We start from the raw sequence: 144,179 nt of genomic DNA on the forward strand, positions 1-144,179 counted from the left end.
CGGGCCAATTTGCTTGGCCATCTGGAGTAGATCGACAACTACGCCTAAGGAGGACAATGGCGACAAAAAGGACACAACGGAGGATAAAACCCTCGGGAAAAAGCCAAAACGACGGCGCAGACGCCCCTCTAAGTCCAGCCATAGTAAAAATAGCGATCATAGCACTAGAAAAGTCGACACCCCAGTCAACTCCAAAGGTAACGACGACCATATGGACCCAGCGATGGAGCAGGATGAGCCAGGTCACACCGAACACAGCCCGGAACAGACGCCCAATCACAGCGATCCTGAGGGTTGAGCTCATCAACCTGCCTCCGGAGAAGAGTACAGTCCGGACGACGATGCATTCATCATCCCGGAAAAACATTTGGAACGAGATAACCTCCACAGAAGGCTTATGGCCACTGCGAGAAGCCTAAAGAAGCAGAAGCAAAGGCTTCAGGCCGCGCAGGAAATGCTCAACCGCAGATGGAATAAAGTGCTAGACACTGAAGAAAAATACGGCGACGATCGCCACACAAAGAGCTACCCAAAGTGCAAGTTGCTCCTAGAATTCGATGATGAGGCCATTCTGCCGAAGAACAATATGGCCAATAGGCCAGACCAACCACTTCATGACCGCGATAGAGCAGCTACTAACGCCGCACACGATTTACGTGAGCTCCTGGACAAAAAGGCCGACGTGACCAGGTCCATCTATGGATCTAGAGGAAATGCTCCGGCGAAGGACTACGGTCACCAAAACGATCAGACTGATCGAATACCAGTTTGGAATCAACACCGGACACAACAACAGTCGACAACATGCCACAACATGTTCAGATACAGAGGGGCTGTGCACCCTCTATGCTTCACCGAAGAGGTACTGGATCACGAATTTCCATAGGGATTCAAACCCGTGAACATAGAGGCACATGACGGAATGACAGACCCTGGGGTCTGGATTGAGGATTTTATCCTTCATATCCACATGGCTCGTGGGGACGACCTCCACGCCATCAAATACCTTCCCCTCAAGTTGAAGGGCCCAGCTCGGCACTGGTTGAAAAGCCTTCCCGAAAATTTAATCGGAAGCTGGGAGGAACTTGAGGACGCTTTCAGGGCAAATTTTCAAGGGACCTATGTCCGACCTCCGGACGCTGACGATTTAAGTCACATAATACAATGATCCCACAAGTATAGGGGATCACAACAGCTTTCGAGGTTAGAGTATTCAACCCAAATTTATTGATTCGACACAAGGGGAGCCAAAGAATATTCTTGAGTATTAGCAGTTGAGTTGTCAATTCAACCACACCTGGATAACTTAGTATCCGCAGCAAAGTGTTTAGTAGCAAAAGTGGTATGATAATAAAGGTAACAGTAGCAAAAGTAAATATAAATGTTTTTGGGCTTTTGTAGTAGTTGTAACAGTAGCAACGGAAAAGTAAATAAGCGAAGAACAATATATGAAAAGCTCGTAGGCAATGGATCAGTGATGGATAATTATGCCGGATGCGATTCCTCATGCAATAGTTATAACATAGGCTGATATAGAACTAGCTCCAATTCATCAATGTAATGTAGGCATGTATTCCGTAAATAGTCATACGTGCTTATGGAAAAGAACTTGCATGACGTCTTTTGTCCTACCCTCCCGTTGAAGCGGGGTCCTAGCGGAAACTAAGGGATACTAAGGCCTCCTTTTAATAGAGAACCGGACCAAAGCATTAACACATAGTGAATGCATGAACTCCTCAAACTACGGTCATCACCGAGAAGTATCCTGATTATTGTCACTTCGGGGTTGTCGGATCATAACACATAATAGGTTCAGATCAAGAACACACATATATTCATGAAAACATAATAGGTTCAGATCTGAAATCATGGCACTCGGGCCCTAGTGACAAGCATTAAGCATAGCAAAGTCGTAGCAACATTAATCTCAGAACATAGTGGATACAAGGGATCAAACCCTAAGAAAACTAACTTGATTACATGGTAAATCTCATCCAACCCATCACCGTCCAGCAAGCCTACGATGGAATTACTCACGCACGGCGGTGAGCGTCATAAAATTGGTGATGGAGGATGGTTGATGATGACGACGGCGACGAATCCCCCTCTTCGGAGCCCCGAACGGACTCTAGATCAGCCCTCCCGAGAGAGATTAGGGCTTGGCGGCGGCTCCGTGTCGTGAAAGGCGATGAAACTTTCTCTCTGATTTTTTTCTCCCCGAGACAGAATATATGGAGTTGGATTTGAGGTCGGAGGAGGTCCAGGGGGCCCACGAGATAGGGGGCCGCGCCCTGGGGGGGCGCCCCCCTGTCTCGTGGACATACCGTGGGCCCCCTGGCATTAATTCTTTCGCCAAAAATTCTTATTAAATCCAAAAAGTGCCTCCGTGGATTTCCATGACATTCCGAGAACTTTTCTTTTCTACACATAAAACAACATCAAGGCAGTTCTGCTGAAAACAGCGTTAGTCCGGTTTAGTTTCATTCAAATCATGCAAGTTAGAGTCCAAAACAAGGGCAAAAGTGTTCGGAAAAGTAGATACGTTGGAGACGTATCAACTCCCCCAAGCTTAAACCTTTGCTTGTCCTCAAGCAATTCAGTTGATAAACTGAAAGTGATAAAGAAAAACTTTTACAAACTCTGTTTGCTCTTGTTGTTGTAACATGAAAAGGCATCATTCAAGTTTCAGCAAATATTATGAACTAACCATACTCACAATAACACATAGGTCTCACAATTACTCATATCAATAGCATAATCAGCTAGCGAGCCATAATAATAAAACTCGGATGACAACACTTTCTCAAAATAATCATAACATGATATAACAAAATAGTATCTCGCTAGCCCTTTCTGAGACCGCAAAACATAAATGCAGAGCAACTTTAAAGATCAAGGACTGACTAAACATTGTAATTCATGGTAAAAGAGATCCAGTCAAGTCATACCCAATATAAACCAATAATAATGAATGCAAATGACAGTGTGCTCTCCAGCGGGTGCTTTTAATAAGAAGGGATGATGACTCAACATCAAAGTAAATAGATAGGCCCTTCACAGAGGGAAGCAGGGACTTGTAGAGGTGCCAGAGCTCGATTTTAAAATAGAGATTGAATAACATTTTGAGTGGCATACTTTCGCTGTCAACACAACAACTATGAGATGGTTGTATCTTCCATACTACATGCATTATAGGCAGTTCCCAAACAGAATAGTAAAGGTTTATACTCCCCCAACCACCAACAAGCATCAATCCATGGCTTGCTCAAAACAACGAGTCCCTCCAACATACAACAGCCCTGGGACTGTGCATCCCGGTTACCGGCCCTTTCTCGTGAATGAGGAGCGGAGTCCACTCCTTGTGAGAATAAACCACCTAGCATGGAAGATATAGGCAGCCCTAGTTGAAACATGAGTTGCTCGAGCATACAAAACAGAATTTCATTTGAAGGTTTGGAGTTTGGCACATACAAATTTACTTGGAACGGCGGGTAAATACCGCATATAGGTAGGTATAGTGGACTCATGTGGAACAACTTTGGGGTTTAAGGAGTTTGGATGCACAAGCAGTATTCCCGCTTAGTACAAGTGAAGGCTAGCAAAAGACTGGGAAGCGACCAACTAAGAGAGCGACAACAGTCGTAAACATGCATTAAAATTAATTCACACCGAGTACAAGCATGAGTAGGATATAATCCACCATGAACATAAATATCGTGAAGGCTATGTTGATTTGATTCAACTACATGCGTGAACATGTGCCAAGTCGAGTCACTCAATTCATTCAAAGGAGGATACCATCCCATCATATCACATCATAATCATTCTAATAGCATGTTGGCACGCAAGGTAAACCATTATAACTCATAGCTAATCAAGCATGGCATAAGCAACTATAATCTCTAAATGTCATTCCAAATATGTTTACTTCATAATAGCTGACTCAGGAACGATGAACTCATCATATTTACAAAAACAAGAGAGGTCGAGTTCATACCAGCTTTTCTCATCCCAATAAGTCCATCATATATCGTCATTATTGCCTTTCACTTGCACGACGAACGATGTGTATAATAATAAGAGTGTACGTGCATTGGACTAAGCTGGAATCTGCAAGCATTCAACTCAAGAGAGAAGACAAGTAATATGGGCTCTAAGTTAAATAAACAATCATGCATATAAGAGCCACTAAGCATTTTCAATATGATCTTCTCGACCCCCAAAAGAAAGAAAAGAAAATAAAACTATTTACACGGGAAAGCTCCCAACAAGTAAAAGAAGAACGAGAAATCTTTTTGGGTTTTCATTTTAATTTCTACTACAGGCAAGGAAATTAAACTAACTAATTTTTTTGGTTTTTCTTAAAGTTTATCGAACACACAAGAAGAAAACTAGAAAAAGAAATTTAAACTAGCATGGATAATACAATGAAAGAGTATGAGCACCGGCGACTAGTGTGTGAACATGAATGTAAAGTCGGTGAGAAATACATACTCCCCCAAGCTTAGGCTTTTGGCATAAGTTGGTCTAATACCAATGACCGCCTGACTGATATCCATAACAGTAACTGGGGTACTGAGATGCAGAGGCGACCGCCTCTTGAGCAGCAGCGTGTTGGTGAGGTGCCTCCATTCCTCTCTCATATTCAGTTGCTTCTTCCCTAGTGACAACATATATTCCTTTTGCCAGATAATCAAAAAGGTAGGGAGCAGGAAGAGTAACAGGGACAACGTTGTGTCTGTCATAGATTAGTCGATAATGGAGGAATTGTTCATTCCTCTCAAGAAAATGATGATCAAACATAGCTTCTTTATCCAAATAAACAGGAGGTACAATCATATCCCCCTCTCGTGGAGCTATATTAAGAAAATTAGCCACACGGGTTGCATAAATTCCTCCAAAGAAATCTCCCCTTCTATTATTATTCTGCAACCTACGTGCAACTATTGACCCCAAGTTATAACCTTTATAACCTGACATAGCACTCTTGAGGACACTAAGATCAGGGGCACACATGTGAAATACCTCGTCCTTGCCGTTAATGCGTCTACCAATAAAGAGAGCAAAGTAATGTATAGCAGGAAAGTGAATGCTCCCTATGGTAGCTTGTGCTACGTCCCTTGATTCTCCCACAGTAATACTAGCAAGAAAATCTCTAAATTCAGATTTGGGGGGATCATTAATATTACCCCACTACGGGAGTTTGCAAGCAGTTGTGAAATCCTCTAAATCCATGGTATAAGATGTATCATAAATATCAAACATGAAACTAGGAGAATTACACGCAGAAATATATTCGAACCTCCGCACAAAGGAATCAGTCAACTGATAATATTGGGGACAATTATCTTGTAAGAAGTCCTCCAGCTCGGCATTACGCACATACGCGTCAAATTCCTCCTTGAAGCCTGCTTCGACCATAAAATCATCGGATGGCCACTCACAAGCCCGTACATTTGTGACCGTTGGCAAATTAACATCTTGTTCACGTATAGAAATCCTTGGCCCTTTCTTTGCCGAGGAACCACCTTGGTACATCCTTCTAAGCATATTTCTTTTTCTGAAAATTTCTGAAATTTTAGTAACTTCAAAATAAAAGTGAATAAAACTAAACATGATTGATAGCAACTACTCCTACAAGTGCATAGAGCCTATATCATGCATTTGAATTGCTTGGGACCTCAAAAATTTAACATGCAAGCTCAAGAACATGGTCACCTCTGCAACCAAAATGTGCAATGAATAAAGCACTAGAACAAAAACTAATTGGACCAATGGAGGAGTCACATACCAAGCAACAATCTCCCAAAGTAGTTTTGCGAATGGAGCTTTGAGCTAAGAGATCGAAAATCGCAGCAAAACGAGCCAGAACTTGTGTTTGAGCTGGATGGGGATTTTTTTGGGTAGAAGATGAAGTGTGTGGGTGCTGGCATAAGTGGAGGGGAGCCACATGGGGCCCACGAGACAGGGGGCGCGCCATACAGGGGGGGGCGCACCCTCCTTTCTCGTGGCCTGGTGCTTGCCCCTCCTGCAGTGTTTTCAGTGCCTAAAATCCTCAAATATTCCAGAAAAAAACATACTAAATTTGCAGGGCATTTGGAGCACTTTTATTTTCGGACTATTTTTTAATGCATTGATAATTCAGAAAACAGATGGATAATACTATTTTTGCTTTATTTATTCTAAATAACAGAAAGTAAAAAGAGGGTACAGAGGGTTGTGCCTTCTAGTTTCACCCAACTCGTGATCATCAAAATGAATCCACTAACAAGGTTGATCAAGTCTTGTTAACAAACTCATTACGAATAACACGGAACCGGAGAAATTTCGAATAACACTAAGTTAACTCAACGGGGATATGAAAATCCCCAACAATAAGAATATCATACTTTTCCTTGACAGTAGGGAGAGGAAATTCAAAAGCTCCAAAAATGATAGTTGGAACTTTTTCAATTGAATTGATGCTATGAACTTGAGATTGTTTCCTCGGAAAGTGTACAGTATGCTCATTACCATTAACATGAAAAGTGACATTGCCTTTGTTACAATCAATAACAGCCCCTGCAGTATTAAGAAAAGGTCTACCAAGGATAATAGACATACTATCGTCCTCGGGAATATCAAGAATAACAAAGTCCATTAAGATAGTGACATTTGCAACCACAACAGGCACATCCTCACAAATACCGACAGGTATAGCACTTGATTTATCAGCCATTTGCAAAGATATTTCAGTAGGTGTCAACTTATTTAATTCAAGTCTATGATATAAAGAGAGAGGCATAACACTAACACCAGCTCCAAGATCACATAAAGCAGTTCTGACATAATTTCTTTTAATAGAGCATGGTATAGTTGGTACACCCGGATCTCCAAGTTTCTTTGGTATTCCACCCCTAAAAGTGTAATTAGCAAGCATGGTGGAAATTTCAGCTTTCGGTATCTTTCTTTTATTTGTGATGATATCCTTCATATACTTAGCATAAGGATTTATTTTAAGCATATCAGTTAAGCGCATACGTAAGAAAATAGGTCTAATCATTTTAGCAATGCGCTCAAAATCCTCATCATCCTTTGACTTGGATAGTTTAGGAGGAAAGGGCATAGGTTTCTAAACCCATGGTTCTCTTTCTTTACAGTGCTTCCTAGCAACAAAATCTCTCTTATCATAACGTTGATTCTTTGATTGTGGGTTATCAAGATCAACAGCAGGTTCAATTTCTACATCATTGTCTTTGCTAGGTTGAGCATGAACATGAACATTATCATTAACATTATCACTGGGTTCATGTTCATCACCTGATTGTGTTTCAGCATCAGAGATAGAAATATCATTAGGATTCTCAAGTGTGTCTACAGTAGGTTCACTAGAAGCATGCAAAGTTCTATTGTTTTTCCTCTTCTTCTTTTTAGAAGAACTAGGTGCCTCTAAATTATTTCTCTGAGAATCTTGCTCGATTCTCTTAGGGTGGCCTTCAGGATACAAAGGTTCCTGAGTCATTCTACCAGTTCTAGTAGCCACTCTAACAGCAAAGTCATTTTTATTATTTAATTCATCAAACAAATCATTTTGAGCTTTGAGTACTTGCTCAGCTTGAGTACCAACCATAGAAGCATATTTGCTAACGCAGTGAAGTTCATCTTTAACTCTAGCCAGATTATCACCTACGCGTCCTATCTCGAAAGCATTATTCTTTAACTCTCTACCAGCATAAACATTGAAACTTTCTTGTCTAGCCATAAAGTCATCAAATTCATCTAAGCATGGGCTATGAAATTTAGTAGAGGGAACTTCAACTTTGTCATATCTATAGAGAGAATTTACCTTTACTACCTGTGTCGAGTTATCAAAACAATGTGGTTCTTCAACAGGCGGTATATTAGGACCATGTATTTCTTCAATAGGAGGTAAATTCTTAACATCTTCAGCTTTAATACCTTTTTCTTTCATTGATTTCTTTGCCTCTTGCATATCTTCAGGACTGAGAAATAAAACACCTCTCTTCTTCGGAGTGGGTTTAGGAATAGGCTTAGGAGTTGGCTCAATTGGTTCAGGAATTACTTCAGGAACTGGCTTAGGAAGAGTCCAATTATTTTCATTGGTCAACATATTATTCAATAGTATTTCAGCTTCGTCGACTGTTCTTTCCCTGAAAACATAACCAGCACAACTATCCAAGTAGTCCTTGGAAGCATCGGTTAGTCCATTATAAAAGATATCAACTATTTCATTTTTCTTAAGAGGATGATCAGGCAAAGCATTAAGTAACCGAAGAAGCCTCCCCCAAGCTTGTGGGAGACTCTCTTATTTGATCTGCACAAAATTATACATTTCCCGCAAGGCAGCTTGTTTCTTATGAGCAGGGAAATATTTAGCAGAGAAGTAATAAATCATATCCTGGGGACTACGCACACAACCAGGAGCAAGAGAATTATACCAAGTCTTAGCATCACCCTTTAATGAGAACGGAAATATCTTAAGGGTGTATAAATAGCGAGACTTCTCATCATTAGTAAACAGGGTGGCTATATCATTCAACTTGGTAAGATGTGCCACAACAGTTCCAGATTCAAGGCCATAAAAAGGATCAGATTCAACTAAAGTAACAATATCAGGATCAACAGAGAATTTATAATCCTTATCAGTAACACAGATAGGTGAAGTAGCAAAAGCAGGACCGGGTTTCATTCTAGCATTAAGAGACTGCTGCTTCCATTTAGCTAATAACTTCTTAAGATCATTTCTATCATTGCAAGCAAGAATTTCCATAGCAGTTTTTTCATTCATAACATAATCCTTAGGAACAACAGGTAATACATAATCATTGGGGGAACCTTCATCATCACTATCATCAATAATAGGTTCTTCAATATTTTCATTCCCCCTAACTCTAGCAAGTTGTTCATCTAGGAATCCACCTAATGGCATAGTAGTATCAAGGACAGAAGTAGTTTCATCATGCCTAGCAGAAGTGGCACCATCAATAACAATGCGACATATCAGAATTCATAGCAGTAGCAGGTCTAGGTGTAGCAAGCCTACTGATAACAGAAGGAGAATCTAGTGCAAGGCTAGATGGCAGTTCCTTACCTCCCCTCGTAGTTGAGGGAAAAATAGTAGTTCGATCATCTTTCAAGTTCTTCATAGTGATCAACAGATATAAATCCCAAGTGACTCAGAGAATAGAGTTATGCTCCCCGGCAACGGCGCCAAAAATTAGTCTTGATAACCCACAAGTATAGGGGATCGCAACAGCTTTTGAGGGTAGAGTATTTAACCCAAATTTATTGATTCGACACAAGGGGAGCCAAAGAATATTCTTGACTATTAGCAGTTGAGTTGTAAATTCAACCACACCTGGATAACTTAGTATCTGCAGCAAAGTGTTTAGTAGCAAAAGTGGTATGATAATAAAGGTAACGGTAGCAAAAGTAAATATAAATGTTTTTGGGTTTTTGTAGTAGTTGTAACAGTAGCAACAGAAAAGTAAATAAGCGAAGAACAATATATGAAAAGCTCGTAGGCAATGGATCAGTGATGGATAATTATGCCGGATGCGATTCCTCATGCAATAGTTATAACATAGGGTGATATAGAACGAGCTCCAATTCATCAATATAATGTAGGCATGTATTCCGTAAATAGTCATACGTGCTTATGGAAAAGAACTTGCATGACGTCTTTTGTCCTACCCTCCCATTGAAGCGGGGTCCTAGCGGAAACTAAGGGATATTAAGCCCTCCTTTTAATAGAGAACCGGACCAAAGCATTAACACATAGTGAATACATGAACTCCTCAAACTACGGTCATCACCGAGAAGTATCCCGATTATTGTCACTTCGAGGTTGTCGGATCATAACACATAATAGGTGACTATAGACTTGCAAGATAGGATAAAAAACACACATATATTCATGAAAACATAATAGGTTCAGATCTGAAATCATGGCACTCGGGCCCTAGTGACAAGCAGTAAGCATAGCAAAGTCATAGCGACATCAATCTCAGAACATAGTGGATACTAGGGATCAAACCCTAACAAAACTAACTTGATTACATGGTAAATCTCATCCAACCCATCACCGTCCAGCAAGCCTACGATTGAATTACTCATGCACAGCAGTGAGCATCATGAAATTGGTGATGGAGGATGGTTGATGATGACGACGGCGACGAATCCCCCTCCCCAGAGCCCCGAACGGACTCCAGATCAGCCCTCCCGAGAGAGATTAGGGCTTGGCGGTAGCTCCGTGTCGTGAAACGCGATGAAACTTTCTCTCTGATTTTTTTCTCCCCGAGACGGAATATATGGAGTTGGAGTTGAGGTCGGAGGAGGTCTAGGGGGGCCCACGAGATAGGGGGCCGCGCCCTAGGGGGGCGCCCCCTGTCTCGTGGACAGGCCGTGGGCCCCCTGGCATTAATTCTTTCGCCAAAAATTCTTATTAAATCCAAAAAGTGCCTCCGTGGATTTCCAGGACATTCCGAGAACTTTTCTTTTCTACACATAAAACAACATCATGGCAGTTCTGCTGAAAATAGCGTCAGTCCGGGTTAGTTTCATTCAAATCATGCAAGTTAGAGTCCAAAACAAGGGCAAAATTGTTTGGAAAAGTAGATACGTTGGAGACGTATCATACAACAGCCCGGAGAGTCCGCCTGTAAGCTTTGGAACAGATTTCTCGCTAAGAAGAATCAAATTGTTGATTGTCCGGATGCCGAAGCCCTTGCGGCCTTCAAGCACAGCATCCGAGACGAGTGGCTCGCCAGAGACCTCGGCCAGGAAAAGCCAAGGACAATGGCAGCCTTAACAAGCCTTATGATCCGCTTCTGCGCGTGTGAAGACAGCTGGTTGGCCCGTAGAGGCACCAGCGACCCGGGCACATCGAAATTAGGGATGGCAACGGGAAGCCACGGCGCAATAAAAACAAGCATCAAAACAAGGAAGAAAGTCCCGACAACACGACGGTCAACGCCGGATTCAGGGGCTCTCGACCCGGTCAACAAAAGAAGCCATTTAAAGGCAGCAAAGAGGGACCGTCCGGCCTGAACAAAGTCCTGGATAGATTGTGTCAAATTCATGGCACCCACGAAAAACCTGCGAACCACACTCACAGAGAATGCTGTGTCTTTAAGCAGGCCGGCAAGTTAAATGCCGAACACAAGGGAAGGGAAACACCAAGAGAAGACGAGGATGAGCCTCGCCAGCCGAACACTGGGGGGCAAAAACAGTAAACATGATCTACGCGACTCATATACCAAAGAGAAGGCGCAAGCGCGCGCTCAGAGACGTATACGCTGTAGAGCCCGTTGCCCCCAAACTCAACCCCCGGTCGGCCTGCCCGATCACCTTTGATCACAGGGACCACCCAATTAGTATCCGACATGGAGGATCGACTGCCTTAGTGATCGACCCAATAATTGATGGATACCATCTCACTCGTGTCATTGACGGTGGCGGTAGTCTCAATCTAATATATCAGGACACTATCCGCAACATGGGGATAGACCCATCCAGAATCAGCCAAAGTAACACCACCTTTAAAGGAGTGATACCAGGCGTTGAGGCTTGCTACAGGGGCTCCCTCATATTAGAGGTGACATTCGGTTCTCCCGGCAACTTCAGAAGCGAAGATTTACTCTTCGACATCGCTCCCTTCTGAAGCAGTTATCATGCATTGCTCGGAAGAACGGCCTTTGCTCGCTTCAACGCAGTGCCACACTACGCCTACCTTAAACTCAAGATGCCCGATACACATGGCGTCATCACAGTTAGCGGAAACACAGAGCGTTCCTTACGTGCGAAAGAGTATGCGGCGGCTATAGCAGTAGGACACTAAGCGGCCTCTCCTATCAGAACGCATGATCGGTCGTTAAGACCACGGACATGGTTAGACGAGTCCGGCGCACCATTGTCGGTAACAGCCCAGATAAACCTGAGCTGGGTGCTATACACGTAATCCCATAGAGGGCATCAGGGGCTGCAAACATGCAATAAAGCCCACCTTTTGGCATGAACTTATTAACAGGCAAATGTCTTACACTTCTACTATCCATTGATAATAACCAACTCTTCGCACGCTTACGCTATACTCTTTTACATGAGTTTTCCTTTTTACAGACACCATTCATGTGACACCCTAAAAGGACACGGCACAACGGAGACAAAGACGCAGACGTGCAGCAGGGCCCCGCTCAAAGGTTTCTCTTTAGATTAAGCCCCTGTATAAACCTTCTTTATTGTCTCTTGTTGCTTGACATCCCATGGGCACTCAATAGCCCACAGGGGATACTGGCGTTATTGGCATTTCGCCACGACAGACTAACGCACGTACCTGGAAATACAGGGTTCACAATCAAGGGCGCTACTCAACCCAGTATATGTTATAAAGTCCGAATACCTTCGGGAGTGTTCGGGGTCGCGAGTTTGGCCTTATATGCATCAGCTCCAAATCATGTCTTTAGTCAAATGTTGGGTTTGCCCGGCTCCTGGGTTTGCTGCCTTACGTTCCGCTTCTATCGGCTGAGGCGGCCAAAGGAGAACTACTGCGATTGTGCCCTGGTTATTCTGGATGAGCACCTCAGCAGAGAAAGCCAAAAACTAACTGTCTTGATATAGCGAGAGACTAGTCAACCACTCGAGGACTCATCGGAATCTTTAGGATTCCTCCGCATTAACGAAGGTCCGTTTCCCGGTCATGTACACACGCACCTGTATCCGGATGCACGTGAAGGTACCAGGGGCTACATAGTAGCCCTACCGTCAAAATCCTATGGCTAAGTGAAAGTGTTAAAGCTATATAGTCCGGTTGCCTAGTTTGACGTGCAATCACCTCCTTAATGGACCAAGACGTTGGATCAAGTGTGATTACGCACATTTTTGCGAACACCCCCGCATTGTATGCGTGGGGGCTGAAGCCAACGACTTTTAACTTTCAGGTTATATATACATCAAACGGCCGCACAGGAGGCACAATAACACTTTCGAGCGAAAGTATAAACATAGCCTCTATAATTAAAATACAATTGTTTTACAACGGAACGATTTATCACTCGAACATGACACTCTTCGAGCACTGAGCCTCTATTAAATGAGCACCTTCTGTTACCTGCTCGAAATAGTGCTTGGCTGGATCCTGGCCTCCCGCCGGATTCTGGGTTGCAATGATGGTGGCCTCGATATCTGCCCAATATGTTTTAACATGGGCAAGAGCCATCCGTGCACCCTCTACGCACGCCGAACTCTTCATGGCGTCGATTCGTGATACGACGCCAAGGAATTGTTGCACTAAACCAAAATAACTGTCCGGCTTCGGTCCCTTCGGCCATAGATGGACTATTACACACCTCATTGCAAGACCGGACAACCTATGGAGCTCGTCCACAGCGGCCATCCTTTCACTCAATGGAAACGGGCGTGTTGGAGCACAGAATTGCGACCAAAACAGCCTTTCTACTCTATCTTTTTTATCATCGAAAAACTTGGTTGCATCAGCCGTACTTTTTGCCAGATCCGCATACGCGTCTGCAGCGCTCCAGAGCCGATCCAGAGGAGCGTACTTTGGATCTAAGAACTTCATCCGCAACAAGTAGGGGTTTCCAGCCGCAATTTCTCCAGCTTGTCGAAGCTCCTCCCGCGCATACCTAATTTTGGAACGCGTCTCCTTGGCTGCATCAAGGGCCTTCTTTAGGTCAGCCGACTTTGCTTGATTCTCCTTTTCAAGGAGCTCATACCGGCCGGCGGCGTCTCTCAGCTCCATAGCCATCTCGGCTGTTTTATCTTTGCTTCGGCGATGAGCAGCCTGTTCGGCTCTCAAATCTTCGGCCGCATTTAGGGCAGTCGCATTGCTAGCCCAGGCTTGTTCCTTGGCTAGGGCAAGTTCCGCCCTCAGGGCCTCCATGGCAGCAGCTCGGCCGACAGCCAAAGCATATCACATTAATATTATGCTCCTCTTAATATTTCCTATAACGAATGAGGAAAATAGAGCACATACTCTATGACTCGTCAAGCCGCTCGTTCACAAGCGTTATGTCGGCATCCACAACTTCAATCTATCACTTCAGTTCGGCGAATTCAGCGGTCTGGTCTATCGCCGGACCCTTAGCCACCTGCGCAAGAATGCAGTGCAATCATTACTTGAGAGTGTGATCCTCCTTTTTTCGCCCAAGGCTGGCAACCAGATTCTCAGGGGCTACTATCTATACGGAGCACACCTAGCGCGTGTGGTACAGCCAAAAATTATGTATGTACCTCAAAGCCTTTGAGCAGGCTCGTAAAAGCTTCATTCAACCCGCTTGTGGTGGATGAAATTTTCTCAAGCACCGTGCCCATTAACGCACGATGATCCTCTGAGAGAGTAGCTTGCTCCAGAAGGCCCGTCAGCTTGTCCGACCGGCCGCTGGACTATACCGGACCCTCCTTATTGCCCCTCGTGGGAGCCGAACGCTCCAGGATCAGGGCGGCCGAAGTGTTAGCTTCTGGCCTCGACGAATCTGGACTCCTCCGTGATGACACCTCGGGGTCGCCCGTCCCATGGGGCGGAGAGGTAGGTGGGGTTTCACTCTCCATCATCTCCGGAAGAAGATCCCCCGAAGACGAACTCTGTCGAGAAGAGCTACTGGCCAGACTGCAAAGGATGGATCCTGGTTATTGTTCTCGGAGGAAGAAGCAGTAGCGTTGTACTTACGATTAACTTATAGCTCGGTGGAGGGCTGGCCCATTTGTGGGTGTGGCGCGGTGAGGATGCCCTCCAGGACAGGGGCCCCTGGTGAAGTTTTCTTCCCTTGTCTAGGCACCTCCGTTTCAAAGTTCTCGGAGGCGGCCCTCTTCTTCCCGCGGGGGGGGGGGGGACCTTAGATTCCCCTCCTCGACTATCCTCCTTCGTGGAGACAGTAATTCCCCTAGTTTGGATGTGCAATGTGTGAAGCTCGGCTTCTCCATTCTTCCCTTCGTCTTTCCCCGAGGGCACTTGACTTACCACACGTCTAAGCATCCTGGCTATTGCAGGACTAGGCGAGCCTTCGGGAAGTGGTGCCGGACACCTGATTCTCTCCGCCTTGCTGAGCCAATCCTGGCGACGGACGGTTTTTAGAATAATGTTGTGATAAATATAAATGAAGTGTTTGGTTTCAGGGTTACTTACTGGGGTATCTGGGCGGTTGCAGCTCAGATCCGCATCCTTGGTGGTGTCCGGATACTTTACTTGTGGTCCGAAGAATAACCTATACATCCCTTCGAGCGTCGGGCCGAAGAAGTGTTGAATAGTTCACGGACCTTCTGGGTTGAACTCCCACATCTGGAGGGGCCGACGTTTGCACGGCAAGATCCGTCGGACTAGCATTACCTGAATTACACTGACAAGACTGATGTCCCTCTCAAGAAGCTCCCAAATGTGGCTTCGAAATGTCGGTACGTCATTAGTAGGCCCACAATCCAGTCCCATGTTGGCCCACGACGCAAGTTGAGGCGGGGGGGCCGAGCGGAAGTCGGGGGCAGCCACCCACTTTGTGCCTCTGGGAGCCGTGACATAGAACCATCTCTGCTGCCATAGATCGGACACCTCCGGGAAGAAGCCCTCTGGCCATGGGGCATCGGCGTTTCTGCTTATTGCAGCGCCTCCGCACTCCACGTGTCGCCCCTCGATCGCCTTCGGCTTTACATTAAAGGTCTTGAGCCATAAGCCGAAGTGCGGGGTGATGTGGAGGAAGGCTTCGCACACGACGATAAATGACGAGATGTGAAGGATGGAGTCCGGAGCTAGATCATGAAAATCTAGCCCGTAATAGAACAAGAGCCCTCTCACGAAGGGATCGAGGGTGAAGCCTAAGCCACGGAGGAAGTGAGAAACAAATACAACGCTCTCGTTGGGCTCGGGAGTAGGGATGACCTGCCCTGGAGCGGGAAGCCTGTGCTTGATGTCGGCGGTCAGATATCTGACCTCCCTAAGCTTTGCAATGTCCTCCTCTATGACAGAGGAGGCCATCCACTGGCCTTGAAGGTTAGATCTGGACATGATTGAAGATTCGAAGTGCCTAAGCTTGAGCTTCGGGTGTTGGTACTCGAGATACAGAAAGGCGCAAGTGTGGTAAGAGAGAGGGATAGGCCTCGGCCCCTCTATAAAGGGGGTGAATATCGAGCATCCCCAGCGTAATCACTTGGGACTTGCCTAAAAACACGGAGTTATACCAACAGGCATAGTGGGGTTGCCCGCACCCGTATTGATGGGAATCCCACAATAAGGGGACACGATCTCTGCTTCGACGAGGCGTGCCAATAAAACTACCTTGTAGTGCGTGTCGTGGCAGGCCGAGAAAAACCGGTTCGTATCGAACCAGGCCGCAGCGTAAGGGCACACTGTGAAAAATTGTCAGCAGATTAGATTTGTAAAGTGTTATGCTCTCTACAGTGGTGTGTGGAAATTATCTTGTAGAGCCAGACACGGTTTAAGTGTTCGAGACTTACTTTGGAGTATTCAAAGATGGAACCCGCCTTGCAATGCCGAAGACAATCTGCGTGCCGGACTCATCGTCATTGAAGCCTGGTTCAGGGACTACTGAGGGAGTCCTAGATTAGGGGGTATCCGGACAGCCGAACTATATACTTTGGCCGAACTGTTGCACTATGAACTAGAGACTATATACAAGACTCAAGACTTCGTCCTGTGTCCGGATGGGACTCTCCTTTGCGTGGAAGACAAGCTTCACGATTCGGATGTTACATGTTCTTCTTTGTAACCGACTCTGTGTAATCCTAGCCTCCTCCGGTGTCTATATAAACTAGAGGGTTTAGTCCGTAGGACGACAACAATCATAATCATAGGCTAGCTTCTAGGGTTTAGCCTCTACGATCTCGTGGTAGATCAACTCTTGTAATATTCATATCATCAAGATCAATCAAGCAGGAAGTAGGGTATTACCTCCATCGAGAGGGCCTGAACCTGGGTAAAACATCGTGTCCCCTGCCTCATGTTACCATTAGCCTTAGACGCACAGTTCGGGACCCCCTACCGGAGATCTGCCGGTTTTTGACACCGACACCCGTCATCCCAATATCTATCTTAGGGGTGTGGCTCCGGGGTTGCGTGGTTGGGGTTGGAAATAGAATAGCCAAACTGCGCCTGTTAACCAAGTGCACTACATGCATTAGCGTGAGGCCGAGCAGGGGGGAAGGGATCGTGACTGATAACCTACAAGTATAGGGGATCGCAACAGTTTTCGAGGGTAAAGTATTCAACCCAAATTTATAGATTCGACACAAGGGAAGCCAAAGAGTATTTGCAAGTATTAGTAGCTGAGTTGTCAATTCAACCACACCTGGAGATTAATTATCTGCAGAAATATAATTAGTAGCACAGTAGTATTATAATTTCGATGGTAGTAGCAATAGTAGTAGTAACGGTACCAGTGATAGCAATGGTTTTGTAGCAAGTCAAATAGTAGCAATAGCAATAGTAACTTAGCAAGAACAATATGTGAAAAACTCGTAGGCATTTGATCGGTGAATTCGTTGGATGATATTCATCATATAACAGTCATAACCTAGGGTGATACGGCACTAGCTCCAGTTCATATATATAATGTAGGCATGTATTTTGTAAATAGTCATACTTGCTCGACATCTTTTGTCCTACCCTCCCGTGGCAGTAGGGTCCATAAGGAAACTAAGGGATATTAAGGCCTCCTTTGAATAGAGAACCGGAACAAAGCATTGGCACACAGTGAATACATTAACTCCTCAAATTACGGTCATCACCGGAAAGTATCTCGACTATTGTCACTCCGGGGTTTGCGGATCATAACATGTAATAGGTGACTATAACTTGCAAGATCGGTTATAGAACATAGATATAATGGTGATAATATAAACATTTTAGATCTGAAATCATGGCACCCGGGCCCAAAGTGACAAGCGTTAAGCATGACAAAGTCATAACAACATCAATCTCAGAACATAATGGATACTAGGGATCAGGCCCTAACAAAACTAACTCGATTACATATGAATCTCATCCAACTCCCTCACCGACCAGCAAGCCTACGAAGGAATTACTCACTCCCGGTGGGGAGCATCATGGAATTGGCGATGGAGAAGGGTTGGTGATGATGAAGATCGAAGATTCCCATCTTCGGAGCCCCAAACGGACTCCAGATCTGGCCTCCCGATGAAGAACAGGAGGCGGCGGCGTCTCCATCTCGTAAAACGCAATAATTCTTTCTTCCTGATTTTTTCTCCAAAAATAGGATTTTATAGTGTCGGAGATAGGGTCAGCGGGGCCACAGTTTGGCACAACTCACCTGGGCGCGCCAGGAGGGGGCGCGCCCTGGTGGGTTGTGCTCACCCGCCCCCCCCCCCTCCGTTGGTTCTTCGCTCCAGTATTTTTCTTTTATTCCATAAATAATCTCCAAAAAGTTTCATTCCATTCTGAGAACTTTTATATCTGCACACAAAGACAACACCATGGTAGTTATGCTGAAAACATCGTCAGTCCGGGTTAGTTTCATTCAAATCAAGTAAATTAGAGTCCAAAACAAGAGTATAAGCGTTAGGAAAAGTATATACCACGGAGACGTATCAACTCCCCCAACTTTAATCATTTGCTTATCCTCAAGCAATTTAGTTGATAAACTGAAAGTGAAAAAGAAAAAGTTTTACGAACTATCTTGCTCTTGTTTACATAACTAAGCTTAGGTAGCACCCAGGTTTTTAGCAAGTGATGTAGGGTGGAAACCCTAGGGCCAACCTTTCATGATTGGAGCAGATCCTAATAAGAACATGAGGGAAAACACGAGAGGAAACACGAGAGAAAACACTCAAACCAACAAGATTCGATTACACATGTGCTAGATCCTCAGAACACGAAGAGATACGCGATCCACGATCAACAAAGGATGATACAAGTAGAAAGTTCTTCTCCGTGAGGAGGTCTCAAAGGTCCTCCCATGAAGGTTCTTGAATCCAAGATGAATCTTCTCCGTAGAGGCCGCGGTCTCTCTCGGTGGAGTAGATCCAGATGGATGAGCAAATCTCTATCTCTCAAATGAGCTAAACCAATGCTAACCCTAAAATGGAGGAGGTGGAGGAGTATATATAGTCTAGGGCCACGAAGGGGTAAGTGAGGGGAGAAATAGATACATGGGCCTCGGGCTCGATCTCTGTGCCCAGAGAATTACCGGATGTCCGGTGGGTAACGATCGTCCGGTGGCTCGCGGGTGTCCGGACGTCCGGAAGTCTTCGGACTTCCGATGTTTGTTCTCTGGACATGTGGCATCGGCTATCCGGACATTGTCGGTCGTTCGATGGCCGATGGATGTCGGACGTCCGGCCTTGGTCGGTCGTCCGGTCGCTGTAGACTTGGCCTTTGGCTGTAGTTGACCTGGCCGGCTGAACCTCCAGTCGTCGGACGTCCGGTATGGACCGATGGTCCGGAGGCTATGACTTTCTGTCAGCCCTTTCTCTTGCTCCTCACGCTTGGTGTCCTCGCCGTCTTGTCCAATGCTCCTAGTTCTTCCATGGTCTTCCTCTTGGTTCTTGATCATGCATGTCACATATGTTTGAGGTAGTAGCCACGTCTCACATGTCAAAAGTGATGGTTCGGAGAGGAGCGAGTTCACCTTGTGTCCGATGGCGTATAGTCGAGGTCTCATTGTATGTCCTCTTGGTGCTTGGGGAGTAGTCGTAGTGTACATGAGGATGATCGTAGGATGCTCCGCATCATCTCCCCCCCTTGGGAAAGATCAGACCTCGGATCATGATCCTCATCACCATGGAAACGGTTATCGTGGACGAACTTGTAGTTGGATGAAGTTGAAGACATGGCGCCATCCAAGTACTCCAAGGTGTCTCCGGAGTGGTATTCATGCAAAAAGAGCAAAGACAAGCGACACTCAGAAATACAATGGTTAGCACACCCAAGGCGTCCATCAAGTAAGTATGAGTCCGTTTCGGCAAGATTGTTCATGACAAAGCGCATGAAGCTTATCGAGATGATATAGAATGATATGCAAAGCATTCATGGGAGCAAAAGCATTTGTAGTACGCACAAAGGTGTTGCGAATGTGATTAATTTCACCATCGTGCAAAATGATGTCATAATGGGACGATGTATCAAAATCATGAACATGGTAATTTGTGCTCAGTGTGATTATGTGATCATGCAATTAAAAAATTTGCTAAGGAGGTGCATAAGCTCATATATCATGGATGACATAGAAATACAAGATGCAACACGACAATCAAAATGTGAGTCAATCCCTGCATAAGATGCAAAGTTGTTATGGGTGGTGTTGTACCATGGCTCAGTGTCGTGATAGAAGTGGTGGTCCGGTGGTGCTTCCAAAGTAGGTGCATCCACTAAGTTCGAGCACTCCTCAACTTGAAGGTCCATAGGGTCCATCCCAATGTCAGTGCTCCATCCAATAGATGTATCATGTAGACAAGAACAAGGAGACAACAATGAAAGTATGGCCCATCTGATATGCATAATTGAAGATAGCTCAAAGGGAAAGAGTTCACCTTTAGTAGTTTCTCAAAAATGTTCATGTCGCACATCGTGTACGCCTTCACATAACTAATGTGTCTCTTGATGGTACCGCCTTGTGAATCCTTCAAAACTAAAAGAACATGACGAACACTCGGAAAAACAAATGAGGTTAGTGCAAATGCAACACCTATCATTCGAGCGGTGAGATACCCAACAAGTGTTTTCATCATTCTTATCATTAGAAGGTACACGGGAAGGTGGCATGGCATGGAAGCATATGATGCGAGTACAACCAAAGACAATAAGCTCAATCAAACAAAGCATCACAAGTAATATGTCCAAGTCTCCAAGATCAATAAGCATAGCATGGGTGCGCTCACTACAATGGCATATGAGAGGAGCAACTAATGGATACAAGAGACAATGATCAAGACAAATCAAGTGAGAGGCATGAACATATATTCTATCAACCCAATGAAACGAGCAAGAATGGATCATGGGTGATGCAACATAGCAAGAAACCCTAGTAAATAAGTCAGGCTCCTACAGACGGCAAAGGCAGGATAACAAACGACAAAGATTTTCCGTCGGTCCATGACGGCAAACCATGTCGGGAAAGGGGGATTTTGCCGTCACCATTTTATCGGCTAGACGTCAAAGAATTTGCTGTCATTCAACCGATTTTGTTGTCATTAAAAATTGCCAGATGGCAAAAAAAGCGTTTAACAGAACGACCCGACCGACGGACGGCGTCAGTGCCTTTGCCGTCAGCCAGAATCCATCTTTGTCGTCAACCTCAAATATCATAGACGGCAAAGATTTTTTATATAAAATATATCTAATCTGTCCAGAGGGGAACAAACTAACGAAGAACACCACAATATCCATACAAACTGTTGTTCCAAGAATCGACGGCGCAGGAAATAATTTCACTATACATAACTATTCATCATCACTAGCTAATCCAGAAAACTTCTGCGTTTAACAAGATGACCAAATTACACACGAACGGATTACACTCTAGTGTACATAGTTTGATTCGGAGTACACCGACGCACCACCGACGCCTGAGGAGCTCAAGCCGTCCGCCGACGCGCCGGAGCTCGCCAACCACATCTAGGCATTGGATCCATTGGACCCCGCCAACTCCATCAATGCCAAGCCCCGCCGTTGACAGGGGAGAATAGAGGAGGTGGAATCCTACGGCACGGGAAGGTGGCGGCGCATGAGAGCAACGGAGGCGGAGGCGGGTGCCTGCTGGTGGTCGATAGCGAGAGGCGCGTCGAATCCGGTATCATGCTGCGGACGCCGGCGTCTTCTCGGGTCGACAGGGGCTAGAGTGAAGAGGGGGAAGGGGTCAGGGTCGGTGGTGCTGGGGAGTAGGGCCAGCCAAGTGCGGTGGCTCAAGGCAACGGGGGAGCGCTGGCTATGCCCTGGCTGCCCGCGTGCAGCTGCTCGGGGCGGTGGGGGAGGGCCCAGGCCAGCGGCGCCATGGGGGCAGGGACACGGGAGGCCGCCGGAGGCTTGCAGGGATGCTGGTGCATAGGGGCGGGACTGCCGACATTGCGGGTGGGGCCACCAGCGCAGGGGGTGAAGTGAGACGAGGCAGAGAGAGGGAGACGCTGGGGGCGCTGGATGCGTTCGAGAGAGAGAGGGAGCTCGCACGGGGAGATAAGGAGAGAGGAGACGGGGTGGGTGGGGGCAGCCAGGCTTGTTCGGTCATGGGTGGGGCGTGTGGAGTCCTGGGGGCGTGCGTCTGATAGCTTGAGTGGGTGAGATGTGCGTCTAGGATCCTGGCACGTCATCAATCCGAGAGATCGATCCGCGAGGTGTGTTTCTTGTTTTGCCGTGTGTGGTTTTTATTTACAAACGGCAAAATATCTTTGCCATCATCAGTTTCTTTTACAGACGGCAAAATATCTTTGTCGTCATCAGTTTTTTTAACAGACGGCAAAATATGTCTTTGTCGTCATCAGTTTTTTTACAGACGGCAAAATATGTATTTGTCGTTAGTCATTCTTTGTTGTCAGTCAATCCTAATCTTTGTCGTTAGTCATCATTTGTCGTCAGGTTCATGACGGCGAAATAATCTTCGCCGTCTACCCCAACGATTAGCTGACGACAAAGAGGCTTCATGTTGGTGAAATAGTTGATTCCTGTAGTGAGAAAGCTAGTAGCACAAAGATGCAACATACTAGCGGTAATCATGGTAATCATTTCATGTGTGCTAATAGTGGGCATACATAATGCACATGACATAGCATAAGCATGAAAGCAAGATATGAGGAAAGTACCATCATTGTATTGGCAAGAAGTCCTATGTAAATAGCAATTGAACATCATGAGTCTCCCAACGCAAGGACCAAAAATAGAATGGAGCATTTATAGAACATGGCAATAGCAACTAGTATCACCACCAAGCATGCTGATACACATAGGAGTAGCATAATGGTGAAACATGGGTAAATGCAAGCAAGGGTCACAATTGCATGGCAAAATCATGTCAAGAGGCATAACATGCAAATTGAACACGATAGGATGGGCATAAGGTGACAAGTGGTAAATAGTCCATAGCCGTGTGAGAATGAAGCAAAAGAGATGCGCGCAGTCGTCGCGCGAAGAGAACGGTGGTAAGGACAATTCACATGATCCCAAATCGTCGTTGCTCTCAAGAGCTTGTTTCGTCAACTCTTGGGATTGAGAGGTTGATGAGTATATGTGAGTACCTACACAAAACAAAGTCAAAAGGAAAATTGTGTGTGTGTGGTATATGTACACATCATCCATCATGATTGCACATGTATGTGTTGGTTAGCACTAAATATCCAATTCTTAAATAAATGAGATGCGTGATATAGAAACATGTCATCCATCATGATAGGTTTGTTTTTATGTATAGCATAATGGAGACTCAAATTGTGTAATGCATCACGAGAAATATGTAGAACAGTCTAATTCATGGAATGCATATGGTGCAAGCAATTATGGCAAGCATGCAAAGGATGGGATGTATCAAAATCTCCTAATATGTATGAGGAAACTATGGGGGTCTCCTCATGAGCATTAGCGGAAACATCACATGGAGAATATTGACAACATCGAAAGCAAAGCATATTCGAAACAATGTGATCATGGCATAGTAGATGAATTGCACAAATCATGTAAAGGAAGCATGGAAATATCATCGCATGAAAAACAAAATCCAATGACCATCATCTTGTCAACTATGCCATAAGTGCAAATGGGATTTATTTTAATGGGCCATGCATAGTTACTATGTTGAGATTGTAATGATGCAATATGGGAGACCTCACTCATAAAATATAACAAGTTCAATGGATTGTCAAACATGACGTGACCAATAGAATTTTCACAAGATATCATATGGAGCATAGCATCACAACTAGGCAATTCAACATTCTCATCGCCATATTCACCATAAATGGGTGGCATATCGAAACAAGACATGGTATGTGATGAATCCATATGATGATCAACATCATGCAAGCAATCATTTACAAGATAGTCCACTAGTGGGATAAGTGAGGTACCATCATCTATGTTACCTTTGGAGCTCCGCTCTTGTGTTGTAGGTGAGGTTGGAACTTGATGGTACCATGTGGGGGTGCATCTTCTTCCACCATGCCCATCGGTTTTCCCATTGGAGGTGTGGACTCATCCAGGATTGGTGTTTCGTCTTATTGGAGATCTAACACCAAAAAGGAAAACACACTCGGAGTAGAGGGTAAGTCATTAGAAATCATAGTGGCCTCACATGCCCTCTCAACTACCTCACTCACTCCTGGTAAGATGCTCTCTCTCATATGATTGGTGGAGTCACTCAAATGGCTCTCAACCTCACATAGGATGTGTGGCATGCTGTCATGTGTGGGGCTAGTGGTGGTCACGCTCATCCTCTCATAGGAAATACACTCAATGTCACATGTGGTGGAGTCACTCATGTCACTCATGTGGTGGTGGCTCTCCTCACATGGCAATTGGGGCATCTCGTCATATGTGGGTGTCGAATAGGTGTAGGTGCAAATGTCTTCATGCTCAACTCCTATCACCGCCATGGTTGAAGGGATAGTCCCATGCTCAACCTCCTCACTACTAGGAAAAGGCATGCTAGTGGCGCACCAGTTTTACCTACTAATGGCGCACTACTGGTGCGCCACTAGCACCACGCCATTAGAATTAAATACTGTGCGCCATTAGTATATGGTGTACTAATGGCGCACCACATAGTGCGCCATTAGTATAGCCCACAATGCGCCATTAGTATGCCTCCCAGGGAGCCATATGTATGTACCCATGTGCTTTGGCATACTAATGGCGCACCAGTGGGTGATGCGCCATTAGTGTGATTATCACAGTGCGCCATTAGTGTCTTGAGTGGTGCGCCACTAGTATGAATATTAGGGATTTTTTTTCTTTTCTGATATTTTCACAGGTTACAAAATATATTATTGGACAGAATTTAGACAACACCACACAGCAACAGCGGATTCATCGGATACAATAGAAGATTAGCATCTGAATACAATTCATCATATTAGTCTCCGAATTCAAAAGACTGAACAAAGATTGAACATTACCAGTCCCGAGACCGCGAGTAGCGAGTTTTTCTTCACATTACAAGTTGATATCGATCATCTAAACTACCATCACATAGAAGAGAGCTGCGGTCATCACGATGAGCATCATCGCGATGAAACTGGTCTTCATCCGGTTCCTCCAACGCTCCCTCCTCTCTCCTGCTAGATAGCGGGCGTATCTAGATTCCGCCTCCGCCCTAGTGGTGTACCCTTTGTAACTGTTACCGCTAAAACGGTGAACCTGTCTCCGACACTCCTCCCAGTCGTCGTAGACTCCGGGAACCTTACCCTTGTACACGACATACGACGGCATCTCTATGCACAAGCCAAACAACAGACAATACATAAGCAATATATAAGTATGCAACAAAAGGATCGGAAGAGAAAAGCAAGACATTAATAGCATGATTCATGGTCCTACTAATAAATAGCATCGATTACATCTAAGTTGAACGACTGTCCAAACCAAAGAGACATACGAGTTCATTAAAGTTTAATTAAACATGAGCCAATCAATGTTTCAGAACTACACATAGCATCACTACTTTCGACTCGACTCATGGGACCGGAGCGTGGATGAAGCCGCCATCTGTCGTGATGGTCATGAAATCACGGGCGTTGTCAGCCTGCGTTTGTAGCGTTGTGTCTATCTCACTGTTGGATGGTTGATATCTGAGGTAGAACTGCCCCGAGGTATGAAGGACATCTTGATGGATAATTTCCGCAAACTCTGACTGGATGCGAAAGAATTCTTGTCTGATGTCCGCGTCCTGGATTGCCGACAAGCTCATGGCCCAATCTTTGAGATTATCTGGTAGCAGAAGGTGATGATGGTCCCGTATGATCGCCCGCATGTGATGAAGGGCGTAGTAGGCATCCTTCTGACCGCCAGGCGGCTGCTTGACGTAGGAGAACTTTGTATTGTGGGCGAACACGTGCCTGCCGTACCTACGAACTGGCTTGGTGAAGGTGCCTCCAGATTTCGCGTAGCCAGGGAGAACATCATCAAGAACTTTCTTGATATTTGTGTAGTCTATCTTGGAGTCACGGTCCGGGTCGAAATACGTGGCCATGGAATATTTCGGGCTTAAGAGGATGAGTGTGCAATGTGTGTCACTGCACAGAACACGGAATGTTAGAAAAAAAAGAACGATCGAAAATTTAAGAAATCATATGTTACGGGGTGGTTAGGCGGATGACTTACTCGGGAAAGTAAGGCACGAGGAAGTTATCCTTATCTGGGTTTGCCAGAATGACACCTTCGAGGTAAGAACTCGCGACATGCCGGTCCCCAGCGCTGCCCAAGATCTTGGCACGCATGTAGAAGGGGTCGACTATCATGATGTCCAGGGTCTTGTCTCTAATGATCCGCATCTCCATACTCAGCAAAAACAGCCGAACGAAGGTGTAGTGCAGCAGATGAACGTTAAACATAGCAAAGATGTCATCAAACCGCAGGACGATCGTACCCCCGATGGCGCCATCCACAAAGCCCTTGCCCTCTGGCACCTTGGCCACGAAAACCGGGTATGCCACATCATTCTCTCTGAGATGCTGCTTATCCAAAGAAAGAACACTGTCATGCAGACTCCGCATAGCACCGGTTGCAGCATTGAGTATATTTGTCGGTAGCATCGCCCTACCCGCCACATGCACCCTCCTCGAGATATCCTTAGGTGAAGGTGGCCCGTCCTGAGCATGGATTGTAGTCGGTGCCGGCTGGCTCGCACCCTTGTTACACTTTCTTTTCCGTCCCTTCTTCTTCTGTTACAATGGGACCGAGTTCTGCTCACAGACCGCCTTCTTGAGTGTGTTGGGGCTTATAATATTTGGCACCTCGGCTATCTAAGGCTCGGTGAAGTCGGCAGCTGGAGGCGTCTCCTGAGAACTAAACGCCAGACGACGCCTGTTGCAATTCGGTTTCTCCGCGGTACCAGCTAGATCGCGATCGTCTTTTGTAGGGTTGGGTTCTTGAGAAGGAGGCCCCAAGAATTCTTCATCGTACCCATGTTCAGCAAAGTACTTATCGATGTTGCTAAATGTATAGCCGTCGTCGTTGTCGTCGTCGTCCAGATCCTGCGCCATATGCATGTTCGGATCCTGTGCCATAGGGATGTCCGGCATGTCCGGTAGCGTTGCGGCGGTCTTTCCATGGCTTGGCACCGACACGACTAGTGGTGTTGTCTTTGGGGTGGTGTCCCCCGCCCCCAAACGAATCTGGCTCTTCAGCCAAAGCAAGGGCCAGCTTAGGCAGGCACTGAGGGTCATCAGATCATCTTCGTCGGCCCCGGCGGGTCGAATTGGAGGTAACAACTCGTCGCAGCCTGGCAGCACCCGAACCGGTTAAACCCTATACACGGTGGGTGGCATCGGTTTACCGTGGAACACGGGGTTTCCTGGTTGAATGATTTTGCCCTTGGCGACATCGACCAACTCATCGTTCACGAAGTGCAGGAGAGTGCACGAAACATCGGCGGCGCCCTGCGAAAACATGTACGGCGTCAGGGATGCCCAGACAAAGGCAAGAAGATGAAGTCCTCAGCCGAGAGGCTTAATTAGTTACCGTGATGATGGCGTCGAGCTCGGCTAATGTCGAGGCACCGCCAACAGCGGGCGTGCAACTGACGGAGGGGCCACTTGCTGCCGAAGTGCCGGCCGGCGTACACCCGGGTGCATTAAGCTCCAATGCCTGTGCCAGCGTCGGAGACACCAATACCGCCGCCGCCGGAGACACCAATGGCGCCGCCTGCGCATTGTGCGAGTTGCTGGCCGTGAAGCTGGGAATCGGGGGCGGCCCCTGTTGGCCACCCGCAATCCACGTCGTCAGCCCATGAATCAAGGTAGGCATAATGCCGGTGAGCGTCGATCCCAGTTGTTGTTGCACTTGCTCTTGGACAATCTCTGGAATCCGCGCCACTTGTGCCTTGAGTTGTTGAACCTCACGCGACTGGCTTTCCGAGCTGGTCTTTTTCTCCTTTCACCCACCAGCGGTATAGTATGACGACCATTTTGTGGACAAGCCTTTGTCGGCCACACGACCAGCTGACGACGGCTTACTGAGCTTATCCTTGTTTTTCATTACGTTCAACACCCTATTTAGAGTGTTGTCCCAAGCAGGGGTGCTCTGAGACGACCCCGCGCTACTGCTTTCAGTCTCCTTTGCCAGAACAAGCTCAAGCGCCCTAGTCTTTGGATCCGTGGTAAGCTCCTTTGTTATCGGGTCCTCCTTGTACCAGGCCCTGACATAGTTCCTGGTCTGCTTGTCACTGTATTTCTCAAAGCGGGGCGGTAGGCCTTGCTCGGCACGCTCCACGTTCTCCTTGTCCCATATAGGCTTCGCCACTCTGTAACCGCTGGGACCGAGTTTGTGTTCCCCTAAGTTCAACTCCCGCATTTCTTTCCCCCACTGACTTGATTCGGAGGTTGCGCTGCTCTCGAACTTGATCTTTAAATCCTTGTAGTCATCTTCGCTGATCGAACGATTTTTCGCCTTGATCTTCTCATAACTATCACCTTTCTCAATCATTCTCTTCACCGCGCTTCTCTAAGTAGACAGGGTCGTGCTCATCCTCGTGAGGGTGGCACTGTTCACTTTATTCCCTGAGAGGCGTGTGTTTTCAAATTCAGCAGGGAACTTGTATCGTTCATGCAGCTTCGTGAAGAGGAGGTTGCGCAAATTCCCTCGGTCCTTATGCCTAAGGTTCTCAGTGTTGATCGAGACGGTGGTTCGGAGAATGCACCCGAGCTGAACCGAGTACCCCTTGACTATATGTTTGGGCTCCGTTGGATGGCCGTCGGAGTCCACTTGAGTAAATTCCTCCTTGATGGTGCGGAGCGCGTTCGGGCGTCGGTCCTTCCGTTGCCTCTTCAGTTGGCGCCATCTGTGCGTGCGCCGCCATCATCAGTGGTGCCATCCTCGGCGGCACCATCAGTGGTGGCATCCTCGGCAGCACCATCAGTGGTGTCATCCCTGACGCCACTAGGGGTTGTGTAGTCAGGATCGGTGTCTTCTGCGGCGTCCTCATAGCGGTGAGGTTCTTCCTCCAACTCCTGGGACAGCTCCCAAAATTGCTTGCCGCCCGAACCGCCGGCCTCATCGTTGTGGGCCATGTTTCGCTCTAAATAGGAAAAAAGTTTGGTCAAAAAGTTGGCTATTGTCAAGGAACAAGATCATGGTCTCATCATTAGGGTTTGTCGACACCGAGGCATCCTAAAAGCTAAGCTTTTATCATTTAGGGTTTGTTGACGCCGAGGCACCCTAAAAGCCTAAGCATACATCATTTAGGTTCTCATCGACACCGAGGCACCCTATAGAAGCCAAGGTTTCATCATTTAGGGTTTGTCGACGCCGAGGCACCCTAAATGCTAAGTTAAGTTTTCATCATTAAGGGTTTATAGATGCCGAGGCACCCTAGGTTGGGCCTAATCACTTGGCACTAATCACTTGGCTCTATTGCCACCTATGTTGGGTTTATCATCTAGGGTTTATCGATGCTAAGGAGAATTCTAAGTTGGGCCTAATCACTTGGCTCTATTGCCACCTATGGTTTAATGCAGCAAGAATAAAGGGGCAGTTGATCCTACTTAACTAAGTACTAAGATACCCCGGCCCATGCATTAGTCGCAAGTACCCCATATGTCCTATTTTTAGCAAAGTCATGCTAAATTTCACGGAAAATTTCAGCATAACCTTTGCTGAAAATAGGACATATGGAGTACCCGAATTTGCCGAAACGGAAGTTAATCGATATTCCAGCAAACTCAAGGGCCTCTCGGGGTACCTGCAAAATCATTATCCCCGCGTAATGAAGTCACCAATGGGTCATTTTAGAAGATCACAAGTAGCATCATCACAAGTACAACATCATCACAAGTACAGCATCAACAGCAGTGAATACAGGCATAACAGCAGCAAAACTGACTTGTTGTTAATGAACAGTGGCTAAAGATATATAAAACTCCATGCAAATGTGCCATGTCAATAAAACAACTCATGGAAGTAAACTACTAGCAGGCTCAAAAGTCAAGTAAACTGAAGATTATGACAGCTTGCAAACACAGGACCATGTCATTATCATGGCAGTCCACTATATATTTTTATGACAAAATACATCATTATCAGGGCACATTATGGTCATTTTCTTACATGATGCTAACTGTACCTAACTAAATTTTTTGATAGTAGCTCAAGTTTTTTACAGTAGCTCCTCACTGTCTGTCGCCTGCAACACTTTTTATGCTAGCAGCTCAAGTTTGTGCCATTGGAGCAAATAAGCAGGAACCAACATATGTAAGGTTTCAACAAGACTCATCATCAGTATATATAAGCAGGATCTTTGTAAACAAACAAACACTAAGAGCAGAATGTTCTTGCAACAAACATTATTGTGTGACATCGAAAGGCATCACTCTGCTTAAAGGGAAGGATGACTTAAGTGGCCAGATGTATATGATTGCACCACTTGATCTGCACTTCTCTATATTATATGATGTACTGAAGAACTTGAGCAAAAAAAGATAAATAGGAACATATTTCTCACCTTGGAGGTGTTGCTGATGCTGCAGTGTCTGAAGTTCACTTCCTTTACCTCCTCGGAAACCTGAAATATGCAGATGTTAGAAAGGTTCTAATTTGTATATGATGATTCTAAGAAAAGGGAAAAGGAGTATCAAGAACAGATTCACATGTCTGGCTGTTAGCCATTACAAACTGAAATTTATCTATTTCTGTATCTCACAAACTATCATAAATGAATAATAGTATTATAGTTCAGCTATTCCATGGAATAATGGGCTTAAGATTAATGAACCAACAGATGCCCTAATGGAAGTAATAACAACATGACAACAAACAACCAACAAACATTATGGGCTTAAGATTAATGAACCAACATCGACAAACCAGATGGACAGAGATGTAGTGAGAGGAAAATTCTTTTCTGAATTTTTTATTTGTCTTTGAGTCTGTTCCCAAAGTCAGCCAGAACAAACACAACATTATTATATATGATGCGCTTGCTCCTTGATGCCTTGTACACTTAGGAGCTCACTGAAAAGCAATGACATATTCATGATCTAGTTTAGCAGCAGGTTGCAATATTCCCCCTAATTGCAAGATGCATCATTTCTAATTAATTAGGAGAACCTACCTAGCGACTCTCTGATTCGTTTATACCGTTAATAAAAAAATTCTACAAGAAAAAAAAGGCAGGCCAAATACTCATGTCACTTCCATTAGGGCATCATCTTCCTACAACTACTCATCTTCAGCAGCACATGATACTGCTACTGTATCTAATACAACAACATGACACTTGTTACTGTATCTAATGTTCCTACAACTACTATATCTACAACAGTAGCACATGATACTACTACTGTATCTACAACTACAACTACTACAACAACATAAAACTACTATGCATCATCTTCCTACTATACTTGCTACTCATCTTCAGAACCAAACAGCAGCAAAAACAGAACCAAACTACTATCCATCCATCTAGCAAGCAACTAGCACAACTCATCCATCCATCCATCAAGCATCATATACCTAACTAACATCAACATACATACATCTACCTAACATCCATTGATCCGTGTAACTAGCAGCATGAACAAGAGAGGAACAGGGAACAGTGACATGGACAAGAAGCATAGAGTCAAGGAAGAGAGGCTCACCCCAGGCCGCGGTCGAAGGAGAGCAGTTGTTGGCCATGCACAGGAAGAGACGGCGGGAGGTGGCAGCGAGGGTCACGGCACCGTCCTTGGCTCGCCAGCTGCTGCGGAGGTGACCGGTGGCGGAGGACGGCAGGGGCAGGCGGGGTGGGCGCATCGGGGCCGCGCTCACCGGCTGCTGCAGGGGCCGGAGGAGGCCCTCGCTCGTCGGAGGGAGGAGGAGAGGAGAGGAGCGGGCGGCAGGGTGAGGAACCCTAGCGCGCACTCGGCCGATCCCGTTCAAGGGGCACGGGGGCAGCGGGGGTCAGGGCGGTGGCGTTGGGGCAGTGCAAGACCACAGCCAGGAGAGGCGGGAGCATCGCCGACGGCGTGCAGGGGCGGCGGACGGAGGGGGCGGAGCAAGGCGGGGCGGCGGCGTACTGTTGGGGTCGAGTGGGGGATCTGGCAAGGGAGGGAGGGAGGCCAGAGGGGAATAGGTGGAGCGGGGGAGGGTTAGCAATGGCACACCTCCCCTAGTGCGCCATAAGTACGACGACAGCGATGGCGCACCTCCCCCTGGTGCGCCATTAGTAAAAAAATATTACAGTTCGAGCACTCAGGTTATATTCCACCTAACCGTATCTCCATCATAAAACACATACTAGCTCGACTGGTCAGCACGCATCACACACACTAGGAGGTCCTGGGTTCGATTCCCAGGCTCCCCAATTTTTGTTTTTATGCATTTTTTCTTTGCACATATCTTTTTATCCATGCATCCAAATATAACATATCACATATGCTAGATGCTCAGAATTTCATGTAGAAAAATAATATGCAGTTTGTTGCCATGTTAACAACATTTAAAATGTTTTTTGATATTTATTTGTGTTTAAATATGTTCAAACTTGTTTAAATCATAACTAAATATCCATAGCTCCAAATTTGACAAACTTTATATGCTTTTGGGAGTAACATATAACCAAGAACAACTAGTCTTTTTTTGGATTTTTAGTTGCATTCATTTGTGAATTAGTAAAACATTTATGAATATGAAAAAATATCATCAAATTTGAAAAAAATATTCATGAATTCAAAAAGTGCCCATGAAAAAACATTTATGAATATGTCAAAATACAATCGAGAAATGAAGGTATCGATCTTAGCTAGCTATCTGTTCACAATCTTCTTGCCCTTCTTTTTCGCAAATGGAGTTCCTCTATGGAACGGACGTCCTTTAGGTAGGGTGGTCCTGCTTCTTCTTGTGGTGTATGCTGCTACTTCATCGTCGTCGTCATGTTCAATCTTCAGGTCACCGTACTTGTCGAAGTCTTGCTCATTGGCTACTCCATCCATTCTGATGATCTTCCTTTTGCCTCTCCTCACGACAACATGACTGGGCTTTGACAGGTCGGTAATGAAGAAGCATTGGTCCACTTGGGAAGCCAGTACCCATGGCTCATTTTTCGCGGTGACGTTTGCGCCCACGGTCTTGGATTTGGCTTCGGGTATAACCATGGTGGTGAAATACCGGTCTTATTTTAGGACGCTCTTGGCCCATCTGACACGGAACATCGGGACCTTCTCTCCAGCGTAGCTCAGCTCCCAGATCTCCTTGATCCTTCCGTAGTATTTGTCCTTGTCGTTACCGATGTAGGATTCCATCGTTACCTCGGAGTTCTGATAACCATCGCTCTTCACGTCCTTTCCCTCGGTGTAGAATGTGTAGCCGTTGATACGTACGCCTCATACATCATCAGGTTGTGCTCGGTGCCCTGTGACAAGGCGAGTATGAGTTGTTATTCCACGGAAGAATCCTCATGTAAAGGGTACGACAGAAGCTTCTGCTTGAACCAACGCGTGAAACATGAGTTGTGCTCTTTGATTATATCTCCGTCCGTTCTCTGTTGGTCTCGGTCATTGTACGTATTCTCAATAAAGGTTTTGTGCTCTACCACCCAAGGATCGACCACGTCTATGTGTTGTAGCGCGACTAGGTTTGCTCTTTCAAAGTCGGCGAGTCGACCCTCGAAGTCGACATGCATTTCGCGGCGACCCTCATGGTGACCCCATCCAGCGAGCCTGCCGAGGTGCCTGTTGACGGGCAGACCAACGGGGTTCTCGATGCCTAGATAATTCGTGCAGTAGGAGATGCACTCTTCGGTCAGAAAGCCCCTGGCTATGCTTCCCTCTGGGTGTGACATGTTTCGAACGTATCCTTTGATGACACCATTCATCCTTTCGAACGGCATCATGTTGTGCAGGAACGTCGGCCCGAGTTGGATGATATCCTCCACGATATGGACCAGCAGATGCACCATAATGTCGAATAATGCGGGCGGGAAGTACATCTCAAGCTCGCATAGTATCACCATGATATCTTCCTGTAGCCTTCTGAGTTGCCTCACGCCAACCGACTTCCGAGAGATGACGTCGAAAAAGTTGCATAGGCCAAATAGCATTTCACGGACGTGCGCGTCCATGATGCCACGGATTGCAACTGGAAGTATCTGCGTCATCAGCACGTGACAGTCGTGAGACTTCATCCCGCTGAACTTCTGCTTCGTTGGGTCTAGGTATCTGCTTATCTACCCCGCGTAACCGTAAGGAAGTTTTACTCCTACGAGGCAGGTGAAAAACTGCTCGATCTCCTCCTGACTTAGTGTGAAGCACGCGGGAGGGTAGTCATTTCCGGTCTTCTTGGCCTTTTTGCCTTTGCGACGACTTTCCGTGTCCTGCTTCGCCTCATCGTCATCATCATTAGCGTGAAGCTCCTCCCTATGCCCATTGATTTCAAGTCTGCCCTTGCTTTCGGCCCATCTTTGGTCCTCTCTGGCAGGTTGAGCAGGGTACCAAGCAGACTCTCGCACACGTTCTTCGTGATATGCATGACATCAAGGCTGTGAGGCACACGGTGGATCTTCCAGTACGGCAAGTCCCAGAAAATATACCTCGTTTTCCATACCTTCAGCAGCGGCTCTGGCGCCTTTCGCTTCTTTCCCGGCTCTGGCGCCTTTTGCTTCTTTCCCGGCAGTGGGCAATATTTCCAATTTTTCAACAGCTGGTCTTCGGGGTTTGGTTTCACCATCGAACAGATTCTTGCATTTCCTCCACGGGTCATCATCGCGAAGCCACCTTCGATGTCCCATGAACACGGTTTTTGAAGACCCGGGATCTCTATCTAGCTGGCGATACATTGTGTCATCCATGCACCTGACGCATCCAAAAAATCTGTGGACCACCTGCCTCGCGAGATATCTGTAACCGAGATAGTCGTGCATCATCGTGAGCAGTGTGGATCTCATAGGGAAATATTCTTTCTCTGTGGCGTCCCACGTATTGGCTGGCATTTTCCAAAGCGTGTCTAGCTCCTCTTTCAGTAGCCCCAGATATAGATTGATGTCGTTCCCTGGTTATTTCGGCCCTTCAATTAGCATACTCATGAGAATGTACTTCCTCTTCATGCACAACCAGGGGGGAAGGTTGTACATCCACACAAACATAGGCCAGGTGCTATGTGTGCTTCTCTGGCTGCCAAACGGATTGACTCCATCGGTGCTCGCGCCCAGCACGATGTTCCTTGGATCCTTCCCAAATTCTGGGTGTTCGAAGTTCAACGCTTGCCACTGGCTCCCATCCTTAGGGTGACTCAGCATCTTGTCTTTTTTATTTATCTCCGGATCATTTGCGTCATCTTCTCGCTTCTTCTCCTCCCTATCCGTGTGCCAGCGCAGGAGCTTTGCTACCTTAGGGTCCACAAAATACCGCTGCAGACGAGGAGTGATCAAAAAGTACCACACCACTTTTCGAGGAGCTTTCTTCCTCTTCTTGTATCGAGTGACGCCGCCCACCGGACATATGGTAGACTCCGCGTGCTCGTCCCGATAAATGATGCAATTGTTCATGCACACATGGTATTTCACATGCGGTAAATCCAGAGGACACACGATTTTCTTCGCCTCCTCGAAACTGGTCGGGCACTTGTTCCCCTTGGGTAGACGTTCGTGCCAGAATGACATGTTCTCGTCGAAGCATGCGTCGGTCATTTTGTGTTTTACCTTCATCTCCAGAGCCATGAGCATTACTTTCAGGCAGGTATCCTCGGGCCTGCATCCTTCATATAATGGAGTAACCGTGTCTATCTCTAGTTGATCCAGCTTGGCTTTCTCTCAGGCGGCAGCTCTTGCGTTATCCGTCTGCTTGAGAAGCAGCTCTTGAATATGAGGGTCCTGCACCCAGCCCATCGATGGTCCATCGTCGTCTGCTCCGCCGGCATCTTCATCTTCATGATCATGCCCTTCATCTGCTCCGACATCTTCCTCATCATCATGTCCTGCATCTTCTACATGATGACTGTGTACAGCATCACCGTCGTGATCATGTCCTGGAGATTCTTCGTCTTCTCGCCCGCCCGAGTCTTGCTCATTTCTTGCCCGGCCCCCATGGATGACTTCATAGTCATCTTCATCACCTTGCCACCGATAGCCATCCATGAAACCACGCAAGAGCAGATGGTCCCGCACCTGCCCGGCATCCGGGTCCGCAATAAGGCTCTTTAGCTTGCATCTTCGACACAGACATCTTATCTCCGTCTTGTTCTTTTGAAGCATCTCAGCCTTTGCGGAGCTCAAAAACCTATTCACGATGCCTTCAGTCATCGTGCGGACCATGGTCGCCTGTGGGGTAGAGCAAAATGATATTTTAGAACCAAGAAAAAATTTGGCATGACTTTCCCTAAAAATAGGACCAAAAAGAATGCATAGTGCCAAAATTCTCGCCGAAACGGAAATGAATCAACATTCCGGCAAAATATTGGCAACTATCGCATTTCAAATACCGGTACCTGCAAACACAATAATATATGCAACACCACAAACATATGCAACACCACAAACATACATAGATCTAGCTAGGCCACAAAAAGTGCATGTGCACGTTGTTGGAGAGGGAGAACAACATAAAGATAGCTTTCCCCCTTACTTACCTATCAAAAAAAGGTAATTTAACCACTTATTTTGGATGAATATATGGTGCAAATGAGGTGAGGAGGAGGAGGCACCCGAGACAAGCTTGGAGGAGGAGGTGGAGAAAATGAAAGTGGGGAAAGTGAGTGTGGTAGGTGGATGCCAAAAATATCTAGCTGGTCCCAGGTTACTAATGGCGCACCACCAGCAGGTGCGCCATTAGTAAGCCTAGTTACTAATGGCGCACCTGCTGCTGGTGCGCCATTAGTAGTTTTGCAATATATATACTAATGGTGCACCGTGCCACAGTGCGCCATTACTAGTTTAAACTAGTAATGGCGTATTGTGCCACGGTGCGCCATTAGTAGTTTTGCAAAAAAAAGAATAAAAAAACAACAGTAGTGGCACACTGTGTGGCTGGTGCGCCATTACTAGTTAGCACTACTAATGGCGCACTGTGCCAGGATGCGCCATTAGTATGTTTGGAAAAATAAAAAAAATGTTACTAGTGGCGCACCATGTGCCTGGTGCGCCATTAGTGTCTTCCACACTAATGGCGCACCCGCACATGGTGCGCCACTGCTATATAGTAGTGGCGCACCACATGACAGGTGCGCCATTAGTACCCATTTCATCTATAGCCCTTTTCCTAGTAGTGACTCATCCATAGCGCCTCCAATGATGAATGCCGTTGGACATGGAAAATCATCACTCTCCTCCAAGATCAAAGAGAAGGTCTCATGTGCACTCGCGCAGCTTGACTCGGAGTATGAGTCCAATATGGGCGCCGTCTTCATGTTGTTGAAGAGGTTCATGCTCGTCGCCGTGGTTGAAGGGGATGGCCCTTGCTCGACCTTTTTGTCACTGTCTTGTTGTATGAGGTCCATATGATGTGGCACCTCGTAGCTCATCTCCATAACCAAAGGGAATTTCCCATGCTCGACCGTCATCCTTGACGGGCTTCCGAAGATGGGAAGTGTCATCCTCGCTTGTAGTTAGTCGCCTTGTTGTTGAAGATGTCGATGTAGGCAAACTCGTGGGAGGTAGGCGAAGATGCCTTGATGACACTTGGTGAATATGCCGAAGTGGTGGTGGTAGCCGTAGCTCCTTCTTGGTGGTGCTTGTCTCATGGTCTTCTCTTGTGCTCATGAAGGTTGGTCATAGCTTGATATAGAGCTGTTGGGACTTGTAGGTTTGCATGTGTGGATCATCTTCATGATGATGGTGTCGTTGTCGCACTTGAGCTCATAGTAGATGTCGTTCATCATCGTCGTGCACATGATGCTTGGAGGTGACTTGCCCTTCATGACGATGTGGATCACGAATGTGATGATGGTCGCCATGTAGATGTGGACGTGGATGAATTGTGCTTTCATCGCATGGGCGCTATGAAGATTTGCGATGCACTCGCCGCCTCCTTGAGGATGACGAAGGGGAAGAAGAAGACTTGTAGTCGGCCACCATGTCTCGTAGTTGATCATTTAGCTCGTCCAACTTGGTGTCGATGTAGTCCCTTTTCCTTGCTTCGGAGTGACATGTGTCGATGGTGAGGTTGTCGATGCGTTTTCCCAAGGTAGATTGTGCTCCATGCATTTCTTGGTGTAGTCCGAAGATGGACGTTTTGGTGATGTAGTTGTTCACGCCATCGTTGTTGTCGAAGACCGGAGATGAAATGCTTTGCCTATCCATCACAAGACTCGAGAAATGTGAGTGGGAGGAAGAGAAGAACCGGACCAAATGTACCTTATCCAATGTTCAAGATGGATCAATGATCACTCAATAATGTAACAACAAAATAACACAATTGGTACCAGATCTTGTCAATTCTCACACCTTCACAAGTAAAGCTTTCGGTGGAGCTTGGTGAGGATAGTGGCACAAAAATTTAATGCAAAATGTTAGCAAGAGTCAATAATGTTGAAAGAGATTCACAAATTCGCGAGTGAAACAAGTACACCAATAGCAATGGATGGCACACGGAAACACACACACGAATAGATAAATGTGGTTGTGCAACCAAGGATTGAGCAGAAAATGTGGAATCCACGGAAAATGCTCTTATTGCACCACACTAAAGAGAGGCTAGCCGATTGCTCAATAGGCGGATATGAACTTGCGCACTACCTATATGAGACAAAATGTAGCGACTTCCTATCACAAGTATGTTATGTATGTATGATGTTTCGGTGCTTTAACACAAGATGATCCAAAATGATCGAGTATGATACCATATGATATGTTGTGGTATGATGCTGTGGTTATTGCTTATAAGTTCTTTGTTCACTCTTTTTCTTTGCTTAAAATCTTATTCTTTTTCTTTTCTTTTTTTGATATGGCCACTTATGCGAAATGCACAAACCGAGATAGCAATTGTGTATATGCAAGAACAAGCTTGTGACACAAGGGATGGTACTATGATACCAATATGATATGGTATGTATGCAATGGAAGGTGTAGATCGATGATCACTAATGTGCACAAGTAATGTTGCCAACAATACTCAAAGGCTAGTCTCTATAGGCAAGTGACGCAAAATGGGCTAGGGGTTAACAATGTAATGGCAAGAATGTACAATGGGATACCACGATACCGAGATGATACAGAGATTACCATTCTTGCTTACGGTTAGGGTGTCAAAAGGATGAAGGTGGTCGATGTCAAATCCTTGGTGAAGTTGAGCAGCGGCGTTATCGATGTTGAACCATTCCTAGTTAGCCGAAACACCCTAGGAAACGAAAAAACTGCGAACTCAAAATCTCAAAGCCAAATGTCAAATGGCGGTAGCGAAATGCAGTGGAGATTTTGCACTCGGCAATGCAGAAGTGGAGCGATGGGTTATGCGATTCAAGGTTGAAGTGACCATCCCTAAGTAGCCGAAACACCTTAGGAGACACAAGCCACAACTCAAACAAGCTCAAAAAAAATTGGGTTAAGTTGGGATGGCGGAAGTGTGTGGTGGGCAAGGCTATGCGGAAGTTATGGTGGTGGTTGATGAAGTAACCGTCCCTAAGTAGCCGAAACACCTTAGGAGACTCGCATCACTACTCAAGCAACCACTAACGCTATGGGGAACAAAATGGGTTAGGTTGCGGAAGTTGGTGGTGGTACTACGGATGATGTGGTGAAGGCCCTAGGCAAAGATGCCAAAGTTTCAAAAAAAAATTATGAATTCAAATGATGTTAGAAGTATTTTTTGTGGCATGGGGGTTGTCATTAGCTTCAAAATAAGCTAAAGAACATCAAAATCGTTGTTCGGATGAATTAGTTATGGCCAAAACAAAGATGAGGCGAAGTCCAAATCTACAGGTGTCGGACGTTCGAGAAACGTCGGGTGTCCAGTTGTCAGACATCCGAAAGAGCTCGGAAATCCGAGATTTCAGCTCTGGATGAGGGTGTCGGATGTCCGGAAAGTGTCGGACTTCTGGTGGTTCCTGGGGCTCCGGACGTCCGAAAAAGCATCGGTCGTCCAGTGGGTAGGGGTCAACTCGAGATTTGAGAACCGGGACGCGATTTTGGGTGGAAATTGGAGATTTTGGGGTCAAAATGGATGGTATTTCGTGGATGGGAAGTGGGGAAACTTGGGGAGATGCTAGATCCACTTGAAACCAAGAAAATCCATGGATCAAAATCAACAAGACATCATCAAACCAACAAATCGCAAAAAAAATTGGGGCTATTTTTGGTGGGGATTTTCGAAATTTAGGAAGAACACAACAAAATTAGGCTAGAAAAATGGGGGAGGGGCTCCAAATTCATGATCCACCATGGCTCATGATACCAAGATGATGTAGGACGGAAACCCTAGGGCCGATCTTTCACGATTGGAGCGGATCCTACTAAGAACACGAGGGAAAACACGAGAGAAATCACTCGAACCAACAAGATTCGATTACACATGTGCTAGATCCTTGGAGCACAAAGAGATACACGATCCATGATCAACAAAGGACGATACAAGTAGCAAGTTCTTCTCCGTGAGGAGGTCTTGAAGGTCTTCCCGTGAGGGGTCTTGAATCCAAGATGGATCTTCTCCGTAGAGGCCGCGGTCTCTCTCAGTGGAGTAGATCTTGATGGATGAGCAAATCTCTATCGCTCAAATGAGCTAAAGCAATGCTAACCCTAAAATGGAGGAGGTGGACGAGTATATATAGTCTAGGGCCACGAAGGGGTAAGTGAGGGGTGAAATGGATACATGGGCGTCGGGACCGATCTCTGTTCCCAGACAGGTACCGGACGTCCGGTGGGTAACGATCGTCTGGTGGCTCGCGGGCGTCCTGATGTCCGAAAGTCTTCAAACTTCCGACGTTCCTTCTCTGGACATGTGGCACCGGCTATCCGCACGCTGTCAGTCGTCCGGTGGCTGGTGGATGTCAGACGCCCGGCCTTGGTCGGTCGTCCAGCCGTTGTAGACTTGTCCTTGGTTGTAGTTGTCATGGCTAGTTGAACATCCACACGTCGGATGTCCGGTATGGACCGGTTGTCTGGAGGCTGTGACTTTCTATCAGCCCTTTCTCTTGCTCCTTGCGCTTGGTTTCCTCGTCGTCTTGTCCAATGCTCCTAGATCTTCCATGGTCTTCCTCTTCGTTCTTGGTCATGCATGGCACATATGCTTGAGGTAGTAGCCATGTCTCACGTGTGCAAAGTGACGGTTCAGAGAGGAGTGAATTCACCTTGTATCCAATGGTGTATAGTCGAGGTCTCATCGTATGTCCTCTTGGGGCTTGAGGAGTAGTCGTAGTGTACATGGGGAAGATCGCAGGATGCTCCGCATCAGCAAGATTATGACTAACCATGTCGACAATAATTCTTAAAAATTATATTAACTCATATCAATGGCATAAGCAACTAGCGAGCAATAATGAAGCATCTCAAATGACAACACTTTGTCAGAACAATCATGATATAATATGATAATAGTGGTATCTCGCTAGCCCTTTCTGAGATCACTAAGCAAATATGTAGAGCACCTCCAAAGTTCAAGCAGCGACTAAACATTGTAATCCATGATAGAAAAGATCCAGTCATGTGCATCCAACATTAGCTACACACAATGCATGAGGATGACAATAGTGCTCTCAGATCTAGCGCTTATTTGAGAAGGTGATGACACAACATAAAAGTAAATAGATAGTCCCTTCGCAGAGCGAAGCAGTGATTTGCAGCGGTGCCAGAGCTCATATTTTTTAAACAGAGATAAATGAAATTTTGAGAAATGCACCCTTCCTGTTTACATAGTTACCATTGGTTATCGATATCTTCCATGCTAAATACATTAGTGGCGGTTCCCAAGCGATAAAAGTAAAGGTTTACTCCCCCTCCACCAATAAACACACTCCACGGCTAGCCGAATCCACAGGTACCGTCCATACCAACATCAGTCCTGGGGGAGTTTTATTTAATTATTTATAATTTTTTTTAATTCGGGATTGGCAATCCCTATTACCGCCCCTCTCGTGCAAGGTAACACACTTAGCATGGAAGATATTGACTACCTCCTGTCACTCTATAAACAATCGAGGCACACAAAAACGGATGTTTATTTGAAGTTTTTAGAGGTGGCACATGCAAATTTACTTAGAACGGCAGGGTAATACCACATATAGGTAGGTATGGTGACTCATATGGAATAACTTGGGTTTTAGGATTTTGATGCACAAGCAGTATTCCCGCTTAGTACACGCAAAGGCTAGCAAATAGGTTGAGAATCGGCCAGCTAGAGAGCGAAAACGGTCATGAACATGCATTATGCATAAGTAACATTGGATACTAACATGAGTAGGATATCAACGCCATGAACATAAATATCATAGAGGCTATGTTGGTTTTGATTCAACTACATGCATGAGCATGTGCCAAGTCAAGCCACTCGAACATTCGGATGAGGATACCATATCATCATACCGCATCACAATCATTTTAATGCATGTTGACATCCAAGATAAATCATTATCCACTCCTAGCTACTTAATCATAGCATGAGAAACTATAATCTCTAATTGTCATTGCAAACATGTTTGATCATAATAGGTGATCGGAGTGAGGGTCCCGATCTTTCGATTGGATGTTAACTATCGATTTGGTGGAGACGACTTTGACAATCCGACTACAAACGTGCAACAACGTTGCGCCTTAGAAATCTCTAAACCAACTCCGAGAGGTTATTGACCATGCTGGAGCATGATCAACCTGACCATGAAGGTCTATTCCTGCAAGTAATCAAAGAACAAGCAAGAATATGATTAAGCAATCTGAATATTGTGAATATGGATGAAGTATTGATAAAAGTGGGGTTTCAAAAGAGGCATTGGTCTGGTCGTTGGACACAAACGAAGTACACGAAGTTGCAGCGATAGCTAACTTTTAAGTAAATAAAACCCAACTCTGAATGGTGCCTTAAGGGTTGTATTTATAGGAGAAAAGAGAGGGAATTTCGTCCACCCTTGGCAAGGTGGGACTAAAACACCTCATGAGTCATTTTCCCTACAATATGGACTCTAAAAACATCCTAATAAGAGGTATTTCGAAAATTCATGGGCCTGGCCCAAATATAAGGTGGCGCAGCCCCTATAATAAGCTATGGACGAATTTTATGAACATGCACCTTGTATATTTCGTCCATCTTCTTGTATGTCATCATGGCGGCTTCAAAGTGCAGAAATCTTCATTGGTAACTCTGTTCTTGTCCCCTTCGCGCGTGCCATCATCTCCATGCTTGATCATGCTCAAGTGTTCATCCTTCTTGTCCATGCTAGGCCCTTCAACTGTAATCAACGCTAATATATCCAAGTTAGGTAGCATCACATTCTCGTGAACATTAGAAACATTACCAAGAAATGAAAGTACCTCATAATTTAACTGGCGTGCGCAAGCTCTAGTAATTGGTCCAATAGGTATAATAGCATGGATTGTGGGTGTAACTATGGTATCCATGTCCTCATCAATGAGCTGAATCATGGATAATAAGTTAAACATATTTATGAAAATAAAACAAGTTGAGTTCATACTTGTTTCTCTCTGCCACAACCAGTTCATCAAATATCGTCATTATTGCATTTCACTTGCATGACCAAATGATATGAAAATAATAATAGTGCAAGAGTGTCGTGGACTAAGCTGTAATGTCCAAACATTTTATTCAAGAGGAGAAGACAAGGAAATTTGAGATCTTTGTTAGATCAACAATAATGAATATGAGAGCCACTTAACATTTTCATCGTGGTCTTCTCCTCAGCATGACTCGATAAAAGGAAAAGAATTTCAGAGAAACACACCGAAATATTTTTGGAGTTTTTAGTTTTTTTAGGAAAGCAAAATAAAGAGAAAAACAAAAAACGAGAAAAACTATTTACACGGGAAAGCTCCCAACAAGCAAAAGCAGAACAAGGAAATCTTTTTGGGTTTTCTTTTAAATACTACAACTAATTAAACTAGAAAGAAAACCGAAAAGAAGCAAGAAATATTTTTTGGATTATCTCAAAGTTTTTCAAACACACAAGAAGAAAGCGATAAATGAATCTAACATGGATAATACAATGAAAAAGTGTGAACACAAACAATTGGAATGAAATGTGTGAACAAGAATGTAATGTCGGTGGAAATATGTACTCCCCCAAGTTTAGGCTTTTGGCCTAGCTTAGTAAACACCATTTGTGGCCTGCGTAATAATCAGAGTGATAGCTCACAGAGGCTCTTGGTGCAGCCTCCTCAGCCCGTCGAGAAGCCACGACCATTGCGTCGTGTGCGCGGGCCTTGCTCTCAATAACATAATACCTTCCTTTGTTGTGTTAATCAAAGAGAGCAGACGCGGAAATAGGTGTGCACAACGAAATTTTTATTAAACAAACAGTTATAAGCATAATCAGTGATCTCGCCCTTAAGGAACTTATGGCGCTTCATGGCCTCAAAGTCTAGATACTGAGTGGGTAGGATGGGGACATTAAGCCAAAGTGATACACCAGACTCCTCTGCTAAACATGAAGCATAAATCCCACCATAAAAATATCCACTACCAGCATTGTGTTGCAATCTGAGTGCAACAATCGCTCCAAGGTTATAGCATTTAACACTGGTGAGAGTAGTGGGTATGAGGTTCAGGTCAGGAGCACATAGTGTACTACAGTCTTGTTTGCCTACGATACATTGTCCATTAAATAGTGCAAAGTATTGAATTGATGGGAAATGAATAATTTTTATTCTACCCTGCATCACCCCTCTAGTTTCATCGTAACAAAGACTAGTTAAGAATATCTCATACTCAGACCTTGGTGGTTCCTCCAACAAACCCCAAAATGTAATATTACACACACCATTAAATGCGTCTAGAGACATGGTAATGGAACGTTCATAAGTTTAAATGAGATTCTAGACTCAGAAGGATGAAATTTTAACTCTTTACTAAAGGATTAAGTGAGACTGAGATACCGGTTGCACTTATCTTCAATGTAGATACCAAGCTCGGCATTGTGAACATATTTCTCAAATTCTTCTTTAATACTTGCCATCATCATGAAATCGTCGCACGGCCATAAGCATGATTTGGTGGCGGCATCTCGTATTGAACTTGTGCTTGGTTCAGTATAAAACTGATGGATCGAGCCACTACTAGAAGATGCCCCCGAGGACCTCCGCCTCGAAGAACTCCTTCCAAAGAAGTTCATCATATTTGCATACAATTTTCTGAAAAATTCTGGATCACAAATTTTATGTCAACGAAACCGCACAAGATTGATAGCAACTACTCATAGGGAAGCATAGAGGCTATATTGAGCATTCAAGCTACTTAGAACTCTAAAAGTTCAACATGCAAGCTCATCTACAATAGCACCAAGAGTAGCTAATTATTCAAAATATAATCCACTAAATCAAAAACTAATTGGACAAATGGAGGAGTCACATACCAAGTATCAATCCCCCAAAACAGTTTCGGAAATGGAGCTTCGAGCAAAGAGATCGAAATCTGCGGGTTTGAGAGTAAGAACACGAGAGAGAGAGAGAGAGAGAGAGAGAGAGAGAGAGAGATGGTGATTTTTTTTCTCGAGGTAGGTGATGACATCGGCTAAAGAGATAAGTGAGGGGGACCACAACCCACCAGGGAGCGCCTGGGGCTGCTGGCACGCCCAGGTGGGTTGTGCCCACCTGGTGAACCCCCTTTGATGTTATTTGCACCAGAAATGATTAAATATTCAGGAAAAAATCGTATTAAATTTTTAGGGCATCCTGGGAACTTTTATTTTTTTGGTCATTTTTTATTGCATAGGAAAACCAGAAAATACACAAAGCATGGCATATTTTATTTAACTAAGAAGAACAAAAAATAATAGTTAGGGATAGAAGGTGGTGCTTACTAAATTCATCAACTTCATACCTCTAGAAAGTGAACCATTAATAAGGTTGATTAAGTCTTATTAATGACCACTTTCGATTAGCATGAAACCGAAGAACTTTCGTAAAACACTAAGTTACCTCAACGGGGATATGCATATCCCCCACAATAAGCATTTCATATTTCTTTTTGGCAGTATGTAGAGGTAGTTGAAAACTTACAATAGTGAGTGTCGGAGATTTTTCAATAAAATTAATACCATTCACTTGGAATTGTTTCTTTGGAAAAAGTGCACTATATGCTCATTGCCATTGATATGAAAAGCGACCTTGCTTTTATTGCAATAAATAACAGCCCCTGCAGTATTCAAGAAGGGTCTACCAAGGATAATTGACATATTATCGTCCTCGGGTATCTCAAGTATGACAAAGTCAGTTAAGATAGTAACATTTGCAACAACAAACAAAGGGCACATCCTTATGGCAGTTGATTTGTCAACCATTTGCAAAGACATTTAAGTTGGTGTGAGTTTATTCAAATCAAGTCTTTTATATTAGGATAAAGGCATAACACTAACACCGGCTGCTAAATCACACAAAGCAGTTTTGACATAATTCTTTTGATGGAGCAAGGTATAGTTGGTATTCCCGGATCTCCAAGTTTTTTAGGTACTCCATCCTTAAAATAACAATTAGAAAACATGGGGGAGATTTTAGCTTCAAGTATTTTTCTTTTATTAGTGATGATGTCTTTCATATATTTTGCATAAGGGGCCATCTTAAAATATCAGTTAAACGAGTGCGCAAAAAGACTAGCCTAAGCATTTCAGCAAAGCATTCAAATTCTTCATCATCTTTTTTCTTAGTTGATTTACGTTGAAAGGGCATGGATTTTTTAACCCAAGCCTCTCTTTATTTTCCATGTTTTCTCACAACATAGTCACTTTTATCATATCTTTTATTTTGGGGTTGTGGGTTATCAAGATCAGCAGCTGGTTCTATCTCAACATCATTATCTGGCTCTTTATCATTGTCTGGTTGAGTATCTTCATGAACATCATCATTATCTTTTTTATTGTCACTAGATGAATGTTCATTACCATATTGAGTTTCAGCATCAAAGATAGAAACATCATTATCATTATCAGGAGGTTTTTCTATTTTAGGTTCACTAGAGGCATGCAAAGTCCTATCTTTTTCTCTTTTTTTCCTTTTAGAAGGACTAGGTGCATTAGTGCTAATTCTTTGAGAGTCTTGTTCAATTATTTTAGGATGTCCATCAGGATAAAGTGGTTCCTGAGTCATTTTACCTCCTCTAGTTGCTACTCTAACAGCAAAGTCATGTATATTATTATTCATTTCATCAAGAAATTCTCTTTGAGATTTAGCAACCTGTTCTAGTTGAGTTTGAACCACAGAGGGATGTTTTCCTACACCTCTAACATCATTGATTCTAAATAACAAGTCACTCAAGCGAGCAATCATATTAGAATTATATTTCAATTGTTTCATAACATTGGCATTGAAGTGATCTTGCTTTCTAATGTAATTGTCAAAATCATAAAGGCATTGGCTTGGATGTTTATTGTAAGGGATATCACTTTCATCAAACTTCATTAAAGAATTTACCTCTACTACCTTTGGTGGTGGTGTATCAAGCCCATGTATCTCTTCCATAGGAGGTAAATTTTTAACATCCTCTGCTTTAATACCTTTTACTTCATACTTTTCTTTGCCTCTTGCATATCTTCCGGACTGAGATATAAGATACCCCTCTTCTTTGGAGTGGGTTTAGGCGGTGGTTCAGGAAGACTCCAATCATCATAATTTTTCAACATATTATTCAATAATTCCTCAGCTTGTCCAACAGTTCGTTCCCTGAAAACACAACCAGCACAACTATGTAGGAAGTCCCTAGAAGCATCAATTAGTCCATTATAGAAGATATCAAGTATTTCATTTTTCTTAAGAGGATGATTAGGCAAAGCATTAAGCAATTGGAGAAGCCTCCCCCAAGCTTGTGGGAGACTCTCTTCTTCAATTTGCACAAAGTTAAATATTTCCTGTAAGGCAGCTTGTTTCTTATGAGCATGAAAATATTTTTCAGAGAAGTAATAAATCATATCCTGGGGACTACGCACACAACTAGGAGCAAGAGCATTGTACCATATCTTAGCATCACCCTTTAATGAGAACAGAAATAATTTGAGAATATAATAGTAGTGAATCTTCTCATCGTGAGCAAATAGGGTAGCTATATCATTCAACTTTGTAATGTGTGCAACTATAGTTTCAGTTTCATAACCATCGAAAGGATCAAATTCAACCAAAGTAATCAACTGTGGGTCGACAGAGAATTCATAATCCTTAACATCAACAAAGATAGGTGAAGTAGAAAACTTAGGATCGCATTTCATTCTAGCATTAAAAGATGTTTCTTTCAGTTTGCATAATAATATCTTTAGATCATCTCTATCATTGCAAGCAAGAAAGTCTCTAGTTGTCTCCTCATCCATAACATAACCTTCAGGTACCTTAGCCAATTCATATCTAGGAGAACTAGGTCTAATTAGTGTTTTAAGATTTTTAATTTCAGGCACTTCATTAGTTTTAGTGATCTCATCGGTTTCAGTAATTTCTTTTTCTTTAACTCTAGCAATTTGTTCATCAAGAAAAGCACCTAGTGGCACACCATCATCAAGCAAGGTACTAGCATCATCATAAGTAGCATTCATAGAAGAAGTAGCATGATCAATAACTTGCGAGGTATCAGAAATTAATAGCATGTGGTGGTGTTGTAAGTTTACTCAAAATAGAAGGTGAATCAAGAGCAGAGCTAGATGGCAATTCCTTACCACCCCTCGTCTTAGAGGGAACACTCTTAGTATTGGTATCCTTTCGATTCTTCATAATGATAGATTGATAATAATCCTAAGTGACTCAACAAATATAGCTATGCTCCCCAGCAACGGCGCCAGAAAAAGGTCTTGATAACCCACAACTATAGGGGATCGCAACAGTTTTTGAAGGTAGAGTATTCAATCCAAATTTATAGATTCGACGCAAGGGGAGCCAAACAATATTCGAGAGTATTAGCAGCTGAGTTGTCAATTCAACCACACCTAGAGATTAATTATCTGTAGCAATATGATTAGTAGCACAGTAGTATGATAATTTTGATGGTAGTAGCAACAGTAGTAGTAATGGTACCAGTGATAGCAATGATTCTGTAGCAAGTGAAACAGTAGCAATAGCAATAGTAACTTAGTAAGAACAATATGTGAAAAACACGTATGCATTGGATCGGTGAATTCGTTGGATGATATTCATCATATAACAGTCATAACCTAGGGTGATACCGCACTAGCTCCAGTTCATAAATATAATGTAGGCATGTATTCTGTAAATAGTCATACGTGCTTATGGAAAGAACTTGCATGACATGTTTTGTCCTACCCTACTGTGGCAGCGGGGTCCAAGGAAACTAAGGGATATTAAGGCCTCCTTTAATAGAGAACCGGAACAAAGCATTAGCACACAGTGAATACATGAACTCCTCAAATTACGGTCATCGCTGAAAAGTATCCTGATTATTGTCACTCCGGGGTTTGCGGATCATAGCACGTAATATGTGACTATAACTTGCAAGATCGGATATAGAACATAGATATAATGGTGATAACATAAACGGTTCAGATCTGAAATCATGGCACACGGGCCCAAAATGACAAGCATTTAGCATGTCAAAGTCATAGCAACATCAATCTCAGAACATAATGGATACTAGGGATCAGGCCCTAACAAAACTAACTCGATTACATGATTGATCTCGTCCAACTCCCTCACCGAACAGTGAGCCTATGAAGGAATTACTCATTTCCGGTGGGAAGCATCATGGAATTGGCGATTGAGAAGGGTGGTGATGACGAAGATCGAAGATTCCCCTCTCCGCAGCCCCAAACAGACTCCGGATCTGGCCTCCCAATGAAGAACAGGAGATGGCGGCGGCTCTGTTCTCGTGAAACGCGATAATTCTTTCTCCCTGATTTTTTCTCTGAAAATAGGATTGTATAGCATCGAAGATAGGCTCAGCGGGGCCACCAGGTAGGCACGACCCACCTGGGTGCGCCAGGAGGGGGGGCATGCCCTGGTTGTGTGCTCACCCAGCCCCCCCCCTCCAGTGGTTCTTGGCTCCGGTATATTTCTTCTATTCCATAAAAAATCTCCAACAAGTTTCGTTCCATTCCGAGAACTTTTAATTCTACACAAAAACAATGCCATGGTAGTTATGCTGAAAAAAGTGTCAGTCCGGGTTAGTTTCATTCAAAGCATGCAAATTAGAGTCCAAAACAATAGTAAAAGCGTTAGGAAAAGTAGATACAATGGAGACGTATCAGTGACCCCCTTCCCCTACCCCTGCCATGCCGAACTTGGAACAAGCCGAAGCAGGCGAGAATGCGGAGTACCGCGGCATCGCATGTGGAGGTGAGTTTGTCACTCCCCCTCACCCCACTATCTATCTTAGGGGTGTGGCTCTGGGGTTGCGGGTTTGTTTGGGATTGGAAACAAAATAGCCTCATTGAGCATGTCAACCAAGCGAACTGTGTGCGTTAATGCGAGGTCGAGCAGGGGGAGGGGGGTCACGACCCCCCTCCCCTCCACCCTGCAAGGCCGAGCCTGAAACAAGCCGGAGAATGCGGGGCCGCGGAGTGCAACGGCGTTGCATGCAGAGGCGAGTCTGTCACACCCCGTCACTCCATTATCTATCTTAGGGGTGTGGCTTCGGGGTTACGTGCGTGTTTGGTGTTGGAAACAGAATAGCCTCACTGCGCCAATCAACCAAGCGTACTGCATGCGTTAGCGCGAGGCCGAGCAGGGGGAGGGGGGTCATGACCTGACCCCCCCTCCCCTCCACCCTACGAGGCCAAGCCTGGAATGAGCCGGAGCAGGCGACGACACGGCGTGCCACGGCATCGCATGCAGAGGCAAGTCTGTCAGTGCCCGTCACCCACTATCCATCTTAGGGGTGTGGCACCGGGGTTGCGTGTGTGTTTGGTGTTGGAAACAGAATAGCCACACTATGACTGCCAACCAAGCGCACTATGTGCGTTAGCGCGAGGCCGGGGAAGGGTGGAAGGGGGTCGTGACCCCCCTCCCTTCCCCCGGTGAGGCGAGAAATGGAACAAGCAGGAGCAGGTGACGATGCGGCGTGCCGCGGCATCGCATGAGGAGGCGAGTCTGTAACAACCCGTCACACTATCTATCTTAGGGGTGTGGCTCCGAGGTTGTGTGCGTGTTTGGGGTTGCAAACAGAATAGCCGCATTGCGGCTGTCAACAAAGAGGCCGAGCTTGGAACGAGCCGGACCAGGCGGCATCGCATGCGGAGGCGAGTCCGTCACACCCCGTCATCCCACTACCTATCTCAGGGGTGTACTCCAGAGTTGCGGGCGTGTTTGGGGTTGGAAACACAATAGCCGCACTGCGACTGTCAACCAAACACACTACGTGTGTTAGCTCGAGGCCGAGCAGGGGGGAGGGGGTCGTGACCCCCACTCCTCCCCCTACGAGGCCGAGCTTGGAACAAGTCGGAGCAGGGGACGACGCGGCGTGCCACACGTCGCATGCAGAGGCGAGTCTGTCACGGCCCGTCACCCAACTATCTATCTTAGGGGTGTCACTCCGGGGTTGCTTACATGTTTGGGGTTGGAAACAGAATAGTCGCATTGCGCCTGTCAAGCAAGCGCACTACATGCGTTAGCGCGAGGCCGAGCAGGGGAAGGGGAGTCGTGACCTCCCCTGCCCCCTGCGTGGCCGAGCCTGGAACGAGCCAGAGCAGACAACGATGCTGCGTGCTGAGGCATCACATGTGGAGGCAAGTCCGTCACTCCCCATCACCCCACTATTTATCTTAGGGGTGTGCCTTCGGGGTTGCGTGCGTGTTTGGGGTTGGAAACAGAATAGCTGCACTGCGCCTGTCAACCAAGCGCACTATGTGCGTTAAAGCGAAGCCGAGCAGGGGGAGGGGGTCATGACCCCCCTCCCCCCTGCGAGGCCGAGCCTGGATGAGACGGAGCAGCAACGACGCGGCGTTCCGCGGCATTGCATGCAGAGGCGAGTCCGTCACACCCCGTCACCCCACTATCTATCTTAGGGGTGTGGCTCCATGGTTGCAGGCATGTTTGGGGTTGGAAACAGAATAGCCGCACTGCGACTGTCAACCAAATGCACTGCCTGCGTTAGCTCGAGGCCGAGCAGGGGGAGGGGTCGTGACCCCCTCTCTTCCCCCTGCAAGGCCTAGACTGGAACGAGTCGGAGCAGGAGACGACACTACGTGCCGCGGCGTCGCATGTGGAGGCAAGTCTGTCACACCCCGTCACCCCACTATCTATCTTAGGGGTGTGGCTCCGAGGTTGCGTGCATGTTTGGGGTTGCAAACAGAATAGACGCACTACGCTTGTCAACCAAGCGCACTGCATGCATTAGTGCAAGTCCGAGCAAGGGGAGGGGAGGTCGTGACCCTGCTCCCCCCTCAAAGGCCGAGCCTGGAAATATGCGTTGTGTTCGTCATTTTCTACTTGCTTGGTATTCTTGTCAAGCTGGGAATTCTCTGCTTGTCTTATTTTTGCTACTTCTTGTTCTTCTTCTTCTTTGTTGAGCACATCAACTTCCTCGATTAGTGCCCTCATACCAGAAACCGCCCTGTGGTACCCAACGTCAGACCTTGTCCCTCTGTTTGCAAGCTCCAATGTTTATCTGACAACAATTTTCCACGGCAAAATAGTGAACTTCCATTTGTTGCTGCTTGTTCGTAGTCTCTTCTATCAAACATTAGATTTGATCTTGCGTTCCGGGTGTATATTTTCATGATGTACACCTCAGGAATCTTGAGTTCTCTCAGGTGACAAAGCATGCATACCACATGGACACAAAAGAGCCCTGCAGACAACACATGTTTCTTTGTTTTGTAAGTGAACAACATGAAATTAATGAACACAACTTTTTTTGTTATCTGTTCATTTTAAGGAAGTGAACTTTACTTGGTTTTGTCAGTTACTTGTGCAAGTGGACACTTAAATTTCAGTAAGTGAGCTTCATGCATAACTTTCAGAAATTAGGGTTTTTGTGCTAGCGAGCCGCACCTGTGTGTGTCCAGAGTTTGCACTCACATTCATAGACACTTTTCGTATCATGGGTGACCACTTGGGAATCATGCCTTACCCAATCAAATGCATCTGATATGTTGTAGTGGTGTATGAGGTATTTTGTTGGGTTCTTAGGGCACTGTTCTGCTCTGAATGTAGTGCTGCGGTAGAGTGTCTCTTTGAAATTTGCAAAAATTGTCCTTGTGTATACTTTTGGCAGCTGTAGTTCGAACCCAAACTGGGTCGTTGTCTTTACTTATGACTGCATGATCATAAATGTAGCATTATGAATCAGAGACCTGAAAAATATTATTTGTTTTTGTAGTTATTTTAGCAGTTTTTATGGACATTTTATTTACCTCATTTCCAACTGTCTCTGCGTGCTCGACGGCCTTCCTGGTCTGAATGCACTTGTCCACCTGTTGAGCAAATAGATGGAGATCATGCTTCTCTTTGACGAAGTTCTTCTTCAATATACAGTTCATTCTCTCGCTTCTCTGCGTGGAAGTCATCCGAGCACAGAAAATTTCCTTGTAGTAAGCCAAGATCCACTCGTGCCTGTCATCCCACAATGAATTCATCACTTTGTCGTTTTGCAACTTGTATTTCTGCATGAGGTCCTTCCATGCCCGTTCAAATTCTGACGGCATTAGTGGGTGGTTCAGCACCGCAGTGAGTTCATCCTTGAGTTTCTCGTGCGCCTTATACAACAAGGCATTGTGGTCTTTGTACTTCTTCATGATGTGCCACCGACACAACTTATGTAATGTATTCAGGAGGCTAGTTTTTAATGTTGCCATCATCGAAGAACATTGGTCTGAGAGGCACAAGTAGTGTTTTTATATTAAGTTGTTTATGTGTAAGAAATATGGGAGAAATAGAAGTGTAACAAACAAATGTATGTATACAGGTGTTGTATTGTACCTGTGAGCATGCAGATTGGCGGCTTGTATTTCATACCCCTCAAGAATGTTTTGAAAACTCACTTGAACAACGGTGTCATTTCATCTCACACAAGGGTGACAGCAAATATGGTGCTCTGTAGATGATGGTTCACTCCCACAAAGACTCCCAGCGGCATGTCGAATTTGTTAGTTTTATATGTCGTGTCAAATGTAACGTAGTCTCCAAAATCTACATATGATCCTTTGCAACTTGCATTGGCCCAAAAGACATTTCTTACACAATTATCTACATTGACATCGTAATCATAGAAGAACTCTGGGTTGATCTTCTGCGTCTTCTCGAAGAAATCCAGAAGTTTCTTGCCGTCATCTTGAGACTCTTCTCTAGCAAACTTTTGTTTCCTACATTTCAAACGCAATGCAAACTCATTTTATCAAACAATAAATAATTACCGACAGAATGCTCAAGCGACATGTTCTATGACGTGATTACTTGTTGACCCAGCCGCGGCTAGTATGTCCCATGAACTGCAGACCATCGTACATATGCGACACCATTGACATCATCTGTGCATATGTGTGGTTGTCCAACTGCATGTCCTTCAACAACTGGTCAATCAAAGGATTGTCTCTTTTGTGCGAGTGCATATGCAAAAGCATCCCGTGGCTTTCTAGCATCTTGTGATTGTGGTTGAGCTCAACCACTTCTATCACAAAACTGCCATTCTTCCTCTTTTTGACTCTAATTCTTGCCTTGCAGCCAATCCTTTTTGATGTCTTCTCACGTTTCCGGTCATAATCTGACACAGTCTGCTTGTGCGTCCGTTCTCTTGAATAGGCAATGTAGGCATTTTTCGTGTGTTTTGCCCTCTTGCATATGACAAACCCTACATATCTTGCATATGTGTTGTAAAAGTCACATGCATTGTCGTACGTGGTGAACTTCATTCCAGCGGTGGGTATGAGGTTCGGCGGCATGTTTTTATCCTGCATCAAGTGCAATGCTCTATGAGACAAAATGTACTCTTCTGTTTAAATACGAGGACTGCATATGAGTTGAGAAAGCACTGCAATGTTTCTAAGTTTTTAGAAGAGTCAACTGTATTAGATGTTAGGCCAAACTTCACAAAAAATATCAGTGTGCACTGCAGCGTTATCTGAATGCATTGCAAATATTATTATTATTTAGGACATAAACTTACATCTGTGTAATGTCATTCATTCGATGGCATTTGCAGCTCGCCGAGTTTTATTGGACATGGTGGGGTTATAGCTGATATGTGTAGTTGAGGATCTCGTGGTGGCAATAGTGAGGAGGACTTGTAACTTCCGTTGACTTCTGACCGAGGCACCATTGGTGGTCATAGTGTTGAAGTTGATGTAGCAGGTCCACTCAGAGCTCTGCTTTTCAGTGCAGTATGTGCACGCTGAGCCCTGTTTTGTGGTGCAGCAGTTGCACGCTGAGCTCTATTTTGTGGTGCAGCAGGTGAATGTGGTGGTAAGCTAGTGTTGTGGTGATGTCTCACTGGATTGGTTTGAAATTTTTGGAGCAATGGCACATCATCATAATAATCATCTTCTGCAACATCATGGTCAATAGCATCATCGTTGTCTGTTCGTACTTACTGTTCAAATGCAGTGAACTCGTGCTTGATACATCTCTGTCGTATCTACTTTTCCAAACACTTTTTCCCTTGTTTTGGACTCTAACTTGCATGATTTAAATGAAACTAACCCGGACTAATGCTGTTTTCAGCAGAACTGCCATGGTGTTATTTTTGTGCAGAAATAAAAGTTCCCGGAATGACCTGAAAATCCACGGAGCAACTTTTCAGAATTAATAAAAAATACTGGCGAAAGAAAAGCAATCATCGAGCTGAACGTGTGCTGAACCCGGAGGTGTCGTACGTTCAGTACTTGGATCGGTTGGATCACGAAGACGTTCGACTACATCAACCGGGTTATCATAACACTTCCGCTTTCGGTCTACAAGGGTACGTAGGTAACACTCTCCCCTCTCGTTGCTATGCATCTCCTAGATAGATCTTGCATGATCTTAGGAAATTTATTGAAATTACCGTGTTTCCCAATAGTGGCATCCGAGCCAGGTCTATGCATAGATGTTATATGCACGAGTAAAAGACAAAGAGTTGTGGGCGATAATAGTCATACTGCTTACCAGCATGTCATACTTTGATTCAGTGGTATTGTTGGATGAAGCGGCTCAGACCGACATTATGCGTACGCTTACGCGAGACTAGTTCTACCGACGTGCTTCGCACATAAGTGGCTGGTGAGTGTCTGTTTCTCCAACTTTAGTTGAATCGAGTGTGGCTACGTCCGGTCCTTGTTGAAGGTTAAAACAGCACACTTGACGAAAAATTGTTGTGGTTTTCATGCGTAGGTAAGAACGGTTCTTGCTAGAAGCCTGTAGCAGCCACGTAAAACTTGCAACCACAAAGTAGAGGACGTCTAACTTGTTTTTGCAGGGCTTGCTGTGATGTGATATGGTCAAGCATGATGTGATATAAATTGTTGTATGAGATGATCATGTTTTGTAACAAATTTATCGGTAACTGGCAGGAGCCATATGGTTGTCGCTTTATTGTATGCAATGCAATCGCCATGTGCATCTCCAATAGAGTGGGTTGGTAAGGTTACTCTCCTTAGTTAACCAGTAGCTTGTTTTCTCAGCTCCTCTTTCACAGGATCTCCGATCACATAGGTTAGGTTACCACCATGGCAACTCATGTGTGTCTCATACCCATCTCACTCGATGCATTTTATATAACAATTCATGATAACCCTTTCATAAAGGTTCCGCCAGGTTCTTAGCTGATTGGTTGTAATCCAACTGCACTACTCTAGAGTTTCTTATATGCCTGACATATTTCAGTCTCCTTATATGCTTTGTGGATTGCATGTTGTCCCTTGACCTCTTTGCCTTGACAGTTACTGTCTAATTATCACAATTCATAAGGATAGACGAAATTGGCTTTTCAACCATCGGCAAGTCCATCAAAGCTCTCGAAGTCATTCTACTTTGACACGTGATTTGTCTAATGTTGTCAGTTCAGCTTCCATTGTTAACTTCGTTAAGATAGTATGCTTGCAAGACCCCAAGGAAACACCACCACCACCAAGTATGAACACATGTCCACTTGTGGCTTTTGTCTCATCAACATCAGAGATCATATTCGCATCACTATACCCTTCAAGTACTATCGGGTATTTGGTACAGTGAAGTCTGTGGCTCACAATACCTCTCAAATAACGCATAACTCTTTCAACAACATGTCAATGTACATCGCTTGGGTTGGAAACAAACCAGCTCACTTTGCTCACAACAAACCCGATGTTAGGCCTCGTAGCGCAAACTAGGAACATGCATGAACCAATCACCTAAGACTATCTCATTTGATCTATATCTGTGCCTTCGAACTTCCAGATCCAAACGTTAGGATCAAATGGTGTTAGAGAAGGTTAGCAATCTGAATACCCAAAACGACTCGGAATCTTCTCAACATAGTGGGATTGCAGAAGTGTAATCCCACCCTCATTATCTGTCAGTATCTTTGATGAGGACATTAATACCATTGTTACACCCACAACGCCTGCTGCTATACATACTGGACCAATCACTAGACCTCACGCACGCCAGTTGAATTACCAGGTACTTTCGTTTCTTGGTAACAATTCTATGTTCATGAGAATATGATGTTGCCTAAATTGAATACATTTGTGTTGATTACTAATGAAGGGCCTAGCATGGACAAGAAGGATGAACACTGGAGTAGAAACAAGCATGGAGATGAAGGTGTGCACGAAGGGAACTAGAAAGGCGTTTGTAGTGAAGATTTCAGTATGTTGAAGCCTCCTTGATGACATACAAGGACATGGGGGAAATATACAAGATGTCCTTTAATAAGTTTCGTCCATAGATTATAATAGGTGCTGCATCACCTTATTTTTGGACCAGGCCCATGTAATTTTGAAATACTAAAGTATATGTTGTTTTTAGAGTTCGTGTGTGTGGGGAAACCAGAGTTAATTAGGGTTGGTTTCGAACCCCCTCCTCCAAGGGGATACGAAATCACCCCCCCCCTTCCTCCAAATATACAGCCCTTAGGGCGTTGTTTAGACTTTGGGTTTTGTTTAGATTAAAGTTCGCCATGGCTGCAACTTCGTGTACTTCGTTTGTGTTCTACGACCAGACAAAGACGTCACAGAACCCCACCTTGATTAATAAAGCTTTCCTCTTATATTCACAACATCCAGATTGCAATCTCAGTTTCTTGCATGTTCTTCCTTTGCTTGCAAGAAATAGACCCACATGGTCAAGTTGATCGTGCTCTGGCGTGGTCAATAACCCCTCAGAAGTTGGTTTAGCGATTGCTAAGGCATGATGTCTCGCACGTTCGTAGTCGGATCATCAAAGATGACTCCCGCAGAAAATGATAGCTATCTCATCGAAACATCGGGACACCTTCGCCTCTATCAAGTGGTATCAAATTTCCAGGTTGCTTGGTGAGATTTTCCAGTTTTTCATAGTTTAGATCGAGTTCGCTCTTCATACCTTTAGTCCATGAAAAATCCAAGAAATTAGGGTTAGTTCATCATATCTGAACCAATCTAAGCCTTTGCATAATCTTTTTAGAGTTTTGCTTTGTTGGATTTGTGGTTGCATCATTGTGTCGAGTTGCTGGTCTTAGCATCTAGTCCTTTAGCGTTTCGAGTTCTATCACAGTTTGTCATGCTGCCACACCATATTCATCGTTGCTGTCATATACCACGACCGCTGCCATATCCTACCACTGCTGCCATATACAGCCACCACTGCCATATCCTACCACCACTGCCATATACCACCACCGCTGCCATATCCTACCACTGCATATCCACCACCAATCCGAGTCCACATATACCACCATCCTATACCATCACCACTCTGAGTTCTTTTCATATTAGGTTTGTTTTTGAGATCTACCTATTTTTGGATTCGTATTTCCTTGCCTGAGTAGGTTTCAGGAAAAAAATGTGGAGACCCCCAGCAGTGTTTAGGCCAAAATTTCAGCAGGTGAATCTTTTCCCTATCCTGTTTTAGGCATTTCCGAGTCTGTTGAGACACGTGCTATCATCGTGATTTTTTATCGTTCTTTTTGGTTGTCACTGCCCTGATTTCCAAAAAAAGTAGTCAATTTTTTTGCCTATCTTGTTCTTTTGACTTGGGAAGAGTTTTGAGACACTCGCCAGTATAGTGATTTTCACCAAAAAATAAGAGCGCAAAAAAATCCAGAGTGTGATTTTCCCTTGTTTACGTGTCGCATCATGATTTTGCTAGTGTTCTAGGCTCGCGTCTCTAGCATCGTCTAGCCTAGGACCAGCACAATACCGTCATTGAGCGTTTTTCAACTTTGCATCTCTGAATTGATTATTGCTGACCCTTTTTGCTACCATATTATACGCCTTCCCAGCTTCACATATATCTACGTCATGCATTTGACTCTCCCTGGTAATCACTCTATTCAAGCTTTGAGATTTTTGACTACAACGGTTGCCGATCACCACCTCCTGCTGGGTAAGAACTGGTAAGAATTTGACATTTGCTTTATGGATTTGTGACACCCCACCACCACCACTTTCTAGTAGTCTGTAGGATCGTATTCTTATGTGTTTCTATTGCTGCAAACCATGGCAGGACCACAAGCCGATGAGATTGACTGGGAGAACATGACGAAGAAGGAGCTTCATGATAAATTTCAGCAAAGGTTGAGTCAACAGGTGGAAGACTTGATGGCTAGCTTTGGAAATGCACTGGAGAGGATTGATGACATTTAGAAGACAATTGACACCAAGTTGGACACAAAGTTTGATGAAGTACTCGCACGTCTACCACAGCCACCACCCGCATCTACTACACCATCGCAACAACATCAACAACCACCTCCATGCCACGATCCAACAGGGCGAGTGCAACGTGTTCTTGAGCCAGGAAAAACTTTTGGTGCCACTGCTACTTCTGTTTATGCTTCTGTAACTCCTATTGCTACTGTAGAGGTGGAGGACTATTACGAGGATGAGGTTGATCAAAATCAGAACTACGTGCAACCACCACCACCACCAGGTCGACCTCATGCATATAATCGCAACAGTAGGGCTGCAGCACCACCTCAGGTATGAGATTATGAGGGTAGATACATTCCTGATGTATATCTTACTTGGGAGTTAGAAACTGAACAACGTTTCACATGCTTACAATATCCTAAGGATAGACGTGTTGCTGCTGCTATTTGTGAATTCACTAGTTTTGCTTATGTTTGGTGGTCCGAACATTGTAGATTATATCATGATAATATCCCTACTACTTGGGCTGCTTTGAAAATTGCTATGTTTACTCGTTGGGTTCCACCATATTATCAACGTGAATTACTCCAAAAATTGCAGCGTTTAACACAAGGAAAAAATTCTGTAGAGGAATATTATCAGGCATTACAAACTGGCATGATTAGATGTGGTATTGTTGAGGATAATGAAGCTGATGCGGAGCATCCTACGATCATCCCCATGTACACTACAAGTACTCCCCAAGCCCCAACCGGACAAACGATGAGACCTCGAGCATACGCTATTGGACCTAAGGTGAACTTGCTCCTTTTCGAATCTTCCCGTTTCCGCATGTAAGACATGGATGCTACTTCAAGCGCGAACCTTGTGCATACTCAGGTACACCCAAGGATACCATGGAGAGCCTAAGGACCAAGGCCAAGTGTGCGCGGCAGCAAAGGAAAGAGAAGGAAGAAGAGCCAGTTGCTACAGCCGCCGGACATCCGGCCATGTCCCGGACATCTGGCCATGTCCCGGACATCCGGCCATGTCCCGGACAGCCGGCCCCGGCCGGACATCCGGCCACTACCCCGGAAATCCGGCATTGGCTATCCAGAGAGCACCAAAAAGGACCAGCACAGCCCGGACATCCGACCATCACCCCAGACATCTAACTCCTCCCGAAGCCCCGGACATTCGGCCCCTTCGCCTGAACATCTGGCCCCTTCGCCCGGACATCTGGCCCCGCCTATCCAGAGAGCACAAGAACGCAAGTCTAGCCTGGACATCCAGCCAGAGGCCCGGACATTCGGCTCCTCGCGAGCCGCCGGACATCCGGCACCCAGCCCAAACATCTGGCGCCCCTACGTAGCTGCGGGCCGAGAGCCCATGTAAACTCTCTCCCACTTACCCCTTTGTGGCCCTAGACTATATATCCTCCCCGCCTCCTCCTAGCTAGGGTTAGCAAAGTAGTAGCTCATTTGAGATAGAGTTTTGCTCTCCACTTGATACCTTTTCCATCGAAGTTCACGACCTCTACGGAGAAGATCCCCCAAGTGGATTCAAGACCCCTCACGGGAAGACCCCTCAAGACCTCCTCACGGAGAAGAACTACCGCCTCTTGTATCATCCTTTGTTGCGTTTGGATCTTGTATCACTCTTTATGTTCATGGATCTAGCATATGTGTGATTGGATCTCGCCAATTTGAGTGTTTTCCCCTCGTGTTTCCCTTCGTGTTCTATGTATTCTTCATAGGATCACCTCCAAATCATGAAAGATCGGCCCCTAGGGTTCCATCCTACATCATCTTGGTTCCGAGCAAGGTTGATCACGAATTTGGAGCCCCTACCCCTCTTTTTCTAGCCTAATTTTGTTGTGTTCGTCCCTAAATTTCAAAAATCCCCACCAAAATAGCCCCAATTTTTCGTGATTTGTTGGTTTGATGATGTTTTGTTGATTTTGATCCATGTATTTGCTTTGTTTCAAGTGGATCTAGCATCTCCTCAATTTTCCCCACTTTCCATCCACCAAAACTCCCCAATTTTGCCACGAAATCATCAATTTCCTCCCCAAATCAAATTTCGAAGTCCACATCCCGATCTGGAATCGTCGGGCCAGACATCCGGGCCATCGGGCCGGACATTCGGGTCCTCGGCCGGACATCTGGCTCCTGGAGCACAAAATCGCGGCTCTCTGGATAGACATCCCTCGGACATCCAGCCCCCACCCCCGGATGTCCGACCCCTGGGAATTCAGCCTTCGTTGTTTCACTGTTTTGTGCATAACTTATTCATCCGGAGTTTGATTTTTGACATTCTTTAGTTCGTTTTGAAGCTCTTGACATCCCCCATCATACAAAAATAATACAACCATCATTTGAATCCATCAAATTTTTGGAACTTTGGCTTCTTTGCCTAGGGCTTCCAGCACATCCTCCGCTATACCACCACCGACTTCCGCAACCTAACCCATTTTGTTCCCCATTGCATTTGAGGTTGTTTGAGTTGTGACCCGAGTCTCCTAAGGTGTTTCGGCAACTTAGGGACGGTGACTTCAACTCTGACACCGTGTATAGCCTATCATACCCTTCCACCACCTTAACCCATTTTGATCGGGTTTCCACCAATACTTCCGCAACCACCACCGCATTCCCGCTACCACCATTTGACATTTGCCTTTGAGATTTTGAGTTTGCGGTTTTTCCGTTTCCTAGGGTGTTTCGGCTAACTAGGAACAGTTCAACATCGACAACACCGCCGCTCAACTTCAACAAGCATTTGACATCGACCACCTTCACCATTTTTACACCCTAACTGTAAGCAAGACGGTAACCTCTATATCATCTTGGTATCATGGTATCCCATCATTGTACATTCATTCTTGCCATAGTATTGATAACCCCTAGCCCATTTTGCGTCACTTGTCTATCGATACTAAGCATTGAGTATTGCCGGCAACGTTACTTGTGCACATTAGTGATCATCGATCTACACATCCCATTGCACACATGCCATATCATCTTGGTATCATCATAGCATCTCTTGTGTCACAAGATTGTTTCCGCATATACACAATTGCTATCTTTGTTCGTGCATTTCGCATAAGGGGACAAAAAAGAATAAGCTTTTAAGCAAAGAAAAAGAGAGCAAAGAAGCTTGTAAGCAATAGCCATAGCATCATACAACATTGCATATAAGATTGTCATATCCGATCATCTTGGAACATCTTGCGAGCAACACCGGGAACCATACATACGTAGCATACTTGGGATAGAAAGTTGCTCCATTTTGCATCTTATAGGTTGTGCACAAGTGGCGTATCCACCTATTTCGCAATCTTGTTAGCGTCTCTCTTGAGTTGTGCAACATGAGCGTTTTCCGTGGATTCCACATTATGTGCTCGCTCCTTGGTTGCACGACCCCATTTATCTATCTGTGTGTGTGTTTCCATGTGCCACCTATTGATATTGGTTTACTTGTTGCACTTGCGAATTTGTGGATCTCTTTCAACATTATTGACTCTTCCTAACATTTTGCATCAATTTTTTGTGCCATTATACTCACCGAGCTCCATCAAAAGCTTTACTTGTGTAGGTGTGAGAATTGACACGATCCAGTATCAATTGTGCTATTTCCTTGTTACATTATTGAGTGATCATTGATCCATCTTCAACATAGGATAAGGTACATTTGGTCTAGTTCTTCTCTTTCTCCCACTCATGTTTGCTCGAGTCTTATGATGGATAGACAAAGCATTTCATGTCTGGTCTTCGACAACAACCACGGCGCTAACAACTACATCACCAAAACATCCATCTTCGGACTACAACGACAAATGCAAGGTGCACAATCTACCTTGCGGGAGCGCATCGACAACCTCGCCTTTGAGATACGTCACTCTGAAGCAAGGAAAAGGGACTACATTGATACCAAGTTGGACAAGCTAAAGGATTAACTACGAGACATGGTGGCCGACTCCAAGTCTTCTTCTTCCCCTTCGTCATCCTCAAGGCGGCGGCGAGCGAATCGCAAATCTTCGGACGCCCATGCGATGCAAGCAATTTGTCCACGTGCACATCTACATGGCGACCATCATCACATTCATGATCCACATCGTCATGAAGGACAAGTCACCTCCAAGTATCATGTTCACGACGACGACGAACATCATCTACTATGAGCTCAAGCACGACAATGACATCATCAACATGAAGATGCTCAAGACGCGCAAACCTACAAGTCCCAACAAGCTCTACATCAAGCTACAGCCAACCTTCATGAGCTCAAGAGAAGACCGTGAGACAAGCACCATCGAGAGGAAGCTCCGTCTACCACCACCACTTCGGCATCTTCGCCAAGTGTTATCAAGGCATCTTCGCCTTTGGACGCATGGCATCTTCGCCTACTTCCCACGAGTACACCTACATCCGCATCATCAAGTCCAAGGTGACCACCTACAAGTGAGGGCGACACTTCCATCTTCGGAAGCCCCTCAAGGAAGATGGTCGAGCATGGGAAATTCCCTTTGGTCATGGAGACGAGCTACGAGGTGCCACATCATATGGGCCTCCTACAACAAGATGGCGACAAGACAGTCGAGCAAGGGACATCCCCTTCGACCACGGTGACGAGTGCGAACCTCTTCAACAACATGAAGACGGCGCCCAAACGGGACTCACACTCCGAGTCAAGCTACGAGACCGCACATGTGTCCTTCTATTTGGTCTCGAAGGAGAGTGATGATTTGCCACGTCCTACGACATTCATCTTTGGAGGCGTTATGGATGAGGAGGTTGAGCATGGGACTATCCCTTCAACCAAGGTGGCGATTGGAGTTGAGCATGAGACATTTGTACCTACATCTCTTTGACACCCACATATGATGAGATGCCCTAATTCCCGTGTGAGAAGAGCCACCACCACATGAGTGATATGAGTGACTCCACCATATGTGACATTGAGTGCATTTCCTATGAGAGGATGAGTGTGACCACCACTAGCCCCGCACACGAGAGCATGCCACACATCCTATGTGAGGTTGAGACCCGTTTGAGTGACTCCACCAACCATATGTGTGAGAGAATCACACCGGGAGTGAGTGAGCCACAACACTTAGTGAGTGAGGTAGTTGAGAGGACATGTGAGGCCACTTTGATTTCTAACGACTTAACCTCTACTCCGAGTGTGTTTTCCTTTTTGGTGCTAGATCTCCAACAAGAGGAAGCGCCAATCCTCGACGAGTCCATACCTCCAATGGGTAAACCAATGGCCATGGTGGGCGATATTGCTCCCCCACATGGTACCATCAAGTTGATGAAGCTATTGACCAAGTGTCATTTTTTGCAATCTCACCTACAACACAAGAGCGGAGATCTCAAGGTAATATAGGTGATGGTGCTTCTCTTGTCCCACTAGTGGACTATCTTAACATTGATTGGTCCCATGATGGTGATCACCCTATGGATTCATCACATACTATGTCTTGTTTCGATATGCCACCCATTTATGATGAATATAATGATGAGCATGTTGAATTTCATACTTGTGATGATATGATCCATAGGATATCATGTGAAAATTCTATTGGTCATATCATGTTTGATAATCCTTTAAACATGTCATATGCTATGAGTGAGATCTCCCATATTGCATCATTTCAATCTCAACATAGTAACTATGCATGCCCCATTAAAGTAAATCCCATTTGCACTTATGGCATAGATGACGAAATAATAGTCATTGGCTTTTGTTTCTCTTGTGATGATATTGCTAAGCTTCCTTTACCTGATTTGTGCAATTCATCTACTATGACATGCCATGATCACATAGAACCAAATATGCTTTGTTTTGGATGTTGTCAATATTATCCATGTGATGTTTCCACTAATTATCATGAGGAGACCCCCATAGTTTCCTCATACATATTCGAAGATTTTGATGCATTCCATACTTTGCATGATTCCCATAATTTCGTGCACCATATGCATTCCATGAATAACAATCCTCTACATATTTCTCAAGATTCATTACACAACTTGATTTTCCATTATGTTATACATAATAACAAACCTCTCATGATGGATGGCATGTTTCTATATCACGCATCTCATTTATTTGAGCATTGGATATATTGTGCTAACCAACACATGCACGTGGATGATGTGTACATATACCACACACACACACAATTTTCCCTTTGTCTTTGTTTTGTGTGGGTACTCACGTATACTCGTCAACCTCTCAATCCCAAGAGTTGACGAAACGAGCTCCTGAGAGCAACGACAATTTGGGATCACGTGAATTGTCCTTACCACATTTCTCTTTGCACAACAACTACGTGCATCTCTTTTACTTGTCTCTCACATGACTATGGCCTATTTACCACTGGTTACATTATGCCCAGTTTACCGTGTTCACTTTGCATGTTATGCCTATTCACATGACTGTAACATCCCAAATTTTTCAATTTGGAATGTTATACATATGTCATCATATGCATATCATATTTTATTGCATTTTGGTTTATCCTAGAAAATCTAAGCAACTCAAGGACCCACGGAGAGAGTTGGGGATTTCGTTTATTTTCATATTTGAATTTTCTCAAATTTGAAAACAGGATCAATTTGGTTTTAATTATTTTTCCTCTTCAAAAATATTTCCAATGAAATAGAAGAGAGGGTATAAAATGACTTCTCCAAAACAAAATAAATATTGGAGGAAAAATGTTAAAATAAATTAAAGTTTTTGTTTGGATTTTATTGCTATTTTATTTGAATTAGAAAAATATGCATGTTTTCAAAATTGCATTTTTAGGCCAGAAAAATGTTCACTTTGTTCTAAATATTCTATTTAGACGGTGAAAATTGTTTTTGGCATTATTAGAAACAAAAATTATATTTTATTATGATTTTTTTCCTGTTTCGGTGGAATTATAAAAAATAAAGTCCCGCGGACCGAACTGGGCTAGCGGCCCAGCCGGCCCACCAGCACCGCCGCCTTTGTCGGGCGTGCCCGAGCCGGACTCCCGCCAAAGTCCGGGCTGCTGTCGCCGCCGTCGCTCGGGGTTGCCCCTTCCCCAAGTCGGACACCTCCCCGACCCTCCTATAAAGCCACCCGCCTCACCGCCCCTCTCCGCCAACCACCGCCGCCGCGCACCGAAGCCGCCGCCGCGTACGCGCCTCGCCGCCCGTGCCACCGCCGTCGCCCCTCGCCGCCGCAGTCGGAGCTGCCGTAGCCCCACCGACGCCGCCCCGTCCCGTCGGAGCCCCGCCGGAGGTAGACACCGCCGTTTCGTTTTTTTCGGTTTAGTCAAAACCGTTCGGGTTTTTAGAAACCCTGGATCTGTTTTTTTTTAAATAGATCGGTTCGGGTTTTTTTAGTTTAGTTGTTTAGCGGACGTTCGTCCATTCGTTCATTTTAACGAACGTAGTTCATAGTTTAGGTTCTGTTAACGAACGTTCATTCGTTAGTCTGTTCGTCTCGTTTTATTTTCCAGGGTTTTATCCACGATTATTTTCGATCGCGATTTCTGCCCTGATCTTTGAGCTAGTATAACTTTTTGCTCGTTGATCCAAATTAGATGAAACCAGCGCCTAAATCTTCGTCTCGAAGCCCTCTTTCTGTTTAACCAACTTGAACATGATTTTGGTACTATAAAATTTGACTTTAGTCTAGATTAGTAAACGAATTTTGTTTCATTCGTAGTTTGAGTTTCGTTGCTCCATTTGAGTTGATTCTTTTTGCAAAGCGGAGTTCTTCAGTTGAACTTTCTGGTTAGATCTTCTTATTTGAGTTTTACCCGTGCTTCTTGTTTGAGTGCTTATGTATGCTTTTTTCCAATAGAATTCCCGGAGTGCGAAGCGTGCTACTACGAGTCTCTAGGTTTTGCAGATCATCAGCAAGGCAAGTAACACTTTGATCATATCCCTTTTTTACCCAGTTTTTTTATGCATTAGTTTCAATCCTCAAACATTGCATGGTTAGGATCTGTTTAACATGTGGGTTTGGGAAGTAGATGATGAGGTAGAACCTATTGCCCTTTTATTATCAAACCTTTGGGAGTTACTTCTACGTTATGCTCAGGATTGCTATGCTATGCTCGTAGACATGGATTGGGTGAGTGTATCCATGACAGATGTGACAATTGTTAATTAATGGTTAACTTAAGGTGGCTACTTAAACACACACATCTGGGTGGATTGGTTGCGGGCACCTGGAGAATCCAGTGTTGTCCTAGGATATCCCGGAGTACCCATGTGATCATCCTATGGTTCGCCACCCAGGCTCAAAGGGATCATAAGATTATTCATTCTAGAAACTTCTGTGTGCAACCACAAGCTATTATGGGCTCTAGCATAGTTGAGTATGGTGTATGACCACTTTCAGTGGTGGTCTAGCAGATGTAGGGGAAAGTAGGTGTAACTGTCCATCCAGAGTAAAGAGTTAATGTTTCAGAAAGACTATGTCTCGGTCATCCGTTTCTCAAACACCATGTAGTGCGAGAAATCTAACGGGGGAGATCGAGTCTTGTGGGGAAAAGTGCACAAACCTCTGCAGAGTGTACAAACTAATCATGGTTAGCCGTGTCCCCGGTTATGGACATCTTGAGTATCTGGTTCTTGGATTATCATGTTGATCTCATCACTCTAAATTAATTTGTTGGGTTAATTGATATTTCTTAATTGGGATTGAGTTGGAGGAACCTTCTCAATGTTTAACAACCACCATGATAGTTAAATAAAATTTATTCCTTTGATGTAGGGAAAAATTGGCTTTATGCAAAACTTTAACCATAGAGCTTTCCACCAGCCATATATGCATGTAGTGATAGCATTTATTCTGTTAACTACTCTTTGGTGTTACATTGCCAGCATATTCCATGTGCTGACCCATTTCGGGCTGCAACATATTATGTTGCAGACTTTTCAGACGACGAGTAAAGTGCCCTAGGTCGTTGTCGTTCACTCAGCTATGCCATTGGAGTTGATGGACTCACTTTATCTTCCGAGTCTTGCGTTGTTATCTTATTTAGATGGCCTTAAGCCATATTATTGTAATAAGTTCTCTTTTGAGACATTTGATGTAATAAGTGTGTGATTGAGACTCTGTTATAAATCCTTGAGTACTGTGTGTGTCAGCATTACCGATCCAGGGATGACACTGATGCACCGAGACTAGACTGTTTTAGGTCTGGTCGCTACAAGATGGTATCAGAGCACACGCTGATTGTAGGACACGACCACTAAGTTAAACCATAGGTCACTCTTCTCTACTCATTTCTGACTCCTCTCCCTTTTCCACTCTATAGGATGGCGGACTCAAGGAACAAGTTTACACAACCGGATGAAGATACACCTTTTGGACGACACTTGAAGGAAGTTACTAGGTACCTGAACATCGGAATACCAAGCTTCATCGGAACCTACATCGCCACCTTACCAGAAGAGGAGCGTTGGATGATTCGAGTTCAAGTTCCAGGAAGGACATTCATGCCAGTCACTGAGCCCATAGAGTTTTCCTTTGATGCACCAACCTGGAGTCTAGGAAAGAGCATGGCAGCCCACATCACCATGGGATGCATTGGAGAAGTTTATCACAAGGATCTTAAGGACACTATTTACCAGATATGTGGGCACCGAGATGAGCAATGGGAGATGATCAGCACCAGGAAGGACAGGTCCATTGCAGCTTTCATCCAGGAGTTAAACCAGCACATTCATTGCCAGGAGAACCAGATATGTGCAAGCATGATAGATCTGAAGAAGGCAATGACCAGGATTATGGAGCTAGACGAGGAACTCAAGTCTACACGCGATGGATATGAGGAGGAAATGACAATACTAGTGGAGAAGAATGATGACCTAACAAGGAAGCTAGGAGTATTCATGGGAGACCCAGCGCCAGGAGGACATGACGACCATTCCAAGGACATTCGTTCAGAGGACTACATCATCATCGACGACACTGATTCTGACCCCGACTATAGTGATGATGACTATGTTGATGAAGCTGGAGCTGATATCATGGAGTCTTCCACCAATCAAAACTTCTAGTCGACCACCATATCAGTAGTAGTATTCCCCCATGTATATAAAATAGTCCGAGCACTTGTAACGATAGTTAGACCGATTGTAAGACCTTGTTTGAATTGATTGAAGTGATATGATTGTGTTTGTCTCATGATCATATGGGTAGTGTTTTCTCTTTAGACCTCATTCTATTTTGTTTTCTCACCTTTTCTAAACCCATCAGATGCCTCCGAGACGTGACAATGGATTTGCTTTCCCACCGGAGCTCACTCAGTTGATCCAGCAGCAGAATACCTTGATGCAGCTACTAGTTCAGAATCAGAACCAGGGCAACAACAACAACCCACCACCACCACATGTTGATCACTTAGCCCATTTCCTAAGGCTGAATTCGTCGGTGGTCTCTAGTAGCACCGAGCCGATTGTTGTAGATGATTGGCTCCGCAAGATTGGAAGGGAGTTGACCACTGCAATATGCACAGATGCGGAGAGAGTGTGTTTTGCCGCACATCAGCTTGATGGACCCGCAGCATCATGGTGGGAGAATTTCACAGCCACTTACCCCATTAACATTGTTACATGGGACCAGTTTCAGCAGGCTTTCCGCACTGCCCATGTTTCAGCAGGAGCTATGAACATGAAGAAGCACGAGTTTTGCAACTTGCGCCAAGGAGGATGCATGGTGGTCCAGTATATGGATGAGTTTATTAAGTTAGCACGCTATGCCCCTGATGACGTAGCTACAGATGCTGCTAAGCAGGAGAAGTTTCTGGAAGGACTGAATGACGAGCTGAGCATGCAGTTGATGGTGGCAACATTCAACAACTACCAAGAGTTGGTAGATAGAGCTCTTATGATTGAAGGGAAGCAACAGCAGATAGATAGCCGCAAGAGGAAGTATGGACAAGGGAAGTACAATTCAGGAGCTCAGCAGAGACCTCGTTTTACCCCGATCTCGGGAGGACACATTCACCATAACCATGGAGGCCATAATTCCAATGGAGGAAGTTCGCATAACCATAGTGGCCCCAAGAATGGGAATGGGAATGGAGGAAGCAACGGCCAGAACTGTTCTAACCCAGCAACGCCCGCCAAGAAGGATCTAAGTCACATTACTTGTTTCAAGTGCGGGAAGAATGGACATTACGCCACCGAGTGTTCTAAAGCAAAGAATGGAAATGGCAATGGAAGCTCTGGGAAGAATCCCAACCCTTTCAACAGGGGACAAGTTAACCACGTTAGCGTGGAGGAGGTTGAAGAGCAGCCAGATGCAGTTATAGGTAAGTTTTTGGTTAAGTCATTTACTGCAATCGTTCTTTTTGATACTGGTGCATCGCATTCATACATATCAAGGGGATTTGTGGATAAGTATAAGTTGCCCACCAAAGTTCTTAGGACATCTATGTTAGTAAAATCTCCACGAGCGGAGCATATGGCAAGCCAAGGATGTTTTCAGATGCCATTGACCATAGGTAGGCATGTTTACCCCTCGGATCTGATAATTCTTGAGTCGCAAGGATTGGATGTCATTTTGGGTATGGATTGGTTATCGATGTATGGAGGAAACATTGATTGCTCCAGTAAGTCGATTATGCTCCCCACCCCAGAAGGAAGAAGGATCAAGTATGTATCCCGGCATGTGCCGAAGAGGACTCAATTGAATTCCTTATCAGGAGTTGTACAGGAGGAAGTACCAGTGGTGAAGGATTACCCCGACGTATTTCCAGAGGAGTTGCTAGGCATGCCACCGGATAGAGACATTGAGTTTTTGATTGAGCTTTCACTAGGCATCGGGACAATATCAAAGATACCGTATCGGATGCCCGCAAAGGATTTGGAAGAAATTTAGAAGCAGATTAAGGAGTTACTGGATAAAGGTTACATTCTACCAAGTTCCTCACCTTGGGGTAAAGGAAATATGCCCTAGAGGCAATAATAAAGTTATTATTTATTTCCTTATATCATGATAAATGTTTATTATTCATGCTAGAATTGTATTAACCGGAAACATGATACATGTGTGAATACATAGACAAACTTAATGTCACTAGTATGCCTCTACTTGACTAGCTCATTAATCAAAGATGGTTATGTTTCCTAACCATAGACATGAGTTGTCATTTCATTAACGGGATCACATCATTAGGAGAATGATGTGATTGACTTGACCCATTCCGTTAGCTTACCAGTTGATCGTTTAGTATGTTGTTATTGCTTTCTTCATGACTTATACATGTTCCTACAACTATGAGATTATGTAACTCCCGTTTATCCGAGGAACACTTTGTGTGCTACCAAACGTCACAACGTAACTGTGGGTGATTATAAAGGAGCTCTACAGGTGTCTCCAAAGGTACATGTTGAGTTGGCGTATTTCGAGACTAGGTTTTGTCACTCCGATTGTCGGAGAGGTATCTCTGGGCCCTCTCGGTAATGCACATCACTATAAGCCTTGCAAGCAATGTAGCTAATGAGTTAGTTATGGAATGATGCATTACATAACGAGTAAAGAGACTTGCCGGTAATGAGATTGAACTAGGTATTGAGATACCAACGATCGAATCTCGGGCAAGTAACATACCGATGACAAAGGGAACAACGTATGTTGTTATGCGGTTTGACCGATAAAGATCTTCGTAGAATATGTAGGAGACAATATGAGCATCCAGGTTCCGCTATTGGTTTTTGACCAGAAACGTGTCTCGGTCATGTCTACATAGTTCTCGAACCCGTAGGGTCCGCACGCTTAAAGTTTTGATGACAATTATATTATGAGTTTATGAGTTTTTCTATACCGAAGGTTGTTCGGAGTCCCAGATGTGATCACGGACATGACGAGGAGTCTCGAAATGGTCGAGATATGAAGATTGATATATTGGAAGCCTATATTTGGATATCGGAAGTGTTCTGGGTGAAATCGGGATTTTACCGGAGTACCGAGGGGTTACCGGAACCCCCCGGCGGCTTAATGGGCCATAGTGGGCCTTAGTGGAGAAGAGGGGAGGCGGCCAGGGCTGGGCCGCGCGCCCCTCCCCCTAGTCCGAATAGGACAAGGAGAGGGGGCGGTGCCCCACCTTTCCTTCCTCTCTCTCTCCCTCCTCTTTCCCCCCTTCTCTAAGTCCAACAAGGAAAGGAGGGAGTCCTACTCCCGGTGGGAGTAGGACTGCCCATGGCGCGCCTCCTCCCTGGTTGGCCGCCCCCTCCCCCCTTGATCCTTTGTATATGGGGGCAGGGGGCACCTCTAGAGACACATAAACAGATCATTGATCTCTTAGCCGTGTGCGGTGCCCCCCTCCACCATAGTCCTCCTCGATAATATTGTAGCGGTGCTTAGGCGAAGCCCTGCGACAGTAGAACTTCAACATCGTCACCATGTCGTCATGCTGACAGAACTCTCCCTCGACACTCGGCTGGATCGGAGTTTGAGGGACGTCATCGAGCTGAACGTGTGCTAGAACTCGGAGGTGCCATGCTTTCGGTGCTTGATCGATCGGGCCGTGAAGACGTACGACTACATCAACCGTGTTGTTCTAACGCTTCCGCTTTCGGTCTACGAGGGTATGTGGACAACACTCTCCCCTCTCGTTGCTATGCATCACCATGATCTTGCGTGTGCGTAGGAATTTTTTTAAAATTACTACGTTCCCCAATAGTGGCATCCGAGCCTGGTTTTATGCGTAGATGTTATATGCACGAGTAGAACACAAGTGAGTTGTGGGCGATACAAGTCATACTGCTTACTAGCATGTCATACTTTGGTTTGGTGGTATTGTTGGATGAAGCGACCCGGACCGACATTACGCATACGCTTACGCGAGACTGGTTCTACCGACGTGCTTTGCACACAGGTGGCTAGCGGGTGTCAGTTTCTCCAACTTTAGTTGAACCGAGTGTGGCTACGCCCGGTCCTTGAGAAGGTTAAAATAGCACTAACTTGACGAACTATCATTGTGGTTTTGATGCGTAGGTAAGAACGGTTCTTGCTCAGCCCATAGCAGCCACGTAAAATTTGCAACAACAAAGTAGAGGACGTCTAACTTGTTTTTGCAAGGCATGTTGTGATGTGATATGGTCAAGATATGATGCTATATTTTATTGTATGAGATGATCATGTTTTGTAACTGAGTTATCGGCAACTGGCAGGAGCCATATGGTTGTCGCTTTATTGTATGCAATGCAAACGCCCTGTAATTGCTTTACTTTATCACTAAGCGGTAGCGATAGTTGTAGAAGCAATAGGTGGCGAAACGACAACGATGCTACGATGGAGATCAAGGTGTGGCGCCGGTGACGATGGTGATCATGACAGTGCTTCGGAGATGGAGATCACAAGCACAAGATGATGATGGCCATATCATATCACTTATATTGATTGCATGTGATGTTTATCCTTTATGCATCTTATTTTGCTTTGATTGAAGGTAGCATTATAAGATGATCTCTCACTAAATTTCAAGGCATAAGTGTTCTCCCTGAGTATGCACCGTTGCAAAAGTTCTTCGTGCTGAGAAACCACGTGATGATCGGGTGTGATAGGCTCTATGTTCAAATACAACGGGTGCAAAACAGTTGCACACGCGGAATACTCAGGTTAAACTTGACGAGCCTAGCATATAAATATATAGCCTCGGAACACTGAGATCGAAAGGTCGAACGTGAATCATATAGTCGATATGATCAACATAGTGATGTTCACCATTGAAAACTACTCCATCTCACGTGATGATCGGACATGGTTTAGTTGATTTGGATCACGTGATCACTTAGATGACTAGAGGGATGTCTGTCTAAGTGGGAGTTCTTTAGTAATATGATTAATTGAACTTAAATTTATCATGAACTTAGTACTGATAGTATTTTGCTTGTCTATGTTTGTTGTAGATAGATGGCTCGTACTGTTGTTCCGTTGAATTTTAATGCGTTCCTTGAGAAAGCTAAGTTAAGATGATGGTAGCAATTACATGGACTGGATCCGTAACCTGAGGATTATCCTCATTGCTGCACAAAAGAATTATGTCCTGGAAGCACCGCTGGGTGCCAGGCCTGCTGCAGATGCAACTGACGATGTTAAGAACGTCTGGCAGAGCAAAGCTGATGACTACTCGATAGTTCAATGTGCCATGCTTTACGGCTTAGAACCGGGACTTCAACGATGTTTTGAACATCATGGAGCATATGAGATGTTCTAGGAGTTGAAGTTAATATTTCAATCAAATGCCCGGATTGAGAGATATGAAGTCTCCAATAAGTTCTATAGCTGCAAGATGGAAGAAAATAGTTCTGTCAGTGAACATATACTCAAAATGTCTGGGTATAATAATCACTTGATTCAACTCGGAGTTAATCTTCCTGATGATAGTGTCATTGATAGAATTCTTCAATCACTGCCACCAAGCTACAAGAGCTTCGTGATGAACTATAATATGCAAGGGATGGACAACACTATTCCTGAGCTCTTCGCAATGCTAAAGGCTGCGGAGGTAGAAATCAAGAAGGAGCATCAAGTGTTGATGGTCAATGAGACCACCAGTTTCAAGAAAAAGGGTAAAGGGAAGAAGAATGGGAACTTCAAGAAGAACGGCAAATAAGTTGCTGGTCAAGAGAAGAAACCCAAATCTAGACCTAAGCCTGAGACTGAGTGCTTCTACTGCAAGCAGACTAGTCACTGGAAGCAGAACTGCCCAAAGTATTTGGCGGATAAGAAGGATGGCAAGGTGAACAAAGGTATATGTGATATACATGTTATTGATGTGTACCTTACTAATGCTCGCGGTAGCACCTGGGTATTCGATACTGGTTCTGTTGCTAATATTTGCAACTCAAAACAGGGACTACGGATTAAGCGAAGATTGGCTAAGGACGAGGTGACGATGCGTGTGGGAAATGGTTCCAAAGTCGATGTGATCGCGGTCGGCATGCTACCTCTACATCTACCTTCGGGATTAGTTTTAGACCTGAATAATTGTTATTTGGTGCCAGCGTTGAGCATGAACATTATATCTGGATCTTGTTTAATGCGAGACAGTTATTCATTTAAATCAGAGAATAATGGTTGTTCTATTTATATGCGTAATATCTTTTATGGTCATGCACCCTTGAAGAGTGGTCTGTTTTTATTAAATCTCGATAGTAGTGATACACATATTCATAATGTTAAAGCCAAAAGATGCAGAGTTGATAATGATAGTGCAACTTATTTATGGCACTGCTGTTTGGGTCATATTGGTGTAAAGCGCATGAAGAAACTCCATACTGATGGACTTCTGGAATCACTTGATTATGAATCACTTGGTACTTGTGAACCGTGCCTCATGGGCAAGATTACTAAAACGCCGTTCTCCGGAACTATGGAGAGAGCAACAGACTTGCTGGAAATCATACATACTGATGTATGTGGTCCAATGAATGTTGAGGCTCGCGGTGGATATCATTATTTTCTCACCTTCACAGATGATTTGAGCAGATATGGGTATATCTACTTAATGAAACACAAGTCTGAAACATTTGAAAAGTTCAAAGAATTTCAGTGTGAAGTGGAAAATCATCGTAACAAGAAAATAAAGTTTCTACGATCTGATCGTGGAGGAGAATATTTGAGTTACGAGTTTGGTTTACATTTGAAACAATGCGGAATAGTTTCGCAACTCACGCCACCCGGAACACCACAATGAAATGGTGTGTCTGAACGTCGTAATCGTACTTTACTATATATGGTGCGATCTATGATGTCTCTTACTGATTTACCGCTATCATTTTGGGGTTATGCTTTAGAGACGGCCGCATTCACGTTAAATAGGGCACCATCAAAATCCGTTGAGACGATGCCTTATGAGCTCTGGTTTGGCAAGAAACCAAAGTTGTCGTTTCTTAAAGTTTGGGGTTGCGATGCTTATGTGAAGAAACTTCAACCAGATAAGCTCGAACCCAAATCGGAGAAATGTGTCTTCATAGGATACCCAAAAGAGACTATTGGGTACACCTTCTATCACAGATCTGAAGGCAAGACTTTTGTTGCTAAATTCGGATCCTTTCTAGAGAAGGAGTTTCTCTCGAAAGAAGTGAGTGGGAGGAAAGTAGAACTTGATGAGGTAACTGTACCTGCTCCCTTATTGGAAAATAGTTCATCATAGAAACCGGTTCATGTGACGACTACACCAATCAGTGAGGAAGCTAATGATATTGATCATGAAACTTCAGATCAAGTTACTACAGAACCTCGTAGGTCAATCAGAGTAAGATCTGCTCCAGAGTGGTATAGTAATCCTATTCTGGAAGTCATGTTACTTGACCATGGCGAACCTACGAACTATGAGGAAGCGATGATGAGCCCAGATTCCGCAAAATGGCTTGAGGCCATGAAATCTGAGATGGGATCCATGTATGAGAACAAAGTATGGACTTTGGTTGACTTTCCCGATGATCGGCAAGCCATCGAGAATAAATGGATCTTCAAGAAGAAGACTGACGCTGATGGTAATGTAACTGTCTACAAAGCTCGACTTGTTGCGAAAGGTTTTCGACAAGTTCAAGGAGTTGACTACGATGAGACTTTCTCACCCGTAGCGAAGCTTAAGTCTGTCTGAATCATGTTAGCAATTGCTGCATTTTATGATTATGAAATATGGCAAATGGATGTCAAAACTGCATTCCTGAATGGATTTCTGGAAGAAGAGTTGTATATGATGCAACCAGAAGTTTTGTCGATCCAAAAGGTGCTAACAAAGTGTGCAAGCTCCAGTGATCCGTTTATGGACTGGTGCAAGCCTCTCAAAGTTGGAATAAACGCTTTGATAGTGTGATCAAAGCATATGGTTTTATACAGACTTTTGGAGAAGCCTGTATTTACAAGAAAGTGAGTGGGAGCTCTGTAGCATTTCTAATATTATATGTAGACGACATATTGTTAATTGGAAATGATATCGAATTTCTGGATGGCATAAAAGGATACTTGAATAAAAGTTTTTCGGTGAAAGACCTCGGTGAAGCTGCTTACATATTGGGCATCAAGATCTATAGAGATAGATCAAGACGCTTAATTGGACTTTCACAAAGCACATACCTTGATAAAGTTTTAAAAAAGTTCAAAATGGATCAAGCAAAGAAAGGGTTCTTGCCTGTATTACAAGGTGTGAACTTGAGTCAGACTCAATGCCCGACCACAGCAGAAGATAGAGAGAAAATGAAAGATGTTCCCTATGCTTCAGCCATAGGCTCTATCATGTATGCATTGTTGTGTACCAGACCTGATGTATGCTTAGCAATAAGTTTAGCAGGGAGGTACCAAAGTAATCCAGGAGTGGATCACTGGACAGCGGTCAAGAATATCCTGAAATACCTGAAAAGGACTAAGGATATGTTTCTCATTTATGGAGGTGACAAAGAGCTAGTCATAAATGGTTACGTTGATGCAAGCTTTGACACTGATCCGGACGATTCTAAATCGCAAACCAGATACGTGTTTATATTGAATGGTGGAGCTGTCAGTTGGTGCAGTTCTAAACAAAGTGTCGTGGCGGGATCTACATGCGAAGCGGAGTACATAGCTGCTTCGGAAGCAGCAAATGAAGGAGTCTGGATGAAGGAGTTCATTTCCGATCTAGGTGTCATACCTAGTGCATCGGGACCAATGAAGATCTTCTGTGACAATACTGGTGCAATTGCCTTGGCAAAGGAATCCAGATTTCACAAGAGGGCCAAGCACATCAAGAGACACTTCAATTCCATCCGGGACCAAGTACAGGTGGGAGACATAGAGATTTGCAAGATACATATAGATCTGAATGTTGCGGATCCGTTGACTAAGCCTCTTCCATGAGCAAAACATGATCAGCACCAAGGCTCCATGGGTGTTAGAATCATTACTGTGTAATCTAGATTATTGACTCTAGTGCAAGTGGGAGACTGAAGGAAATATGCCCTAGAGGCAATAATAAAGTTATTATTTATTTCCTTATATCATGATAAATGTTTATTATTCATGCTAGAATAGTATTAACGGGAAACATGATACATGTGTCAATACATAGACAAACTTAATGTCACTAGTATGCCTCTACTTGACTAGCTCATTAATCAAAGATGGTTATGTTTCCTAACCATAGACATGAGTTGTCATTTGACTAACGGGATCACATCATTAGGAGAATGATGTGATTGACTTGACCCATTCCGTTAGCTTAGCAGTTGATCGTTTAGTATGTTGCTATTGCTTTCTTCATGAGTTATACATGTTCCTACAACTATGAAATTATGTAACTCCCATTTACCGTAGGAACACTTTGTGTGCTACCAAACGTCACAACGTAACTGGGTGATTATAAAGGAGCCCTGCAGGTGTCTCCAAAGGTACATGTTGAGTTGGTGTATTTCGAGATTAGTTTTGTCACTCCGATTGTCGGAGAGGTATCTCGGGGCCCTCTCAGTAATGCACATCACTATAAACCTTGCAAGCAATGTAGCTAATGAGTTAGTTACGGAATGATGTATTACATAACGAGTAAAGAGACTTGCCGGTAACGAGATTGAACTATGTATTGAGATACCGACGATCGAATCTCGGGCAAGTAACATACCGATGACGAAGGGAACAACGTATGTTGTTATGCGGTTTGACCGATAGAGATCTTCGTAGACTATGTAGGAGCCAATATGAGCATCCAGGTTCCGCTATTGGTTATTGACCGGAAACGTGTCTCAGTCATGTCTACATAGTTCTCGAGCCCGTAGGGTCCGCACGCTTAAAGTTTCGATGACAGTTATATTATGAGTTTATGAGCTTTTATGTAACGAAGGTTGTTCAGAGTCCCGGATGCGATCACGGACATGACGAGGAGTCTCGAAATGGTCGAGATATGAAGATTGATATATCGTAAGCCTATATTTGGATATCGGAAGTGTTCTGGGTGAAATCGGGATTTTACCGGAGTACCGAGGGGTTACCGGAACCCCCCGGGGGCTTAATGGGCCATAGTGGGCCTTAGTGGAGAAGAGGAGAGGCGGCCAGGGCTGGGCTGCGCGCCCCTCCCCCCTATTCTGAATAGGACAAGGAGAGGGGGCGGTGCCCCACCTTTCCTTCCCCTCTCTCCCTCCTCTTTCCCCCCTTCTCCAAGTCCAACAAGGAAAGGAGGGAGTCCTACTCCCGGTGGGAGTAGGACTGCCCATGGCGCGCCTCCTCCCTGGTCGGCCGCCCCCTCCCCCCTTGCTCCTTTATATACAGGGGTAGGGGCACCTCTAAAGACACAACAACAGATCATTGATCTCTTAGCCGTGTGTGGTGCCCCCCTCCACCATAGTCCTCCTCAATAATATTGTAGCGGTGCTTAGGCGAAGCCCTGCGACGGTAGAACTTCAACATCGTCACCACGCCGTCGTGCTAACGGAACTCTCCCTCGACACTCGGCTAGATCGGAGTTCGAGGGACGTCATCGAGCTGAACGTGTGCTAGAATTCGGAGGTACCGTGCTTTCGGTGCTTGATCGGTCAGGCCGTGAAGACGTACAACTACATCAACCGCGTTGTTTTAACGCTTCCGCTTTCGGTCTTTGAGGGTACATGGACAACACTCTCCCCTCTCGTTACTATGTAGCACCATGATCTTGCGTGTGCGTAGGAAATTTTTTGAAATTACTACGTTCCCCAACATGGGGAGCCCCAGTACTTTTAGTGGTGAAGAAGGATGGATCATTACGGATGGTTGTTGACTATCTTGCGTTGAATGAAGTGACGATCAAGAATAAGTACCCACTGCCGATGATCAATGATTTATTTGACCAGTTGCAAGGAGATAAAGTATTTTCCAAGATCGATCTGCGATCAGGGTACCACCAGCTGAAGATTCGCGAGCAGGATATAGCTAAGACAGCTTTTACCACAAGGTACGGGCTATATGAGTATACCGTTATGTCATTTGGTCTGACTAACGCGCCTGCCTATTTCATGAACATGATGAACAACGTGTTTATGGAGTTTTTGGATAAGTTTGTCGTGGTGTTCATTGATGATATTAGTCTACTCGAAGAATGAAGAGGATCATAAGGAGCATTTGCGTTTGGTTCTCGAGAAGCTCAGGGAACATCAGTTATATGCCAAGTTCAGCAAGTGTGAGTTTTGGTTGAAGGAAGTTGGATTTCTCGGACATATTATATCCGGAGAAGGGATAGCAGTAGACCCCACCAAGGTTGCTTCTATGACTAAATGGGTGGCACCCACCACAGTTGGAGAGATCAGGAGTTTTCTTGGACTCGCCGGTTATTACCGGAGGTTCATTGAGAATTTCTCCAGGATTGCAAAGCCCATGACAGAGTTGTTGAAGAAGGACACCAAGTTCAAATGCACTGAGGAGTGTGAAGCCAGTTTTCAGGAGTTAAAGAAACGTTTGGTTACAGCCCCAGTATTGATTCTTCCAGATCAACGAAAGGATTATCAAATGTATTGCGACGCTTCACGTCGAGAACTTGGAGCAGTGCTTATGCAGGAGGGAAGAGTTGTTTCATATGCCTCACGACAGCTTAAACCTCATGAGCAAAATTATGCTACACACGATTTGGAGTTAGCAGCCGTAGTGCATGCATTGAAGACATGGAGACATTTTCTCATCGGAAACCAATGTGAGGTATACACGGATCACAAGAGTTTGAAATATATCTTCACGCAAAAGGAGTTGAATCTCAAGCAAAGGAGATGGTTGGAGCTCATTAAGGATTATGATATGAAGTTGCACTATCATCCTGGAAAGGCTAACGTAGTAGCCGATGCATTGAGTCGCAAGAGTTATGTCAATACGCTCATGACCGGAGGATTACCCAAGGAGTTAGCGGAAGATCTTCGCGAGCTATGTTTGGAAATAGTTCCGAGAGGTTATGTAGCAGCATTGGAAATTCATTCCACTTTGATGGATAAAATCAGAGAAGCCCAGAAGACGGACAAGGAGATTGCTGAGATAAAGGAAAGGATGAGCAAAGGAAACGCTAAAGGATTTCATGAGGATGAGCACGATACTTTATGGTTTGAGGATCGCATATATGTGCCTAATGACCCCGAGATGAGGAAGTTGATTCTGCAGGAGGCCCATGATTCGCCATATTCGATTCACCCAGGAAACACTAAGATGTATCTGGATTTGAAGGAATGTTTATGGTGGACAGGAATGAAGAAGGATATTGCCGAGTATGTAGCAGTATGTGATGTATGTCAGAGAGTTAAGGCAGAGCACCAGAAGCCAGCAGGATTGCTACAGCCATTGCCGATACCCGAATGGAAGTGGGACAAGCTTGGCATGGATTTTATCACGAGATTGCCCAGGACTCGTTCAGGCTATGATTATATATGGGTTGTAGTCGACCGGTTGACGAAAGTAGCACATTTCATCCCAGTGAAGACCACTTATACAAGTGCAAAGTTGGCAAAGATATACATGAACAGGATTGTATGTCTACATGGAGTTTTGAGGACCATTGTATTAGATAGAGGAACTCAGTTTACCTCAAAGTTCTGGAATCAGTTGCATGAGACTTTTGGTACTAGGCTAGAGTTCAGTACAACCTTTCATCCACAGACAGATGGACAGACCAAGAGAGTCAATCAGATTCTGGAGGACTTGTTGAGAGCTTGTGCGCTAGATTATGGATCTAGTTGGGACGACAATGTGCCATATGCAGAGTTCTCTTGTAACAATAGCTATCAAGCCAGTTTGAAGACGGCCCCTTTAGAAGCCTTGTACGGAAGGAGGTGCAGGACACCGTTATTTGTGGGATGAGGTTGGAGACCGTTAGTTGTTTGAACCAGATTTGGTTAAGGAGTCTGAAGAGAAGGTTAAGTTGATTCGGGGTAGACTCAAGGTAGCCCGGTCCAGCCAGAAGAGTTATGCAGGTTCTAAACGCAAGGAGACAGTTTATGAAGTCGGAGACAGAGTGTACCTTCGAGTGTCCCCGCTTCGAGGAGTTAAGCGTTTTGGAGTTAAGGGAAAGTTAGCACCACATTTTGTGGGACCATACAAAGTTTTGAAACGTATGGAAGAAGTTGCTTACAAGTTGGAATTGCCAGAAGGATTGTCAGGAGTTCACGATGTGTTTCACATTTCCCAGTTGAAGAAGTGCCACGCGGAGATGGCCGATATTCCTCTGAGAGATACTGTGCCACTGGAAGCGATTCAGCTGGATAGTGATTTGAGCTACGAGGAGAAACCAGTGAAGACTCTCAAGTTTGCCTGCCGAGTCACATGCAGCAAGGTTATCAAGCTTTGCAAAGTTCAGTGGAGCCACCATACCGAGGATGAAGCCACCTGGCAACAAGAGGAAGACCTATGGAAGTACCACCCGCACCTATTTTCTAGCCAACCCGAATCTCGAGGGAGAGATTCATCTTAAGGGGGGTAGGTTTGTAACATCCCAAATTTTCAATTTGGAATGTTATACATAGGTCATCATATGCATATCATATTTTATTGCATTTTGGTTGATCCTAGAAATTCTAAGCAACTCAAGGACCCACGGAGGGAGTTGGGGATTTCGTTTATTTTCATATTTGAATTTTCTCAAATTTGAAAAGAGGATCATTTTGGTTTTAATTATTTTTCCTCTTCAAAAATATTTCTAATGAAATAAAGGAGAGGGGATGAAATGACTTCTCTAAAATAAAAGAAATATTGGAGGAAAAATGTTAAAAGCAATAAAGTTTTTGTTTGGATTTTATTGCTATTTTATTTGAATTAGAAAAATATGAATGTTTTCAAAAATGCATTTTTAGGCCAGAAAAATGTTCACTTTGTTCTAAATATTCGATTTAGATGGTGAAAATTGTTTTTGGAATTTTTAGAAAAAAAGTATATTTTATTAGGATTTTTTTCTGTTTCGGCGAAATTATTTAAAAACAAAGTCCCGCGGAGCGAACTAAACCAGCGGCCCGGTCGGCCCACTAGCGCCGCCGCCTTCGCCGGGCATGCCCGAGCCGGACTCCCGTCGGAGTCCAGGCTGCTGCTGCCACCGCCGCTCGGGGTTGCCCCTTCCCCAAGTTGGACAACCCCCCCCCCGACCCCCCTATAAAGCCGCCCGCCCCGCCGCCCCTCTCCGCTAACCACCGCCGCCCCTCTCCGCCAACCACCGCCGCCCCGCACCGAAGCCGTCGCCGCCTACGTGCCTCGCCGCTCGCGCCGTCGCCGTTGCCCCTCGCCGCCGCAGCCCCGCCAACGCCGCCCAGCCCCGTCGGAGCACCGCCAGAGGTAGCCACAGCCGCCGCTGTTGTTTCGCTTTCTTCGGTTTAGTCAAAACTGTTCGGTTTTTTTAGAAACCCTAGATCTATTTTTTTAAATAGATCGGTTTGTTTTTTTTGGGTTTAGTTGTTTAGCGGATGTTCGTCCGTTCGTTCATTTTTAACGAACACAGTTCACCGTTTAGGTTCTGTTAACAAACGTTCGTTCGTTAGCCTGTTCGTCTCGTTTTATTTTCCAGGGTTTTGTCCGCGATTATTTTCGATCGCGATTTCTGCCCTAATGTTCGATGTAGTATAACTTTTTGCTCGTTAATCCAAATTAGATGAAACGAGCGCATAAATCTTTGTCTCGAAGCCCTCTTCTTGTTTAACCAACTTGAACATGATTTTGGTACTGTAAAATTTTACTTTAGTCTAGATTAGTAAACAAATCTTGTTTCATTCATAGTTTGAGTTTCGTTGCTCCGTTTGAGTTGATTCTTTTTGCAAACCGGAGTTCTTCAGTTGAACTTTCTGGTTAAATCCTCTTACTTGAGTTTTACCCGTGCTTCCTGTTTGAGTGCCTATGTATGCTATTGTTTGTTTGCGATAGAATTCCTGGAGTGCGAAGCGTGCTACTACGAGTCTCTAGGTTTTGCAGATCATCAGCAAGGCAAGTAACACTTTGATCACATCCCTTTTTTACCCAGTTTTTTTATGCATTAGTTTCAATCCTCAAACATTGCATGGTTAGGATCTGTTTAACATGTGGGTTTCGGAAGTAGATGATGAGGTAGAACCTATTGCCCTTTTATCAAACCTTTGGGATTTACTTCTACGTTATGCTCAGGATTGCTATGTTATGCTCGTAGACGTGGATTGGGTGAGTGTATCCATGACAGATGTGAGAATTTTTAATTAATGGTTAACTTAAGGTGGCTACTTAAACACACATCTGGGTGGATTGGTTGCGGGCACTTGGAGAATCCAATGTTGCCTAGGATATCCTGGAGTACTCGCGTGATCATCCTATGGTTCGCCACCAAGGCTCAAAGGGATCATAAGATTATTCATGCTAGAAACTTCCGTGTGCAGCCACAAGCTATTATGGGCTCTAGCATAGTTGAGTATGTTGCATGACCACTTTCAGTGGTGGGCTAGCAGATGTAGGGGAAAGTAGGTGTAACTGTCCATCCAGAGTAAAGAGTTAATATTTCTGAAAGACTGTGTCTCGGTCATCCGTTTCTCAAACACCATGTAGTGCAAGAAATCTAACGGAGGAGATTGAGTCTTGTGGGGAAAAGTGTGCAAACCTCTGCAGAGTGTACAAACTAATCATGGTTATCCATGTCCCCGGTTATGGACATCTTGAGTATCTGGTTCTTCGATTATCATGTTGATCTCATCACTCTAAATTAATTTGTTGGGTTAATTGATATTTCTTAATTGGGATTGAGTTGGAGGAACCTTCTCAATGTTTAACAACCACCGTGATAGTTAAATAAAATTTATTCCTTTGATGTAGGGAAAAATTGGCTTTATGCAAAACTTTAACCATAGAGCTTTCCACCAGCCATATATGCATGTAGTGATAGCATTTATTCTGTTCACTACTCTTTGGTGTTACATTGCCAGCATATTCCATGTGCTGACCCGTTTCGGGCTGCAACATATTATGTTGCAGACTTTTCAGACGACGAGTAAGGTGCCCTAGGTCGTTGTCGTTCAATCAGCTATGCCGTTGGAGTTGATGGACTCACTTTATCTTCCAAGTCTTGTGATGTTATCTTATTTAGATGGCCTTAAGCCATATTATTGTAATAAGTTCTCTTTTGAGACATTCAATGTAATAAGTGTGTGATTGAGACTCTGTTATAAATCCTCGAGTACTGTGCGTGTCAGCATTACCGATCCAGGGATGACACTGATGCACAGAGAGTAGACTATTTGAGGTCTAGTCGCTACATTTGCCATGCAATTGTGGCCCTTACTTGCACTTACATATGATTCACCATTCTACTACTACTATGTGTATTTGCATGCTTGGTGGCGATCCTAGTAGCTATTGCAATGATTTCTTTGTGCCCCATGATATTGATGCTTTTTTGTGTTGGGAGAGTCATGATGTCTCGTTACTATTTACATATGGCTTCTCGCCAATACATAGATGATATATTTCTCATATCTTGCTTTCATGCTTGTGTATGTCATGTGCATTATTCATGCCCACTATTTGCACACTGACATGCTTGCCATGATTCCTTCTAGCACGTTGCATCTTCGCACTACTAGCTTGCTTGACTTGATCACTATGATTGCTTGCTTGACTTGATCACTATGATTGCTTGCTTTGTCGCATCACCCATGTTCCATTCTTACTCGCTTTCTTGGGTTGATGATATATATGTTCATGCCTCTCACTTGATTTGTCTTGATCATTGTCTCTTGTCTCAATTAGTTGCACCTCTCATATGCCATTGTAGTGAGTGCACCCATGCTATGCTTATTGATCTTGGAGACTTGGACATATTATTTGTGATGCATGCTTGTTTGATTGAGCTTATTGTCTAAGGTTGTACTCGCATCATATGCTTCCATACCATGCCACATTCCTGTGTACCTTCTTATGATAAGAATGATGAGGACACTTGTTGGGTATCTCACCACACGAATGATAGCATTTCCGCTAACCTCATTTGTTTTTTCAAGCGTTTGCCATGTTCTTTCGTTTGAAGGATTCACAAGGCATTACCATCATGAGACATATTGGTTATGTGAAGGCATACATGATGTGCAACTCCAACATCTTCGGGAACATTCATAAGGTGAACTCCTTCCTTTTGAGCCATTCTCAATTACACATATTGGATGGGTCATTCTTTCATTGTTGCCTCCTTCTTGTTGTCTACATGATACATCTATTGGATGGAGGGCTGGCATTGGAGATGGACCCTTTGGACCTTCAAGTTGAGGAGCGCTCAGACTTGTTGGATGCACCTTCGGACTTCCACTCATGCCACGCCATCGAGCATTGGTACATCAACACTCCTTTGACACATTGCGCCAACACCTTCATATTTGTTGATTGTGTGTCCACATGCCATGCTCGATGGACATATCATACTCACCACAAATTTGCTCCTTATGCATGGATTGACTTGCATTATGATTGTCTTTTTGCATCTATTTCCATGTCATCCATGATATATGAGCTTGTGCACTTTATTAGCAAATTTGTTGTGATCTTTCTAGATGGCATCTTCATACATAATGATCACATTGACCACCATCAATTGCATGATCACATACTCACATTGAGCACCAATTACCATGTTCATGCTTTTGATACACCATCCCATTGTGACATCATTTTGCACAATGGTTGCATTGATCATATTCACAACACATTCGTGTGCACAATGAATGCTTTGCATATCATTCTATACCATCTTGATAAGCTTCATGCGCTTTGTCATGAACAATCTTGCCGAACAGACTCATACTTACTCGATGGACGCCTTGTGCGCGCTAGCCATTGTATTTCCGAGTGTCGCTTGTGTTTCCTATTTTTCATGAATACCACTCCGGAGACACCTTGGAGTACTTGGGTTGCGCCATGTCTTCAACTTCGTCCAACTACAAGTCCGTCCACGACAACCGTTTCCATGCTGATGAGGATCACGATCCAAGGTCGGATCTTTCCTGGGGGGGAGGAGATGATGTGGAGCATCCTAAGATAATCCCCATGTACACTATGACTACTCCCCAAGCCCCAACCGGACATACGATGAGACCTCGAGCATATACCATTGGACCTAAGGTGGACTCACTCCTTTCCGAATCTTCCCTTCCCACATGTAACACATGGATGCTACTTCAAGCGCGGACCTTGTGTATACTCAGGTACACCCGAGGAGACCATGGAGAGCCCAAGGACCAAGGCCACGTGTGCGCTGGAGCAAAGGAAGGAGAAGGAAGAACAGCCAGCTGCTACAGCAGCCGGACATCTGACCCTACCCCAGAAATTCGGCATCGGCTATCCAGAGAGCACCGAAAAGGACCAGCGCAGCCCGAACATCCCGCCATCACCCCGGACATCCAGATCGTCCCAAAGCCCCAGAAATCTGGCCCCTTCGCCCAGACATCCGGGCCCGCCTATCCAAAGAGCACGGGAATGGGAAAGTCTAGCCCGGACATCCGGCTCCTAGCGAGCCACCGGACATCTGGCCCCCAGCCTGGACATCCGGTGCCCCTACGCAGCTGCGGGCCGAGAGCCCATGTAAACTCTCTCCCACTTACCCTTTCGTGGCCCTAGACTATATATACTCCCCACCTCCTCCTAGCTTGGGTTAGCAAAGTATTAGCTCATTTGAGATAGAGATTTGCTCTCCACTTGATACCTTCTCCATCGAAGTTCACGACCTCTACAGAGAAGATCCCCAAGTGGATTCAAGACCCCTCAAGACCTCCCCATGGAGAACAACTACCGCCTCTTGTATCGTCCTTTGTTGTATTTGGATCTTGTATCACTCTTTATGTTCATGGATCTAGCAAATGTGTGATTGGATCTCGTCAATTTGAGTGTTTTCCCCTCGTGTTTCCCCTCGTGTTCTTCGTGTTCTTCGTAGGATCATCTCCAAATCATGAAAGATCGGCCTCTAGGGTTTCACCCTACATCAGAAGCTATGCTTGCACGTTTTATGGGTCGATTAAATAGAGAGATTCATACCATTCTATAGTATAAGGAGTATAATAATATCAGTCGTTTATTCCATCTTGCTTGCAAAGCTGAACGTGAAGTGCAGGATCGACAGGCATTGGCGCGAACTAATTTTTTTGCAGGTCGATCTTCATCATGGACACCACGTACATCCTCTACTTCCACACGTCCTGCTGCAGCACTTCCTACTTCATCCGCTAACTCCATCCGAGATACAAGAAAATAGGTACCACCACCACCATCCGCCAAGAGCACACCTTCTGGTCCCGCGCAGAGCTCTTCTTCATCCATGGCTTCAACAGGGCAGACACATGATATTATTACGTCGTTGCAAGGGTAGAGGTCATTATGCGAGAGACTACAAATCTCAGTGTGTGATGATTGCTACTGAGGGTGGTGGGTATGAGTTCGCTAGTGACTATGATGAGGAGAATTTGGCTCTTATTGCAAGTGAAGAACATGGTGGAGATGATTCTGAACATGAGATGCAATACATGGCTGCTCAAGATGCTGACAGGCATGAGTGTTTAGTTGCTCAACGTGTTTTGAGTGTGCAGGTAACACAAGTTGAGAAAAATCAGAGGCACAATTTGTTCCATACAAAGAGAGTTGCGAAGGAACGTTTGTTGGGTTCTATGTTAGGGTGCATCGCTGCAAATTAAAAATTTCCTACGCGCAGAACAACCAGGAACATGCTACAGGAATGGGTCACAGATGGTTACCACTACACGCGCAGTGCCGTGCAGCGGAAGAAGAGTTGGGGCAGCGCGTCCACGTGGTTCGTATCCTCCTCGTCCGATCTCCCTCGAACAACCGGTCACCGGATCCCTCGTACAGGTTCTACGGAGCGATGCAAGTGCACCGCCTCTAACGGTATCCGCGCTTGCAGGAGGAATGTCGTGCGGCGGACTGCTAGGTCCGATCACACAACCGGCGGCGAGTGGAGGTGTCTATTCGCAACACATGCAAACCCTAGTGACAGCGTCGAAGCGATCAACTGAATAATTGTGCCGCACCTCCACTATTTATAGGCATCCGTCGCGGGCTCAACACTTGGGCCTTGCACGGATCCTAAAGCCCAAAGTCTACTTGGTCGCGTTCCAAGTCCAGCTCGGATCACATCCGACCACTGTCCTTCAAACCGACCTCGTAGGTTACTTCCCTTAAGTGTGCGACCCCTTAGGTTCAAGTTGGCTTGGTCACAGTTCGGATCTCCTCTGACATCCGCGGTTGGTAGCAGCCTCTAGCAAGGCATGCCGACCACCAAGTAGACTATGAAGTTGGTTAGGCGAACCTATACAACGTGTCACACTTCTGTTCCCTTTGCCTCACGATATATATTTTCGGGCTCAAGGCGAGACTGTCATCCTTGTGCTAGCCCGACCACTTTCTCGTTCCAGTGATACCGACCACAAACTAGATTATCTCATAATACTTGTCGCATGGCCATGCTTATCCTGGTCGGATCACACGAGGGGCCTAGAGTGTATATCTCTCTTGATCGGAGGGGCAAATCCCATCTTGCTCGACCATGTCTCGCAGCATGGGACTGGACAAACCCGAAACCTACCTTTGTAACTACCCGGTCACGGAGTATCGTTTGGTCGGCCCAAAGCAAGTCTGTCACCATCCCGAGTACATGCGTCAGCTCAGGTCTTAGGACATAGAACGTATGTTGTACTAGAGACTCATAGATGACATATCGTTGTGTTTCATAGTTGGGTCTGTCCAACTTGGACCTTATCTAGACTCGTATTCGACTACGTCGAATTCGACCAGATCCTCCCGAGTACATATTATCCGCTTAGCATCCAATGCTCCATGGCTAGTGAGACCGAGCCATCCACCGTGTCATATGCTAGTCTACTCCGACGTGTGCCCACACGTCACTTGCGACTAGGGACAATTTAGGATGTATCATATAACACAAGATCTCACATACAAGTCACGTACTTGCCAACAAGTATCATTGATTACATCCAAGGACTATCTTTATTCATAAACACATAGGAAATATAATCATACATGATTGCCTCTAGGGCATATCTCCAACAGTCTCCCACTTGCACTAGAGTCAATCAAATAGACATCATATGCCCATAGCTCTAACGTGCCCATCATACTTGGGTTGTGGAAGCGGTTTAGTCAATGGATCTGGAACATTTGCATCCGTGTGAATTTTGCATAACTCTACATCACCATTCTTTATGATCTTTCATATCAGGTGTTATTTCCGATCTATGTGTCTGACCTTGTGGTGATTCCTAGGCTCCTTGGCTTGTGCGATGGCACCAGAATTATCACAATAAAGGTCCAATGGTTTTACCGAGGCTGGGAAAATGCCAAGATCATCCAGAAAATTTCGGATCCAAACACCTTCCTTTGCAGCTTCACAAGCCGCAATGTATTCGACTTCTGTCGTAGAATCGGCCACCATATCTTGCTTAGAAATCATCCAGCTCACTTCTCCTCCGTTCATGACATACATGAATCCGTATTTTGATCGACAAGCATCTCTGTCGGTTTGGAAACTAGCATCGGTGTAACCCCTTACGATGAGCTCTTCCTCACCTCCATAAACTAGGAACATCTCTTTAGTCCTTTTCAGGTACTTCAAAATAGTCTTTACCGCTGCCCAGTGACTCTCACCTGGGTTAGCCTGGTATCTGCTTGTTAGGCTTATTGCAAAAGCAGCATCTGGCCTTGTACATATCATGGCATACATGATGGATCTGATTGTCGAGGCATACAGAATCCTACTCATCCTGCTTCGCTCATCAGATGTCGAAGGACTCTAAGTCTCGCTTAGCCTTATACCATGTGAGAGTGGCAAGAACCCTTTCTTCGCCTCACTCATGTTGAACCGCTTCAACACTTTATCTATGTACGTGCTCTGGCTCAAGCCGAGCAGCCTCCTCGATCTATCTCTATAGATCTTGATGCCTAAAATGTAAACTACTTCACTAAGGTCCTTCACTGAAAACTTGCCATTCAATGATTCTTTGACCGAGTTCAGCATCAAAACATCATTTCCGTTCAGTAATATGTCATCCACTTACAAGATCAAAAACACTATCGATCTCCCACTTAACTTCTTGCATAAACAAGCATCCTCTTTGCTTTTGATGAAACCGAGACCAATGATGACCTCATCAAAATGAATATTCCAGCTCCGAGATGCTTGCCTCAATCCATAAATGGATCTCTTGAGCTTTCATAGTTTACTAGCGCTAGCCGGATCGACAAAACCCTCGGGCTATATCATATACACGTCCTCGGTTAAATTTCCATGAAGGAAAGCCATCTTGACATCCATCTGCCATATCTCGTAATCGAAATATGCAGCTATAGCTAGTACGATCCTCACTGACTTCAGCATCGCTACCGGCGAGTAAGTCTCGTCGTAGTCGATTCCTTGAACTTGCCCATAGCCCTTAGCAACAAGCCGAGCTTTGTGGATCTGAACATTTCCATCCACATTGGTTTTCTTCTTATGGACCCATTTGCAACCAATGGCTGTTACGCCAGGTGGTGGATCAACCAAGTCCCAGACTTGATTCTCATCCATGGACTTTAACACGGATCTCATGGCCTCCAGCCATGCCTCGGAATATGGGATCACCATCGCTTCTGCATATGTGGCCGACTCGTCGCTTTCTAGCAACAATACATCGCGCGCTCTACGTAATCTTTCCGACCTTCATGGTTCTAGTGCCGCTTCCACTATGAGTTCCCTGACTGACTCTGGTATGATCTCATCACTAGCCAAGCCGTCCCCGAGTGGTCCTCGAATTTCTTCGAGTCGGACCGTCCTCCCACTGGCCTCCCGACTGAGAAACTCTTTCTCAAGGAAAACCCTGTCCTGAGCAACAAACACTTTGTTCTCTTCACGGTTGTATAAGCTATATCCCAAGGTTTCCCTCAGATATCCCACAAATATGCATTTATCCGACTTGGGTGTAAGGTTGTCTGACATAAGTCGCTTGACAAATGCTTCACAACCCCAAATCTTTAGAAAAGACAAACTGGGACTCTTCCCAGTCCACATCTCATGTGGTGTCTTGTCTATAGATTTTGATGGTACCCTGTTAAGTGCGAAAGCTACAGTTTCTAGAGCGTACCCCCAAAATGACAAGGGTAAATCCGATTTGCTCATCATAGACCGGACCATGTCCAACAAGGTCCTATTCCTCCATTCTGACATGTCGTTTCTCTGTGGCGTACCCGGAGGTGTGAGCTGAGGTACTATACCTCGGGTTTTCAAATGATCATAAAATTCTTGGCTCATGTACTCACCTCCACGATCTGATCATAGAAGTTTTATAGTCTTGCCGAGCTGATTCTCAACCTTGTTCTGAAACTCTTTGAACTTTTCAAAAGTTTTCGACTTGTGCCTCATAAAATAGATATATCCATATCTACTCAAGTCGTCGGTAAAAGTCACGAAGTACTGATAGCCACCTCTGGCAGTTATACTCATTGGACCACACACATCACTATGTATAAGTTCCAACAGCTCGGACGCCCTCTCGCAACTCTTTGCGAAAGGAGACTTAGTCATCTTGCCGAGCAAGCATGATTCACATGTCTCGAACGACTCAAAGTCGAACGAAGTTAGGAGCCCATCTTCATGGAGCTTCTTCATGCATTTCAGACTAACGTGTCCAAGTAGGCAATGCCAGAAGTATGTCGGATTTATCTCATTGGGATTATGCCTCTTGACATTCACGTTATAGACCGGTTCCTGTTCTAGATTCAATATAACAAGCCCATCGATAATGGGTGCATAGCCGTGGAACATACCATTCAAATAAAATGAACAACCATTGTCCTTTAAATTGAATTCATAACCCTGACTCATCAAGCATGAGGCAGAAATAATGTTCCTACTAAGTGCAGGAATGTAATAACAATTATTCAATTCCAACATAAATCCAGAAGGAAGCTGGAGCTGCATCGTGCCGACCTTCAACGCAGCAAATCTTGCTTTGTTGCCGACCCTGCTATCAATCTCGCCTTGTACCACATGCCTAGTTCTTACCAGCCCTTGCATCGAGTTCCAAATATGAACAACCGATCCGGTATCAAATACCCAAGAGCTACTAGGTATGTCAGCAAGGTAAATGTTTATAACATATGCAACAAGTGTACCTTTGCCCGAAGAAGCGTTTCCAGCCTTCTTGCCATGCTTTGCAAGCCACTTGCTATAGTTCCTCTTCCAGTGACCGGTCTCCTTGTAGTGAGGTCTTCGAGTCCGGTCCAGACTTCGGCGTAGCGGCAGAGGTTACCGTCTCCATGCCCTTTGCCTTAGCCTTTTTCTTGGACCAACTCTTCTTGGACTTAGCCGATTTCTCCACTATCAACACTTGATGCGTGCCTTTCTTAATATCCTGCTCTGCCACTTTGAGCATCCCATGCAATTCAGTGAGCTTCTTATCCATGACATGCACATGATAGTTCGGGATGAATGTCCCATAGCTGGGCGGAAGAGAACCCAGAACTGCATCAGTAGCCAGCTCATCCAAGAGCGGGAAGCCCAACCGATCCAAAGCTTGCACATATCTGATCATCTTGATCACATGCAGGCTCAGTGGATCACCATCCTTCAGCTTACAATCCATCAAGGATCGCCAGACGTTGAACCTTTCGGTCCTAGCCTACACCTAAAGCATGCTCTTGAGACTCTCGATCATATCGAAAGCTCCAACATCTTTGAAATGTTGCTGCAAATTGGGCTCCATACAAGCCAGCATGAGGCATCTGATCTCGTTTGATTCATCAACGAGTTTCTAGTAGGCATTCTTGGTTGTGGTATTAGCATTATCGGCAGGTTCCTCTAGAAGTGGATCCTCTAGAACATGTTCCTTCTTATCATGCTTGAGAACAATTCTCAAATTTCTATACCAGGTGGTAAAGTTTGTTCCATTCAGTTTATCCTTTTCTAGAATTGATTTCAATGCAAAGTTGGGTTGAGTAGGTGGTGCAATTGATCTACAACAGAAAATATGCAATCACTAAGCAATGTGTTTATGTAGATTAACTATAGCCTTAAATAGAAATACTCCCACTGAAGTTAGCATCCCTCCACAGACTCTCAGTGATTCAGGATCCGACTAGCACATGCGACTAGTGAGCTTTAGCATCACTGCTAGACAACATGCCTATCCGGTAAGCAACTCCTTGCTAATCGTATCTCTATACGACTCTTGTCGGTAGGGAATGCATCTCTTACCCGGCTCCCAACCTTCTTTGCCACAAGGCCCAAATCCGTTTTGATAGCCTTGTCAAGTAAATCTGATGCAGTGCATGTCCGTGTCCGACATGAACCTTTCAGTTCAAGGACACCTAGCAGTACCCCAATTTTATGAGCCCACTACTAGATGTACTTGACGTGCGAAGGTGCAACATCAAGGATGGCAATTCGCTTGATATTCATGAGGGATCTTTCTACCATTCTAACATGCATAGAAACAAAGAAGCATAACAATCACAAATAAACACATATTGTGAAATAGTATGGCTCCTTCATGGACGTTCTTCCAGGTTGGCTCCGATTCCGATGACCATCTAGGAACTCCATCTTGTTTGTCACGCCGGGATGCCAAGTCACTAACCTGATCTCTATTATGCAACTACTACAACTAGTAGTGAATTTTACATAGAGTCACAAGTCGACACGCAGGTCGTTATACATTATAATGACAACACTTTGGCTCCTGCCGGCTGACAAACATGACATGCAGGCCATGTATAACTTACACACATGCATCACATACACATGAGCCATACTTTTCACATCAAACCCTACAAAATAAAGTTATGCATAGAATCACATTCTACCAGTTTCAGTGATCGTGTATGAAATATAAGGCACTACGCACAAGGCGGTCCCATCTGAACTCCGATCACGCTGAATTTTATGATCCGACCGATATTATCGATCATCGTGAGTTTGATTCAGATTTACGTTTCACTGTTAACCCCAATGGCGGATACCGACTGGTAGGGGTAGGTTGTGTCACGACCTCATTAACTCCGATCATCAGAAAACATAGCCTCATCAATCCCCATGTGCAGTTGATCTCATCAACCGTGCACACAGCCGATCTCATTAACGACAACAGATCTCATCCGCCGCCTCCACATATCTAATATGCATATGATCTGAATCCAAATCCTATAGCAGAGGCTCTGATACCACTGTTGGGTTCAACTGTAGGGTGTGTTGACTGCAAATTAAAAATTTCCTACGCGCAGAACAACCAGGAACATGCTACAGTAATGGGTCACAGATGGTTACCACTAGACGCGTAGTGCCGTGCAGCAGAAGAAGAGTTGGGGCAGCGCGTCTGCGTGGTTCGTCTCCTCCTTGTTTGATCTCCCTCAAATAGCCGGTCGTTGGATCCCTCGTACAGGTTCGCCGGAGCTGCGCAAGTGCACCGCCTCTAACGGTATCCGCGCGTGAAGGAGGAACATCGTGCGCAGGACTGCTAGGTCTGATCACACAACCGGCCGCGAGTGGAGGTGTTTATTCGCAACACATGCAACCCCTAGTGATAGCGCCAAAGCGATCAACCGAATAAGTGTGCCGCACCTCCACTATTTATAGGCATCCGTCACGGGCTCAACACTTGGGCCTTGCACGGATCCTAAAGCCCAAAGTCTACTCGGTCGAGTTCCAAGTCTAGCTCGGATCACATCCGACCAGTGTCCTTCAAACCGAGCTCGTAGGTTCCTTCCCTTAAGCGCGCGACCCCTTAGGTTCAAGTCGGCTTGATCACAGTTCGGATCACCTCTGACCTGCACGGTTGGTAGCAGCCTCTAGCAAGGCGTGCCGACCACCAAGCAGACTATGAAGCTGGTTAGGCGAACCTGTACAATGTGTCACACTTCTGTTCCCTTTGCCTCACGATATATGTTTTCGGGCTCAAGGCGAGACTGTCATCCTTGTGCTAGCCCGACCTCTTTCTCGTTCTAGTGATACCAACCACAAACTAGATTATCTCATAATCCTTGTCGCATGGCCATGCTTATCTTGGTCGGATCACGCGAGGGGCCCAGGGTATATCTCTCCTGATCGGAGGGGCAAATCCCATCTTGCTCGACCATGTCTCGCAGCATAGGACAGGACAAACCTGAAACCTACCTTTGTAACTACCAGTCACGGAGTATCGTTTGGTCGGCCCAAAGCAAGTCTGTCACCATCCCGAGTACATGCGTCAGCTCAGGTCTTAGGACATAGAACGTATGTTGTACTAGAGACTCATAGATGACATATCGTTGTGTCTCATAGTTGGGTATGTCCGACTTGGACCTTATCTAGACTCGTATTCGACTACGTCGAATCCGACCAGGTCCTCCCGAGTCCATATTATCCAGTTAGCATCCAATGCTCCATGGCTAGTGAGACCGAGCCCTCCACCGTGTCATATGCTAGTCTAGTCCGACGTGTGCCCACACGTCACTTGCGACTAGGGACAATATAGGATGTATCATACAACACAAGATCTCATAGACAAGTCACGTACTTGCCAACAAGTATCATTGATTACATCCAAGGACTATCTTTATTCATAAACACATAGGAAATATCATCTTACATGATTGCCTCTAGGACATATCTCCAACAACATTCTGTACGCGTCTTCATTGATGGAGGTAGTTCCAACAACTTGGCTAGCATGGAGATGGTGGAGAAGCTATCTCTCACCACAAGACCACATCCACTTCCTTACTACAGACAATGGTTCAACAATAGCGGCAAGGTTAAGGTAACATGTACTATTTGTTTGCATTTTAGTATCTCTACATATGTTTATTATGTTGATTGTGATGTGGTACCCACGTAAGCATGTTCCTTATTACTCGATAGAGCATGGCAATTTGATAAAAAAATATGTACACCATGGTAGAAACAATCAGTATACTCCTATTCATAAGGATAAACATATTACTTTGCTTCCTATCTCTCATGATTCCATTTTGAAAGATGATATTAATAGAGCTAATAAAGCAAAACAGGAGAAAATTAAGAGTGAAAATCACATTATGGCAAAAGAATTTGAGCAACAAATGAAGCCTAATAATAAACCATCTAGTGTTGCTTCTGAAATTAAATTGAAAAGTGCATGTTTACTTGCCACCAAATCTGATATTGATGATCTAGATTTCAGCAAATCTGTTTGCTATGCTTATGTAACATCCCAAATTTTCAATTTGGAATGTTATACATTAGGTCATCATTGCATATCATATTCTATTGCATTTTGGCTCGATCCTAGAAATTCTATGTAACTCAAGGACCCACGGAGAGAGTTGGGGATTTCGTTATTTTCATATTTGAGTTTTCTCAAATTTTGAAAATATGATCATTTGATTTTAATTATTTTATCTTCAATTATTTCTATTAAAAAATACGAGAGAGGGAATAAAATGACTTTCCAGAAATAAAGAAATATTGAGGATTTAATATTAAAATCAAATAAGATTTTATTTCACACTTTTATCACTATTTTATTTGAATTATGAAAAATGCACGGTTTTCAAAATTGCATTTAGGCCCCAAATAAATGTTCATCTTGTCCGGCTTGATTTTAGAGGATGGGGAAAATCTATTTCGGGATTTTTGGAGTCCGTTTAGTATTTCTTTTATTTGATTTTCTACGCGAAATTATTTAAAAAAACAAACCGACCTACCGGGTCGTGTCCGACTAGGACTCCTAGCCCGGCCGGCCTTTATAAGAGCCGGGAGGCCGCCCCCAGCCCAGCCGCCCCCAGCCGAAACCCTAGCCCCGAGTCGTCGCCGCCGCCGCCGACCGCGCTGCCGCCGACCGCGCCGCCGCCGTCCGCCACTGACCCCGCCGCCGTCCGCCTCGCCGCCGACCGCCACCGCCCTCGCCGGAGCCCGCCGCCGCCTCAGTTTTCGCGAGGAAACCAATCAGTTTTTTTCGAAACCCTAGATCCGTTTTTTTAAATCGGTTCTATTTTTTTCCCCGGTTAAGTTTATTTAGCGAACGCCCTTTCGTTCGTTCGTTTTAACGAGCGGTTTTTGTCTTTTAGCCGCAGACAGCGAACGTTCGTTCGTTAGCCTTTTCATCCGTTTTTCTTTTTCTCGGATTTTCTGCGATTATTTCTGATCGCGATGTCTGATCCGATTTTTGTTCTAGTATAACTTTTCGCTCGTTTATCAGAATCAGGCGATTCAAGCGCCTAGAGATTCTTCTTGAAACCCTCTTTCCGTTTAACCAACTCAAACAAGTTTTTGCTACTATAAAATTTGACTTAGGTCCAGATTAGTAAACAAAGCTTGTTTCTTTCGCCGTTTGACTTTCGTTGCTTTGTTTGATTTGATTCTTTTTGCAAACCGGAGTTCTTAAGTTGAACTTTCTGGTTAGATCTCTTATTTGAGTTTTACCTGTGCATTACATGAATGCTTATTGTATGCTTGTTTGTTTGCGATAGAGTACCCAGAGTGTGCCGCTTGCTACTTCGAGTCTCTAGGTTTCATAGATCATCAGCAAGGCAAGTAACACTTTGATCATACCTCTTTACTACCCAGTTTTATTGCATTAGATCAATCCTCAAACAATTGCATGATTAGGATCTGATTAACATGTGGGTATTGGGAAGTAGATGAGGTAGTACCTATTACCTGTTTTATTTATCAAACCTTTGGGAGTTACTTCTACATTTGCTTATATTGCTATGATATGCTAGTAGACGTGGATTGGGTGATTGTATCCATGACAGATGTGAGTTTGTTAATTAATGGTTTACTTAAGGTAGCAACTTAAATTCACATCTGGGTGGATTAAGGCACCTGGGGAACACAGGGTTGCCTGTATTTTTGGAAATCCCGGGGTACCGTGTGATTCTCCTATGGACTGCCACCCAGGCTCAAAGGGATCATGAGATTATTCATGCTAGAAACTTCCGTGTGCAGCCGCAAGCTACTATGGGCTCTAGCATAGTTGAGTATGTTGCATGAGCTTTTGAAGAGGTAGACTAGCTGATGTAGGGGATGTAGGTGGTACTGTCTACCCGGAGTAGAGAGCTAATGCTTCTGAAAGACTGTGTCTCGGTTATCCGTTTCTCAAACACCTTGTAGTGTGAGAAATCAAGCGGAGGAGATCGAGTCTTGCGGGGAAAAGTGCGCAAAACTCTGCAGAGTGTGTAAACTAATCATGGTTAGCTGTGTCCCCGGTTATGGACGTTTTGAGTATCTAGTACTTGGATTATCATGTGAATCTTATCATGTTATTTAATTTAATTTTGTTGGGTTAACGATGATGCTTAATTGGGATTGAGTTGGAGGAACCTTCTCAATGTTTAACAACCACCATGATAGTTAAATAAAATGTATTCCTTTGTTGTAGGGAAAAATTGGCTTTATGCAAAATTGTAACCATAGAGCTTACTGATACGTCTCCAACGTAACTATAATTTCTGATATCTCCATGCTACTTTATCTACTGTTTTGGACCTTATTGGGCTTTATTTTCCACTTTTATATTACTTTTGGGACTAACCTATTAACCGGAGGCCCAGCCCAGAATTATTGTTTTTTCCTATTTCAGTGTTTCGAAGAAACAGAATATCAAACGGAGTCCAAACGGAATGAAATCTTCGGGATCGTGATTTTCCAACCGAACGTGATCCAGGAGACTTGGACCCTACTCCAAGCAGTGCCCGAGGAGGTCACGAGGGTGGAGGGCGCCCCCCTGGGTGCGCCCCCTACCTCGTGGGCCCCTCGACGCTCCACTGACGTACTCCTTCCTCCTATATATACCTACGTATCCCCGAACGATCAGAAGAGGAGCCAAAAAACCTAATTCCACCGCCACAACCTTCTGTATCCACGAGATCCCATCTTGGGGCCTGTTCCGGAGCTCCGTCGGAGGGGGCATCCACCACGGAGGGCTTCTACATCATCACCATAGCCCCTCCGATGAAGTGTGAGTAGTTTACTTCAGACCTTTGGGTCCATAGCTAGTAGCTAGATGGCTTCTTCTCTCTTTTTGGATCTCAATACAATGTTCTCCCCCTCTCTCGCGGAGATCTATTCGATGTAATCTTCTTTTTGCGGTGTGTTTGTTGAGACCGATGAATTGTGGGTTTATGATCCAGTATTATCTTCGGAAAATATTTGATTCTTCTCTGAATTCTTTTATGTATGATTGAGTTATCTTTGCAAGTCTCTTCGAATTATCCTTTTTGGTTTGGCCAACTAGATTGGTAGTTCTTGCAATGGGAGAAGTGCTTAGCTTTTGGTTCAATCTTGCGGTGTCCTTACCCAGTGACAGAAGGGGCAGCAAGGCATGTATTGTATTGTTGCCATCGAGGATAACAAGATGGGTTTTTTATCATATTGCATGAATTTATCCCTCTACATCATGTCATCTTGCTTATGGCGTTACTCTGTTTTTAACTTAATACTCTAGATGCATGCTGGATAGCGGTCGATGAGTGGAGTAATAGTAGTAGATGTAGAATCGTTTCGATCTACTTGTTTTGGACGTGATGCCTATATACATGATCATTGCCTAGATATACTCATAACTATGCTCAATTCTGTCTATTGCTCAATAGTAATTTGTTCACCCACCGTAGAATACTTACGCTCTTGAGAGAAGCCACTAGTGAAACCTATGGCCCCCGGGTCTATTCTCATCATATCAATCTATATCACTTTATTTACTTGCTTTGTTTTACTTTGCCTTTTACTTTTTACTTTGCAAAAATACCAAAAATATTATCTCTATCAATATCTCACTCTCGTAAGTGACCCTGAAGGGATTGACAACCCCTAAGTGTTGGTTGTGAGTTGCTATCGTTTTGTGTAGGTACGAGGGACTTGTGCGTGGTCTCCTACTGGATTGATACCTTGGTTCTCAAAAACTGAGGGAAATACTTATGCTACTTTGTTGCATCATCCTCTCCTCTTCGGGGAAATCCAACGCAGTGCTCAAGAGGTAGCAAGAAGAATTTCTGGCGCCGTTGCCGGGGAGGCTCACGCAAGCAAGTCAATCATACCAAGTACCCATCGCAATCCCTATCTCTCGCATTACATTATTTGCCATTTGCCTCTCGTTTTCCTCTCCCCCACTTCACCCTTGCCGTTTTATTTGCCCTCTCTTTCCCAATCTCCTCCCCTCTTTCCCGTTTGCCTTTTTCCCTTTGCCTTTCTGTTTGCTTGTGTGTTGGATTAATTGTTGCCATGGCGCAAGATAATACCAAATTGTGTGATTTCTTGAATGCCAATAATAATGATTTCCTTAGTACTCCGATTGCTCCTATTAATAATGATGAGTCTTGTGAAATCAATACCGCTTTGTTGAATCTTGTTATGAAAGATCAATTCGCCGGCCTTCCTAGTGAAGATGCCGCTACTCATCTAAACAATTTTGTTGTTTTGTGTGATATGCAAAAGAAGAAAGATACGGATAACAATATTGTCAAATTGAAGTTATTTCCGTTTTCACTTAGAGATCGTGCTAAAGTTTGGTTTTCATCTTTGCCTAAAAAAAGTATTGATTCTTGGAACAAGTGCAAAGAAGCTTTTATCTCTAAGTATTTTCCTCATGCTAAGATTATCACTCTTAGGAACGACATCATGAATTTTAAACAACTTGATCATGAGCACGTTGCCCAATCTTGGGAAAGAATGAAATTAATGCTTCGCAGTTTCCTTACTCATGGTTTGAATTTATGGATGATCATACAAAAAATTTATGTTGGATTGAATTTTGCTTCTAGAAATCTTTTAGACTCGGCCGCGGGAGGCACTTTTATGGAAATTACGTTAGGAGATGCTACCAAATTGCTTGATAATATTATGGCTAATTATTCTCAATGGCACACCGAAAGATCTTCTAGTAAAAAAGTGCATGCTATAGAAGAAATCTATGTTTTGAGTGAAAAGATGGATGAACTTATGAAGATGTTTGCTCCTAAAAATACTCCTCTTGATCCCAAGGATATGCCTTTATCTACTTTGCTTGAGAATAATAATGAATCTATGGATGTGAATTTTTTTGGTAGGAATAGTTTTGGAAACAATGCTTATAGAGGGAATTTTAATCCTTCTAATAATTATGGAAATTCCTACAACAACTCTTATGGAAATTTTAATAAGATGCCCTCTTAATTTGAGAGTAGTGTTAAAGAGTTTATGAATTCACAAAAGAATTTTAATGCTTTGCTTGAAGAGAAATTGCTTAAAGTTGATGATTTGGCTAGGAACGTTGATAGAATTTCTCTTGAAATTGATTCTTTAAAGATTAGATCTATTCCTCCTAAGCATGATATCAATGAGTCTCTCAAAGCCATGAAAATTTCCATTGATGAGTGCAAGGAAAGAACCGCTAGGATGTGTGCTTCCAAAGATGCCTTTATTAAAGCGTGTTCTTCCAATCCCTATGAAAATCAAGATGAAGATCTAAAAGATATTGATGTGTCCCCCATTAAATCTTTGTTTTGCAATATGAATCTTGATGAATCTGAATATGATCTTCCTTTACCTAGAAGGCTTTCTAAAAATTCAGAGTTTCTAGATCTTGATGATGAATTTGATGAAAGTGGGATTGAAATAAATAAAAATCGTGATGTTGCTAAACTGTCGGTGTACTAGAATAGGGGTACCCTAGTATCCCGAACTTGTGCACGGGCAGTTGCAGCGCCCCGCGGCAAGGCTTGCCGGGCGACCGCCAAGGTCCTCCGTGGTTCCTTTGGAGCCATTCAAGAACAAAGTATTTAAGCCAAGGAGACAAGGCCCCGGCAAGAGGATCTTGCCGGGAAGGCCAACCAAGGCATCCCAAGGAACTTGCCGCGACGCGCCACGCGTCCCGGCAAGGCAACAAGACCCCGGCAAGAGGAGCTTGCCGGGAAGACCAACCAAGGCATCTCGAGCCCTGGTGAGCGACAAGCTTCCGGGCCCGACAAAACAACGGCCGCAGCAAGGCGCTTGCCGCGGCAGGCGGCCACTCTGTGCCCACGCTCCAGCGCATCCAACAACGTGTCGCTCTGGGGGCCTTTCCAGGCGCGCGTGGCGGGAGGCTGTGCAGCCAGCGGTGCGCGGTGGCATGCGAAGCTGACAAGATCGCCATTGTGGCGAGCGGTGGCGCCCCTGACGGTCCTTTTCTGCACTGTTTGGGCTACACAGACGGGCATTTAATGCCCTTGTCCCCTGCCGTCAGGGTTAGGTAGCAAACACCGTACAAGTAACTGTACCAACCACCTCGCTTTTTACATTTGTACCCTTGTTTACGTTGCCACCTGTCGGTGACCCCTTGAGCATATAAAAGGAGGCCCATGCGCAACGTAGAGGGGGTTCGGATCATTCGGAAGCCAGAAAAACACTTAGCTCTCTCTCGAGCAAGAACACAATACAATCAAACAAGCAGCAGTAGGGGTATTATCTCTCCGGAGAGCTCCGAAGCTGGGTAAACTGCTCATGTGCTTCGCCTCGATCTGCTCTTCGTGCGACCTCCGCCCTCCGCCGAACCGAAAGGGGCTCGGTCCGCCAGCCCCATAGGTGTTCGTGGATTAGTTTCCCCGACATCTTTGGCGCGCCAGGTAGGGGGCGTCGAGATTGCGTGAACCTGATCCGGCGTTCACACGAGCTAGATCTTCATTTTCCTTCATCGACATGCCACCGAAGAAGAAGACTTCGGCGGCAGCAGCTCCGTCCGCGTCACTTCCACCACCACTTGAGCAGACAGGTGGTGGGGAGGACGCCGGCGGAAGAACAGACGTTAACGAGGAAGCTCACGACACTGCCAGGTCCAAGGGCAAGGCGGCACAGACCTCGACGTCCGTGCTTGTTCCGCGCCCATCTCAGGAGGCGCAGGACCGACAGCGTCATGGTACTCGCAGTACCATACGTTTGTTGGGCCAAGATCAAGATGGTGGATCCCGGGGCGCCCAAGACCAGCATGCAGGCCAACGTGCCAGCACGAGCGAGACACGGTCGCCCGGACGGGATAATGCTCCTTCTAACATAGTTAGAAGTCCGAGCATATCCCGCTCCTCGCGCCGTCCGCCACTGCCACCCACCACTCCGGCAGAAGCTTTGGCACGAGCTCAACTGCTCCTGGATTACCCTCCGACGTCGGACAAGATCGACGAATGGAGGGCCACCATTCAGAGTCTCATCGGCTACGCCAACGGCGACACTCCGCGGCAGCCGAGCGCGTCGCTGCCGCGGTAGGGTGGCCAGGCGCGAGCCGGTGGCGACGAAGCTGGTGGGGGTGCAACTACCATGCAATCACCACCCTGAAGGCCAAGATCGCCGACTCGCCGGATCAACCTCGACAGCGACTCCACCGCATCGTCGGATCCACAAGCTCGTCGCGATCAGCGCCAAGTTCTTCACGATCGACCGCAAGAAGACGCTCGTACTCGCATCGAGCGCCAAAGAGAAGCGCGACGTCAATCCGACAAGCGCGCTGGGCCCTCTGTTGACATGCATGCGCCAGGGGAACCGGGCGACTTGCCGTACGCGGTAGGTTGCCGTGCGTTCACTCGTGAGCTGCGGCAAGTCCAGTGGCCCAGCACGAAGAAGTTCAAGCCAGACGTACCGGAGAAGTACGACGGCAAGACGCATCCGTCGGAGTTCCTCAACATCTACACCATTGCGGTGCAGGCTGCCGGGGGACGGGACGACAAGATCCTTGCCAACTACTTCCCGCTGGTGCTCAAGCCCAATGTCAGATCCTGGCTCATGCACTTGTCGGACAACTCCATATCCTCCTGGGCTGATTTGTGCCATCAGTTTGTCGGTGCCTTCACAAGCGGCCACAAGCCTCATGGCCAAGAGAGCGATCTTCATTTGCTCGCCCAGAAGGAAGGAGAACCCCTGCGCAAATACATTCAAAGATTCAGCCGCGTACAGCACAACATCCCACACGTCCACCCTGCCGCGGTAATTAGCGTGTTCCATCAGAACGTGCGGAACCGCAGGATGCGGGAGGAGATGGCGATGTGCAAGATCAGAGACGTCAGTGAGCTATATGCCCTGGCCGACAAGTGTGCACGCGCTGAGGAAGGGAGGAAACTCCCCGGAGAGAATACAGGAGCAGGAGGGTCTGATAGTGAGGAGACTGCCCCGGCAAGGAAGAGCCGGCGGCGGAACAACAGGAGGAAGAAAGGAAAAGAGGTGCTAGTCGTTGAGCAGTCCGACAACGGTGGTGGCGCCAAGAAAGCCAAAGCTGGTGACTCCGGCAAGGAGACTATCGCAGAGGCTGTGGCGGTCGCCGACAAGCAGGACGGCACCAACAAGCAGTATTGCAAAATCCACCGCACCAAGGGCCACGATCTCCAGAGCTGCAAGAAAGTCGAGCAACTTGTTGAGCAACAGAAAGCTGAATACGAGCGGCGCGACAAGGAGAAGGCCCAGGAAGGTGCTGGAGGATCCGGCAAGAAACGTCCCGGCCGAGGAGGACGCCGCGGCAAGGCCAAGCAGCGGCAAGGAGACAGACCTCCTCGCGGCCGCGACAAGGATGAAGATGACGACGACGATGAAGACATGGATGATGAGGAGACTGATGAGTAGGAGTTCCAGAAAGCCACAGAGGTCCTGTGTGTTGACGGCGGTGCTTCTCTGCATACTTCACACCGCCAGCTCAAGCAGTGGGTGCGGGAAGTTAATGCAGCAGAACCACCCATCGAGTCACGCAAGCCTCTGAAATGGTCCAGCACGCCTATCATCTTTTATATTGAGGACCACCCTGATCGCATAACTGCGGTCGGGTGCTTGCCGATGTTGGTTTCACCAACTATCCGCAACCTCAAGGTCACCAAGATGTTAGTTGACGGCGGGGCCGGCTTGAACCTGATCTCCTCCGCGGTGCTCCAGAAACTCCAGATCCCTGACAGTGAGCTCGAAGAAACCGGTACATTTCAAGGAATCAATCCGGGAAGGAGCAAGCCAAAGGGAAAGATCACGTTGCCGGTAACATTTGGCAGCGAGTTGAACTTCAGGACTGAGAGGGTAACGTTTGATGTTGCTGACTTTCCATTGCCTTACAATGGAATCCTTGGCCGTCTAGCACTCGCCAAATTCATGGCAGCCTCTCACTATGCCTACAACATGCTGAAGATGCCAGGCCCGATAAGTGTCATCTCTATCCCTGGCGACAAGAAGGATGCTCTTATCTGCGCCGACAAGATCTACCAGGAAGGAACAGCCGCAACAGATCGCAAGTCACTTGCCGCTGAAGCTCCCGAGGGGAAGAAGAAGAGAAAGTCCAGCAAGAGCTCTGATGCCCACTCCGGCAAGCGCACCTCTTCGGAGTGCTGCGCTACCGTCGAGGATGCACCATCGAGCTCCACCGGCAAGTGTAAGAAGGCAATGGCAGCTCCACCTGAGACCAAGAAGGTGTCCGCCAAGGAGGACGGCACTAGTGGTACCTTCACCATCAGTGCCACTCTCGACCCTAAATAGGAAAGCGCGCTCATTGCTTTCCTGTGGGCGAACATCAACGTGTTTGCGTGGCAACCGTTTGACATCCCCTATGTTCCCAGGAAAGTAATTGAGCACCACCTTGCCGTCTGTCCTCATGCGCGGCCAGTCAAGCAGAAAGTCAGGAAACAGGCAGTGGAGTGCCAAGAGTTCATCGCAGAAGAAATCAAGAAGTTGGAAGCAGCAGGCCTTGTCAGAGGAGTGCTCCATCCTACGTGGTTGGACAATCCTGTTGTCGTGCGCAAGGCTAACGGGAAATGGAGGCTTTGTATCGACTTTACCGATGTCAATAAAGCTTGTCCCAAAGACCCATTTCCTTTGCCGCGCATCGACCAGATTGTTGACTCCACGGCCGGATGTGATTTACTCTCATTCCTTGATGCATACTCAGGATACCATCAGATCTTCATGGCATAAGAGGATGAGGAGAAGACCGCATTCATCACCCCGTGTGGCACGTACTGTTTCGTACGGATGCCTTTCGGTTTGAAGAATGTTGGTTCAACATTTGCAAGGGTAGTCCACCATGCTTTTGAGCCACAAATGCACAGAAATGTGGAAGCCTGCATGGATGATACAGTGGTCAAGAGCAAGGACAGGGCGACCCTGATTCAAGATTTAGACGAGACATTTGCAAATCTATGCAAGATCAACCTCAAGCTTAACCCCGAGAAGTGCGTGTTTGGAGTCCCTTCCGGCAAGCTTCTCGGGTTCTTCGTGTCTCAGCGGGGAATTGAAGCCAATCCCGACAAGATCAAGGCCATTGAGCAGATTGAAGCACCAAAGCGCGTCAAGGATGTGCGAAGGCTTGCCGGTTGCGTGGCTGCTCTCAGCAGGTTTATCTCTAGGTCTGCTGAGCGCGCCCTGCCGTTTTTCAAAATATTGAAAAAGGCAGGTCCAATGAAATGGACTCCGGAGGCGGAGGTTGCACTGCAGGACTTGAAGAGATACCTGTCCTCCACTCCAACACTTGTCGCACCTAAGCCACAAGAAAAGTTGCTGTTGTATATAGCGGCAACCAATCAAGTGGTTAGTGCTACATTAGTGGCGGAGAGGGAGGCAGATGATGAGCCCGCAACCACGGCAGACGCATCCAGCGACAAGCAGGGGGCTTCACCGACAAGCTCTGGTCCCAACAAGGATGGGTCTGCGCCAGGAGCATGATAAGATGCAGAAGAGAATGGTGCAGCGCCCGGTTTACTTTGTCAGTTCCCTTCTGCAGGGGGCTAGGTCAAGGTACTCTGGTGTGCAGAAATTGCTTTTCGGCCTCCTCATGGCCTCGAGAAAGCTGCGCCATTACTTCCAAGCACATGAGATCACAGTTGTCACTCGCTTTCCGTTGAAGTGGATACTGCAAAATCCAGAAGCAACAGGCAGGATTGTCGAGTGGGCATTAGAACTGTCAAGCTTTGGCCTCAAGTTTGAAAGTACTTCAACTATCCAAAGCAGAGCATTGGCAGAGTTCATAGCAGAGTGGACGCCAACACAAGATGAAGAAATTCTAGAGATGAGCATCCCCGTCAAGGAAGCGAGCAAAGAGTGGCTGATGTACTTTGATGGTGCCTTCTCGCTGCAAGGCACCGGTGCGGGCGTGCTACTTGTCGCACCCACTGGAGAGCACCTCAAGTACATAGTCCAGATGCACTTTCCCAGGGAACAAGCAACCAACAATACTGCAGAGTATGAAGGATTGCTTGCCGGTCTCAGGATCGCAGCGGACCTTTGGATCAAGAAGCTCATTGTCAGGGGTGACTCACAGCTTGTCGTCCGCCAAGTGAACAAGAACTATCAAAGTCCATTGATGGAAGCTTACGTTGATGAAGTGAGGAAGCTAGAAGAGCACTTTAACGGCCTGCAGATGGAACATGTTCCAAGAGCTCAGAACGACATTGCCGATGGCCTGTCAAAGTGCGCCGCACTAAAGTTACCTGTGGAACCAGGGATCTTTGTGCTCAAGCTGACTCAACCATCCGTAACATCATCAACTGGACAGATCAAGAAGAGGAAGTTGGTTTCTGGTGACTACTTTCCGGCAGAGCTCCCTGAAGCCGCCGTCAAGAAGGTCCCCAAGATCGGCACCAAGAATGCTGAGGAGCAGTCTGCTCCGGCAAGCCTTAGGGCTTGTCCCGTTGAAGCAAACGCTCCCGACAAGTTTTGCTCCGGCAAGCTTGCCGGGGAACATCAAGCTCCGGCAGAGCCACAGGTTCTCGCCGTAGAAGCGAATGTTCCCACAGCAGCAGATGTGCCTTTAGTCGTTGTTGTCGAGCCACAAGCTCCAGCATGGGCACAGCAGATTATCCATTTCCTTCAGACAGGAGAACTTCCCGAAGAGCAAGAAGAAGCGGAAAAAGTAGCCCGGCAGTCAAGTATGTACCAGTTTGTTGACAGCACACTGTACAGAAGAAGACTCAACGGTGTGAAATTGAAGTGTGTTTGCCGGGAAGACGGACAAAAGCTGTTGGCAGAGATACACGGAGGCATATGTGGTCACCACATTGGCGCAAGAGCACTTGCCGGCAAAGCTTTCCGGCAAGGTTTCTTTTGGCCGACAGCCCTCCAGGATGCAACTGCACAAGTAACCAAGTGTGAAGCGTGCCAGTTCCATTCCAAGCAGATACACCAGCCAGCTCAAGCTCTCCAGACGATCCCTTTATCCTGGCCATTTTCGGTCTAGGGGCTCGATATCCTCGGCCCCTTCCCCTGAGCTGTCGGGGGCTTTGAGTACTTGTACGTTGCAATCGACAAGTTCACAAAGTGGCCGGAAGTGGAACCAGTGAGGAAGGTGACAGCACAGTCAGCAGTCAAGTTCTTCAGGTCGATTGTTTGCCGTTTCGGGATCCCTAACAGGATCATCACCGACAATGGCACGCAATTTACGAGCCGCACCTTCATGCAGTATGTCCAAGATCTTGGCGCCAAGATCTGCTTCGCTTCTGTTGCTCATCCGAGAAGCAACGGTCAAGCGGAGAGGGCAAATGCTGAAGTGCTGCGCGGGCTCAAGACCAGAACTTCGACAGGCTGCGCAAGTGCGGAAGAAACTGGATCGAGGAGCTGCTGGTGGTTCTTTGGTCGATCAGGACGACGCCAAATCGAGCCACTGGCCAGACGCCTTTCGCTCTAGTCTATGGAGCAGAGGCAGTTCTCCCCACGGAACTCGTATACGGGTCACCTCGAGTGCTCGCTTATGATGAGCTTGAGCAAGAGCAGCTGCGACAAGATGACGCGCTGCTCCTTGAGGAAGATCGTCTTCAGGCTGCTGTACGAGCTGCTCGATACCAGCAAGCTTTGCGCTGCTACCATAGCCGCAAAGTTAACGCCAGAAGCTTCGAGGAAGGCGACCTTGTTCTTCGGCGCGTTCAGTCCGCCAAGAATTCCAACAAGTTGACGCCGAAGTGGGAAGGCCCTTACCGGGTGAAACGAGTCACTAGGCCTGGCGCTGTCCGCCTTGAGACCGAAGATGGCATTCCGGTGAGCAACTCCTGGAACATTGAGCATCTTCGTAAGTTTTACCCGTAGGGCGCGGTTGCCGGAACCCGTTCCGGCAACCACGTTTTGTACAAGTCTTGCCGAGGTTGCATGTAATCCTTTGTACAAAGCCGGGCGCAGATCCCGTGCATAAGTAAAGCTCATGTGCTCCGCACATCTTGTCAATTTCATGCATTATATTCTTTTTCTTGCATGTGTTATCTGACACTTTGTGCAGCACCAATCCCCGGTAAGCAATAATGAGCCGTAAGGCTCCATATCGTTATTTTCTCTTCTTTCTTTTTCTCAAAAGAAGGAAGATCCCCTCGCGCACAAGTTTGCCGGGGGGGAGAAGATAATGATGTGGAACAGGCGTCGTTCAAGAAAGTTTCGCCTTGACGGAAACCTTGCTGGGAAGCAAACGACAGAAAAGCTAAGTTGCCAAAGTTTGAGCAATTAGTTTTATTTTTTAAGTTATCTTCCTCGAACGACCGTGCTTTGTATGGAAAACCTGTGCGCGGAGGAGCCAACTCGCAGCTAGATGCGCCCTTACTTTGTTTCGAGTCCGCTCAACAACTTAAGTGTGCTGCAATTAGCTGCGATAAGGTTTCTTATCAGAGGCGGCACCGCCAGCAGGCTGCTGACGTCCCGCACTCAGCGCTCGCGGCTCGGGTGCCTGCGCCGACAAGTTCCCTGAAAGCGTAGGGTAAAAACATACAAAGGAAGGAATCTAGTAAAGGAACTAACGTAGCAATTGATAACAGAAATAGAGTTATATTACAAAATAACTTGTCGCAGCTCTAACAGATTGATCTTATAATATGGCTAGCAGCGACAAGGAGAAAGAGAAAACGGGCGGCCTAATCTACGCGATCGCCCTCAACCCTCTTGATCTCGCTCACCTTGTCCACAATGGGTGCGACAAGGGCCTTGAGCGCATCCAGATCGGCATCCGGCGGCAAGGATTTGAGGACGTTGGTGAGGTTGAGGCCTGGGTTGCAGAAGGCCACCTTCATCAGCACCTTCTGGAGAGCCCCCGTGCAAATCCTGCGCGACTCGTCGGCCAGCTGCTTTGGGATCCTCTCCCGGAGTCGCTGGAGTGCCGTCGCCACGCCCTTGAAGAACAGGCTGAGCTTGGCGCTGGGTTGGAGATGCTCGTCAGAGGGATACCCAAAGTCCTCCATCCCTAGCTGCGCCAGCTCCCCGTCAATGACTGCGGCGATATTCACCAGACCCTCGGTCCAGTGCTCCACAGTCTCCCTAAATGAGTTCTGGGTAATGGCGATACTCGCCAGCAGCGCCTTGTCGGCCTTGATCTTCTCCGACAAGGTCACCTCGCGCTCCCTGGCGGCGTCCAGTGTCTGAGTCAACGTGGCCAGCTTCAACTCCAGGTCTGCATTGGAATCCTTGGCGGCGCTGAGCTCCTTGCCCCTCTCAGCGAGAAGACCCTGCAGCTCACCATGGGCGGCAGCATCCTTCTCGCGCTCACGCTTGAGCGCGGCAAGCTCCTCGCCGCTCTTCCTGATATTGGCCTCCAGCTGCGCCACCTTCGCCTCCAGCTCTTTCTTGGCGGCCTCAGCAGCTGCGGCAGCGTCCTTTGCTTCCTTGAGCGCCCCACCAATCGCTTGCTCGTGCTCGGCAAGCTCCTCTTCGTGGCTGTCAAGGTTGACCTTGCACTGCGCCAACTCTCCCTCCTGCACAGATAGCTTCTCGGCAGCCAGCCGCTGCTGCTCTTCAACCTCAGCCTTCGCAAGGAGGAAGGCTTTCCTCTCCTCGGCGACTTGCTCCCGCTCCTCTGCCAAGCTTCGGAGAGTTTCCTGCCTAAGACCCCGGAGCTCCTTCGCGCGCTTCTCGATGTTGACTCCCGCCCTCGCGACGAGTGCTTCTCGGGACGCCAGCTTGGTTTGTCGGGCGCGGTAGAGCGACAGCAGCTTCCGCAGCAGCCGCTCCTCCTCAGACTCGCCGCTGCTGCTGCTTGGCGCATTGACCAGCGCCAGCCCAGCGGAGGCGAGCACCTCCTCGTCAAAAGCTTCTCCTTCGACCGGCGCCCTGGAGCTTGACGCCCAGGGAAGCTTGATGAAGATACCTTCGCCGGCCTTCAAGTAGGCACCGGGCTGGGGCTCTTCGGAGCCTGGCTCTGTGGCAGCGGCGGAGGGATCAGCGGTCGGTGCAGCGCCTGGCGCTCCTGCGGCCTCAGGGCCGTCAGTACGATTGCCCGACCCCTCGCCAGCTTCTGCGGCGGCAGCCTTGGCGGCCTCTTCGCCGGCGGGCTCATCAGCACCGGCCCCTTCTTCGTTGGCAGCGGCGTCGTCGTTGCTGCCACGCGCGCCTTCCTCACCGGCATCCTCAATCTCCATTGGCTCCGCAGCAGATGGATCTGAAAAACGAAGAAGGGAGAAAAGTCAAGCAAAAATCCAAGAAAGGGAATTCAGAAGAAGAAGGGCCCAAGGGAAGATTTCAGGCAAGAAGATTACCTGTACTAGGATCTGCGGTCGTGGTCTCAATCGCCGGAGGATCACTGATGCCGTCCCTTGCCGGAGAACTGTCCCTTGCCAGGGAGTTCTCCCTTGCCGGAGAGCGCTCCCTTGCCGGGGACTCCTCCCTTGGTGGCGTAGTTGAAGCGGATGGCACTTCGGGGGCGGCTTCCGGGCCCTCCTGGTGAGGCTGTTCTGCTCCTACACAAATCAACAAGCAAGATATCAGTAGAGAAAAGAGCACCCATGCGCGCCCGACAGCAGGAAGTAAACTACAAACTTACGCTGGGGGCTGCGCTGGGGGCTGCTTTGGGGAGTGGCTACAGGGTCCGTCAAGGTGGTCTCAGACACACCACCTGCTGACACGGTGGGATCATCTTTGATGACAATCACCGAGGCCTTGGCTCTCTTCGCCGCTCTCTGGGCTAGCGTCCTGAAAAGGAATGGGTTCAGATTGAAGCAAGTCAGAGACAAGATAAAAGCAACAAGATTGGAGAACTACAAGAACGACAAAGAAACTTACTCTTCTTCCTCCTCGTCGGAGCTGAGCGCGGAGAGATCGAAGTCCGGCTCCCCTCCGGTGCGGCGAGGCGGAGGAGTAGGATCCCTTGCCCGCTTGGCAGGGGCGGTGGCGGTGGACCGGGAAGATCCCGCTCCAGTTGCCGCAGCAGCGTGAGGCGCTCCCGCGGCAACATTGCTTGCCGCGGTAGAGCGTGTCACACGGCTTGGCGGTTGTTGGCTCGTTTGCCGCCCCGCTACGTCCCCGGCCCTGCGGAGACGCCTTCCTGGCGGGGCCGGGGGCTCCGCCTGCGGCAAGCTATCTGAAGACTCGAGCTCTTCCTCGCCGGCCTCGCTTGGCTCAGCTTCAGGGCCGGCAAGATCTTCCTCACCGGCAAACTCCTCGCGCTCGGCAAGGCTTGCCGCGTCTGCCACCTCTACCTCCTCTACGGTGAACCCGAATGCGCCCGCGGCAGCTGCTGCCGCAGCCTCTTCTGCCCTAGTGGCAATGCGCTGCAGCTCCGCATCGGTAGTGTCGCAGGTGAGGCTCCTCTGTTCGTCGGCGCGGACTAGCACTTCTACCAAGTCGTCGAAGAATGCTTGTACGACGTCATCCGCAGGTTCTTGCCAAGTTGGGGCGATTCCGTACGGATCGCACAACGGCATCATCGCGCGGATCCGGTCAAGCGACGAATTGTTACACAACGGAACGACGCTCCTCGGTAGCGTGAATGGATGTTGGGGATCTCGTTTGAACAACTCCAGGAGCATCGCATCCAACTCCAGGACGGTGAAGTTGAAGTTGAGGCCCGGGCGCAGCCTCATGATATCCGCCGAGTTCTTGAACTCCCAGGCGGGTCTCCCCCTCTCCTGCAGGGGGGCGATGCGGCGTCGAAGGAAATCTGCGCCAACGGCGCCTACGGTAAGCCCGGCAAGCCTGAGGCGAAGGATCCTGGTGATGGCGATCTTCAGCCTCTCGTCTTCCGGGGCCACGTTGCTCCAATCATTACCATGCACTATTGGGGCTTGGCGCAGGACAGTGAACGGCTGCGGGTTCTCCTCGACGATCCAGCACCACTCCGCTCTCCACTCCTCCCACTTGCTGCGGAGCTCACCCTCCAGATACGCCTCCTTCTTGCCGACTCTCGAGATCCAGGCGATCCCTCCGGCAAGCGGCTCTCCTCTCTCGACCCGAGGCATGAAGAAGTGGCGGAAAAGGGCTACATTTGGGTGGACTCCGACAAAGTTTTTGCACAAATGTGCGAAAACTGCCATGGTCAGAACGGCGTTGGGGGTGAAGTCAAGGAGGCGGAACCCATAGGTGTTCATGATGTCGCAGAAGAAATCAGAAAAGGGCGGGCAGAGCCCGCAGTAGAAGAACAATGCAAAGAACGGGTACCCGCTTGGAGCCAGTTCTGAAGCTGCAGCCGGGAGTACCCTCGTGCGCGGATGCGCATGCGTCTCCGTCGACCAGAAGAGGTAGTAGTACTCCCTCAGCTCCTGCACACCGAGCTGAGGGGGGAAGAGGGCCCGCTCCTTCCGCAGCGCCGCGAGCTGCTGCGCCTCGGCCGACTTCACGCCCTTCCCCTTGTCGACTTTTGGAGCCATGGCGGAGGTGGTGGGGGAGATCGGCGGCGTTGGTGATGCTGGTGGCAATGGGGAGTGGAGCGCTGCTCTCTTTCTGCTTCGAGAAGAAGGGGGGAGCGGCGGAGATTTCTGGAGTTGGAGCAACAAACGGCGAGATGGACGAACTGCCTGTTTCCTCTGCTTATAAAGAGGGAGGGGGCGGACGTTTCGCCCTTCCGAATAAAGAAACCACCCACGATCTCTCCCACGACGCCGCATTCGACGCGTGCCGTTAGGGAGGGCGCGGTGGGTACGGAGTCAGATACGGCATAACCCAGGCCGCATGTGCCCGTGCCCTGTTTTGGGCCTGGCCCAACAGCGCTCGGCACCGTGTATGGCCCAGGCCCGGGGGCTCCTGTCGGTGTACTAGAATAGGGGTACCCTAGTATCCCGAACTTGTGCACGGGCAGTTGCAGCGCCCCGCGGCAAGGCTTGCCGGGCGACCGCCAAGGTCCTTCATGGTTCCTTTGGAGCCATTCAAGAACAAAGTATTTAAGCCAAGGAGACAAGGCCCCGGCAAGAGGAGCTTGCCGGGAAGGCCAACCAAGGCATCCCAAGGAACTTGCCGCGACGCGCCACGCGTCCCGGCAAGGCAACAAGACCCCGGCAAGAGGAGCTTGCCGGGAAGACCAACCAAGGCATCACGAGGCCTGGTGAGCGACAAGCTTCCGGGCCCGACAAAACAACGGTCGCGGCAAGGCGCTTGCCGCGGCAGGCGGCCACTCTGTGCCCACGCTCCAGCGCATCCAACAACGTGTCGCTCTGGGGGACTTTCCAGGCGCGCGTGGCGGGAGGCTGTGCAGCCAGCGGTGCGCGGTGGCATGCGAAGCTGACAAGATCGCCATCGTGGCGAGCGGTGGCGCCCCTGACAGTCCTTTTCTGCACTGTTTGGGCTACACAGACGGGCATTTAATGCCCTTGTCCCCTGCCATCAGGGTTAGGTAGGAAACACTGTACAAGTAACTGTACCAACCACCTCCCTTTTTACATTTGTACCCTTGTTTACGTTGCCACCTGTCGGTGACCCCTTGAGCATATAAAAGGTGGCCCATGCGCAACGTAGAGGGGGTTCGGATCATTCGGAAGCCAGAAAAACACTTAGCTCTCTCTCGAGCAAGAACACAATACAATCAAACAAGCAGTAGTAGGGGTATTATCTCTCCGGAGAGCTCCGAAGCTGGGTAAATTGCTCGTGTGCTTCGCCTCGATCTGCTCTTCGTGCGACCTCCGCCCTCCGCCGAACCGAAAGGGGCTCGGTCCGCCAGCCCCATAGGTGTTCGTGGATCAGTTTCCCCGACATAAACCCACTATTTTGGATCTCAAGGAATTTAATCATGAGAATTGCTCTTTGATTGGTTGTATTTCCTTGTTGCAATCCGTGCTAGATTCTCCTCATTCTTATAGTCAAAATAAGGCCTTCACCGAACATATTGTTGATGCTTTGATGCAATCTTATGAAGAAAAACTTGAGTTGAAAGTTTCCATCCCTAGAAAACTCTATGATGAGTGGGAACCTATTATTAAAATTAAAATTAAAGATTTTTAGTTTCATGCTTTGTGTGATTTGGGTGCTAGTGTCTCTACTATTCCCAAAACTTTATGTGATTTGCTAGATTTCCGTGATTTTGATGATTGCTCTCTAAACTTGCATCTTGCAGATTCCACTATTAAAAAACCTATGGGAAGAATTAATGATGTTCTTATTGTTGAAAATAGGAATTATGTGCCTGTAGATTTTATCGTTCTTGATATAGATTGCAATCCTTCATGTCCTATTATTCTTGGTAGACCTTTCCTTAGAACGATTGGTGCAATTATTGATATGAAGAAAGGGAATATTAGATTCCAATTTCCCTTAAAGAAGGGTATGGAACACTTCCCTAGAAAGAAAATAAAATTACCATATGAATCTATCATGAGAGCCACTTATGAATTGCCTAGCAAAGATGGCAATACCTAGATCTATCCTTGTTTTTATGCCTAGCTAGGGGTGTTAAACGATAGCGCTTGTTGGGAGGCAACCCAATTTTATTTTGTGTTTTTTGTTTTTGATTATGTTTAGGAATAAATAATCCATCTACCTTCTGTTTGGATGTGGTTTTATATTTTAATTAGTGTTTGTGCCAAGTAGAACCTATAGGAGAACCTACGATGATAGTTGACTTGATTCTGCTGAAAAACAGAAACTTTGCACGCACGAATTTAGTTATGATAAATCACAGGAACATGCTTGTGTGTTGATTCTTTTTGATGCTGATCAATAAACAAATTGTACAGGACTTCCTATTTTGGTAGAATTTTTAGAGTTCCAGAAGTTTGCGTTAGTTACAGATTGCTACAGACTGTTCTGTTTTTGACAGATTCTGTTTTTCGTGTGTTGTTTGCTTATTTTGATGAATCTATGGCTAGTAAATTAGTTTATAAACCATAGAGAAGTTGCAATACAGTAGGTTTAACACCAATATAAATAAATAATGAGTTCATTACAGTACCTTGAAGTAGTCTTTTGTTTTCTTTCTCTAACGGAGCTCACGAGATTTCTGTTGAGTTTTGTGTTGTGAAGTTTTCAAGTTTTGGGTGAATTCTTTTGATGGATTATGGAACAAGGAGTGGCAAGAGCCTAAGCTTGGGGATGCCCATGGCACCCCGAAGATAATCCAAGGACACCAAAAAGTCAAAGCTTGGGGATGCCCCGGAAGGCATCCCCTCTTTCGTCCACTTCCATCGGTAATTTACTTGGAGCTATATTTTTATTCACCAACATGATATGTGTTTTGCTTGGAGTGTCTTGTATTATTTGTGTCTTTGCTTGTTAGTCTACCACAATCATCCTTGCTGTACACATATTTTGAGAGAGCCATACATGATTTGGAATTTGTTAGAATACTCTATGTGCTTCACTTATATCTTTTGAGCTTGATAGTTTTGCTCATAGTACTTCACTTATATCTTTTGAGCGTGATAATTTTTGCTCTAGGGCTTCACTTAGATCTTTTATAGCACGGTGGTGGATTTGTTTTAAAGAAAATATTGATCTCTCATATTTCACTTAGATTATTTTGAGAGTCATTAATAGCATGGTAATTTGCTTAATGTTAACATACTTGGTGTTCAAGATATGTGAAACTTTCTTTTGATTGAATTGAATACTAAGATAAGTTTGATGCTTGATAATTGTTTTGAGATATGGAGGTAATAATATCAAAGTCATGCTAGTTGGGTGATTATGAATTTGAGAAATACTTGTGTTGAAGTTTGCAAGTCCCGTAGCATGCACGTATGGTTAAAGTTGTGTAACAAATTTGAAACATGAAGTGTACCTGGCTTGTGCATCCTTATGAGTGGCGGTCGGGGACGAGCGATGGTCTTTTCCTACCAATCTATCCCCCTAGGAGCATGTGCTTAGTACTTGATTTTTGATGACTTCTAAATTTTTGCAATAAGTATATGAGTTCTTTTGACTAATGTTGAGTCCATGGATTATACGCACTCTCACCTTTCCGCCTTTGCTAGCCTCTTCCGTACCGTGCATTGCCCTTTCTCACCTTGAGAGTTGGTGCAAACTTCGCCGGTGCATCCAAACCCCGTGATACGATATGCTCTATCACACATAAACCTCCTTATATCTTCCTAAAAACAGCCACCATACCTACCTATCATGGCATTTCCATAGCCATTCCGAGATATATTGTCATGCAACTTCCACCATCATCATCATGACATACATTACTTTTGTCATATTGCCATTGCATGATCATGTAGTTGACATCGTATTTGTGGAAAAGCCACCATGCATTATTTTTCATACATGTCACTCTTGATTCATTGCACCATCCCGGTACACCGCCGGAGGCACTCATATAGAGTCATATCTTGTTCTAAGTTTCGAGTTGTAATCCTTATGTTGTAATCAATAGAAGTGTGATGATCATCATTATTAGAGCATTGCCCCAAAAAAAGAGAGAAAGGCCAAAAGAAAAACTAAAGAAAGGCCCTAAAAAAAGAGTATAAAAAGGGCAATGCTACTATCTCTTTTTCCACACTTGTGCTTCAAAGTAGCACCTAGTTCTTCATGTAGTGAGTCTCATATATTGTGCTTCAAAGTAGCACCTTGTTCCTCATGTAGTGAGTCTCATAAGTTGTCTTTTCATACTAGTGGGAATTTTTCATTATAGAACTTGGCTTGTATATTCCTACGATGGGCTTCCTCAAATGCCCTAGGTCTTCGTGAGCAAGCGAGTTGGATGCACACCCACTAGTTTTCTTTTGTTGAGCATTCATAGCTCTAGTGCATCCGTTGCATGGCAATCCCTACTCCTCATGTTGACATCAATTGATGGGCATCTCCATAGCTCGTTGATTATCCTCGTCAATGTGGGAGTTTCTCCTTTTTTGTCTTCTCCACACAATCCCCATCATCATATTCTATTCCACCCATAGTGCTATATCCATGGCTCATGCTCATGTATTGCATGAAGGTTGAAAAAGTTTGAGATTATTTAAGTATGAAACAATTGCTTGGCTTGTCATCGGGGGTATAGAAGTTGGGAACATCTTTGTGTGACGAAAATGAAGCATAGCCTAACTATATGATTTTGTAGGGATGAACTTTCTTTTGCCATGTTATTTTGAGAAGACATGATTGCTTTGATTAGTATGCTTGAAGTATTATTATTTTTGTGTCAATATGAACTTTTGTCTTGAATCTTTCGGATCTGAATATTCATATCCAATTAAGAAGATTTACATTGAAATTATGCCAAAGTATCACTCCGCATAAAAATTATTTTTTATCATTTACCTACTCGAGGACGAGCAGGAATTAAGCTTGGGGATGCCTGATACGTCTCCAACGTATCTATAATTTTTGATTGCTCAATGCTACTTTATCTACTGTTTTGGACTTTATTGGGCTTTATTTTTTCACTTTTATATTACATTTGGGACTAACCTATTAACCGGAGACCCAGCCCAGAATTGTTGCTTTTTGCCTATTTCAGTGTTTCAAAGAAACAGAATATCAAACGGAGTCCAAACGGAATGAAATCTTCGGGATCATGATTTTCCAACCGAACGTGATCCAGGAGACTTGGACCCTACTCCAAGCAGTGCCCGAGGAGGTCACGAGGGTGGAGGGCGCCCCCCCCCCCCTGGGCGCGCCCCCCTACCTCATGGGCCCCTCGACGCTCCACCGACGTACTCCTTCCTCCAATATATACCTACGTATCCCCGAACGATCAGAAGAGGAGCCAAAAAACCTAATTCCACCGCCGCAACCTTCTGTATCCACGAGATCCCATCTTGGGGCCTGTTCTGGAGCTCCGCCGAAGGGGGCATCCACCACGGAGGGCTTCTACATCATCACCATAGCCCCTCCGATGAAGTGTGAGTAGTTTACTTCAGACCTTCAGGTCCATAGCTAGTAGCTAGATGGCTTCTTCTCTCTTTTTGGATCTCAATACAATGTCCTCCCCGTCTCTCGTGGAGATCTATTCGATGTAATCTTCTTTTTGCGGTGTGTTTGTTGAGATCGATGAATTGTGGGTTTATGATCCAGTACTATCTATGGAAAATATTTGATTCTTCTCTGAATTCTTTTATGTATGATTGAGTTATCTTTGCAAGTCTCTTCGAATTATCCTTTTTGGTTTGGCCAACTAGATTGGTAGTTCTTGCAATGGGAGAAGTGCTTAGCTTTGGGTTCAATCTTGCGGTGTCCTTACCCAGTGACAGAAGGGGCATCAAGGCACGTATTGTATTGTTGCCATCGAGGATAACAAGATGGGTTTTTTTATCATATTGCATGAATTTATCCCTCTACATCATGTCATCTTGCTTACGGCGTTACTCTATTTTTAACTTAATACTCTAGATGCATGCTGGATAGCGGTCGATGAGTGGAGTAATAGTAGTAGATGCAGAATCATTTCGATCTACTTGTTTTGGACGTGATGCCTATATACATGATCATTGCCTAGATATACTCGTAACTATGCTCAATTTTGTCAATTGCTCAACAGTAATTTGTTCACCCACTGTAGAATACTTATGCTCTTGAGAGAAGCCACTAGTGAAACCTATGGCCCCCGGGTCTATTCTCATCATATCAATCTATATCACTTTATTTACTTGCTTTGTTTTACTTTGCCTTTTACTTTTTACTTTGCAAAAATACCAAAAATATTATCTCTATTAGATCTCACTCTCGTAAGTGACCATGAAGGGATTGACAACCCCTAAGCGTTGTTTGCGAGTTGCTATCATTTTGTGTAGGTATGAGGGACTTGTGCCTGGTCTCCTACTAGATTGATACCTTGGTTCTCAAAAACTGAGGGAAATACTTACGCTAATTTGCTGCATCATCCTCTCCTCTTCAGGGAAATCCAACGCAGTGCTCAAGAGGTAGCACTTACCACCAGCCATATATGCATGTAGTGATAGCATTATTCTATTCATTACTCTCTATGTGTTACATTGCCAGCATATTCCATGTGCTGACCCATTTTCGGGCTACAACGTTCATGTTGCAGACTTTTCAGACAATGAGTAAGGTGCCTTAGGTCGTGATCTTATACTCAGTGATGCTGTTGGAGTTGATGGACTCGCTTATCTTCCAAGCCTTCTGCTGTTCTAGTTATTAGATGGCCTTAAGCCATATTTATTGTAATAAGTTCTCTCTTGAGACATTCGATGTAATAAGTGTGTGATTGCTACTATGTTATAAATCCTTCAAGTCTTGTGCGTGTCAGCATTACCGATCCAGTGATGACACTGATGCACAGAGATCAGACTGTTTGAGGTCTGGTCGCTACAAGATGGTATCAGAGCACACGCTGACTGTAGGACATGACCACTAAGCTAAAGCCTTAGATCACTACTCTATCTTCTCATTTCTGACTCCTCATCTTTTCTACTCTTTTAGGATGGCGAATGCAAGGAACAAGTTCACACAACCGGATGAAGATACACCCTTTTGGACGCCACTTGAAGGAAGTTACTAGATACCTGAACATCGGAGTACCAAGCTTCACTGGGACCTACATCACCACTTTACCAGAAGAGGAGAGTTGGATGATTCAAGTTCAAGTTCTAGGAAGGACATTCATGCCCGTCACTGAGCCCATAGAGTTTTCCTTTGATGCACCAACCTGGAGTCTAGGAAAGAGCATGGCAGCCCACATCACAATGGGACGCATTGGAGAAGTTTACCACAAGGACCTCAAGGATACTATCTACCAAATTTGTGGGTGCCGAGATGAGCAATGGGAGATGATCAGCACCGGGAAGGATAGATCAATTGCAGCTTTCATCCAGGAGTTAAGCCAGCACATTCGTCGCCAAGAGAACCAGATGTGCACAGGCATGATAGATCTGAAGAAGGCTATGACCAAGATCACAAAACTGGAGGAAGAACTTAAGTCTACACGCGATGGTTATGAGGAGGAAATAGCAACGCTCGTGGAGAAGAATGATGATCTGAAGAAGAAGTTAAAAGTATTTATGGGTTCCTCGCGACTGGAGGAGAAGACGATGATTGCACTTGCCCCGGAGAACTACATCATCATTGACGACACTGACTCGGACCCAAACGATAGCGATGATGACTTTGTTGATGAATCTGGAGCAGATATCATGGAGTCTTTGACCGATCAATTTTTCTAGTCGACCACCATAATAGTAGCAGTATTCCCCCATGTATATAGTATAGTCCGAGCACTTTTGTAACGATAGTTAGACCGTTGTATGCCCTTGTTTGAATTGATTGGAGTGATATTGTTTGCATTTGTCTCATGTGCATATGGGTAGTGTTTTTCTCTCTAGACCTCATTCTATTCTATATTCTCATCTTTTCCAAACCCTCAGATGCCTCCGAGACATGACAATGGATTTGCTTTCCCACCGGAGCTCTCTCAGTTGATCCAGCAGCAGAATGCATTGATGTAGATACTAGTCCAGAATTAGAATCAGGGGAACAACAAGAACAACCCACCACCACCACCACTTGTTGATCACTTAGCCCGTTTCTTGAGGCTGAATCCGCCGGTGTTCTCCAGTAGCACCAAGCCAATAGTTGCAGATGATTGGCTCCGCAAGATGGGAAGGGAGTTGACCACTGCAGGATGCACAGATGCGGATAAGGTGTGTTATGCCGCACATCAGCTTGATGGACCCGCAGCATCATGGTGGGAGAATTTCACAGCCACTTATCCTATCGACGCTGTCACATGGGATCAGTTTCAGTAGGCTTTCCATACTGCTCATGTTTCAGCAGGAGCTATGTCCATGAAGAAGCGTGAGTTTTGCAACTTGCCCCAAGGAGTACGTACTATTGGCCAGTATGTGGATGACTTTAGTAAGCTAGCACGTTATGCCCCAGATGACGTTGCTACGGATGCAGCTAAGTAGGAGAAGTTTCTGGAAGGACTGAATGATGAGCTGAGCATGCAGTTGATGGTAGCAACCTTCAACAAATATCAGGAGGTGGTAGACCGAGCTCTCATGATTGAAGGGAAGCAGCAGTAGATTGACAGCCGCAAGAGGAAGTATGGACAAGGGAAGTACAATTCTGGAGCTCAGCAGAAGCCTCATTTTACCCCGAACTCGGGAGGACCTTTTCAGCATACCCATGGAGGAGGAAGTTCGCACAACCATAATGGCCCCAAGAATGGTAATGGGAATGTAGGAAGCAACGGACAGAATCATGACAACCCATCAACACCAGCCAAGAGGGATCTGAGCCACATTACCTGTTACAAATGCCAGAAGACTGGACATTATGCCACTGAATGTCCTGAAGCGAAGAATGGAAATGGCAATGGGAGCTCTAGGAAGAAGCCTAACCCTTTCAACAAAGGATAGGTGAACCACGTTAGCGTGGAGGAGGTTGAAGCCCAGCCAAATGCAGTAATAGGTAAGTTTTTGGTTAAGTCATTTACTGCAATCGTTCTTTTTGATACTGGTGCATCGCATTCATACATATCAAGGGGATTTGTGGATAAGTATAAACTGCCAACCCAAGCCCTTAGGTCACCCATGTTAGTAACCTCGCCAGGAGCAGAGTATATGGCTAGTCTCTGGTGTGATCGTTTACCATTAAGGATTGGTAACTATGTGTTTCCCTCAGACCTAATAGTATTGGAATCGCAAGGATTGAATGTGATATTAGTCATGGATTGGTTATCGAAGTATGTAGGGAACATTGAATGCGCCAGTAAGTCGATTTTGCTTACCACGCCAGAAGGAAGAATGATCAAGTATGTGTCCCGGCATGTGCCGAAGAGGATTCAAGTAAATTCCTTATGAGGAGTTGTACTGGAGGAAGTACCAGTGGTGAAGGATTTCCCTGACGTATTTCCAGAGGAGTTGCCAGGCATGCCGCCAGATAGAAACATTGAGTTTTTGATTGAGCTTTTGCCAGGCACAGGACCGATATCTGAGAGACCGTACAGGATGCCCACAAAAGATTTGGAGGAAATTAAGAAGCAGATTAAGGAGTTACTGGATAAAGGCTATATTCACCCAAGTTTTTCCCTCGCCAGTGCTTCTAGTGGAGAAGAAGGATGGATCATTAAGGATGGTTGTTGATTATCGAGGATTGAATGAAGTGACAATCAAGAACAAGTACCCACTGCCGATGATCAATGACTTGTTTGACCATTTGCAAGGAGCTAAGGTATTTTCCAAGATCGATCTATGATCAGGATACCACCAGTTGAAGATTCGAGAGCAGGATATACCTAAGACGGCTTTTACCACCAGGTAATGGCTGTATGAGTATACCGTTATGTCATTTGGTCTGACTAACTCACCTGCCTATTTCATGAACATGATGAACAAGGTGTTTATGGAGTTTCTGGATAAGTTCATCGTGGTGTTCATTGATGATATTTTGGTCTACTCAAAGAATGAAGAGGAGCATAAGGAGCATTTGCGTTTGGTACTTGGGAAGCTCAGAGAACATCTGTTATACACCAAGTTCAGAAAATGTGAGTTTTCGTTGAAGGAAGTTGGATTCCTCGGACATGTTATATCCGGAGAAGGAATAGCAGTAGACCCCACCAGGGTTGTCACTGTAACAAACTGGGAAGCACCCACATCAGTTGGAGAGATCCAGAGTTTTCTTGGACTCGTAGGATACTACCGGAGGTTCAGTGAGAATTTATCAAAGATTGCGAAGCCCATGATGGAGTTGTTGAAGAAGGACACCAAGTTCAAATGGACTAAGGAATGTGAGGCCAGTTTCCAGGAGTTGAAGAAACATTTGGTTACATCACCAGTGTTGATTCTGCCAGATCAGTGCAAGGATTATGAAGTATTTTGCGACGCTTCTCGTCGAGGACTTGGAGAAGTACTTATGCAGGAGGGAAGAGTTGTTTCGTATGCCTCACGACAGCTTAAGCCCCATGAGTTAAATTATGCCACACATGATTTGTAGTTAGCAGCCGTAGTGCATGCATTGAAACATGGAGACATTTTCTCATCGGAAACCATTGTGAGGTGTACACGAATCATAAGAGTTTGAGGTACATCTTCATGTAGAAGGAGTTGAATCTCCCGCAAAGGAGATGGTTGGAGCTCAATAAGGATTATGATATGAGATTGCATTATCACCCCGGAAAGGCCAACATAGTAGCCAATGCGTTGAGCCGCAAGAGCCATGTCAACACACTCATGACCAGAGTGTTACCAAAGGAGTTAGCTGAGGATCTTCGTGAGATATGTTTGGAGATAGTTCCGAGAGGCTATGTTGCAGCATTGGAGATTCAGTCTACTTTGATGGATAAGATCAGACAAGCCCAGAAGACAGACAAGGAGATTGCCGAGATAAAGGAGAAGATGAGGAAAGAAAAAGCTAAAGGTTTTCGTGAGGATGAGCACGATACCTTATGGTTTGAGGACCGCGTTTATGTGCCTAATGACCCGGAGGTCAGGAAGTTGATTCTGCAAGAGGCCCATGATTCGGCGTATTCGATTCACCCATGAAATACCAAGATGTATCTGGATTTGAAGGATAGTTTCTGGTGGACCGGAATGAAGAAGGATATTGCGGAGTATGTAGCAGTTTGTGATGTATGTCAAAGAGTGAAGGCAGAGCATCAGAAGCCAGCAGGATTGCTACAGCCATTGCTGATACCCGAATGGAAGTGGGATAAGCTAGGCATGGATTTTATCACGGGATTGCCCAGGACTCGTTCAAGCTATGACTCGATATGGGTTGTAGTCGATCGTTTGACGAAGGTAGCTCATTTCATCCCAGTGAAGACCAATTACACTAGTGCTAAGTTGGCAAAGATATACATGACCAGGATCGTATGTCTGCATGGAGTTCCGAGGAGCATTGTATCAGATAGAGGAACCCAGTTTACCTCAAAGTTCTGGAATCAGTTGCACGAAACTTTGGGTACCAGGCTAGAGTTTAGTACAGCCTTCCATCCACAGACAGATGGACAGACCAAGAGAGTCAATCAGATTCTGGAGGACATGCTGAGAGCTTGTGCGCTAGATTATGGATCTAGTTGGGACGACAATTTGCCATATGCGGAGTTCTCTTACAACAACAATTATCAATCCAGTTTGAAGATGGCCCCTTTCGAAGCTCTGTATGGAAGGAGGTGCAGGACACCGTTGTTGTGGGATGAAGTTGGAGACCGCCAGTTGTTTGGACCAGATTTGATTAAGGAGTCTGAACAGAAGGTGAAGTTGATTCGCGATAGGCTCAAGGTAGCCAGTCCAGGCAGAAGAGCTATGCAGATTCTAAACATAAGGAGACAGTTTACGAAGTTGGAGACAGAGTTTATCTTCGTGTATCTCCACTTCGAGGAGTTAAGCGTTTTGGAGTTAAGGGAAAGCTAGCACCACGTTTTGTAGGACCATACAAAGTTTTGGGGCGTATGGGAGAAGTTGCTTACAAGTTGGAATTGCCCGAAGGATTGTCAGGAGTTCACGATGTGTTTCATGTTTCCCAGTTGAAGAAGTGCCACGCAGAGATGGCTGATATACCGCTGAGAGATACAGTGCCACTAGAAGCGATTCAGTGGGATAGTGATTTGACCTATGAGGAGAAACCAGTCAAGATTCTCGAATATGCCAGCCGAGTCATGCACAGCAAGGTTATCAAGTTTTGCAAAGTTCAGTGGAACCACCATACAGAAGATGAAGCCACCTGGGAGCAAGAGGAAGATCTACTGAAGGACCACCCTCACCTATTTTCTAGCCAACCCGAATCTCGAGGGCGAGATTCATCTTAAGGTGGGTAGGTTTGTAACATCCTAAATTTTCAATTTGGAATGTTATACATTAGATCATCATAGCATATCATATTCTATTGCATTTTGGCTCGATCCTAGAAATTCTACGCAACTCAAGGACCCACGGAGAGAGTTGGGGATTTCGTTATTTTCATATTTGAGTTTTCTCAAATTTTGAAAATAGGATCATTTGATTTTAATTATTTTATCATCAATTATTTCTATTATAAAAAAATAAAGAAAGGGAATAAAATGACTTTCCCAAAATAAACAAATATTGAGGATTTAATATTAAAATCAAATAAGATTTTATTTCAGAGTTTTATCCCTATTTTATTTGAATTAGGAAAAATGCGCATTTTTCAAAATTGCATTTAGGCCCCAAATAAATGTTCATCTTGTACGGCTTGATTTTAGAGGACGGGGAAAATCTATTTTGGGATTTTTGGAGTCCGTTTAGTATTTCTTTTATTTGTTTTTCCGTGCGAAATTATTTAAAAAAACGAACCGACCTACGGGTCGTGTCCGACTAGGACTCCTGGCCCGGCCGGCCTTTATAAGAGCCGGGAGGCCACCCCCAGCCCAGCCGAAACCCTAGCCCCGAGCTGCCACCGCCGCTGCCCGCCGTCGTCCGCCGCCACCGCCGCCGCCCTCGCCGGAGCCTGCCGCCACCGGAGGTAGCCGTCGCCGCCTCGGTTTTCGCGAGAAAACCGATCGGGTTTTTTTTTCGAAACCCTAGATCCGTTTTTTTAATCGGTTTTATTTTTTTCCCGGTTTAGTTTATTTAGCGAACGCCCGTTTGTTCGTTCATTTTAACAAACGGTTTTCGTATTTTAGCCGCAGACAGCAAACGTTCGTTCGTTAGCCTGTTCGTCTGTTTTTCTTTTTTTTCGGATTTTCCACGATTATTTCTGATCGTGATTTCTGATCCGATTTTCGTTCTAATATAACTTTTTGCTCGTTTATCGGAATCATGCGATTCAAGCGCCTAGAGTTTCGTCTCGAAACCCTCTTTCCGTTTAACCAACTCAAACAAGTTTTTGCTACTGTAAAATTTGACTTAGGTCCATATTAGTAAATGAAGCTTGTTTCTTTCGCCGTTTGACTTTCCTTGCTTCATCTGATTTGATTCTTTTTGCAAACCGGAGTTCTTAAGTTGAACTTTCTGGTTAGATCTCTTATTTGAGTTTTACCTCTGCATTAGATGAATGCTTATTGTATGCTTGTTTGTTTGCGATAGAGTACCCGGAGTGCGTCGCTTGCTACTTCGAGTTTCTAGGTTTCACGAATCATCAGCAAGGCAAGTAACACTTTGATCATACCTCTTTACTACCTAGTTTTATTGCATTAGATCCATCCTCAAACAGTTACATGATTAGGATCTGATTAACATGTGGGTATTGGGAAGTAGATGAGGTAGTACCTATTACCTGTTTAATTAATCAAACCTTTGGGAGTTACTTCTACGTTTGCTTATATTGCTATGCTATGCTAGTAGACGTGAATAGGATATCCATGACAGATGTGAGTTTGTTAATTAATGGTTTACTTAAGGTGGCAACTTAAATGCACATGTGGGTGGATTCAGGCACCTGGGGAACCCAGGGTTGCCTGTACTTTTGGAAATCCCGGGGTACCGTGTGATTCTCCTATGGACCGCCACCCAGGCTCAAAGGGATCATGAGATTATTCATGCTAGAAACTTCCGTGTGCAGCCGCAAGCTACTATGGGCTCTAGCATAGTGATACGTCTCCAACGTATCTATAATTTTTGATTGCTCCATGCTACTTTATCTACTGTTTTAGGCAATATTGGGCTTTATTATCCACTTTTATATTATTTTTGGGACTAACCTATTAACCATAGGCCCAGCCCAGATTTGCTGCTTTATGCCTATTTTAGTGTTTCGAGGAAAAGGAATATCAGACGGAGTCAAAACGGAATGAAATCAACTGGAGAAGTTAATTTTGGAAGGAAACCAACCTGATGGGCTTGGAGTGCACGCAAGGGGAGTCCCGGGCTGTCCACGAGGGTGGAGGGCGCCCCCCCCTGGGCGCGCCCCCTACCTCGTGAGCAGCCCGAAGGTCCACCGATGTACCCCCTGCACCCATATATACCTACGTACCCTAAAACTTCCAGAACAGAAGATAGATCGGGAGTTCCGCCGCCGCAAGCCTCTGTAGCCACCAAAAACCAATCGGGACCCTGTTCCGACACCCTGCCGGAGGGGGATCCCATTACCGGAGGCCACCTTCATCATCTCGGCGCTATCCATGACGAGGAGGGAGTAGTTCACCCTCGGGGCTGAGGGTATGTACCAGTAGCTATGTGTTTGATCTCTCTCTCTCTCTCTCTCTCTCTCTCTCTCTCTATCGTGTTCTCTCTCGTGTTCCTCTATGGCATGATCTTGATGTATCCCGAGCTTTGCTATTGTAGTTGGATCTTATGATGTTTCTCCCCCTCTACTCTCTTGTGATGAATTCAGTTTCCCCTTTGAAGTTATCTTATCGGATTGAGTCTTTTATGAACACTTGATGTATGTCTTGTGTGGGATAACCGTGGTGACAATGGGTTATTCTATTGATCCACTTGATGTATGTTTTGGTGATCAACTTGCGGGTTTGGTGACACTTGGGAACCTATGCATAGGGGTTGGCACACGTTCTTGACTCTCCGGTAGTAGCTTTGGGGCACTCTTTGAAGTACTTTTATGTTGGTTGGATGAATCTGAGATTGTGTGATGCATATCGTATAATCATGCCCACGGAAACTTGAGGTGACAATGGAGTATCTAGGTGACATTAGGGTTTTGGTTGATTTGTGTCTTAAGGTGTTATTCTAGTACGAACTCTTTTATAGATTGATCCGAACGAATAACTTTGAGGTGGTTTCGTACCCTACCATAATCTCTACGTTTGTTCTCTGCTATTAGTGGCTTTGGAGTGATTCTTTGTTCCATGTTGAGGGCTTGTCATATGTTCTATCTATGTTATTATTGTTGAGAGAACTTGCACTAGTGAAAGTATGAACCCTAGGCCTTGTTTCCTACCATTGCAATACCGTTTACGCTCACTTTTACCGCTCGTTACCTTGCTGTTTTTATTATTTCAGATTACAAAAACCCATATCTACTATCTATTTTGCACTTGTATCTTCATCTCTTCGCCGAACTAGTGCACCTATACAATTTGCTATTGTATTGGGTGTGTTGGGGACACAAGAGACTTTTTGTTATTTGGTTGCAGGGTTGTTTTAGAGAGACCATCTTCATCCTACGCCTCCTACGGATTGATAAACCTTAGGTAATCCACTTGAGGGAAATTTGCTACTGTCCTAAAAACCTGTGCACTTGCAGGCCCAACAACGTCTACAAGAAGAAGGTTGTGTAGTAGAGATCAAGCTCTTTTCTGACGCCGTTGCCGGGGAGGCTAGGTAAGTGAAGGTATATCTTTAGATCTTGCAATTGAATCTTTTTGTTTCTTGTTTTAGCACTAGTCTAGTTTATTAAAGAAAACTACCAAAAAAATGGAGTTGAGTTTGTCTCATACGGTTCACCTTTTTAATATCTTTCGTGAGAATGATGGAGAGGAAAATTGTGCTCAAGTGCTAGAAGAAGAAATCTATAGAATGTTTTTATTTGATGAGCATGATTGCAATGTTGTTAGTATGAATTCCTTGAATATCCATGATGCTAATGATATGCAAAGCCACAAGCTTGGGGAAGCTATGTTTGATGAATATGATATATTTTCTCCCCCAAGCTTTGATGAGCAAATTTACTATGATGAAAGCATGCCTCCTATCTATGATGATTATTGTGATGATACGTATGCTATAAAGAAGAAGTTTGTTTATGTGGAGAGTAGTGAAAATTCTATGCTTGTAGATCATGAAAAGAATGCTTTAGGTGCTGGTTATATTGTTGAATTAATTCATGATGCTACTGAAAATTATTATGAGGGAGGGACATATGCTTGTAGGAATTGCAATAATGTCAAGTTTCCTCTCTATGTGCTTAAAGTTTTGAAGCTATGTTTGTTGTGCCATCCTATGCTAGTTGAGTATTGTTCCCATAAGTTGTTTGCTCACAAAATCCCTATGCATAGGAAGTGGGTTAGACTTAAATGTTCTAGTCATATGCTTCATGATGCTCCCGTTATGTTTCAATTCTTATCTTTCATGTGAGCATCATTGTCATCATCATGCCTAGCTAAAAGGCATTAAAGAAAAGCGCTTGTTGGGAGACAACCCAATATTTATCCTTACTGTTTTTGTGTGTCCACATGATTATGATACTGTAGTAATCATGTTATATAGCTTTTGTTTCAATAAAGTGCCAAGTAGAACCTTTGGGAAGACTTGGGTGAAGTTTATGTGATCTTGCTGTAGAAAACAGAAAGTTTAGCGCTCACGAGATTATCTGCCATTTTTTACTGGAAAGCGCTTTTAGGTTGATTCTTTTTGCAGATGATTAATAGACAAATTTCTCAGGTCCAGCAATTTATTTCATAATTTTTAGGGTTCCAGAAGTATACGTTTTATACAGATTACTACAGACTGTTCTGTTTTTGACAGATTCTGTTTTCTATGTGTTGTTTGTTTATTTTGGTGAATCTATGAGTAGTATCGGAGGGTATGAACCATAGATAAGTTGGATTACAGTAGATATTACACCAATATGAATTTATAATGAGTTAATTACAGTACCTAAGTGGTGGTTTTATTTTCTTATACTAACGGAGCTTACAAGTTTTGTTTTGAGTTTTGTATGGTCAAAGTTTTCAAGTTTTGGGTAAGGATTTGATGGACTATGGAATAAGGAGTGGCAAGAGCCTAAGCTTGGGGATGCCCAAGGCACCCCAAGGTAATATCCAAGGAAAACCAAGAGCCTAAGCTAGGGTATGTCCCGGAAGGCATCCCCTCTTTCGTCTTCGTTCATCGGTAACTTTACCTGGAGCTATATTTTTATTCACTGCATGATATGTGTTTTGCTTGGAGCGTCATTTTATTTTGTTAGTTTTTGCTTGCTGTTAGTTAGAATTGTGTTTTTCCTCTTTAGTTTCAATAAAAAAGTCAAGGATAGCCTTTGCCATGCTTATTTTGCTAGTTTGTATGTTGCTGTTTGAAAACAGAAAGTTTACCGCTGTTGCAAAAATTCCCTAGAAAATTCAGAGAATGGTATAACATTGAATCTTTTTGCATACTGAGATCTGATAAATTTATTACAGTGGAAATTTTAGTTCATAATTTTTGGAGTTAAGGAAGTATTGATACTCTTGCATTCTTTACAGACTGTACTGTTTTGACAGATTGCTGTTATGGTTGCATTGTTTGCATATGTTTGCTTGTTTAATGATTCTATTTGATGATAGGAGTGTTAAATATGCAGAGGCATTTAGTATGCAATGTTGAATAATAATTTTAGTGATTTTTTACAGTAGAAAATGATAAGGTTTTGCATTGGTTTATACTAACCTATCTCACGAGTCTTGTTGAGTTTGTTGTGAATGAAGCTTTTGATAAAAAGAGAAACCATGATATGAGAGGAATTAAGGAGACACAAAAGTTCAAGCTTGGGGATGCCCAATGCACCCCAAGATAATATTTCAAGAAGTCTCAAGCATCTAAGCTTGGGGATTCCCCGGTAGGCATCCCACCTTTCTTCTTCAACAACTATCGGTTAGTATTGGTTGAGCCTAAGTTTTTGCTTCTTCACGTGAGTTGTGCTATCCTTGCATTGTAGTTTTATTTAGCTTTGCTTGATGTTTGAATAAAGTATCAAGATCTGAAATCCTTTAATGAGAGAGAGCCATACATGAATTGGAATTTGTTAGAATACTCTATGTGCTTCACTTATATCTTTTGAGCTTGATAGTTTTTGCTCTAGTGCTTCACTTATATCTTTCAGAGCATGGTGGTAGTTTTATTTTGAAGAAATAGATGAACTTTCATGTTTCACTTAGATTATTTTAAGAGTCATTAATAGCATGGTAGTTTGCTTAATGTTAATATACTTGGTATTCAAGATATGTGAAACTTTCTTTTGAGTGAATTGAATACTAAGATAAGTTTGATGCTTGATAATTGTTTTGAGATATGGAGGTGATAATATCAAAGTCGTGCTAGTTGGGTGATTATGAATTTGAGAAATACTTGTGTTGAAGTTTGCAAACCCCGTAGCATGCACGTATGGTTAAAGTTGTGTAACAAATTTGAAACATGAAGTGTACCTGGCTTGTGCATCCTTATGAGTGGCGGTCGGGGACGAGCGATGGTCTTTTCCTACCAATCTATCCCCCTAGGAGCATGCGCGTAGTAATTGAATTTTTGATGACTTCTAAATTTTTGCAATAAGTATATGAGTTATTTTGATTAATGTTGAGTACATGGATTATACGCACTTTTACCTTTCCGCCATTGCTAGCCTCTTCGGTACCGTGCATTACCCTTTCTCACCTTGAGAGTTGGCGCAAACTTCGCCGGTGCATCCAAACCCCGTGATACGATGCGCTCTATCACACAGAAACCTCCTTATATCTTCCTCAAAACAGCCACCATACCTACCTATTATGGCATTTTCATAGCCATTCCGAGATATATTGCCATGCAACTTCCACCATCATCATCATGACATGCATTACTTTTGTCATATTGCCATTGCATGATCTTGTAGTTGACATCGTATTTGTGGCAAAGCCACCATGCATTATTTTTCATACATGTCACTCTTGATTCATTGCACTATCCTGGTACACCACCGGAGGCATTCATATAGTCATATCTTGTTCTAAGTATTCGAGTTGTAATCCTTGTTTTGTAATCAATAGAAGTGTGATGATCATCATTATTAGAGCATTGCCCAAAAAAAGAGAAAGGCCAAAAAGAAAAAAAAAGGCCCAAAAAAAGGGCAATGCTATTATCTCTTTTTCCACACTTGTGCTTCAAAGTAGCACCTTGTTCTTTATGTAGTGAGTCTCATATATTGTGCTTCAAAGTAGCACCTTGTTCTTCATGTAGTGAGTCTCATAAGTTGTCTTTTTTATACTAGTGGGAATTTTTCATTATAGAACTTGGCTTGTATATTCCTACGATGGGCTTCCTCAAATGCCCTAGGTCTTCATGAGCAAGCAAGTTGGATGCACACCCACTAGTTTTCTTTTGTTGAGCATTCATAGCTCTAGTGCATCCGTTGCATGGCAATCCCTACTCCTCATGTTGACATCAATTGATGGGCATCTCCATAGCCCGTTGATTAGCCTCGTCAACGTGAGACTTTCTCCTTTTTTGTCTGCTCCACACAATCCCCATCATCATATTCTATTCCACCCATAGTGCTATATCCATGGCTCACGCTCATGTATTGCGTGAAGGTTGAAAAAGTTTGAGATTATTTAAGTATGAAACAATTGCTTGGCTTGTCATCGGGGGTATAGAAGTTGGGAACATCTTTGTGTGACGAAAATGAAGCATAGCCTAACTATATGATTTTGTAGGGATGAACTTTCTTTTGCCATGTTATTTTCAGAAGACATGATTGCTTTGATTAGTATGCTTGAAGTATTATTATTTTTGTGTCAATATGAAATTGTGTCTTGAATCTTATGGATCTGAATATCATGCCACAATTAAGAAGATTTACATTGAAATTATGCCAAAGTATCACTCCGCATCAAAAATTCTTTTTTATCATTTACCTACTCGAGGACGAGCAGGAATTAAGCTTGGGGATGCTTGATACATCTCCAACGTATCTATAATTTTTGATTGCTCCATGCTACTTTATCTACTGTTTTAGGCAATATTGGGCTTTACTATCCACTTTTATATTATTTTTGGGCTAACCTATTAACCGTAGGCCCAGCCCAAATTTGCTGTTTTATGCCTATTTCAGTGTTTCGAGGAAAAGGAATATCAAACGGAGTCAAAACGGAACGAAATCAACTGGAGAAGTTAATTTTGGAAGGAAACCAACCTGATGGGCTTGGAGTGCATGCCAGGGGAGTCCCGGGCTGTCCACGAGGGTGGAGGGCGCCCCCCCTGGGCACGCCCCCCTACCTCGTGAGCAGCCCGGAGGTCCACCGACGTACCCCCTGCACCCATATATACCTACGTACCCTAAAACTTCCAGAACAGAAGATAGATCGGGAGTTCCGCCGCCGCAAGCCTCTGTAGCCACCAAAAAACAATCGGGACCCTGTTCCGGCACCCTGCCGGAGGGGGATCCCATCACCGAAGGCCATCTTCATCATCCCGGCGCTATCCATGACGAGGAGGGAGTAGTTCACCCTCGGGACTGAGGGTATGTACCAGTAGCTATGTGTTTGATCTCTCTCTCTCTCATGTTCTCTCTCGTGTTCCTCTATGGCACGATCTTGATGTATCCCGAGCTTTGCTATTGTAGTTGGATCTTATGATGTTTCTCCCCCTCTACTCTCTTGTGATGAATTCAGTTTCCCCTTTGAAGTTATCTTATCGGATTGAGTCTTTTATGAACACTTGATGTATGTCTTGCGTGGGATAACCGTGGTGACAATGGGTTATTCTATTGATCCACTTGATGTATGTTTTGGTGATCAACTTGCGGGTTTCGTGACACTTGGGAACCTATGCATAGGGGTTGGCACACGTTCTTGACTCTCCGGTAGTAGCTTTGGGGCACTCTTTGAAGTACTTTTATGTTGGTTGGATGAATCTGAGATTGTGTGATGTATATCGTATAATCATGCCTACGGATACTTGAGGTGACAATGGAGTATCTAGGTGACATTAGGATTTTGGTTGATTTGTGTCTTAAGGTGTTATTCTAGTACGAACTCTTTTATAGATCGATCCGAACGAACAACTTTGAAGTGGTTTCGTACCCTACCATAATCTCTACGTTTGTTCTCCGCTATTAGTGGCTTTGGAGTGACTCTTTGTTGCATGTTGAGGGCTTGTCATATGTTCTATCTATGTTATTATTGTTGAGAGAACTTGCACTAGTGAAAGTATGAACCCTAGGCCTTGTTTCCTACCATTGCAATACCGTTTACGCTCACTTTTACCGCTCGTTACCTTGCTGTTTTTATTATTTTAGATTACAAAAACCCATATCTACTATCTATTTTGCACTTGTATCTTCATCTCTTCGCCGAACTAGTGCACCTATACAATTTGCCATTGTATTGGGTGTGTTGGGGACACAAGAGACTATTTGTTATTTGGTTGCAGGGTTGTTTGAGAGAGACCATCTTCATCCTACGCCTCCTACGGATTGATAAACCTTAGGTCATCCACTTGAGGGAAATTTGCTACTGTCCTACAAACCTGTGCACTTGCAGGCCCAACAACGTCTACAAGAAGAAGGTTGTGTAGTAGACATCACATAGTTGAGTATGTTGCGTGAGCTTTTGAAGAGGTAGACTAGCAGATGTAGGGGATGTAGGTGGTACTGTCTACCCGGAGTAGAGAGTTAATGCTTCTCAAAGACTGTGTCTCGGTCATCCGTTGTCAAACAACCTGTAGTGCGAGAAATCAAGCAGAGGAGATCTAGTTTTGCGGGGAAAAGTGTGCAAACCTCTGCAAAGTGTATAAACTAATCATGGTTAGCCGTGTCCCCGGTTATGGACGTTTTGAGTATCTAGTACTTGGATTATCATGTGAATCTCATCATGTTATTTAATTTAATTTTGTTGGTTTAATGATGATGTTTAATTGGGATTGAGTTGGAGGAACCTTCTCAATGTTTAACAACCACCATGATAGTTAAATAAAATTTATTCCTTTGTTGTAGGGAAAAGTTGGCTTTATGCAAAATTGTAACCATAGAGCTTACCACCAGCCATATATGCATGTAGTGATAGCATTATTCTGTTTATTACTCTCTATGTGTTACATTGCCAGCATATTCCATGTGCTGTCCCGTTTTCGGGTTGCAACGATCATGTTGCAGACTTTTCAGATGATGAGTAAGGTGCCTTAGGTCGTGATCTTATACTCAGTGATGCCGTTGGAGTTGATGGACTCGCTTATCTTCCAAGCCTTCCGATGTTATCGTTATTAGATGGCCTTAAGCCATATTTATTGTAATAAGTTCTCTCTTGAGACATTCGATGTAATAAGTGTGTGATTGCTACTCTGTTATAAATCCTTCAAGTACTGTGCGTGTCAGCATTACCGATCCAGGGATGACACTGATGCACAGAGATCAGACTGTTTGAGGTCTGGTCGCTACAGCCTATGTGCACAAAGAGGCATTATTTTCATTCATGGATGTGCTTTCCTCTTTGCCTCATGTTGTCACTAGCATTTTGCAAGAGTTTGCCGACGTCTTTCCACAAGACGTGCCACCGAGATTACCACCTATTCGAGGGATTGAGCATCAGATTGACTTAATTCCTGGTGCATCGCTACCCAATCATGCACCATACTGTACCAATCCAGACGAGACGAAGGAGATTATGTGTCAAGTACAGGAGCTGCTCGATAAAGGTTATATACGCTAATCTCTTAGTCCTTCTGTTGTTGCTATTGTATTAGTGTCAAAAAAGGATGGTACATCGCATATGTGTGTTGATTGTAGAGGCATTAATAATATTAGTATTTGTTATCATCATCATATTCCTAGACTAGATGATACGCTTGATGAATTGAGTGGCTCTACAATATTCTCCAAAGTTGATTTGCATAGTGGATACCATCAAATTCGTATGAAATTGGGACATGATGGAAAACATCATTTAAAACTAAGTTTGGATTATATGAGTGGTTAGTCATGCCTTTTGGGTTAACTAATGCACCTAGTACTTTCATGAGATTATTGAATGAAGTTTTACGTGCTTTCATTGGACATTAGTGGTAGTCTATTTCAATGATATACTGATTTATGGCAGATCTTTGGAAGAACATTTGGAACATTTACGTTCTATTTTTATTGCTCTACGTGATGCACATTTGTTTGGTAACCTTGTGAAGTGCACCTTTTTCACCGACCAAGTATCTTTTCTTGGCAATGTTGCTACTCCACAGGGAATTGAAGTTGATAAATCCAAAATTGAAGCTATTGAGAATTGTCTGCAGCCCAAAACGGTCACACAAGTGAGGATTTTTCTTAGCCTCGCTAGTTTCTATAGTCGTTCTGTGAGAGATTTCAGCACCATTGCTGCACCTCTCAATGATCTTACGAAGAAGGATGTGCCTTTTGTTTGGGGTACCGCACAGGAAGAAGCCTTCACGGTATTGAAAGATAAGTTGACACATGCTCCTTTACTCCAACTTCCTCACTTTAATAAGACTTTTGAGCTTGAATGTGATGCTAGTGGAATTGGATTAGGAGGTGTGTTGCTAAAAGATGGTAAACTCCATGCATACTATTCTGAAAAATTGGGTGGGCCTAGTCTGAGCTATTCTACTTATGACAAATTTCACATATATGGAGAATGGCGTCCCACCCCTCCCACCCACCTACTAAACGCTAGCCACCCTCAACGCCGGCTATCTTCACGTTCAACCGTGGGGCTGGTCTTCTGATCCACTCTTTCTCTCCAGCGTTCTTCCCTCTTTCCACTGGTTGTCATCTCAATGGAAGTGCATGCATCAATCTCTTTGGGGTTGGATTTTCCCCCCGGGATGGCTTTGTCCCAAGAGATCTGGTGTTCTTTCCACAGGACAGTGCACCCATCGGAAAGATCTGGTCATTTCATCATGGTGATTTCTTTTGCCAGGAGTTCTTTCTGTTTGGATGAGGATAACGTTGGTCTCTCATTGGAAGCTGCTATTGGAGGTTATTGTTCTGCACTAAAGGTATCCCATCTCCATGATCGTTTTTTCTTTTTTCATGTCTCATGCAAGGAGGTGGGGTTTTTCATATTACATCAAAGGTCGTTTGTATGCGACCAGTTTAATTGTTTCTTCCATCTCTGGAGTCATGGGGGTCCGAATTGGGAGCAGGAGTTTATGCGCTCGCAGTTAGAATGCCAGGAGGAATGGACCCTAGTCAGTCCTTCCAAGCGCAGCGCTAAGCTAGGGCTATTGGCTATGCAAAACCCACTTCAAGTCCAATCTTCGATCCAAGAAGAAGCTAAGGTTTGCCGCCTTCATAAATTATGAGGCGTGTAAAGGCTATCGCTACCCAGCTTCTACTCAGGATTGTTTATCAGTTCAAGAGGCGAGTTATTCTATCCATTCTGATGAGGAACCACTGTTGCCGGAGTTGCAGACTCCCTCATCGCTGGTGACGATCCGTTTTGGATCTTTGCCACCTTCCCCAAAAGTGGTGCGTTGTGTTGGTGGCAACTCCGGATCTCCTGGGATTTTCAAATCTATTGTTGGGCCGAAATTCTCGGGCTCAAAAGATTTTCCTATCGCTCTTGACGATGCTAGCCCAATCAGTTCTGCACCCGCGGGCCCTGGTCGTGTCAATGCCCCAATCGACATATCAGATGATGATTCAAAGGATCTCAATGCCCCGTCCATAGATATTCCTTCTCCTAGGGATATTGTACGTGACTTGCAGAGCTTTGACGATATGATTGAAGACCTCGCAGCACGGTTTTGGGACTGCCAAAATTGTTTGGGTATGTCCCATCCTTCAGTGTATTGCACTACCAAGGTTAGGTGCCGGAAATGTTTTTGGTCAGGTCACATTAAAAAAGATTGCATCCGCCAACCGCTTGAGTTGTTCATCTGGGTGCCCAAAGTCCCATCGCCAGGCTTTGATTCTCGCACCGGAGCAGAACCCCTTGCCTCTCCGCCTTCTGATACTACACAGCCCAAAAAGAAAACCAATCCGCTTCTCCTCCATTGCCGCCGCCACTGCAATCTTTCATCGCTCCTCCACCTTTGCCTGATCTCTCCATGGCGGTCTACGCCCTAGACCCTCGGCGCTTCCTACTTGCTGGGTAGGATATCATCGATGGTGGTGGTGACAGATTGCCGCGAACATACTTCACTTCTCGTTATCCACCTCCACGGATGCATGAGCAGTTCATGGTGGCCATTGTGGAGCCCGTGCCTCCTGCTCATATGGTGGCCATCCGGCGTGAGCAGGTGCTTAACTTCATCACCCAGACGCTTCATGTTCTAGTACATTCTGCTCAGCCATGGGTTCATGGAGTTGGTCTTTTTGAGATAGAAGATCCAGTGGTCAGAGGTTCTTTTACTATGCATCCGCCTTTCCCTCTGGGTTTGGATGAGGAGGGAGCTGAGTTCTTCGTCAGATTTATACCACATGATCATGGGGAAGGTTTTTGGGCTTTGCATGGTCATCATACTAGATGGTTGATGTTCATTGGCATACCTCTTGATTATTGGAACACTCAGGGTTTAGCAGATATGGTTGGTACTTTTGGTCAGTTCCACTATTGGAAGCATCATGACCGTTGCCGTGCTCGTTCGCTTGTCAGAGCTTCTTTCCCTGACAATGCTCTGCTTCCTCGCGACATAATGTTCAGAGAGTTTGCTAACTGGGGAGGAATGATTGTTTCTTGGACTTCTGCCTGCTACATTTTTTATGCGGAGTTTGCTGAGGCCATGATTGGTGCAGATGAGGACCCAATGCCCCTGGATGGAAACCCGCATCCGATGCCTGGAGAAATCCCACCACAGCCATTTTGGGCAATGCCGCCCTACCTGGCACTTGGATGGAATGTTGTGCCCCAGGACCAGCAGTAGCAGCATAACAATGGTTGGGGCCAGAATGCTCAGCAAGATGATGGATGGGGGCTATGGGAGTAGCATGACCAGAACCAGCATATGCAAAATGCGCCCGAGGAAGATCTGCAAGATGATGTGGTGCAACAAAACTCCATTGTCATAAACCCACCATCTTCTGGCTCTTCTGGCTCAGTGCCACAGTTGCCACACAATGACATGAATATAGAGGTTCAACAGCAACTGCATCAGCCTGTCCTGGACCCAATCCAATTGGGAATTGTTCGGGTGGTCTATGGGCCGGTTTTGCCACCACATATGATCTCGGAACGCACCTTCAACATGATTGTGCTAGAGATTGTCTTATCTGAGATTTAGTGTTTTCCAAGAGTGTCAGTGCTGCCACCGTATGTCTTGCCTCGGCGTTTTTGGTCTTGGGAGATCGAACTAAACTTCATATCTAAGATGGCACGTGCTAGTTTCTTCTTGACTGTTCCCACCCGTCCCAAACCAGTTTCTTCAGTTATCATTGAGCCACTTTTGCCACAGTTGACCTCTCCGATTGAACTTGAGCAGCCGTCACCGCAGAGATAGGCTGAGCAGATCGGTGAGTTTTAGTTTCAGGCTAAGTCCCCTCTAGTTCTAGGCAAGCGTACTTCCAGTAGAGCTCACAAGTCTGTTCAGATGGTGGCCGCAGAGCCGGACTTCTCCACTCGTAGGATCAGTCAAAGTTGTGCCAAGGCGATGGGATACAAGCCAACTTCTGCTATTCCTATGAAGTCTTCAAGCCTTCATCGTCTACAAGCCAAGAAGTCACGGCTCCCTGAGACAGTGACCGTTGAGGAGAATGCAGCAGTTCCCCCGCCCACGGCTATTTCTTTCCTGCAGGAGCTTGGTGCAGCATTGTAGATTCCATTAGAAGACCTTTTAGTGGAAAAGCTTATGGCTTGCCCAGAGTCTGAAGATTCCAACAAGTCTCCCAATGAAAAGTGATCTCTTAAGCCTCTGGTGGGGAGGGGGGTCTCTCTTATTTGGTTTGTTTTTCATTCAAGCTATTGTTTCATGTCTAAGTCTGTGGACCTATGGTTTGAACTTTTTCTCATTGCTACTCTGCTACTCGTACTGTTATGCGGTTATGAGTTCTGGCTTATCTTATATCAGTGTCAATGGATAGTACATATTTTCGTAATTGGCGTGTTCTGTGTTGGAATGTGAGGGGCCTTAACTCTGATGACAGACAGAGAGATGTTAGAGCAAATATTAAGAGAAAATGTTCTATTATTTGTTTGCAGGAAACAAAGTGTGAACACTTTGATTTGCATGAGATCCATTCCTTTTGTCCTCATAGGTTTGACAATTTTGCTTATGCCCCGTCGGTAGGAGCCTCGGGTGGTATTCTGGTTATTTGGGACTCTACAGTTTTCAGTGGCACGCTGGTGGATATTCAATGTTTTGGCGTGATAGTTCCTTTTAAATCTGTGCATAATTCTGAGGCATGGACAATGGTGGCAGTTTATGGTCCCTGTCAAGGGCCCCTGAGAGATGATTTCATTAGCTGGTTGTATAATCTTAGTATACCAGATGATCAAAACTGGCTGTTCCTTGGAGACTTTAACTTCATTAGGTCGTTGGACAACAAGAACTGACCAGGGCGAAATGTTAATGACATCTTCTTGTTTAATGAGATCATTGGTCACCTGGGTTTGCTTGAGCTGCCTTTGAAAGGCAGAGCTTACACTTGGTCTAATATCCAGGAGCAGCCTCTCATGGAACAGTTGGATTGGTTCTTTACAACTGCAGACTGGATCTCTGCATATCCAAACACATTTGTGTTACCACTTGCAAAAATATCCTCAGACCATGTGCCTTGTGTTGTTTCCATTGGCACCACCATTCCAAAATCCAAAGTGTCCCATTTTGAGAATTTTTTGGTTGAAATGCCAGGGTTTTCTGATTGTGTAAGGAATTCTTCGGAGGCGCCCATTGCTGCTGGTTTATCTGCCCCTGCCACCCTGTCTGTGAAACTTAAAAGGTTGAGATTTGCCCTCAAGAGATGGAGCACTAATCTTTCCTCTCTCAAGAGGCTGGCTACCAGATGCTCAGAGGTAGTTCTGTATTTTGACTCGCTAGAGGAGATCAGCCCTCTGACTAGACCTGAGTTCAACTTCAGGAAAATCATTAAGATACAGTATGAGATGATTCTGAAACTACATCATATCTATTGGAATTAGATATGTACTATAAGATATATTATGGTTGGGGAGGAGAACTCCAAGTTCTTTCATGCCATGGCTTCTGAGAGGCTCAGACGTAATTCGATCTCCTGCCTACAGAGAGAGGATGGCTCTTCAGCCAATGAGCATGATCAAATGGCAGGTATTTTATGGAATTATTTCAGGTCTAGAATGGGCCAAGCAGAGGGTATCTCCATTTGTTTTGACCTACCATCTCTTATTCAACTAGTTCAAAGGCTTGAGGAGTTAGTAGCACCCTTCATTGATGAGAAAATTTCTGTTGTGCTCAAGGATTTGCCTATGGATAGGGCACCTGGCTATGGTATGTTTGTTAAGAGATGCTGGCAGATCATTGAGAAAGACTTCAGGCAGTTAATTAAGGAGTTTTATGAAGGGAAGATCAGTCTGCAGAACATAAATTCTTCATTAATTACCCTCATCCCCAAGATGTTGGTGCCCCAATGCCATAATGATTTTAGACCCATCTCCTTAACCAACACTTGCCTTAAATTTCTGACTAAACCGTTGGCTAATAGAATGCAGAAGGTAATTCCCAAATGCATTCATAAAAACCAATATGGTTTCCTCAAGCATAGATCCATTCCGGATTGTTTAGCATGGGCCTTTCAGTATATCCATCAATGCAAGCTGTCCAAGAAGCCCATCATCATTTTAAAATTGGATTTTGCAAAGGCTTTTGATACAGTGGAACATGAGGCTAT

This window comes from Triticum dicoccoides, chromosome 2B (genome assembly GCF_002162155.2).
Source record: "Triticum dicoccoides isolate Atlit2015 ecotype Zavitan chromosome 2B, WEW_v2.0, whole genome shotgun sequence".
In the NCBI taxonomy this organism is placed as follows: Eukaryota; Viridiplantae; Streptophyta; class Magnoliopsida; order Poales; family Poaceae; genus Triticum; species Triticum dicoccoides.